The sequence below is a fragment of the Drosophila montana genome, unplaced genomic scaffold (assembly GCF_035044405.1).
Source record: "Drosophila montana isolate Dmon_TW-CO22-7 unplaced genomic scaffold, ASM3504440v1 contig_3733_1, whole genome shotgun sequence".
Lineage (NCBI taxonomy): Eukaryota > Metazoa > Arthropoda > Insecta > Diptera > Drosophilidae > Drosophila > Drosophila montana.
The window spans coordinates 1-121,371 of record NW_026998620.1 but is presented as its reverse complement, the minus strand read 5'-3'; the positions used below and the strand labels follow the sequence as shown (position 1 = coordinate 121,371).

At 40.5% G+C, this 121,371-nt stretch overlaps 14 protein-coding genes, 3 long non-coding RNA genes and 2 other non-coding genes across 32 annotated transcripts; 5 read left to right on the top strand and 14 right to left on the bottom strand.

Moving 5' to 3' along the window:
* Positions 1-6,544: 6,544 nt before the first annotated feature.
* Positions 6,545-38,500, top strand: LOC135436859 (uncharacterized). Its single transcript, XM_064694614.1, is given in 6 exon segments — positions 6,545-6,566; positions 7,232-7,975; positions 36,760-37,019; positions 37,330-37,528; positions 37,586-37,692; positions 37,748-38,500. Coding segments are annotated over 6 exon segments (1,464 nt in total). The 3' UTR covers positions 37,880-38,500.
* On the bottom strand, positions 19,676-35,337 carry hdly (hadley). Of its 4 annotated transcripts, XM_064694491.1 has the most exons (8): positions 22,991-23,115; positions 22,415-22,581; positions 22,258-22,345; positions 21,833-22,202; positions 21,540-21,775; positions 21,426-21,485; positions 20,111-20,185; positions 19,676-20,051 (listed from the first exon to the last, which is right to left on the bottom strand). In XM_064694491.1, exons 2-8 carry the CDS (start codon positions 22,541-22,543, stop codon positions 19,888-19,890), a joined length of 1,122 nt encoding a protein of 373 aa, XP_064550561.1. In that variant the 5' UTR covers positions 22,544-22,581; positions 22,991-23,115; the 3' UTR covers positions 19,676-19,887. The 4 variants fall into 4 exon arrangements, with proteins under 4 accessions (XP_064550561.1, XP_064550560.1, XP_064550559.1 ...); XM_064694490.1 differs by lacking the exons at positions 19,676-20,051; positions 20,111-20,185; positions 22,991-23,115 and adding exons at positions 20,757-21,231; positions 35,300-35,337; XM_064694489.1 differs by lacking the exons at positions 19,676-20,051; positions 20,111-20,185; positions 22,991-23,115 and adding exons at positions 20,757-21,231; positions 34,940-35,265.
* Positions 38,501-40,451: 1,951 nt separating the features above from the next.
* Positions 40,452-45,850, bottom strand: Grik (grik). 4 transcript variants are annotated; one of them, XM_064694311.1, is made up of 15 exons: positions 45,750-45,850; positions 45,532-45,669; positions 45,057-45,220; positions 44,394-45,000; positions 44,070-44,227; positions 43,783-44,004; positions 43,510-43,716; positions 42,794-42,878; positions 42,458-42,734; positions 42,188-42,389; positions 41,911-42,133; positions 41,740-41,855; positions 41,498-41,647; positions 41,146-41,292; positions 40,452-40,751 (listed from the first exon to the last, which is right to left on the bottom strand). In XM_064694311.1, the coding sequence occupies exons 2-15, from the start codon at positions 45,653-45,655 to the stop codon at positions 40,542-40,544; spliced, it is 2,892 nt and encodes a 963-aa protein (XP_064550381.1). In that variant the 5' UTR covers positions 45,656-45,669; positions 45,750-45,850; the 3' UTR covers positions 40,452-40,541. The 4 variants fall into 4 exon arrangements, with proteins under 4 accessions (XP_064550381.1, XP_064550382.1, XP_064550384.1 ...); XM_064694312.1 differs by lacking the exon at positions 41,146-41,292; XM_064694314.1 differs by lacking the exon at positions 41,498-41,647.
* A 3,627-nt stretch (positions 45,851-49,477) lies between these two features.
* Ktl (BTB/POZ domain-containing protein Ktl) lies at positions 49,478-52,420 on the top strand. Its single transcript, XM_064694624.1, has one exon. The coding sequence runs from the start codon at positions 49,737-49,739 to the stop codon at positions 50,427-50,429; it is 693 nt and encodes a 230-aa protein (XP_064550694.1). The 5' UTR covers positions 49,478-49,736; the 3' UTR covers positions 50,430-52,420.
* Positions 52,421-55,662: 3,242 nt separating this feature from the next.
* On the bottom strand, positions 55,663-55,734 carry TRNAT-CGU (transfer RNA threonine (anticodon CGU)). The gene has a single exon. It is a non-coding gene; the product is annotated as a tRNA-Thr (tRNA).
* A 349-nt stretch (positions 55,735-56,083) lies between these two features.
* On the bottom strand, positions 56,084-56,155 carry TRNAT-CGU (transfer RNA threonine (anticodon CGU)). Its single transcript has one exon. It is a non-coding gene; the product is annotated as a tRNA-Thr (tRNA).
* Positions 56,156-66,928: 10,773 nt separating this feature from the next.
* Positions 66,929-68,273, bottom strand: tex (THO complex 3 homolog tex). The gene is made up of 3 exons (XM_064693943.1): positions 68,078-68,273; positions 67,477-68,011; positions 66,929-67,424 (listed from the first exon to the last, which is right to left on the bottom strand). Exons 1-3 carry the CDS (start codon positions 68,165-68,167, stop codon positions 67,081-67,083), a joined length of 969 nt encoding a protein of 322 aa, XP_064550013.1. The 5' UTR covers positions 68,168-68,273; the 3' UTR covers positions 66,929-67,080.
* Positions 68,274-68,756: 483 nt separating this feature from the next.
* Positions 68,757-69,801, bottom strand: Sec20 (vesicle transport protein Sec20). The gene is made up of 2 exons (XM_064693945.1): positions 69,579-69,801; positions 68,757-69,525 (listed from the first exon to the last, which is right to left on the bottom strand). The coding sequence occupies exons 1-2, from the start codon at positions 69,657-69,659 to the stop codon at positions 68,923-68,925; spliced, it is 684 nt and encodes a 227-aa protein (XP_064550015.1). The 5' UTR covers positions 69,660-69,801; the 3' UTR covers positions 68,757-68,922.
* LOC135436363 (E3 ubiquitin-protein ligase RNF4-like) lies at positions 69,769-71,087 on the top strand. The gene is made up of 4 exons (XM_064693944.1): positions 69,769-69,910; positions 69,970-70,213; positions 70,273-70,392; positions 70,452-71,087. The coding sequence occupies exons 1-4, from the start codon at positions 69,863-69,865 to the stop codon at positions 70,913-70,915; spliced, it is 876 nt and encodes a 291-aa protein (XP_064550014.1). The 5' UTR covers positions 69,769-69,862; the 3' UTR covers positions 70,916-71,087.
* A 10-nt stretch (positions 71,088-71,097) lies between these two features.
* On the bottom strand, positions 71,098-72,554 carry rumi. The gene is made up of 2 exons (XM_064693942.1): positions 72,353-72,554; positions 71,098-72,291 (listed from the first exon to the last, which is right to left on the bottom strand). The coding sequence occupies exons 1-2, from the start codon at positions 72,489-72,491 to the stop codon at positions 71,198-71,200; spliced, it is 1,233 nt and encodes a 410-aa protein (XP_064550012.1). The 5' UTR covers positions 72,492-72,554; the 3' UTR covers positions 71,098-71,197.
* A 2,368-nt stretch (positions 72,555-74,922) lies between these two features.
* Positions 74,923-75,683, bottom strand: LOC135436368 (uncharacterized). Its single transcript, XR_010437509.1, has 2 exons — positions 75,247-75,683; positions 74,923-75,166 (listed from the first exon to the last, which is right to left on the bottom strand). It is a non-coding gene; the product is annotated as an uncharacterized LOC135436368 (long non-coding RNA).
* Positions 75,684-77,710: 2,027 nt separating this feature from the next.
* Nepl13 (Neprilysin-like 13) lies at positions 77,711-80,308 on the bottom strand. The gene has a single exon (XM_064693938.1). It carries the CDS (start codon positions 80,168-80,170, stop codon positions 77,882-77,884), a length of 2,289 nt encoding a protein of 762 aa, XP_064550008.1. The 5' UTR covers positions 80,171-80,308; the 3' UTR covers positions 77,711-77,881.
* Positions 80,309-80,398: 90 nt separating this feature from the next.
* Nepl14 (Neprilysin-like 14) lies at positions 80,399-82,936 on the bottom strand. The gene has a single exon (XM_064693939.1). It carries the CDS (start codon positions 82,922-82,924, stop codon positions 80,858-80,860), a length of 2,067 nt encoding a protein of 688 aa, XP_064550009.1. The 5' UTR covers positions 82,925-82,936; the 3' UTR covers positions 80,399-80,857.
* On the bottom strand, positions 80,399-86,674 carry LOC135436365 (uncharacterized). 2 transcript variants are annotated; one of them, XM_064693947.1, is made up of 3 exons: positions 86,492-86,674; positions 86,135-86,433; positions 80,399-80,673 (listed from the first exon to the last, which is right to left on the bottom strand). In XM_064693947.1, exons 1-2 carry the CDS (start codon positions 86,581-86,583, stop codon positions 86,160-86,162), a joined length of 366 nt encoding a protein of 121 aa, XP_064550017.1. In that variant the 5' UTR covers positions 86,584-86,674; the 3' UTR covers positions 80,399-80,673; positions 86,135-86,159. The 2 variants fall into 2 exon arrangements, with proteins under 2 accessions (XP_064550017.1, XP_064550016.1); XM_064693946.1 differs by lacking the exon at positions 80,399-80,673 and having other exon boundaries at positions 85,927-86,433.
* Positions 83,150-85,354, bottom strand: Nepl15 (Neprilysin-like 15). Its single transcript, XM_064693940.1, has one exon. The coding sequence runs from the start codon at positions 85,290-85,292 to the stop codon at positions 83,235-83,237; it is 2,058 nt and encodes a 685-aa protein (XP_064550010.1). The 5' UTR covers positions 85,293-85,354; the 3' UTR covers positions 83,150-83,234.
* Positions 85,777-91,329, top strand: Usp12-46 (Ubiquitin-specific protease 12/46). The gene is made up of 2 exons (XM_064693941.1): positions 85,777-85,919; positions 89,694-91,329. Exon 2 carries the CDS (start codon positions 89,915-89,917, stop codon positions 91,172-91,174), a length of 1,260 nt encoding a protein of 419 aa, XP_064550011.1. The 5' UTR covers positions 85,777-85,919; positions 89,694-89,914; the 3' UTR covers positions 91,175-91,329.
* LOC135436355 (uncharacterized) lies at positions 85,780-106,953 on the top strand. 6 transcript variants are annotated; one of them, XM_064693935.1, is made up of 7 exons: positions 98,463-99,431; positions 100,331-101,130; positions 101,263-101,836; positions 101,902-102,076; positions 103,260-105,890; positions 106,034-106,360; positions 106,427-106,953. In XM_064693935.1, exons 1-7 carry the CDS (start codon positions 98,798-98,800, stop codon positions 106,446-106,448), a joined length of 5,163 nt encoding a protein of 1,720 aa, XP_064550005.1. In that variant the 5' UTR covers positions 98,463-98,797; the 3' UTR covers positions 106,449-106,953. The 6 variants fall into 6 exon arrangements, with proteins under 6 accessions (XP_064550007.1, XP_064550006.1, XP_064550004.1 ...); XM_064693937.1 differs by lacking the exon at positions 98,463-99,431 and adding an exon at positions 85,780-85,919 and having other exon boundaries at positions 100,331-101,836; XM_064693936.1 differs by having other exon boundaries at positions 98,460-99,431; positions 100,331-101,836; positions 103,293-105,890; positions 106,142-106,360.
* LOC135436367 (uncharacterized) lies at positions 88,906-89,507 on the bottom strand. 2 transcript variants are annotated; one of them, XR_010437508.1, is made up of 3 exons: positions 89,286-89,507; positions 89,107-89,221; positions 88,906-89,057 (listed from the first exon to the last, which is right to left on the bottom strand). It is a non-coding gene; the product is annotated as an uncharacterized LOC135436367 (long non-coding RNA). The 2 variants fall into 2 exon arrangements; XR_010437507.1 differs by having other exon boundaries at positions 88,906-89,034; positions 89,286-89,503.
* A 340-nt stretch (positions 106,954-107,293) lies between the features above and the next one.
* Positions 107,294-108,147, bottom strand: LOC135436366 (uncharacterized). Its single transcript, XR_010437506.1, has 2 exons — positions 107,863-108,147; positions 107,294-107,799 (listed from the first exon to the last, which is right to left on the bottom strand). It is a non-coding gene; the product is annotated as an uncharacterized LOC135436366 (long non-coding RNA).
* Between the last annotated feature and the right edge of the window lie 13,224 nt (positions 108,148-121,371).

Sequence of the window (121,371 nt, the reverse complement as noted above, 5' to 3'; positions counted from 1 at the left end):
ACTTACAAGCCCTAATGGCAAAACAAACCAGCACGAAGGACCAAGGACATCAGAACGTGCCAATGTGCCAGGGGGGGGGGGGAGGAGAGGGGGAGAGGAGAGGAGCAGTGTTTAATTAACAATTTAAACCTTAATTTCATCAATATTTTAGCAAGTTTCGCCCTGGCTAAGGGCAGACAAGCCTTGGGCTATAAAAGCGACCAGTTAAGGCCAAATCGAAAGGTGTCGATAGCCAGCTTTGGGCCTGGAGCATGGTCCACCTTAGTTTGTGGATGGGGTCTGCTTTGGAGGAGGACTTCCTCGTCCTCCTTTTTTGTGAGCAGCTGCTATTAAAGTTCTTGCTGCGACAATGTCAACGTTTAAATCGAATTTGTTGTTGCCTCCGGCTGGCCCAGCTTCTACACAACATTGACAACGATATCCTTTTTTTGTATGCATATCCTACTGTGGGATTCCTAAGTTTTTCCTTTTTTTTCTTGTGTATTGTGTATTCCCTTACTTATTGGCAAGACAGTCGCGACGGGGCAATATTTTAGCAGAGAAATGCCACACCCCATTGTTGAGGGCACTTTGTCATGTCATCGCCAACGAAAATTGAAAATAAAAAATTGTTTTCCACACATTTTGTTATCACTCGAATAAAATTGTAAGCCGTGTAAAGAGAGAAGTCTGCAGATGTTGTGTGTGTGTGTGGGAATGCAAAGGAAGACGAAGAATAAAATAAGAATAACTCGAAAACTGCAGCCCTCAACAAGTTTGTATATACTTAGTATATAAACACTTTCCATAACACACACAATATACATACTTTGCATGGAGCTTGCTCAAGCTTAATAGTTCTCAAGAAGGAGGAGCAGCAGGTTCCTTCAGCTTAATAGTTCTCAAGGAGCTGATATGGATGCCAGGCTGCGAAAACATCTCACTGAATCGAATATCACGCAGTTATGTACAGTGAGTGTGCGTGTGTGTGTGTGTGTGTGTGTATTAATGTTTGTGCATCCATTTGGACATTTTAAATTGTAGTAAAAGTTCGAATGCATTTACACGCAGCTCACATATCTCTTTCTTCTGTACGCTGACAATCTGCCTTTTTTTTTTGTTGTTTGTTTTTTGCAGCCACTTTCAGCAATTTTCTGGCCACAATTAGTTGCCTCTAATTATCCGTGTTGCACAAATGGAGTGCATCAAATGGCGGCCGGGTGACCCTTCCGCTTCATCCGGCTCTTCAACGTCCAATTAGCCCCATTTTCATTTACGATTCCATTGTTTCACATGTTTCGGTAATAGAAATTTCAGGAAAAAGCAAAAAAAATATTTCTCTTTTCTTTTCTTTTTTTGAGCATTTATTTGTACTTTTGCAATTTTTCGCCAATTTTTTAGTGTGTTATTTTCGCAGTGAAAATGTGTTTCTGCGGCATTTGTTAGATGTGATTTATGACCAGAAAATGAAAAATTTAATTGGCTTCTCCATCATCTCTCTCTTTGCCCCCCTCCCCCCTCTCATGCTGGTTGGACTGTGGTTGGATTTCTGAATGTGCGGTAGTAGTAGTTGTTCCTTTTTAAGTCCAAAAATTGCAATCAAAAGTGGATTGCTAGCTCGTTCAGATGAGGGTTATGCATAACCAATTATAAATGCAGTCCACCTGTAAGCTATGCCAACCGATTGCCCTCCCCCCCCCTCCCCCCTTTGAATTGGTGTCCATGGCTAGCTTGGTAATTAATAGGAGTTACCGTGTCATGGTTATGTGCGCGCGGCCAACTGTTGAGTAACAGTTGGAGCTATCGGGGTGCCAAAATCAGAGGCAACATCTGAAAGTGCCAAGTGCAGTGAAAAGTCACGTAGAAACTGTTGAAAACACGTACAACTTTCGAGTCACACATACATAAACGTATGTGAGTTGGGGCCAAAAAAAAAGGGGGAAAAGGGGGGAGGGTAGCCAGCCCCTCGCTCTGCAGCTCCTTGTTATTTGCGCAACGCTCGTGAAAACTGTGTGTGCGTATGACGTGCAAATTTTCAAAGCTGTTCATCCACAGGCTAGACAGAGGGGGGGGGGGGGGTGATGATAGGCGCGGTGGGAGGGGGGGTAGGAGACACATCATATTTTATGAGGGAAAAGGGTCCAGCGAAAGTGCTGCGCTGTGGTAATAAAGTTAATGCACACACACACACACACACTCACACACACACACACACGCACACACACACACATAGACACAGTCGAGATGCACAGCAATGGCGATAAAAGTTTGTACATTGCCGCCTCGTTACGTGTACCGAGTGTTGAATCCATTTCGTCGAATAATTAACTTTACATCACACACACACACACACACATGTACAGGGGGTTGGCCGTAGAGTAATTCGCGTAGGTTTACCTGAAATCAGGCATGAAATGGAAAGTGTTTAACAGCCTAACGGCGAGATCCTTTGTATGCAAATAGCTATGGCAGAAGAAAGCGCTAAATGGTGTAAGAAAAAAGAAATGCTTGTGGGTTGAAGGGGTGGTGGGGAGGGGGGGGGAGGGTAAGAGGTGGTAATCGCCTGAACTACAGGCAGTCCGAGCTGCATGTGCCGTTCTAAACTGCCCTCGCTTTCAACACATTCAGTAAATTCAATTAACCTGTTTGCAGGACGAAATGCCAGGGGGGAGACAAAGGAGCGCAACTGTTTGCCAACTAAGCTTTGAATTTGCCCAAGCTGCCAGTTAATCTAAAGCTACAAGTGATGCCACACTGCGCGTGCCCCCTTGCCGCATGCCCCTGTGCCACACTGTCACATAACTGCCTGCTGCAGCAGCAGGCGAAGGTTGATATTTTTCCATGGTATTTTAATAAACGTGAATTACTTACAGTTGAGAGCATTCGTTTCCCGTTGCTGCCCGCTCTTTTCCGGAGTCTTTTTTCTAGAATTTGTATACCCTGTATACTCATTGACAATGGGTAAATAGGGTATATTGTATTTGTGCAAATGTATGTAACAGGCAGCAGAAAGCATCGCCGAACCCATAAAGTATATATATTCTTGATCAGCATCAACAGCCAAGTCGATCTTGCCATGTCCGTCTGTCTGTCTGTCCGTCCGTCCGCCCGTCCGTATGTATGTTCGGAAGGATCTCAGAACCTATAAGAGCTAGAGACTTGAAATTTTGGCTGAAGGTCCTCCTAGTACCCGCGCAGATCGAGTTTGTTTCCGATATTCGATAACCCGTTTCCAAGTAATCGATAAAAATCGATATCGAAATCCTGTTTTTTGAGCAAATCTCGTAAATAATAAATAATAGAGTGGCCAAACTTGACATGTAGCTTCTAGAAGAGAATATATATATCAAGTATCTTTAATTTTATACCTATCGCCTGTTGCAAAAAGAGGGTTCAGGGTATCCCCTAGTCGAGGGAGCTCCCGACTAGAACCTCTTACTGTATTCAACAAAAAAAAAAACTGAGCTCTCAGGCGCCGTGTCATTTACATAAACGTATTTTAACAAAAGTTGCACATTTCATATTTAACAGGTCAACCTGGCCAGGGCCGTAAAAATATTTAGCTTAATTTCATTAAATTTTAATTAAAGCAACAACATTTATTGTGACCACTGTTTGTGGTTGTTGTTGTTGTTGTTGTTGTTTTTCCCCAGTTCGTTTGGGGTCCGGTGTGGTTATTTGCACATGAGCCTGGTGTAAACAAGAAGCTGCTCATATTTGGGGTGTGGCTGGGGCGGAGGAAGCTCACACGCACGACTGCAACCGCTTTTGGGCAAAGGACGCGTGCAACTTCGCTTATTTAAGCCGAGGGCAATGCGAGTTGGCCAACATGTCGCTTACCTGTTCAGGTGTGTGCAGGCGTTTATCAACACAAAAACACACAGAGTCCATACAGTTTTTTAACGAATTCCAGCTGGCGACAATAAAAATGCTTCTGCTAAAAGTGTGCAGCACTCACATAAAAAAAAAAAACATCGCCAAATGCCGTCATTTCCTCTGGGCTTCCATTTGACAGAAGGCCCAGCCTCTCACTAGCCACATGTTGCTCGCTCAATATACCTGCTCCTGCCCCCTGCCCCTGCCCCTTCCCCTGCCCTTTTGGCAACATTCTCTCGTTTTCATGTCCCGTGTGGCAATCGATTTTCGGCAAACGACAGCGGCATTAACTTTAAAGGATCTGCCGCATGCCTCCGGCTGCCTTTGTGTGTGTCCTCGTTGATGCCTCTGCTTGTGACGCCTCCCGGCATTTAATCCTAAAGCGAAGCTCGTTGGGATGATTGCGAACTTTAGATATTCGGGAAATACAAGGTATTTTGATCCTCATATGCTCACATTATGCTTAAAGTCGAATCGATAGGTTTGAGAAATAGTCCGAGAAGTTTTATATTTTTCTTAATTCACAACTTTTCCCGATTGGAGATTAGCAGCTGTCACCTAAATATTTGAAATATTTCACAAGCAAACTATTAATAAATTTTTCCGACCAGGCAAATTGAATTTTCTTATCAACATTTTTTGCAGTGTCGAGTCGCTGTACATATTTTTTTTATGGCAAATTGTGAAGTGTTTGTAAATTTGAAACAGGTACTCGAAATGCCAGCGTCTTGCTGAGTGGAGCTGTGGGATTAAACCACTTCTGCTTGCACTTTGAGTCCATAAATCAAATGTCTCTTAAGCTGGGGAAACCGCAGCGCAGCTTTCTCCCACCTCCCACCCCGCACTCTCAACCCGTTGCCCCATCGATGGATGGGTTTGGCCATGTGTGAGCTGCCATAAAACAGAAACTGGAACCGCAAATATTTTAAGGCGGCTTTGCATCAAAACTTGTTGAATTATTTTGTGCGGAGCGGCAAACGGAATTTTTATTATTATGTGCAAATTAAAAATGTTTACATTGGCTTAACTATGACAACGTCGAGCCACAACTATGTGAAAGCGAAGTTTTGGGCTGGGCACACGATTGACAAGGGACGGGCGGGAGTTGTGGCTGGAATGTGGCAGGTACGCAAATATTATATAACAAAAGTATTTGGAAGAGCATGCCGCAAGCGCAGCAAATACCAATTCCAAAATAGGCAGGGCACACCTGCACGCACCTAAAACAAATTAAATTCCATTTAAGATCTACGAACATGCAGCTGTCAAATTTAAGGCAAAACAAAGCTTAGGCTTAGATTCCTTTAAAATGCGAGTGGCTGCAAGTGAAATCAGGTGATGAAAGAATTCTGTAACCAGGGCATATGGCAAATGCAAACGGAAAAGGAAAATGGCAAATGGAAAAATGGCAAAATGAAATGTGGAAGGCCAAAGGGAAACTCGTATTTTCCACTTGCTCAGCAGTTATCCGGCAACAACAATAACAAAAATAACAAAAGCAAGATGGCAAGACATTATTCATTATTTGCCCCGTCTTCCATTTGGCATTATTGATGGACTTGACTTGAGGAATTGATTAAAACTAGAGCCGAACCCCTCCCCTCCTCCCTCCCCCCTCCCCCTCATCTACATCTATGAATAACTGACGATGTCAGAGTCTTACACATACATACATATAGCCGGGCTTGTGGCATGCTTTGATCTATGTAGGCAAAGGCATTAGCTAACAATCTGATGCCTTAATCCGGCCCAGGCTGCCTGATCCTGGCCTGGTTGGGTTGGCCATGAGCTTCACTGGGTCTGACATCGTGTGCTTTTTTCCTTTGCTCAATCTCGCTTGTGCGTGGTGTCATCCTTGTGCCTCACTCTGCTATCTGGTCTCATATTATGGAAATTCAAATCCGAACCGATTAGAGGCAACATGTGGAAGACTGAGTTTCGCCCTCCCTCTCTCTCCCTCTCTCTCTCTCTCTCTCTCTCTCTCTCTGTCTTTCCCTTGCATGGGAATTAGTCCATTCAAGCTTGATATTCTCCTCCTGCTGAGCTCAGGCCAGCATTACAAGTATTTCTGCCAAATCAGCTTGTTGCTTCGCATCGACAAATGAAAAGCGGAAGCTGTACGTGAATATCTGTGGGACACTGTGTGCAGGACTGACTCTACTCCCTCTCGGGCCATTAGGTAGACAGACAGCCAGCATTTGCTTTATTAGAAGGCATTTCATGACATTTAAATGGAATTGTATTTACCGGCTGCCAGCTCGCCTTGAGCATGTCAAGATTGTGGTTGCCACTTCCCACTCCCCTTCCATCTTCTGCCATTTGTCTCGGCTGCAACTGGAATCTCATTTGCTTTTTAGTGGATACACAACAACATAATTAAATAGCAGGAAAAACTAGTTGACTACTCAATATACGCGCTGCACTTGACAGCAAGGAACTGATTTGATTCTGACAGTTAATCGAGTCCTGTCCAGGACGGACCTGACCTGAATCACATATATTGCAAGTGCAACCTGTTGAGAAGCATCCAGCTCTAATAAAATGCCATTATTATTGATTTCTATTTCCACTTCCGTTGCCGCTGCTGCTGCTTCAGCTGCTTTCCTATTGCGTGGCATGCCTCTGCTTGATTTTTCTTCTGACTAAAAGCATTTCTCTGGAGGGCCAGGCTCTGCCCCACAAAGATAAGATGTCAGCTGACGTCTCCTCAAGTGGGACTCCAAATAAAGGCAAATAACGCTCTTCTCAATTCTAGTTTGGCCACCTTGTCGACTTCAAGGCGCTTACTTTGATTAAATTACCAACTGGCCTCTACCCAGATATCTACCCAGATATTTTAATAACAAACTTTTACTAATGTACTTGAAATTTATTAACTTTGCTGACTGATATTTAACTATCTTATCTTAGCCAATGCATATTAAGCCCTATATGACATAACCATTAAGCGCAAATTGTAAAGGGGATGTCGTCCTTGGTCAGTTTTGCGGTTGGCATTTTACAGCAAATCAATGATCCGCCCAGTGGGGCGTGAAATTTTATTAGCGCAAAATGATTTCATGTGCCAAATATTTGGTAAAATTGGCACTGACTGTCGCTAATGTCCGAGAGACTGTCCCAAATGGCTTTGGCTTGGTTAATGGGCTCGGGCTCGCCTGGTCTGCCTTTTACGATGCTGGCTGGCGCAAAACATTAACGGGGCGTATACGCAATGTGCGTTTGTTATGCTGGCCACGCGCGCGCCGACTCCCGCTTTAAGTGCACTTTGCCTGTAATCTGGAGCTATTGCGTACAGTTGACGTGCTTATCGATAACAATAACGATTACGATTACGATGATGACGATTAACGGTGGTCTGTCTTTTGGTTTCTTGCAGGCATTTGGTACAACAGCGACCGAGATCATCGCGATTGGGTACGCGTTGCCGGGCGATAGTACCCATTGTACCCTGTCAAGGGGTTAAGACCATCATCACTGCGAAAATCGTCCTTCTCCAGCAGCAGCAGCTGCAGCATCAACAACGCTTGTCCCCCGCCGCCGCCAACGCCACATCAGATCCAAACAGCCGGCAGCAGCTGCAGCAGCGCCATCAGCAATCAGCTCCAAAGGCATCATACGCACCAGCACCAGCATCATCATCATCACCAGCACCAGCAGCACCAGCAGCATCAGCAGCAGCAGCAGCACAGGCGCAGCAGCAGCTCCAGCCACGCGGACACAGGCAGCAGCAGCTTGGCCACGAAACCAGTTATCAATTTGCTTGGCAATCGCCAGCAGGTCAACTACTTTGAGTTCCCACCGACCAGGTCGCTGCTGGCGAACCGCTTTCCCGGCACCGCCTCCACCCCGTCGCTCCACCACTGTAATCCCAGCAGCCCAGCAGCAGCAGCTGCGCCAAGTTCCAGCTACAGTTCTGCGGTGGCCAAAGCGGCTGCCTCAACGGCTTGCGCACTTCTTGCCACGTGCCACGTGGCCAGCAACTCGCCCGCACACTCATCCCACCACCACCAGCAGCAACAGGAGCCGCAGCAAACCACAGACAGAGACAGCATGGGTCGACGCGAGATTAAACGTTCCAATACGAGTGGCTCCACCTCCCGATCCTACGACAGCGGCAGCGGTGAGTACAGCCTTTTGCTTGGGCCCCTTTTTCAAAGAGCAAACAAACTTGTTGTACGGCAACACACACAAATCAATTAAGCCAAAACACACACAATGTCAGCAACTGTGGGCGTGGCATCACAATGCCCACAACATAATCGCCTTACAGACTCGCTCGCATCGAGGTCTGTAAATATCAGTGCAAGTGACATTAGGCTGGGCAAATTAAATCAACTGAGATTTGTTGGTTTCGGCTGTCCGCGAATAAAATATGTGCTAGCTTACAGGGATGAGAGAGAGGAATATAAAAAAAACATATATATATACTAGCGGGCATACCCCGGCTTTGCCAGCTAGGACGGTAAGCCAATTCGTCGCAACACGTATTCATTAAGTTCTTATTTAGAGCTTCCAATACAAGTTTGAAGCAAATCGGAAAATACCCAGAAACAAGAGTAATGTTGCCAGATTAAGATGCCAGATCTAGACCCCAAACTATTATCAAAAAGCCAAACCTCGTGAAAATCGGATGAGATTTGACCGAGTTATGGGGGTGGGAAGTTTTGACCTATGTCTGTATAGGATATTTCAGGGTACCATATTCACATGAATTTGGACCAAATATAATGTTGCCAGATTTAGATGCCAAATTAATCTAGACACCAAACCATTATTAAAAAGCCAAACCTCGTGGAAATCGGATGAGATTTGACCGAGCTATGGGGGTGGGAAGTTTTGACCTATGTCTGTATAGGATATTTGAGGGTACCATATTCACATGAATTTGGACCAAATATAATGTTGCCAGATTTAGATGCCAAATTGATCTAGACGCCAAACCATGAAGAAAGAAACAAGCCTCGTGAAAATCAGATGAGATTTGACCGAGTTATAGGGGTGGGAAGTTTTGACCTATGTCTGTCTAGAATATTTGAGGGTACCATATTCACATGAATTTGGACCAAATATAATGTTGCCAGATTTAGATGCCAAATTGATTTAGACACCAAACCATTATCAAAAAGCCAAACCTCGTGAAAATCAGATGAGATTTGACCGAGTTATGGAGGTGGGCAGTTTTGACCTATGTCTGTATAGGATAGTTGAGGGTACCATATTCACATGAATTTGGACCAAATATAATGTTGCCAGATTTAGTTGCCAAATTGATCTAGACACCAAACCATTATCAAAAAGCCAAACCTCGTGAAAATCGGATGAGATTTGACCGAGTTATGGGGGGGGGAAGTTTTGACCTATGTCTGTATAGGATATTTGAGGGTACCATATTCACATGAATTTGGACCAAATATAATGTTGCCAGATTTAGATACCAAATTGATCTAGACACCAAACCATTATCAAAAAGCCAAACCTCGTGAAAATCGGATGAGATTTGACCGAGCTATGGGGGTGGGAAGTTTTGACCTATGTCTGTATAAGATATTTGAGGGTACCATATATACATGAATTTGGACCAAATATAATGTTGCCAGATTTAGATGCCAAATTGATCTAGACGCCAAACCATGAAGAAAGAAACAAGCCTCGTGAAAATCGGATAAGATTTGGCCGAGTTATGGGGGTAGGAAGTTTTGACCTATGTCTGTATAGGATATTTGAGGGTACCATATTCACATAAATTTGGACCAAATATAATGTTGCCAGATTTAGATGCCAAATTGATCTAGACGCCAAACCATGAAGAAAGAAACAAGCCTCGTGAAAATCAGATGAGATTTGACAGAGTTATGGAGGTGGGAAGTTTTGACCTATGTCTGTATAGGATAGTTGAGGGTACCATATTCACATGAATTTGGACCAAATATAATGTTGCCAGATTTAGATGCCAAATTAATCTAGACACCAAACCATTATCAAAAAGCCAAACCTCGTGAAAATCAGATGAGATTTGACCGAGTTATGGGGGTGGGAAGTTTTGACCTATGTCTGTATAGGATATTTGAGGGTACCATATATACATGAATTTGGACCAAATATAATGTTGCCAGATTTAGATGCCAAATTGATCTAGACACCAAACCATTATCAAAAATCCAAACCTCGTGAAAATCGGATGAGATTTGACCGAGTTATGGGGGTGGGAAGTTTTGACCTATGTCTGTATAGGATATTTGAGGGTACCATATTCACATGAATTTGGACCAAATATAATGTTGCCAGATTTAGATACCAAATTGATCTAGACACCAAACCATTATCAAAAAGCCAAACCTCGTGAAAATCGGATGAGATTTGACCGAGCTATGGGGGTGGGAAGTTTTGACCTATGTCTGTATAAGATATTTGAGGGTACCATATATACATGAATTTGGACCAAATATAATGTTGCCAGATTTAGATGCCAAATTGATCTAGACGCCAAACCATGAAGAAAGAAACAAGCCTCGTGAAAATCAGATGAGATTTGACCGAGTTATGGGGGTGGGAAGTTTTGACCTATGTCTGTATAGGATATTTGAGGGTACCATATTCACATGAATTTGGACCAAATATAATGTTGCCAGATTTAGATGCCAAATTGATCTAGACACCAAACCATTATCAAAAAGCCAAACCTCGTGAAAATCGGATGAGATTTGACCGAGTTATGGGGGTGGGAAGTTTTGACCTATGTCTGTATAGGATATTTGAGGGTACCATATTCACATGAATTTGGACCAAATATAATGTTGCCAGATTTAGATACCAAATTGATCTAGACACCAAACCATTATCAAAAAGCCAAACCTCGTGAAAATCGGATGAGATTTGACCGAGCTATGGGGGTGGGAAGTTTTGACCTATGTCTGTATAAGATATTTGAGGGTACCATATATACATGAATTTGGACCAAATATAATGTTGCCAGATTTAGATGCCAAATTGATCTAGACGCCAAACCATGAAGAAAGAAACAAGCCTCGTGAATATCGGATAAGATTTGGCCGAGTTATGGGGGTAGGAAGTTTTGACCTATGTCTGTATAGGATATTTCAGGGTACCATATTCACATAAATTTGGACCAAATATAATGTTGCCAGATTTAGATGCCAAATTGATCTAGACGCCAAACCATGAAGAAAGAAACAAGCCTCGTGAAAATCAGATGAGATTTGACAGAGTTATGGAGGTGGGAAGTTTTGACCTATGTCTGTATAGGATAGTTGAGGGTACCATATTCACATGAATTTGGACCAAATATAATGTTGCCAGATTTAGATGCCAAATTAATCTAGACACCAAACCATTATCAAAAAGCCAAACCTCGTGAAAATCAGATGAGATTTGACCGAGTTATGGGGGTGGGAAGTTTTGACCTATGTCTGTATAGGATATTTGAGGGTACCATATATACATGAATTTGGACCAAATATAATGTTGCCAGATTTAGATGCCAAATTGATCTAGACACCAAACCATTATCAAAAAGCCAAACCTCGTGAAAATCGGATGAGATTTGACCGAGTTATGGGGGTGGGAAGTTTTGACCTATGTCTGTATAGGATATTTGAGGGTACCATATTCACATGAATTTGGACCAAATATAATGTTGCCAGATTTAGATACCAAATTGATCTAGACACCAAACCATTATCAAAAAGCCAAACCTCGTGAAAATCGGATGAGATTTGACCGAGCTATGGGGGTGGGAAGTTTTGACCTATGTCTGTATAAGATATTTGAGGGTACCATATATACATGAATTTGGACCAAATATAATGTTGCCAGATTTAGATGCCAAATTGATCTAGACGCCAAACCATGAAGAAAGAAACAAGCCTCGTGAAAATCAGATGAGATTTGACCGAGTTATGGGGGTGGGAAGTTTTGACCTATGTCTGTATAGGATATTTGAGGGTACCATATTCACATGAATTTGGACCAAATATAATGTTGCCAGATTTAGATACCAAATTGATCTAGACCCCAAACCATTATCAAAAAGGCAAACCTCGTGAAAATCGGATGAGATTTGACCGAGCTATGGGGGTGGGAAGTTTTGACCTATGTCTGTATAAGATATTTGAGGGTACCATATATACATGAATTTGGACCAAATATAATGTTGCCAGATTTAGATGCCAAATTGATCTAGACACCAAACCATTATCAAAAAGCCAAACCTCGTGAAAATCGGATAAGATTTGGCCGAGTTATGGGGGTGGGAAGTTTTGACCTATGTCTGTATAGGATATTTGAGGGTACCATATTCACATAAATTTGGACCAAATATAATGTTGCCAGATTTAGATGCCAAATTGATCTAGACGCCAAACCATGAAGAAAGAAACAAGCCTCGTGAAAATCAGATGAGATTTGACAGAGTTATGGAGGTGGGAAGTTTTGACCTATGTCTGTATAGGATAGTTGAGGGTACCATATTCACATGAATTTGGACCAACTATAATATTGCCAGATTTAGATGCCAAATTGATCTAGACACCAAACCATTATCAAAAAGCCAAACCTCGTGAAAATCGGATGAGATTTGACCGAGTTATGGGGGTGGGAAGTTTTGACCTATGTCTGTATAGGATATTTGAGGGTACCATATATACATGAATTTGGACCAAATATAATGTTGCCAGATTTAGATGCCAAATTGATCTAGACACCAAACCATTATCAAAAAGCCAAACCTCGTGAAAATCAGATGAGATTTGACCGAGTTATGGGGGTGGGAAGTTTTGACCTATGTCTGAATAGGATATTTGAGGGTACCATATTCACATGAATTTGGACCAAATATAATGTTGCCAGATTTAGATGCCAAATTGATCTAGACGCCAAACAATGAAGAAATCGCCAAGCCTCGGGAAAATCGGATGAGATTTGACCGAGTTATGGGGTGGGAAGTTTTGACCTATGTCTGAATAGGATATTTGAGGGTACCATATTCACATGAATTTGGACCAAATATAATGTTGCCAGATTTAGATGCCAAATTGATCTAGACACCAAACCATTATCAAAAAGCCAAACCTCGTGAAAATCGGATGAGATTTGACCGAGTTATGGGGGTGGGAAGTTTTGACCTATGTCTGTATAGGATATTTGAGGGTACCATATTCACATGAGTTTGGACCAAATATAATGTTGCCAGATTTAGATACCAAATTGATCTTGACACCAAACCATTATCAAAAAGCCAAACCTCGTGAAAATCGGATGAGATTTGACCGAGCTATGGGGGTGGGAAGTTTTGACCTATGTCTGTATAAGATATTTGAGGGTACCATATATACATGAATTTGGACCAAATATAATGTTGCCAGATTTAGATGCCAAATTGATCTAGACGCCAAACCATGAAGAAAGAAACAAGCCTCGTGAAAATCAGATGAGATTTGACCGAGTTATGGAGGTGGGAAGTTTTGACCTATGTCTGTATAGGACAGTTGAGGGTACCATATTCACATGAATTTGGACCAAATATAATGTTGCCAGATTTAGATGCCAAATTGATCTAGACACCAAACCATTATCAAAAAGCCAAACCTCGTGAAAATCGGATAAGATTTGGCCGAGTTATGGGGGTAGGAAGTTTTGACCTATGTCTGTATAGGATATTTGAGGGTACCATATTCACATAAATTTGGACCAAATATAATGTTGCCAGATTTAGATGCCAAATTGATCTAGACGCCAAACCATGAAGAAAGAAACAAGCCTCGTAAAAATCAGATGAGATTTGACAGAGTTATGGAGGTGGGAAGTTTTGACCTATGTCTGTATAGGATAGTTGAGGGTACCATATTCACATGAATTTGGACCAAATATAATGTTGCCAGATTTAGATGCCAAATTGATCTAGACACCAAACCATTATCAAAAAGCCAAACCTCGTGAAAATCGGATGAGATTTGACCGAGTTATGGGGGTGGGAAGTTTTGACCTATGTCTGTATAGGATATTTGAGGGTACCATATTCACATGAATTTGGACCAAATATAATGTTGCCAGATTTAGATGCCAAATTGATCTAGACACCAAACCATTATCAAACAGCCAAACCTCGTGAAAATCAGATGAGATTTGACCGAGTTATGGGGGTGGGAAGTTTTGACCTATGTCTGAATAGGATATTTGAGGGTACCATATTCACATGAATTTGGACCAAATATAATGTTGCCAGATTTAGATGCCAAATTGATCTAGACACCAAACCATTATTAAAAAGCCAAACCTCGTGGAAATCGGATGAGATTTGACCGAGCTATGGGGGTGGGAAGTTTTGACCTATGTCTGTATAGGATATTTGAGGGTACCATATATACATGAATTTGGACCAAATATAATGTTGCCAGATTTAGATGCCAAATTGATCTAGACACCAAACCATTATCAAAAAGCCAAACCTCGTGAAAATCAGATGAGATTTGACCGAGTTATGGGGGTGGGAAGTTTTGACCTATGTCTGAATAGGATATTTGAGGGTACCATATTCACATGAATTTGGACCAAATATAATGTTGCCAGATTTAGATGCCAAATTGATCTAGACGCCAAACAATGAAGAAATCGCCAAGCCTCGGGAAAATCGGATGAGATTTGACCGAGTTATGGGGTGGGAAGTTTTGACCTATGTCTGAATAGGATATTTGAGGGTACCATATTCACATGAATTTGGACCAAATATAATGTTGCCAGATTTAGATGCCAAATTGATCTAGACACCAAACCATTATCAAAAAGCCAAACCTCGTGAAAATCGGATGAGATTTGACCGAGTTATGGGGGTGGGAAGTTTTGACCTATGTCTGTATAGGATATTTGAGGGTACCATATTCACATGAGTTTGGACCAAATATAATGTTGCCAGATTTAGATACCAAATTGATCTAGACACCAAACCATTATCAAAAAGCCAAACCTCGTGAAAATCGGATGAGATTTGACCGAGCTATGGGGGTGGGAAGTTTTGACCTATGTCTGTATAAGATATTTGAGGGTACCATATATACATGAATTTGGACCAAATATAATGTTGCCAGATTTAGATGCCAAATTGATCTAGACGCCAAACCATGAAGAAAGAAACAAGCCTCGTGAAAATCAGATGAGATTTGACCGAGTTATGGAGGTGGGAAGTTTTGACCTATGTCTGTATAGGACAGTTGAGGGTACCATATTCACATGAATTTGGACCAAATATAATGTTGCCAGATTTAGATGCCAAATTGATCTAGACACCAAACCATTATCAAAAAGCCAAACCTCGTGAAAATCGGATAAGATTTGGCCGAGTTATGGGGGTAGGAAGTTTTGACCTATGTCTGTATAGGATATTTGAGGGTACCATATTCACATAAATTTGGACCAAATATAATGTTGCCAGATTTAGATGCCAAATTGATCTAGACGCCAAACCATGAAGAAAGAAACAAGCCTCGTAAAAATCAGATGAGATTTGACAGAGTTATGGAGGTGGGAAGTTTTGACCTATGTCTGTATAGGATAGTTGAGGGTACCATATTCACATGAATTTGGACCAAATATAATGTTGCCAGATTTAGATGCCAAATTGATCTAGACACCAAACCATTATCAAAAAGCCAAACCTCGTGAAAATCGGATGAGATTTGACCGAGTTATGGGGGTGGGAAGTTTTGACCTATGTCTGTATAGGATATTTGAGGGTACCATATTCACATGAATTTGGACCAAATATAATGTTGCCAGATTTAGATGCCAAATTGATCTAGACACCAAACCATTATCAAACAGCCAAACCTCGTGAAAATCAGATGAGATTTGACCGAGTTATGGGGGTGGGAAGTTTTGACCTATGTCTGAATAGGATATTTGAGGGTACCATATTCACATGAATTTGGACCAAATATAATGTTGCCAGATTTAGATGCCAAATTAATCTAGACACCAAACCATTATTAAAAAGCCAAACCTCGTGGAAATCGGATGAGATTTGACCGAGCTATGGGGGTGGGAAGTTTTGACCTATGTCTGTATAGGATATTTGAGGGTACCATATATACATGAATTTGGACCAAATATAATGTTGCCAGATTTAGATGCCAAATTGATCTAGACACCAAACCATTATCAACAAGCCAAACCTCGTGAAAATCAGATGAGATTTGACCGAGTTATGGGGGTGGGAAGTTTTGACCTATGTCTGAATAGGATATTTGAGGGTACCATATTCACATGAATTTGGACCAAATATAATGTTGCCAGATTTAGATGCCAAATTGATCTAGACACCAAACCATTATCAAACAGCCAAACCTCGTGAAAATCAGATGAGATTTGACCGAGTTATGGGGGTGGGAAGTTTTGACCTATGTCTGAATAGGATATTTGAGGGTACCATATTCACATGAATTTGGACCAAATATAATGTTGCCAGATTTAGATGCCAAATTGATCTAGACACCAAACCATTATTAAAAAGCCAAACCTCGTGGAAATCGGATGAGATTTGACCGAGTTATGGGGGTGGGAAGTTTTGACCTATGTCTGTATAGGATATTTGAGGGTACCATATTCACATGAATTTGGACCAAATATAATGTTGCCAGATTTAGATGCCAAATTGATCTAGACGCCAAACCATGAAGAAAGAAACAAGCCTCGTGAAAATCGGATGAGATTTGACCGAGTTATGGGGGTGGGAAGTTTTGACCTATGTCTGTATAGGATATTTGAGGGTACCATATATACATGAATTTGGACCAATTATAATGTTGCCAGATTTAGATGCCAAATTGATTTAGACACCAAACCATTATCAAAAAGCCAAACCTCGTGAAAATCGGATGAGATTTGACCGAGTTATGGGGGTGGGAAGTTTTGACCTATGTCTGTATAGGATATTTGAGGGTACCATATATACATGAATTTGGACCAAATATAATGTTGCCAGATTTAGATGCCAAATTGATCTAGACACCAAACCATTATCAAAAAGCCAAACCTCGTGAAAATCAGATGAGATTTGACCGAGTTATGGGGGTGGGAAGTTTTGACCTATGTCTGAATAGGATATTTGAGGGTACCATATTCACATGAATTTGGACCAAATATAATGTTGCCAGATTTAGATGCCAAATTGATCTAGACACCAAACCATTATTAAAAAGCCAAACCTCGTGGAAATCGGATGAGATTTGACCGAGCTATGGGGGTGGGAAGTTTTGACCTATGTCTGTATAGGATATTTGAGGGTACCATATATACATGAATTTGGACCAAATATAATGTTGCCAGATTTAGATGCCAAATTGATCTAGACACCAAACCATTATCAAAAAGCCAAACCTCGTGAAAATCAGATGAGATTTGACCGAGTTATGGGGGTGGGAAGTTTTGACCTATGTCTGAATAGGATATTTGAGGGTACCATATTCACATGAATTTAGACCAAATATAATGTTGCCAGATTTAGATGCCAAATTGATCTAGACACCAAACCATTATTAAAAAGCCAAACCTCGTGGAAATCGGATGAGATTTGACCGAGTTATGGGGGTGGGAAGTTTTGACCTATGTCTGTATAGGATATTTGAGGGTACCATATTCACATGAATTTGGACCAAATATAATGTTGCCAGATTTAGATGCCAAATTGATCTAGACGCCAAACCATGAAGAAAGAAACAAGCCTCGTGAAAATCGGATGAGATTTGACCGAGTTATGGGGGTGGGAAGTTTTGACCTATGTCTGTATAGGATATTTGAGGGTACCATATATACATGAATTTGGACCAAATATAATGTTGCCAGATTTAGATGCCAAATTGATTTAGACACCAAACCATTATCAAAAAGCCAAACCTCGTGAAAATCGGATGAGATTTGACCGAGTTATGGGGGTGGGAAGTTTTGACCTATGTCTGAATAGGATATTTGAGGGTACCATATATACATGAATTTGGAGCAAATATAATGTTGCCAGATTTAGATGCCAAATTGATCTAGACACCAAACCATTATCAAAAAGCCAAACCTCGTGAAAATCGGATGAGATTTGACCGAGTTATGGGGGTGGGAAATTTTGACCTATGTATAAATAGGGTTTATGAGGTGTGTGTGAATATGCGTGTGTGTATGTATGTGCGTATATATGTATGTATGTATGCATGTAAGTTGCCTTCCATGGCCATAGCAGATCAAATTGTCTTGTTGCGCGGCAAGTGTAAATAAGAAAACGTATATATTAAAGATGCTCTCCTCCTCGATTCTCAAAAATGTAAGTAAGGCCTGCAGGCTTCACCTACGAATTAGGCGCAGGCGGCTTCAACGCTGGAAGCTGAGGAGCATGGTGGTGGCCCAGGAGGAGGAGCACCAAGGGGGCGGAGCTGGAGGCGTAAGTTTGTAGGTATGTACGTATGTACGTATGTAGGTATGTAGGTATGTAGGTATGTATGCATGTATGCATGTATGTATGTATGTATGTATGTATGTGTGTATGTATGTATGTATGTATGTATGTATGTATGTATGTATGTATGTATGTATGTATGTATGTATGTATGTAGGTAGGTAGGTATGTATGCATGTATGTATGTATGTATGTATGTATTAATGTATGTATGTATGTATGTATGTATGTATGTATGTATGTATGTATGTATGTAGGTATGTATGTATGTATGTATGTATGTGTATGTGTATGTGTATGTATGTATGTATGTATGTATGTATATGTATATGTATATGTATATGTATATGTATATGTATATCCATATCTATATCTATATCTATATCTATATCTATATCTATATCTATATCTATATCTATATCTATATCTATATCTATATCTATATCTATATCTATATCTATATCTATATCTATATCTATATCTATATCTATATCTATATCTATATCTATATCTATATCTATATCTATATCTATATCTATATCTATATCTATATCTATATCTATATCTATATCTATATCTATATCTATATCTATATCTATATCTATATCTATATCTATATCTATATCTATATCTATATCTATATCTATATCTATATCTATATCTATATCTATATCTATATCTATATCTATATCTATATCTATATCTATATCTATATCTATATCTATATCTATATCAATATCAATATCAATATCTATATCTATATCTATATCTATATCTATATCTATATCTATAGCTATATCTATGTATATGTATATGTATATGTATATGTATATGTATATGTATATGTATATGTATATGTATATGTATATGTATATGTATATGTATATGTATATGTATATGTATATGTATATGTATATGTATATGTATATGTATATGTATATGTATATGTATATGTATATGTATATGTATATGTATATGTATATGTATATGTATATGTATATGTATATGTATATGTATATGTATATGTATATGTATATGTATATGTATATGTATATGTATATGTATATGTATATGTATATGTATATGTATATGTATATAATATATAATGTTACATAAGGCTCGCGTGCTTCATCAATTTAGAATGATTACCTACATATGTATAGGATAATTGAGGATACCATTTTTACATGAATTTAGACCAAGAATTATGTTGACAGATTTAGTTGCGAAATTGATCTAGTGGTCAAAACATGAACAAAACGCCACGACTTATGAACATCAGTCAGTTAGTCAGGACAAACAGTTTTTTATATAGAGTTATATTTGATTTATATTTGTTAACGGCGAAGTGAATTTAATAATTTTAGCTTAAAGTTTCCAAAATATATAAATACAAATGTACAAATAAGCTGAGCTAGAGTACATTTTAAGCGTGTATATTCTTGAAGGAAAATGCAAAACAAGTCCCTATGCACCATCTTAGTAGCAAGTAGTTGGTGGGCAGTGTCGACTAGATTCCTGTTGTTCCATACAGATGCGGTCAAAGCAAGTGGCGTAATCGGGATACAGACACAGATTTAGCACTAGGAGCACGATGAAACTATTTCCGCGAGGCTTTGCTCGCATTTCTGGCGATGAAAACAATCATAGAGTGAGCCCAGATTCGCGAGTCGGCAGCACAACTGCGCGGCACGATGACAGGCGGTGCCTGTCTGATAGCTGGGCTCCGATGGGTACAGCACGGAATCTGTAGAGTATCAAATGGTTCGGTTTACTTGGCATTCGAGTCGGTTATATTATGCTCACCTTGACGTAGGACAGGCCGTGGCCGTGGCCTTGGCCTGGGCGGACTTGCCTGGACTGAAGGCGTAACAACATTCCCTGCAATTAAAAGGCGCCGACATGTTAACTTTCGTGGCGTGAACGTGAGTGAGTGCATGCATGCATGTGAGCGATTAGCTAGCCAATAAAAATTTAATTAATTTACACTCTACTGACCACTGGGTGCAGCCCTCTGCTATTGTTCATCATGCACTTAATAACAATGACAACAAAAACTCTTAACTCTATGTTGCTCTCATGCTCTAATTAGGGACCACACCACAGACGGTGGGGTAGGTTTTTATTTTATGGTATATATATTTGCAGTCCCTGAGCGTTAGTCAGGAGGGGAGGGGCCTAGAATGAGGATTGAAGGATGCTATAGTAGATGGTTAATTAAGAGATAAGTGCTTAAATTGCTTCAAGGATTGTCGTTTGTGCAATTGTAATTGGGCCAAACATGCATTGGGCATTTTCAAATAAACTTAAACTTAAACCAATTATTGAGTTAATTTAGTTAATTAGCAAACAGGAAGATAGAAATAGTTTGGAAATACCACACCGATAAATACTCAAGGATATCAGAGTATTAAACACACATTATGTCTGCAATGAATCCATTTAGGTCCTGTTTTATGGTGATCAAGAGGATGCTTTATTTTCGATTTTAGACCTAGCTTAAAATAAATTAAAATGATTTCCTGTATAGCTATTAAAATTACATTGAAATTGGGCACACAGCCATACAAAACAATCCGAATACTTTTTGTTAGATTAATGGCCCAGCGCAGACTGCGCCTATTTAGACGATCGCGTTAAGGAGGCTATCGCACGGTCGCGAATGTTGTCGGCACAGGGATTAACACCCCAGAAGGCACCGTGGCAGCCGAACTCCTCAAAGCAGTTGTATCGAATCGTATTGCTTCCCTGCGAACAGCAATTGACAATTGCCCACACGCAGTTGGACACCCGCGGTGTGGTCTGTGCTCCGGGTGAGCTTGTGACCTGCGGCCGTGGCGCCGGTCGACGGGTGGTTGGTGGTGACCATACTTCTGGTCGGCTGGTTGTTGGAGGCCACGATGGAAACTGTATGTCAGGTGTCCGTGCTGTGACGTAACAAGAATGTGAACTGGTCAGCAAAGAGTATGAGATAGAAAGAAGAAGGAAATGCAGATGCAGCGATGGGAAATGATTGACGACCTATCGTTTTGTTAGGAAGCAAAGATACTCTGTTATGTACACTGATGGATGATGGATCGTAAATTAACTAGATAAGTATGATAAGAGAACTCTAGCTTACCTGGGCCACTACTTGGACGTCGCCCTTGACTTGATCCCCAAACTGGCCCAGACTCTGATTCTGTGAATATAGCTTGATTGACATTTCAGCAAATGGATCAAATGGATGACTTACCTTGCACTGGGGGTGACTGAAAATTGTTGCCGTTGTTGCCGCCGGTAGCTGGTCTGGGCTGATCGAAAACCGAGAAGTCCGCATCGTCCGGATTCGAATTGTGAAACAGGCTGTTTTCATTATCATCGCCAAAATCGTCACGGTTGTCAATGCGCATCGGCTTGAGGGAAGGTTTTTGGGTCTGCCAAAACGGAAGTTTTCCCTGATACTTTGGTTTCTTGCCAACAACCGGAATCCTGAAATGAATAATGTGCAGACTAGTAAGACGCCCCAAGTGTGAGTTATAGTATTACCTTTGATAGTGATATTGCGGTTGAATGGGCAGATAGTAGGGTGCTGGTGCTGCCTTTCCATAGTATTCATTCTTATAGGCTTTACGCACATACGGATTGTCAGCCTGGCGACGCTGGCGACTGTGATACTTTTTGGGATACTTCTGTAGTGATTCCTGCTTCAAGGGCTGCACAAGCTGGGCGACCTCATACTTGTCGGCAACAGAGTCATCATCACCCAATATGAGTGGCGTTTCGGGCAGCACATCAAATACGATCTTTTCCTCGACCGCAACCGATTTTGTCGGAGGTCTTAGGTGATGATGCCGAATCCGCTGCTGACCCTTGAACAGCTTTCGATGGTGCACTTTGGTTTCGTTTTTGTTGGGATCTGTGTGGAAATTATTTTTAACTAAATTTCGATAAAAAATGACAGCGCTTCTTACCGTAGTCCTCGCTGACAAAGTCCTCTTTGTACATTACCTCCGGATGATCCTCGTGCATGACACCGTCCACGACCTTCACATGATGAATCTGCAGCAAGGATGCAAATTCAAGTTAAGGATAAAAGGATTCGCATTCTCTATATCCCCCCGCGCTTACCTCCACGTTGTCTGCATCCGGCGGCAAAGCTGCAATGTCACCTTCATTTTCCGCGGCCTGGGCAACAAAAAGCAGAAGAGTCACTAAAAGCACCGGAAGTCCGGCTTTTGACGGTCTCGTTTTGTTCATATCCCCAAAGTTTGTGCTTCCTGTTTGTGGTGTTAGCTCTACAGTGGAGAAGAGAGAGCAAGGATTCATCATTAGTTGGCAAGTTTTATTGGGCAACTCAATCTCAATTAGTTGGCCCACAAGCCTTGCGTAGCAAAAGTTTTGAAACTGTAAATTTTATTTGGCTTTTGGCCAGGCTCAGAGTTTGTTTCGGCCTCAAGGTTTGTTTCAAATTAGACATCAAGTTTAGTGCAATTTTTCTTCGCCTTCGTGCCTTGCGGTTAACTTTTCGATTACTTTTCTCCGACATCTGTTTTGTTTTTCTAATGCTCGGAATTATTGCGGCCCAGACTCGTTGTAGCCCACAAAACTTTGTTTTGGAAAAGACGAAGCACACACTCGCGCTCTAAACTTATTTTCTAACATTCAATAACATTTCTATTACATATATTTATAATGTTCACCCACTTTGAATGTGGACTTCAATTGCGCTTCAAAATGTGCTTCCTATATGGTTCGAATATTATAGGTCGTTTCGCTTCGGTGAACAAATCGATACTGCGCTATTTTAGCCGAAAGCAATTGAATTTAATGAGATCCCAACACAGCTGAAAACAACAGCTGACATAAGTCAATATTTGCTCAAAGATTGCCCCCCCCCCTCCCCCCTCCCGACGCTTTTCAATTGACTTTTCTCGAGAATTTCATGTTTCTCACGATCAGCCTTATGCGAGCTCGCATAGCCCAGTTATTCATGAAAGTAAACAATACTCCTATATGAGTAATTCTCATGAACTTAGAGTTATGCAGAGATAGGTCTGCAAAATAACCCTGATAACCCTGCTAGACGTACATTTGTAGACTCACAACATCTTTGCAATAACGATTAATTTGAACAGACTATATTTTATACTTTTTATGAAGAAAATGTTTATTTTAAGCGACTATTATCAATGTGAAGACCAAGATGGTGACTAAGAGAATTGTGGTGCATATATTCCCTTTGGGAGATTCTAGAACTTTGACTAAGAGTTAAAGTTGAGTCATATGTTGCTTATTATTCTTATCAGCCTAACAAATATTGCTGACGTGCATAGTTAAATGCAAACATTGCTTCGTATTGCAAATGGCACACACTGTGGGAAATGCGTACACATTTTTTGGTTTATTGCCAAAAAGTTAATTAAAATTTGAACATTTATTTTTGGCATGGGAAAAATGACTTTTTTCTTAGAATCAACCGAAAAGCCAATAACAAAACAAATATGAGCGAATTTCGTGTACCCATTGAAAATGGGTAAAAAAGGGTATTATGTTTTTGTGCAAATGTATGTAACAGGCAGAAGGAAGCATCTCCGACCCCATAAAGTATATAAATTCTTGATCAGCATCAACAGCCGAGTCGATCTAGCCATGTCCGTCTGCCCGTCCGTCCGTATGTATAAACGCAAGGATCTCAGAACCTATAAGAGCTAGAGATTTGAAATTTTGGTTTTAGATCCTCCTAGTGCCCGCGCAGATCGAGTTTGTTTCCGATAACTTGCCCCGTTTCCAAGAAATCGATAAAAATCGATATCGAAATCCTGTTTTTTGAGCAAATCTCGTAAATAATATGAGCTAGAGTCACCAAACTTGACATGTAGCTTCTAGAATAGTATATACATATCAAGTATTTTTCATTTTATAGCTATCGCCTGTTGGAAGAAGAGGGTTCAGGGTATCCCCTAGTCGGGAGCTTCCGACTAGAACCTCTTACTTGTTCTGACTGTTTGGTTACTAGGCATAAAATAAAGCTGTCTCAGCTGGAAGCTGACTACAGGACTACAGCAAGGACGACAGCCAATTACCTTAATAAAGCATTTAATTTCAAAGCGTGAATCTATTGCAGTTATGTGAGCCTTAGGAAATATTAATTGAGCGCAAATGGAGCTGTGCAGATAGAAAGGCAAGCCTTACAAATTGCTATATACATATATTGGAGAGACTGGGCAATAAAATGATATATGCTGTCATAAATGTGCAGCCAATAAAACGGAGTAAAATATTTGCAAAAATCTATTTTTCGGCTGCCATTGGAATATTTGTCTATTGCAATTAGAACATTAACGAAGTGTAGTAAAATATTTAATTTTGAATTGTTTACACGTTATTAAAACCATCACATTTTGCCGTAAGCGGCACTCATTTCGGGCCAAACCAAACAATACATTTTCATTTCAGATATGTTGGCCACAAAATTCGCGAAATATTTTTAGGCAAATGTGGTTATTTGCATAGGTGCGCGTGTGCGTGCAGGTGTGCATATATTAGAGGTATATATAAAGTGTATATTCGTATGTGTGCTAGATAAAGCCAAAAATGATGGAGCGTTGGGCAAAGGCTGAAAAATTTTTGATTGAAGTAGAGCATTAGCACGAAAATAAATAAAAACAAGTTAGAGGTTCTAGTCGGGTGCTCCCGACTAGGGGATACCCTGAACCCTCTTCTTCCAACAGGCGATATCTATAAATAGAAGGATACTTGATATATATAAACTATTCTAGAAGCTACATGTCAAGTTTGGCGACTCTAGCTCATATTATTTACGAGATTTGCTCAAAAAAAGGATTTCTATATCGATATTTTTATCGATTACTTGGAAACGGGGCAAGTTATCGAATATCGGAAACAAACTCGATCTGCGCGGGCAGACCTACAGCTAAAATTTCAAGTCTCTAGCGCTGATCAAGAATATATATACACTTTATGGGGTCGGATATGCTTCCTTTTGCACAAATACATTATACCCTTTTTACCCATTTTTAATGGGTTCAGTGTATACAAAATATCAAGTATTAAATTAATCTAAAATCTAACATGCTTTGCTATAAATTCAAGCAAGCTTAATAATTTATAACACAATTTCATCATTATTGCAAATTTGCTATTTCGATTTGACATGTTATCAACAACAAATGGAATTGACATTAATTTTGAATTTCCACACAGAATTAAGCTTAATTGCGCTGCAAATTTATCCCTTTTTTGTGATTTTATTTTATTTACATGTGAAATAAAATATACAACAAGACATAAATAAAATAATGACCTAATTTTTAGAATTTAATCGAATTTGGGGGATATTTTATATTAATAAATGCGTTGAATAATATCAAATTCAAGGAATATTTTTAAATAAACTACTCAAATTTCGCAGACCAAACTATTAATTACTATTTATTTAATTATTCAATATTTATTTGTATTATTTGCATAGCAATATTTACTGGTTTAAGTTGATGCAAGGACTTTTAATGTGGCGAGCCACAAATCGAATTAATAATCGAGCATGATTTATATACAGAACACATGAGGGGCTAATAAATGACGTACATTGGCCACTTAAGTAATTGTTTATCTAGTAAAGTGAGGAGCACTCAATTGGATGGCCAAATGGGTAGCCAACCGAACAGCCATGTGTGGATGTGGCTTGGCGATCCGCTGGGCAATGGACCGACCGACCTGGCCACATGACCTTCTCGGCAAATTGTATTTTTCTAAGCAGGCGATAAAGTTTTCACAAAAGCAACAAACGAACACATTCTGCTGGCCGACTAATCCCGTCAGCCGTTTCTCATAATGTAGCCATTTAGCTGGCAAACTCGTCATATGCCTCGAAAAAACGGCTAAGGGCCGAGTCAGTGAAGCGTGTCCAAGCCAGGTGGCCTGGCCAGGACGAGGGCGCAAATTGGACTGCTTACGTGAGCCGGGCTCTCAAAGAGCCAGAGCTGCTCTGAATGACCAGTCGACTGGCGACTGTGAGCTGGACTCCTCCTGTTGGCCGGGACAGTACTTGCGAATCGGGCGGACTTTACGTGACACTTTACTCGGTACTCAACGCGGCGGGAAGTCAATATAGTCAGCGGAAATGTCGATCTCGGCAGAGACAGCAGCAGCTGATAAATGGAATATGCAGCATTTCTAGGAAACGCAAAAAGACCAACAGAAAGTGACTAAAAGCAAACAGAAGAGTCGAAATAAAGATGCAGCGAGGTAAGAGTAAAAAAGAAAACAATATGTATGAAATACATGACGAGCTCATGATATTGTTTCGGGCAGAGTATTCTAGCTTCGGTCTGCAGGCGAACACAAAAGTGTTTAAATTATGCACGCTTTTTTTTCAGTGCTGTTTGTTCTCTCCATATATTTATTCGCCAAATAGAAGCGTCTAAATAAAGATGCAGCGAGGTAAGGGTATACATATATTCGTCTAAATAAAGATGCCGAGAGGTAAGAGTATATACAGGCTTTATTTAAAAAATGCGCAATAACTCGGGATGACGCAGCTAATGAAAACCAAAGGCAGTGGCATGCAACAAAATGTAATTTTAAATACTGTGATTCCTTGGACTAAGCTCATTTGTTTACAGGTACAGGTATACACAGGTACACACAGGTGCTGTCAGTGTCAGTGCGTTGGCCAAAACGGGCGTGACAAGGATTTGAATACCGTTTCCATATTAAGTGGCTTACAATGCCAGGCTATAGTAGAGGCAGTGGCAACTTCTGAAAGTCCTTCCGTGTTTGTTCCGTTCCATTCATGTGTCAACGTGTCGACATGTCGACATGTCGACATACTCTCACGTGCAGAAGTTACACCTGGTTGCAACAGCATGCAAATTGTATTTAAATGGATTTTTGATAGCCAAGCTCTAATTAAGAGTTTTTTCTAATTCAGAGTTTTTCGGTTTCTGTTGTAATTAATGTGCTTTTGGCCCGAATGCGGCCGCATTATTGCGATTTGTTTGTTCCATGGTGCGTATACGCAATATGAACGATGACATCCATTGCCTTGGAATGCCATCCATTGCCTTGGAATGCGGCCAGCTGCTGTCAGTTTTTTTCGCATGAGTTTCTTTGTATTGCAGTTTTTTCCATTTCTTTTTCATAAATGTATACACAGTATCTGCATATGCTTCCAAACGTTGGGATATATACAATTTGCTATGACGTTTGCCCACAAAAGTTTTGGTACAACAAGAGGGTTAAGAAATAAAACACATCATGAGCTCATGATATTGTTTCGGCCAGAGTATTCTAGCTTCGGTCTGCAGGCTTTTTGTGTTTAAATTATGCACGCTGCCTTTTTTTGTTTTCAGTGCTGTTTGTTCTCTCTTGTTGCTTGGGCTGCGCGGATCTGGCTGGGAGCTTCGGCCGCGGGCCAAACACTGCCAACTTTTCTTATTATTGTTGAGAATGAAACACACACACACACACACACACACACAGACAGAAAAACTTTACTTTGTGCTCGTAAAATGGGCCAAACGTAAAACAATACAAAAGCAAATGCTCAACTGTTTTACTGTGGTCTGTCTGAATAGTGAATAATAATAATCTGTATCTGTATCAATCTGCTGGCATACAAAATGAATGCATCTCTAGAGTCAAGAAACTTTCAATCTCATGCTTATTTCGGCTGACTTTCAGTTTTGGGGATCTCCTGCTAACGTACAGGAGATTAAAATAGGTGCAAGAGGAAGAGTTTTGCACGTAGTTCAAATTTTCATTTGGGTACAGACAAATAAAATGAATGGGGACAACAGTAAAACAAGCAGCAACAAATGCAATAACAAGTGGCAAGTGCAAGTGGCAAGTTGCAAGTTGCAAGTTGCAAGTGGCAAGTGGCAAGTGGCAGCTGCAGCTGTTGCTGTTGCTGTTACAAGTGGCTGGCAAAGTTTCTGCGTACTTTGTGACAGGACAGAGGCTGCCACAAATACCACTTGGCCAGATCTGCAGTTCTAATTGCCAAAGTTGCCCCAAAAGGCCAAAAAGCCAGGAGACGAGCTACCAAATTATATGCACTCAGCGTCGTCGCACAAGATGCAAATTTTGAAATATGTAGCAAAAGAAAAACAAGTAAGAGGTTTTAGTCGGGAGCTTCCGACTAGGGAATACCCTGAAGCCTCTTCTTTCAACAGACGATAGGTATAAAATGAAAAATACTTGATATATATATACTATTCTAGAAGCTACATGTCAAGTTTGGCGACTCTAGCTCTTATAATTTACGAGATTTGCTCAAAAAAGAGAATTTCGATATCGATTTTGATCGATTACATGGAAACGGGGCAAGTTATCGAATATCGGAAATAAACTCGATCTGCGCGGGCACTAGGAGGACCTACAGCTAAAATTTCAAGTCTCTAGCTCTTTTAGGTTTCGAGATCCTTGCGTTTATCCAGACGGACAGAAGGACAGACGGACGGACGGACGGACATGGCTTTATGGGGTCGGAGATGATTCCTTCTGCCTGTTACATACATTTGCACAAATACAATATACTCTTTTTACACATTTTCAATGGGTTCAGGGTATTATAAATAAGTTCACAGAGACTTGGGCTAGTCAGAGCGGCCAGTTTATAGGGGCCACATAATATTTATTAGTTTGTGGATTAGCCAAGCAATCTGTCCGCTTAACACAGGCCCTGCGAAGCCAAAGAAGATTTTATGTATATCTAAGACAGACAATTGGCCTAATAGTCATGTTGACGCCAAGGGCGAACAGCTGTCCATTTGTTGCCCGGCTGAGATCCTTACCCTCCTTTTCCCCCCCTTTTGGAAGATGGCCGAAAAGCGGCTTTTTGTTCGCTTTTTGTGCTTTTGGCTTGTTGCTGAGCAGCTTAACGGCCATCAAATGGCCATTTTCATTTTGTGCTGCTTTGCATTTGTTGCTCGACGAGTCAAATTAATACCATGCCGTATCCTGTGGCTGGAATTGGGGCTGCGGCTGGGATTGGGATTGGGGCTGCGGCTGGGGCTGAGCGACGCACAATTGACAGCTAAATTGTCTGTCAATTTGTCTCGTTCTCTTCTCGCTCTACGTGTCTCTGTTTGATTCTGTGTGTGTTTTCTGGTTGTTTAGTTTGCACTAGTTGACAGCTGGTTGTCGGAGCTCCTGTTGTTGTTGTTGTTGTTGTTGTTGTCCTTGGTGCGCCAATATGTTATTAGCAAAGAACTCTTGTTGCTTTTGTAATTATTGTCTGTCTATCGATGTGGTTATTGCCACATCAGGCCGCCTCTCTGTCAATGTGCGTATCCACTTGGTTATTGTTACTTTATCAAGAGTTCAAATTGGGCCACAGCAACGCAGAGAAAGCCCATTTCTCTCATTTGGGAGCTCCACTGTAGCTGGCCTGGCCTCATCTGTAGCTCTAACAAGTGCCTGTGGGTTCTGTTCCCTTTTGTTTGCCTCTCATTTATTTGTGCTAGCAAGAATCCACGACTGTCAACATCTGTCGGTGTTTTTGTTTCTTGCTTAAATAATGCAAAATGCTGGCATGAAATGACGGCGACGAAAGTGACTTAAAGTTTTTAATGAAAATGCGGAACTTACCACATTCTGGCAAGCACCGCATGCCCCGCAGTTCCCTAGAGTCTCATTCAAGGACACTTTCATCAAATATTAAGAGGCGCTAAAGCCTTGGTCCAGAGAGCGCATTAATTTTTCAGAAACCGCGCACTCCATTGAATTTAATGTAACTTCTGTACTACAAAGTTTCTCAAGAGTTGCAAAAATTTATCTCATTTAGCGCAGCGATTGAATTAAGAATGTGCATGTTGCGCATACGTCCCATAGGCCAAATCTGGAGGCTTGACGGGTTTAAGTTGATATGTTGACGGATTTCATATAAATATGAAGCTAGATATCCAAGACAAATAACTTAAATATTATGTAATACATTTAACATATAACTAGTTATCCCACTTATTTAAACTATATTAGTTTAAGTCAAACGAAAGCCCTTTTTTGAAAAACCCTTGAGCTGTTCTCGTTTCACACTCAATGTACTTCCATAAATATTTACACAACTTGGGCGTTTTTTTCTAGAATCCCACGCTCTATTTAATCAGTTGGTTGTCGGTTGGGGCTTTTAATATGACTAATCCGCGATATTGTCACCTTCATGCTACAACATTTTCGCACATTTATTACAGAGTTCGTATCGTTACCTCCCACGAGAACCTGATCTGCAAATAAATCATCAAGCCATAAATCCATAAATGCTGCGGGTCACGACTGCAGTTTGCATTTTGTCACCGTCGATTTAACCCAATCTCAATGCATGGGCACGGCGCACGAATTCAATAAATCAAACACGTGCCGAAACTGTGACACGCCAATGATTGACACGCCCCTCCAGGGGCCTCCTCGCCCCCATTTAGAGGCGTGTCCGACTGTCAACCTGCTGTTACCAAAATGCGGTCAATTAGTGTAACAAAGGGCTTTAGCCCGAACTAATTAAAACGCGCTGAGCAAACATTTTGCCAGACGAACAAATATCAAAGGGGGAAAAGCACGTGCGACTAGGATTTGTGAGGCGTCGTCACATTCGTGCGCTTATTTAGTTTCCTGATTAATGGGCAAGAAGACTTAATGTTCCTCCTCGCATACCAAGCCGTTCTCGGGGGGGATAAAATTCTCAGCAACATATTGTGAAGAAGACTGAACAAGTAAGAGGTTCTAGTCGGGAGCTCCCGACTAGGGGATACCCTGAACCCGACAGGCGATAGGCATAAAATGAAAAATACTTAATATATATATACTATTCTAGAAGCTACATGTCAAGTTTGGTGACTCTAGCTCATATTATTTACGAGATTTGCTCAAAAAACAGGATTTCGATATCGATTTTTATCGATTACTTGGAAACGGGGCAAGTTATCGAATATCGGATCTGCGCGGGCACTAGGAGAACCTTCAGCTAAAATTTCAAGACTCCAGCTCTTATAGGTTCTGAAATCCTTGCGTTCATACATATGGACGGACGGACCTTCTGCCTGTTACATACATTTGCACAAATACATAATACCCTTTTTACCCATTTTCAATAGGTTCAGGGTAAAATAACGAACACGTTTCCAGGCAACATGATAACTTATGCCAAATTGGCTTTTAATAAATCGAAAAGTGAGAACTTTTGTCATTCCACAACAATTTAATTCCCGCTTCTTTCTCGCTTAAGTTAAGCCCCTTGACTATTTGCCTGGCATTACCTCATGTCTTATGATCTCATGTTGGCGATGGTAATTTCCGTTTCTTTGTGCATTGGCCGTGACCAAAGCTGCGATCCCAATTAAGTCGAAAGATACCCTGAAACCATGCAAACTAAAGCTTCAACTTTGGCAAATGGATATCGGATGTAGTATATTTTGATCATTCCTTTTAATGCCTCTTTATAGCTCATTTGGGGTGTCAGAAGAATAATTATTCATGTACTTATCGTAGACGCCCAGATACACAGCTTAATTACACACATTTCGTTAAATAAATACGTGTGCACATAGAAGACGGCAATTAGTTTTGCAATTTAATTTGGTGGGATAGAAAACAATTTTCACATCGATTGGAATTTCAGCGATTCAATCGCCTGACATGCGGAGCAATCGATTTGGGATTTTAATTAAAGGAATTTGTTTAGATGCACTTATTTAAAGTGCAATCGACTGTTCATGACATCAGCTGCATATATGCATATATATGTACACAAATGAGCAATGAAAGAAGTAGCTCATCGATAATAATATTATAATACTAGATCGGACTGGTTTTACCAGCTGCTCAACAGGAGAAGCAGAAGCATATAATATAAGTTCTACTTAATATTTATTTTATTACACCTTAATGGGATCAAAATAGTTATGATTTTTTGTAGTATCAGTTGGTTAATCATTATTATCATTATTCATTGACCCATTCAATATTATTCAAGACAACTTTGACAACGTCATTGAATTTTCCAATGATGAATTATCATCGGTGGCTTTTAAAGTAATTTCCCACAATTAAAATGAAATCTATCTATTTAAAGATTTAATGCCGCTCAAGTGCGGTTTATTAGGGGGCGTGTTTCTGTTCTTGCTAATTAGCTTTGAATGTTAACTCCTGCCCTAATCATATGACACGTTTCTGTGGTTTGCTGACAAATTAATGTGAAAGTTAATGTTTCATGTTTGTTTTCGAACAATTTAATATATGCAATTAAATAGTAATGTATCGGTAGCATAAAGCTCATTCATTCATTAGAGTATGCATTCATTGGCAGGCACGCCCCTTTATGTTAATCAGTCTGTTTGTAATGAATGTCTCATAGTTAAATGATGAATAATTCGTAAAAACCCAATTCCATCACATTCCACAAAAAACAAAAAAAAAATTGCGTCAGTGTGGGAAATAATTTCCTTTGAAATACTTTACCCACAAACAAAAAAACAACAACTGCTAATAAAAATTAACAAAAAATGAAAAACGCGTAAATTAAAAGTAAACAAAGAAGAAAAATGTAAACTCACAGAAATATGTACATGCAAAATCGCAGCAAAACAGATACAATTTCAGCATAATATAGAAAAGATTGAACTTGAAATAACAACAAAACACACAAAATTCAGCATAACATAATTAATATTGAATTTTGGGCCAATTAAAACTCAAATGTATACCGAATAATTTAAATGTACACGATTCCTACTGCCGAATTCACGGATTTTAAATAATTTTGATTTATATACACATGCAGAACGTTTAAAAAATTCCCTCCCGACTAAATGTATTTTTGAAATACTCACAATACTGCATGCAGTCGAACACAAAATGTGACTGAACACTGAGCGGAGACCAAGTGCTTGAAGAACTGGAGACACGTTTCGTTTGAGGTTATTGTTGTACGAGTTACTCAAGTATGAGCATATTTCAATATGTTTGTGGCTACACGCACACACACTCACACACGTGCGTATGCGTGTATGTATGAGTGTGCCCTTCAAGCTATAGCTGCGGCTGGTGGCAAGACAACAAAAACTGTTCATACAATGCTCTTTTTTTTCTCCTTTTTTGTTTGTGTGTTTGTGTTTTGCCAAATTAGCAACAACCGGTTTACACTGGTTGTCGTCCGGGGTAGCAAGGGCATCGGGGAGTGGTACCAACACACAAGCTAAAGGTAAACAAAAGCCGCTTTTGCTCATTAGTCGCAGTCGCTCGAACTCGCGACCAACTCGCGAATAGAGTGCCGCTGTCAAACATTTGCCGTACCTCATATCAGCTTAACTTATGGGAGTGGGGAGCCAAGCTACTTGGGTGCAGGCAGGTTGGCAATTATTTGAGCGTCAACAAGGTCGTGAGAGCAACATGTCACAGAGAGAGGGAGAGCGAAAAAGAATGAGAAGAGACAGAGAGAGGCAAAAAAGCGACTGATACTTCGCGTTATTTGTACCGCAAGACAAACCAACAAGTGGAGAGTTATAATATTCGAGCCCATGTACACTGCACGTTCATACACATGTATGTGCGTAGGTACATACATATATTCAAATTCAGATGATGCATATTTGCACGTGCGATCGGATTGAATTAGACTGACGAGTGAAGCTGTAGTTTCGCTGTTATCTGCTGCTGCTGCTGCTGTTGAGTGCTGAATCTGTCTGTCTGGCTCTGGGACTGGTCTACATTCGCACGAAACAAGTTTAGCAGGCGACACCTGTTTCCATGGGTTTTATCGATAATAACATTCATAGTATGTGCATTTTTGATTTGTTGAATCGAAAAATGCGCCTTACGCTCCAGTTGCCTGGCCACCTTAGAATAGACCAATATTTGGCACCCTCAAAATTCACAGTTCAACAAGTAACCTATTGAAAACGGTTAAGATTATTATTATAGGATAAGTCAGCGTCTGCGGGAGATGCTTGAGAATTTCTGGTTACGTCAGCTCTTGCGAAAAGTGACGATTCATATTTTGTTTGACGTCAGTACTAAGAGTCGAGGATTTCAATATAATTATATAAATAATATAATATAAATAAATATCCCTTTAGCAAAAACCAGTATTAAGCAACAATGGAATGTTGATTTTTTGAGAAATCAAGCACATTTTGCATTTTATTTGATCAAATTTGACTATTAAAATAAACACATTAAAGTCAACTGGTTCTTTATATATTTTTTAAAAACTGGTGTGTTAAACGTTGGCAAAAAGTGATCTAACTTTATTTATTTATTTTTTTTTTTAAATATAGACTATCTTTTATTTCTGATGTACATATATTATTACGCATCGCTAGCGAAAAGCTTAATAAATAACATATGAAAAAAAAAAGTTGTAAAAATAATGTTGAATATGCAAATCAGCAAAAATCGTGCGCTTGCAATACAATCACGTATTAATTGCAGTTTTTAGCTTTAATGTGGAAACTTTGTGGCATACTTTAAGAGCGAAAAACAAATATGAAGTCAATATAATCAGCGGAGCATAAGGCCAACCTGTCGAGGACGGCAAAAAATAATGTAATTAATGTAAATGATTGATAATTTACATTTAAATCACAGCTATTCGCTTGAGAACTTACAAATAACATTCTGTAAACTAATCAATCTTACCTTGATTGGCTACGTTGAAATCTGCGGCGAATGTGGAACGTTCTTCGTACTTTTACACCTTTCTTTTAGGTTCTCTCTGCTGTATCAGATAAGTTGTTCAATATTTACTTAAGCCGTCTCATAACATTTTTCAATTATAAATTATTTTTGTCGCAATTAAACTCAATCAAGCGCCCGATCGTTGACTCTCAGATATGTCTCGTATTCGTTATATGCTTGAGTTTTACTCTATGCAAAAATATATTTGTATATACATATATGTATATGTATGTGAGTGTATTTATATATGTAGGTTTTCTCTGCTGTTTGCTTATGCTGTATTTGTGCCCCGTTGTCTTATTCGATTCGTTTTGCGCTCACTTGTTTCGTTCTGACGGTCGTGTGCTGGCGGTCGGATATATTGCCAAAGACTGAAAATATCTCCCTCGCGTAAGAACTTATAATTACGCTCGTAGCCCAGTTGCCATTCGATCGTGAGAGCATCGAGAGAGAGAGAGAGAGAGCGCAAATTGTTCCCAAGAGACTGGCACAATATGCTGTGGCATTTTTAATGGTTATAATCCTCCTTAATCATACTTAGAAATGTTTTTTTTTCCCTCGAGCTTTTGTTTCGTTTACTTAATCAAACCTTACGTTTGGGTCCAATGGTCAGGTTATTATTTACGTCACATCGATCGTCATTATCAAAACAATCATACTTTTGTTTGCAATGAGTTGCACTTGTGGGAGCCCAGCAATGCAGACTGTATGACTAATGCTTGTTGTCTTGCAACGTGATGCACGCGACGAAGTAAAATATTAAAAACATGCATATAAATCATTAGCTATTCCTGTTAGAAGCTTTAGAAATCAGTTTAACATAAAAAGGCTATGTTATTAGGTTCATATAACATTTATCTAGAACCTATTCGTCTAATGTACCCTGAAACAAACGTGCAACGTTTTTCGGCGCCATGGCTAATTAATGCCATAAAATATGTCACGTTTTGCGTGCATATGAATAAATTCGCATTTACGATGTGGCTATTAATGCTAATTGCCCCTTACAAATTTTTATGATTTACAATCGCATCTAAACTGATCTATTCAAGAAAATATACTTCAGATAAGGAATTTACGTATCACAAAAAACGCCTCTTGCATAATACATTACTCTATTCTTTTTGAATAATTTTATGTATTTATCATGTACTCCTAGTCAATGTCAATGTTCTCAAAAGGCTAGCAGCAAGACTAATTTTATCACTTATCACTAACTTAATCAATATTAAAGACTTTTTCAGAAAAATATCATAATATAAATGTATATTGCATTCAAAAATAACTTAAACAAAACTTTTCAGTAATTTACTCTTGTTAATCAGAATGCAATCATATACAAAATACAACATTTAGCCCAACAAAAATAAACGGCATGTTTAATGCGTATACCATATTAAAACAAAAAACTTTGTAAACCTAACAAAGCGCACGCTAGGAAGAAATTGATCATTGACGGCTTTGGTGAAGCGCGTAGAGAGTCGAGTCTCCCGCGTTGTTGAAGTCGCGGGTTCGAAACCGCGTGGGTGAATTTGGGTATATGCTTGAAAAAAATGAAATTTGTTTATTTTTAATGCAATGCGACTTATCATGGCATAATAGTTCGACTCTTTCATAGACGAATAATTTCCGAATGAATCGCAGAATAAAATATTAGGGGTTAATGTGCGTGTCTACTGACATTTCCCGTGGTGAATGACAGTGTTTCGTGCAATTTCCGTACAATTATATATTTTAACTTATGCTTTTGATAATAATCAAATACTTTGCTCCTATTATAGCAACCACAAATTTTGTTGGAAAATTCACGCAGAGCGTGCGTCGAATCGTCCAAGATGTCAAAGATGAGGGCGCACCCAGCGGCATGACCCGTGATGAGGTTATCGAAACCAACGAACGCCTACGCTCATTACGCCTGCGCCTCGAGGAGTCGTACGACACGGTAAAGAAAGCTTTGATCAACCTCATGAACAAGTACGGCGATTCGAAGAGTCATCGCAACATATTTCAGCGCTACCCTATGCTCAAGCTAATGATAAAGGTTGGTCAGTTATTTCGGTTTCCTTTTAAAGTATATTGTAGTAATAATTAGCATGTAAAATTCTACTGTGATATAGCATTAAGTGTCCCACTGTAAATATAACTGTAATCACATCGAAGACTTCGCTCAGAGAGCGAAACATTCGATGCTCTTGCTCTCGCTCTGTGAAATACTCTCCATACTCTCGATGGTGAAATAAAATGATCTGCGAGGACATTCTAAAAGTGACGCGCACAAGAACGGTTGCATTTTATTTGCGCCAGGCTATTCCTACAATATATATATATATATATATGTGTTTTTTTAATAGGAAGTTATACGCTTGGAGACGCAGTACTGGACGCTGGTGGACATACCGCGACAGGAGAAGCAGGAAACGGTACCCTCATACGTGATGCGCGCCTGTTCAATTATGGAAAAGACCCAGAAGTCCGGCGAGGGCGTCAAGACCTCGGCCAGGCTGGCCGAGGAGGCCGCCGAGCGTCGGGAGCGCATGGAGCGTCTAGAACGTAAGTCGATTACAGATACTAGCTGGATTAACTGCTGATTAACTGCATCTTCAACAGACATGACAACGGCGCAAATTGAGCTGGAGAACACACAACTGATTAATGACTTGTATCGTCTGCTGAAAAAGTATCTGGGCTTGCGGCATTTGATACGCGTGCTTAAGGTAACAAAGAGCCCATTGTGAACTTTTTCCTGTGTCTCTCAACGTATGCTTGCAGGAAGAGTACGGCAGCTCAAAGATGTATCCGATATTTCCACGATACACAATGCTCAAGGACATGATAAAGGGCATAATGCACGACCCCGACTACATGGAGGTATGTCACGAAACGCTGGCCAACTCCAACTGAGCCGAGGCATCCGGAAATGGCAGGCGTCGCATGAGTGTCATCTAAAAGGGCCACCCATAGGCAGGGACACACACACAAACAGGATGTAAGTTGTGTATGTGTGTATCTGTGTGCCAATTCCACATGCGTCTTGCTGTCATTCCGTAAATGTTTAACAATTTTAAAAGCCTTTCTTGCTAGTTCCGGACGAGCGATGTTTTGACCTTTGAATAGTTAGATACAAATCTTTAGATAATTTTAGCCAACAAGTAGGCAAAACCAACTACAAACTACACTACAAACCCCACCATAAATGTAACCTACTAACTAATAACTACAACTAACTACGACTACAACTAAAATTACATGCTATTTACAGACAGTTGAGTACGGATATAGTTTGGAATTCTTGGTAGAAGGAAACCAACAAACAAAAGAAACGCATTTATTTTAATGACTTTTTGAGATATGAATATAAACACACAAAATCAACTAAACACGCGGATAATGTTTAATTCAAATATCGAATTATATGATTTGCATAAACTAATCAAAGTTAACTTAAAAAAAAAACTATCAACTCATTTGTAATGAGTGCATTAAATAAATCAAAGAGAATTCGCAGCTCATAAATATTCCTTTGGCTCTAAACTTTTTTCTATTTTATAGCTAATCTGGATAGACAAGTAAACCCAACTAAAACAACAATTTTATGCATAATATATTACTTGTATAGTTAGACAATATAAGGGAAATGTTCCCAAACAAAATTTCTTTACACTTTTTGAAGGAAACACCAAAATTTATGCGAAGAAAAAGAAGCTATTATATATATATTCAAGTAAAATAACTCAGGATCATATGTTATGGTTCCTCGGCAATTTCCAAACAATTTGCAGCAGCCTATTTTACAAAAATATACAAGCGCTTTAAATGTGTAACTAAATATATATATTTAGCTAAAAAGCTTTAAGTCCCTTGCAATATGTTATTAATAATAACCACAAACAAAAAGAGTTATGTCAAAAATACAAAAATATTTATAAATTGTTGCCGTTTGTATATGTTTAAGCTTTAGCCAAACCTTAAAAAAAAAGAGTACACAATTCAAAAACTTTTATACGAGACCAATGACAAACTCTACGAGCTTAAAAAGAATTTGTAATCATTTTGCTTTCACTCGAAAATACTTTTACAAGCCAACATTCAATAACTTATTGTCAACAGTTTGCTTAAATGAGACTTGTTAAATTAAATCGATTGTTTCTTTCATTTATAGTTTGCAATTATCTTACATATACACTTATTAACTAAAACGTTGACACACCCACCGAAGACACGCCTACTGTGTGTGCGCCCCCAAAAAAAAACTCTGACCAACATGAAATTCCATTCGATACCTAATTGTACACAAACAATCACACAAAGAAAATGAAATCAAAGTCAACTTAAACTCCGCATTAAGAATATATAAACAACAAATGCAAACAACTATAATTAAAAACAAGTACTTTATGATGGATCAAAGAGTTATGTTTAACTGAAGATATTTGATCTATGTATATTGAAACACATGTTGGTATGCTGAAATAATTGAATTCCTTAAAAGCCTTTCAGCAATTCAAATTATTATTTTTGTCAATCCACGTACAGGCAGCATAAATAAATATAAATCGAATTCAATTGTTGATTTGAAAGCAGATCTAGAAACTTAAATAATTCCCTGATGAGGCAGTCCACGTAGGACATAATAAAATGGTGTGGCATTAATTCGACAAATGCTTCAAATATGTACGACACATAAATATTGTACATTTACAACAACTATTTCTATTGCTTTTATATTTTGTTGATGTAGTTAATTTTTTGGCAACCCAAATTAAAGATTTTCAAATATATCATTATATAGAAATATATATCAAATATATAAAGTAACGTTCAAAATACCTAAATTAATCAAAATGTATGACAAAATACTAGCAACATCTTGACGCCTCATTAGTCCTTTGTGTGTGCGTGTGTGTGTGTGTGTGTGTGTGTGTGCCTGTTTAGCCGAAATATGTAGTAGCTAGTTAAAACTTACTTCAATGGATATTTAAACCCTGTATTATACAATCTATACATATTTACATACACATCAAAAGCTTGAATACCCCACTAAATACATACAAAACAAGGGGTATATATACCTATACATAATTTATACGAAAACTTCGTACAATTTTACCTTTCAATATCTAAGTGTCTATCAGAAACGGAACGTGGTTATACAAATGAAAAAAAAAACAACAAAAAATAAACAATTAATGATATTATGTGTGTATGTTATTACATATATGGCATTATACTCAAATATGCAAGATTATTAAAAACCTATTAAATATATTGGTATTTAAAAGATTATTAAATGTTTTGACTTTCTGACTTGTTTCCGTATTTCAGTTAATACTAATTCAAGTTATATTTGGCTTTTCGATGCATGATTCTTCCCACAAAATTAATTACGCCATCTATGTGTGAAGATATGTCTAATGAAAGCACATAAATAAAGCTCTGCTTTTGACTCGGCTTCGAAGAAAAAGCACAATTAAGCTCTCGGTGAAAGCTTAATACAAAGCTTTTCAACGATTTTATTAGCTATGAATACAAACTTTCAAGGGGAGTTACTAAAATTGAATGTTGTCTAATTTTTTGCAGTTTTTTCGCGCTTATCCTTGACTGCCTCCACATCATCCTCTGGCAAAGTGTCCACAGATAGCGAAGATCCCTTTGACTTGGCGCTTCCACTCGAGTGTGAGCTGCCCGAGTTTTTGGGATATTTAACCGCCTTGGTGTTACCCGAACATTGTATAATAAAGCGAAATTCATCCAGAAGCTCGTCCTTGAAGTTGACCTACGAATATATACGAAACTCAATTAACGATTGATGAGGATTGAGCTATCCTTGGAAACGGTAGGCATGCATTCATTATGGTAAGCTGCCATGCAAAGCATATCGAACAACTAGTCAAATATGAGAACAGATTGTTATTGAAAGTTTGAGTTGCTGTTAATATGAATATATATGAAAATTAGCTTGAGTTAGGTCGCCGAGCTGATGATATCGATTGGCTTCCCCATAAGTCGGTGAAAAATATTCGTTATTAAAGTCACAATTGACCTTTATGCCCAAGCCCATTTTTTAGTCACGACACAGAAGCTTCCCTTCCAACGCGTCGGCGGAGCTGGATAGCTGTTAATATATATATGTATATATTTTTAGAGCGTCCACCTCGCCTGCTCGTTACCTTGTTCTCTCGCGCGGTCCAGTAGATGCTGAGCAAGCAGTTAATCAGGCCATAAATACTGGCAAAGCAGCTGCCCACGAACATGACCAGATACACGCCACCCAAATTCGCAAAGCCCAGCGAGGAGGCATCTGAATCCGCAACCTCCTGTGCTCAATGTCAGCAGCGATGGCGGAAATTGTGATGGAACATAACGAGGTGTTGGTGCATGTGTATATGTGTGCGTGTGTGTGTGTGTGTCTGTGTGTGTGTGTGTGTGTGGGTGTGTTTGGGATACAGGCCAACTACGTAATAAAGCGAAATGGTCGCCAAAGCGAACGCGTACCAGATAACCGAAAAGCATTGGCAGTACCTTGTTCTCATTGCTGCGCTCCTTGACACCCAGCAACATCTCCAGGAGGGACACAAATACGCCGAAGGCGGCGCCCACGCCCAGCACCAAGTAAACGCCGCCCAGATTGCTTATCTCGAGGGCCACTGCGCCAGCCTCTCCGCCTGCATCCTGCGCGCACACACACACACACACAGACAGACACAGACACATTCTATACCCGAGGGAAAAGACAAAGTCCTTTCGGATATGCGAACACTTACCGAGCAGGCGCCACCGCCACGCTTCTCCTTCCACCACTTGGTCTTCATTTTGGTCAGGACACCCTGCTCCTGCAGCTCGAGTATCGCCTGGCTCAAGACGTCGCGGTAAGGCCAGTCTATAAAAGAAGGGGCTCATTAGCTAGGAAAACAAAATAGGTTGGAGCTACCTACTCTTTCGCATGGCAATGCCGTAGCCCTTCTCATCGAGGAGTGCCCCCACCTGGGTCAGTGTGCAACGCCGTTCTGTGATGTATTCAATTGTCGTGGACTCCATGAGGAATGCATAGTTGCTATTCTCGACGCGATCGACGCCTTCCTGATTCGAATTCGTCATATATTGTGGGTTGTCCTTCATGAACTCGTACATTTTCTGGTACGTGGGAAATTTCGCGTCCTTTAAAAAACAATTAATGTAGCTTGCATCGTGAATGTATAGACATGTGCTTACTTTAAAGAAGGTAAAGGTGCTGCCGCCATTTTTGGCGCCATAATTGACACCGCCCTTATTCTCCGACAAGTCTTCGGCATCCTCTATTGGCGTTACGAGCGATTCGACTGTGAGAAAGGCGGCAAGGTTTGCCGTATAGGAGGAAACCAAAATAAGCGTAAAGAACCACCAAGAGGAGGCCACGGCACGCGTAGAGAACGCTCTGCAAGCACATTTCAAAAGGAAATTAGTTTGGAAAAGATCATTGAATTAAATTTTCATAATTTTCACTTGGGAGCCAGCTCGGATCCTTGCTGCAGGAGCGCACCAATTGAGAACCATAGGCAATTGGCAAAGCTAAATTGATTCTCCAGTTCGGTGGGCTCCTCTATACATGGATATGGATTGTCCCATTCGGCTGGCGACATGCGGCCCAGAACAAACATGCTGATGGATACGCCCATGTAAGCGAGTCCCAGCCAAAGCCAAACCTCGCCGGAGAACGGCGACATAAAGGAGAACAGCTTGGGGGGCTCCTTCATCGGCTTGCGAAATAATATAGCTATGCCTGAAATAATATAGCAAAGACTTTAGAATATGACAAATCACAAGTCGATGCGGACTTACCCAGATTCATAAAGGGAATCGTGAAGTCCACGCCGCTCTCCCGCTCGGATGTCATGGTCAAATCGGTTATGCCCATGTCAGCGCGCTAATTAATTATGTTATCAAAAATGTATTATCAATTACAAATTCTCACATTTTTTCGCTTAATATATTGAAATGCAAATTGAAATGAATACGTAAATATTACACATTCGCCGTGCGCAACTATATTAATTATTAATTGTATTATTTACCTGTGCATGGAATACAAAAATCATGCAAATTAGGGTCTGATATACATATTCAAAAATAACGATGCTTATCAATTCCTTGATTTAATTAGAAAAATGTTGAATTTATGTTTTTATCGACAACAATTTGAATGCTTTTTCCAATAACAGGCAACTTTTTGGTGTTGATTAACAATTATTGACAAGTTCTTGAACTTGCGTACACTCACACACACACACACACACACACACACACACACACACAAACACACACACATTGATTTAATTCACACAGAGCCCTTTTACTAATTGAACCATCATAATTTATGGGAATAGAAATTGGATTAATAATGAACAATCTATTGATAAGATAAATTGTTATTTGGCGGAAGGGGACAATTATGTTAATAACGTTATTCGTGATTCCCGATATCTAGGCCCGAGGGAGAGGTAAACACATTGATATAGATGATTGGATTTATGGGCAATCCCCAGACAGGAACTTACGTTGTCTATTATTTCGCGTAGCATGCCATTCCATTCGCCAGTTTTGGGATCTATGCCACCGTATTTATTGTCCGGCTGCAAATAGAAGGTGTAGCTGAAGCCCAACTTCTTGGAGAGCTCATCAATCAATTCGATGCCGAAACCTTCGAACTGAGCGTTGCCCTCCAGCTTCTCGGCGGTTTCCTTCAGCATGCCATACGGTTCACTCTGCAGAGCAAAAAATGATCGGTTATTAAAAAACATCATCAACTGTTGCCAACAATTGCTACCCACAATGGCCGTGACGACCACAAAGCTCTTATTCATCAGCGAGCGCATATCTGGCTCGAGGGTATGCGCTGGTGCGGGACGATTCATTTCAAAGCCGGCCTCAGTGCTCCACTGCCCAATTTGCTGCATGCCCGAGACGCCCAGCTCGATGACCTCCAACTGGAAATCCGTGCGCAGACCCTCGTAGTCAAAGTGAATGGGGCCCGTGAGGCCGTTGAGCGTCAACTGTGTACATATGTTTATGTTTTATGAAGCGTTAGTTGCCATGTTTCCCGCTATGTTTCACTCACCGACTTCATATAGTTGACGAGCGTGTAGCCATTGTCCCAGGCACTGTCGTCCCCACAGCTCAGGGGTATAGGTCGGTAGTTAACATGTTTGTATGTCTCGGCCAGCAGCTGAATGCCGTCGTAGATGAGGGCCATGCTGTTGGTCAGAGGACACGACACTGCAAGGATAACGTACATAAATGGTTCAATGGTCATTTGCATTTATCATTTTTACTGTAGATTCAATTATTTATATGCGGCTCATATGAATGGATTCTGGGCTTCCATGGATTGTCAGCAAGGGATAGCTACACTTTAGATTACACAGAGATTACGCAGATTTACCATTTTGGAAGGGCTCTTCACTCTCGTACAATGCCTTAGCCACCTCCAGCACCTGTCCATTCGCTGGTGAAACGAAGCGCAACCCGGTTATGTTGGAGTCGGCATGCTGATAGGGCTCCAAGTCCATGGTGTGCCAATCGAGATTCCCAATGATATAGCGATAGTCGCTGGTCAGCAAGCCTGTTTGCTGCGCCTGCTTGAAGAACTCGGGCAGCGTTTCCATCGATCCAACCACCACGAATGAATCGTCCTCTGAGTTACGTATGCGCCGCAGCACATTGCGATAGTTGCCATTGAGATCCAGATCATAGCGACGAAGTGTTATGGTCGGACCAACTGTGCCATACATCTGCAGCAGCTCATTGACTGTGACCAGATACTCGCCCGACTCGTAGATGATGGTGAAGCTCTCCCAGCCAAGTGCAGTGACCAGATCTTTGAGCGCAACTCCCAATTGTGCTGGATGCGGATGCAGGTTGATGGTGGGCAACTGGGCACCAAAGTCCCAGCGTGTGTCCAGAAAAGGTAGCTCCTTGGCATCGCAAATGCTCAATGCGTGACGAGCCGCTCGATTTGTCGTGGGTCCAAAGACTGCCACTAAATTTTGCTGCAAAAATGTAAATCATAACTTTGTTTTGCAATATGTCATAGATTCTGGCCTACCCTTAGCATTTTGCATAACTTCTTGGAGGTCTCGAAGGCATTGCTTGGCTCAATGGCCACGGCCACGCCGTGCAGCTTAAGTTCTTCGTTCTCCTCGTTCGCCTTGCCAATGGCTAGGTGGAAAATTTTCTCAAGATCGGGGTTGGTGTTTTCATAAATAAGACCTATTGTAAACAAAAAAGAAAGAAGTGCGCAGCTATTCATAGTTTGTCGATTTTGTTTTTATTTTGCTTTGCAAATTCTGTTTACGAATTCTACAGGGCCAGAAACAAATGCGCCCAATTCGCCGCATGTGCCATATGTTTCTTCCGTTGCTGCATAAAATACACGCACACACACACACACATGGACCAATACACTCACACACACGGAAAGTGCTAGCAATATTTGCAGGGCGCTGTATACATTTTCGATTACATAACCATTTTTTGCCGAAAAACAATAAATTCTCCTAGTTTTTTAGCGCCCAACTCACCCACATTGGTTCGCTCGGCTCGACAGATGTCCAACAGACTTGTGAAGGCGCACAGAGAAATCAACCAAATGGCCCAGTGGACCGCCGAGGGGCGGGGCTGGCCCCCCGTGAATAGATGCGGCATCCGATCGTTGATTGCTTTTGCAGTAAATGCAATTAATAATCAATTCATTAATTGCTTTTTAATAGACTCGTTAAATTTTTGGTATTGTACGTACAGTTTTTCTTGCGAGTAATTTTTATTGCATAGCTAAATTTAGTTTTTATAGTTTTGCATTTGCTTTTCGACTGTCTGCAGCGAATGTGAATTCGCGCGGCGAATGTCGCAGCGTGTTGTAGGTACATACATTCACACACATAGAGGAAGAATTGAGGCAAATTACATTTGCAGCAGCATACGAATTCGCCGCAGCGTCTTTTCAAAGATAGTTGACATTCTTTCTGCTTTGCAAAGGATTAAAATGAGAACAGTCTTGATTAAGTTCTCTCAATTTAGCAAATAGAACTCGCTGCAACTCTGATATTTAATTTAAAATAACTTTTAAATGAGCAAATTCTTTAGTGATTTTAAACAAACATTGAGTCCACAAGCTGAATACAGCAAAAGTTAATAACCAGCTTAAACTCAAACTAATGGGCAACATTTACATTATAAAGTTTTCCAAACAATTTATACGCAAACAGTGCTGCCAAATATTTTTGCAACTACGTACATATATATTTTTGTATAGCCTGGGGCACACTGGCAGGCATTAACTTTGTCGGCTTTGAATAATCCACTTAAATTGCATAAAGCAAGAGAGTCTCTTATTTTTTATAACGAATGCATCTATTTATAGCAGCTTGGAGCACCAGGCATGCTATATAACGTATATACGTATATACACGTACTTTTGGGAATGTCCTTCGTGCACAATGCCTCTGCAACATGCAACATCATTTACGAGGAGGGGGCAGGGAGGAGAGGCGGCACTCTCAGTCAAACTGTTGCTGCAGGCAGTAAATAAAATCAGCTTCTACGATAACGCACGCAGACAAACTGTCTGTCCCGTTCCATTTTTTGCACTCTCTTTCTCTCTCTCTCTCTCGTCTTTTTCATATATGTAAATACTGAAATCCCTGGCCGCGTCTCCGTGGCCGTCTCGGTCTCTCACCATGTTTTTGTTTGTTGCTGTTCGCTGCATACTTATGCATTTTTTATTTACATGCCAGGCACTGCCATTAAATCTATTGCCATGTACGTCCTTCCCCGCGGCGCCTTAACGCCGAGGATTGCATGGTGTTAAATTGCCCAGCAGCCCGGCGCACATTTGCATTCCTCGCGTGCGCAGCGGCGCGTGCAGGCTTTCAGAAGACGAGTACCTTGAGGATGCACAGACAAGAAGCCCGGCAGCGCACACACAAACATGCCTCATCTCTTTGTCACACATTAGAAAAGTTCTTGGCGTATATTCTTAAGTCGCCTGTGCTCTAACTTCTGGCAATTATCCATGCCACACAATGGACAGTAATCACTGGCTACATCGACCACGGCGTAAATCAATAGCCGACTCGGCTAATCGGTGGCTCCTGCTCTTCCATCTTCTATCTTCCGACAACAATTGCAATTCGCCTCACATTAGTTGTGTCAATATTTAAGGGCTGTCAGTTGCGTGTATATAAGAATGAAAGCCTGTATGTATGTATGTGTGTATGTATGTATGCATGTTTTTATTTGCCTGCCTTGAAATTCCGTTGTTTGGCATTGGGCAATCTCGTTGCACAAAAACAAATTCGCCATTTGCAGCAAAGTTTTGATTGACAGTGGAAACCTTGAGAGATAGGAAATGCTATTTTGGACATCGATCAGGCAATCAGGCATGAAATATGCATTGAATATTTGTGCAACGCTGCGAATGAGTAACAAATGTTCACACTGACTGCATTCAGAATGAAACAGCAATAATGTGAATACTGACATGTATTTGCCATATGATCTATTATCCTTGTAATTGACAGGATGCCAGTTCGTAACTTGTGCGTAATAATCTGTTTGAAAAGTGATAAAATGTTTTTGCTTTGCTTTGTAATTTATTTAATTATCATTGTAATTGACAGGATGCCAGTTCGTAACTTGTTCGTAATAATCTGTTTGAAAAGTGATAAAATGTTTTTGCTTTGCTTTTGAAAAATATTAAAATCTACAAGCGCTTGTTTTTAAGAGTTTCTCCAGGTAATTGTGATTAGCCTGCTTTACACGTTATACTCTGGAGATTGCTCAAAGGTAAACAAACAAATCAGAAGCAGCACGTGAGCTCCTTTTTGCTACTCTGAAGCGACAATTTGGCGTGTTGTCAAAACAAGATGCGACATGCTCACAGACAAATACACGCACACGCACCAGCACACACACACGCACGCACACGCACACGCACACACACTCATACTTGTGTAAACAAAATCAATTTCCAGGCAGCCAAAAAGCATCGCGGCGGGAAGATTGCGCAACGCTCGAGTTTCGGGAGGGTGAGCCACAGACCGCAGCCATAAGAGCATGAGAGCAGTGCACTCACACTGGCCACAAAAGTACTTATGTTCTCTTCTGCCTCTACCTCTGGTCCTCATGCTCTCTCTCTCTCTCTCTTTCTTGCTCTCTTGTGTTCTCTCTCCCTTCCGTACATACACAGAGCACGTGCCGCGTAATGGCGCGTAAATTGTTGCTGCCATCTTAATGTGTGTGTTCCTAAAAACCGCAAATTCTACGGCACAATGACTAAAGGACCCCGTCAGGGGCCAGCCAAGGTGACCGAGCCTAACAGGCGACTGATAAGCGACTGCGAGCCAGGGAAAACATGTTGAAGGGCATCAACCAGCACTCAAAAGAGGCAGGTGCTAGGAAACGGAAATGAACTGAATCAGCACAAACGAAACCTGCAAAAAGGAGTTTGGGTTTGCTTGAACATACTCAAATAGTCGCCGCAGCTGGGACACTATTCAGTGGCCAAAATGTTGTCTCAAGCGAAAGTTTTCACTTCAATTAAACCTACGGGTATGCGTGTGTGTGTGTGTGTTCATGTGAGTCAAGTTTAAAGCACAAACGAAGTTTTTTGGGCCTGCTTTTGCTCTGGCTGGTTTTTAGGATGGCCATCTGGGGCTAATACTGACCCCGCCCCCCTTGAACGGCTGCCCAATGAGCTGGTCGAGTCGCCAAGGCAATGTTCAGTGTCTGTCAACAGGCATATGAATTGTTAACTTGCCGCAGGTAAGCGTGAGAACAGCCAGGCAGACAAATCTGCCAACATGCTGTCCGTTTGGCAAGCAGCCAACGGGGGGCCAGTTCCAGCCTCAAGCACAAAGTGGGCCAAGTGGGGAGGAGAAGGGAGGGAGCCCAACCAGTTGCGTTTAGTCGTGCAAGGCACGTTTGCTGTGGCCTGATGGGCAAATGGGTAAATGGGCAAATGTCAGTGCCAAGGTGCCAAATCGTCAACGCCTGTTGCCCCAAAAATGGACAGCCGAGGTTTAAAGGCGTGTGTGCATGTCAATTAGGAAATGGCCTGGTTGGCTGACCGAACGAGTATTCTCCAGTTCGATGCGCCCCACTGCGTATGAGTGCTGGTTGCATGCAACACTTGATGCCACTAACCAAACAAAACAACACCTGGTCGCTGCGTCAAGCACTCATCAATCGCACATATGCATAACGTTCTCTCAAGGCCCTTGCCCAAAATATATAGCTGAACATTGGAGAATTTAACCACTTGTTAAACAAAATGTTATTCAATAACAAAACAAATGCAACGTGTGCGCGACTCACGCGCCTCTCTCTCTCTTTCTCGCAATCTCTCCGCCTCCGAAGCTGCGCTGACTCTCCCGACAGTTTCTACAATGCATACACACATATTTTTACACCACACCAGCGAGAGAACGTTTGCCAGGCAGGCAGGCAGGAGGCCAGTTCGACACGAGAGCTCAGCGAGTGCGGACACGCGAAACGGACGAAACGGTCGATCGGAATCGAAGCTAGATAACAGCGCGTGCCAAAGCCATAAACCATACAACAAAAACAGCAACAAGCCAATCTGTGCGAACAGAAAATCCTGTGAGTGTAGACATCGCCACCGAGCGAAGGCATTTAACTGCGAATCACGCATTTCCCATATGTGCTAGAAGTGAGAACTGAACTGAACGGTAAATACAGGCAAACGGTTAATATTGAAGTTTAAGCTATGCCCGAAATTGTGGAATTGAATGTTGGCGGGGTCCACTACACGACGACGCTGACGACCCTGCTGCAGGAGAAGGGGACGCTGCTGTACGAGCTGTTTGCTGGCCCGGAGGGTCGCGAGTCGCTGGCCAAGGACAGCAAGGGCCGTTATTTCCTGGACCGTGACGGTGTCCTTTTCCGCTATATATTGGACTATCTGCGCGACAAGGCGCTGAATTTGCCGGAGGGTTTCCGTGAACGCCAGCGCCTGCAGCGCGAAGCTGAGCACTTCAAGTTGGCCGCCATGCTGGAGTGCATACGCGGCGACCGCGATGCCCGGCCGCCGGGCTGCATCACGATTGGCTACCGCGGCAGTTTCCAGTTCGGCAAGGATGGCCTGGCCGATGTCAAGTTCCGCAAGCTGTCGCGCATCTTGGTCTGCGGCCGTGTCGCCCAGTGTCGCGAGGTATTCGGCGACACGCTGAATGAATCCCGAGATCCCGATCACGGTGGTCCGGATCGCTATACGTCGCGCTTCTTCCTAAAGCACTGCTTCATCGAGCAGGCTTTCGATAATCTGCACGATCACGGGTATCGCATGGCCGGCAGCTGTGGCTCCGGCACCGCTGGCTCTGCGGCAGAGCCCAAGCCAGGCGTGGATGCGGAGGAGAATCGATGGAATCACTACAATGAATTTGTTTTCATTCGGGACTAAGCAGCTGTAGAAGTTCTTTTCTGTTTGTGATACGATTAACTATAATTTAGATACGACTCTTCCGGCAAATATTTGCGAAAGGGAGAGAGGAAAACAAAGCATTTGTCACCAAATTTACCTATTGGCCTAATCTGAATAGAATTTTCATCAAATCGAAATTCGTTTTTTAGCATTGAGGAACTAAGAAGAATCTTTTAATCTTAAATGATTTGAGCCCACCTTTATATTCCGATGGGAACATTTTAAGCGTACAAAATTATGTAACAATCCCCATAGGCAAATACCCAAGCGGTTTACCTGAGAGTAAGCAGTTTATTTACCCATGCCTAGTTCCGATTAATCAAAGCAGTTTTGAATCCTAGTGAATTATGCGAATGAATTATTATACGCAAAGCAGCGGCTGATGAATATAACAAGTATTCGATGTTATCCTGAGTGCGTAAAGCGAATAAGTTATGATTTTTGAATTGTTAAATCAATTACAGGAAATTAGTAATTATAAATTTGGGGAAATGCGAATGTTAATGAAATAAACCAGAGCAAACGTAAACAAACGTAATTTGAAGAAATCTAGAAATAAATTTACAAACATGTTTTTACCTATATAAGTAGGATCAGCTCTAGACAAACTGTAAGAATTTATCGGCTATTTAAACAAAAACCAACTAAAAGCAACTATTTAAATACGGGTCACTTCTTCAGTAAATAACATATAAAGGAAAGTCAGTTAATATGCAATCTTTCCCGCAAGTAAAGCGAATGATTTCTTAGAAGAAACCTATGGTAATTTATGGTAAATTGTTCAAGGATAAATAATTAGAAAAAAAGTCAAATAGCAACTGAATTTCAATAAGTATTAATCAAAGTACAGAAAAATATACAAGGAAACAAACACTTACAACGCTTTTTAAACTGACAATTAATAACAAAATAATGTCAAATATACAATATTGAGTATATACATAATACTTGACTCCAATATGAATTCCATATTTCTTGCCAAAAAAAACTGAAAGAAAGTTAGGAGCATCAAAAAATTGTCAGCCAAATGCCATTAAGCATAAATATCTTGAAAAGTCTAAGTGATTAAAAGTTAGAATGGAAAAAGGACTAGTTGAATATATAAAGGATTCATTCAAAAAATATCATCATTTAAATATTGTTATTAATTGGACTTTATCAAATGTGAATAGGCGGAATTTAACTTAACAACTTTAAGAAATCGAATCATTATTTTTTACAGCTATTTACAGAGTTCCCCAAGCATGTCTTCGAAATTATTTATATATATATATATATTTTGCCAAAAATTGACCGAAAGAACTTCCACGAAAATGCTAAAAATTTGCTGAACTTTGTAAAGTGTTTAAGTTGATGTTTCGACTGTCATTGAATAACCCCCAGAACAATCAATATATCAATATATATTGCTGTCAATAGTTTACCCTGCTGAAATTGTGATGCGTTTAAATTTCTGTTCAAATTTCAAATAAATATTTACATATGTGTGCATAAACATTTGCAGGCAACTCGACAAGGCTTGAAGGGAACTACCACATATAATTGGTCTTAAATGATAATTGTATAAAATGAAATAGTTCACATCGTTTAAATGTCAGATATGTATGTATAATGTACATTATAGCAAAATGTTTGGGATTATACTTAAATCAACTTTTAAGCCCCACTATAGTTATGTTATGAGGAAACCTAGCGCGTATTCGTATACATGCATATATTTAAATCAATTGTCGATATTGAATTATCTATATATGTTTAGCATTAAGTTCAGTGAGCATATTACACAAAACAAAAAAAAGCAAGTAAATAAATTATATATGTATTAATGAGCTGTAAAACGAAATTAACTTTTATCTAAAAAAAGTAAACGTATTATGATCATAAATAGGCGCCAACAGTCTATCAAAGTGCGACAAGCTAAATCTATGTAAAAAAAAATATACTACAAATAAAATAACTATAAAATTAAACTTTCTGTTATAAGATGTGGAAATGCAATTTTCGTTTCGCAGTGTTCAATTGTACAAACATATAGAAAATTGTATGGGATTATATATAAATTGTGCCCTTTAAGTAAACAGAACGATACAGAAGGGCTATCTGCGGCACGCCGAACACTTAATACCCTTGCAGACCCAACCTTTTTCATAATGCTCATAGTGGTTTGCCCGTATCTAAGAAGCACAGTGAAAATAGATTGAAAACAAAAAAGTTTCCATGCAAGAACCTACTTTTCGACCGATCGTTCCTATGGCAGCTATATGATATAGTGGTCCGATATAAATAAGATTTTTTGTAAATATGGGGAACATGGTGAAATCTCTAAATGCTGAGTTTGGTCAAGATATCTTGAAAAATAAAAAAGTTTTCCATACAAAAACTTAATTTTCGACCGATCGTTCCTATGGCAGCTATATGATATAGTGGTCCGATATAAATAAGATTTTTTATAAATATGGGGAACATGGTGAAATCTCTAAATGCTGAGTTTGGTCAAGATATCTTGAAAAACAAAAAAGTTTTCCATACAAAAACTTAATTTTCGACCGATCGTTCCCATGGCAGCTATACGATATAGTAGTCCGTTGTTGATAGGATTTTGCAAAAATATGAGGAGCATAGTAAAACTAATAAATGCCGGTTTTGGTCAAGATATCTTGATAAACAAAAAAGTTTTTATACAAGAACCGACTTTTCGACCGATCGTTCCTATGGCAGCTATATGATATATTGGGCCGATCCAGCTGGTTCCGACATATATACTGCGTGCAACAGATAGAGGCACTTCTGCAAAATCTCATAAAAATAGCTTTAAAACTGAGAGACTAGTATATCGACTCGGCTGTTGATACTGATCAAGAATATATATACTTTATGGTGTCGGCGATGTCTTCTTCAATGCGTTACACATTTCACGATAAAGTTATAATACCCTGAGGGAGATAGAAAGAGGACGACTCGCTGTGCCCATCGATTCAAATGTCAGTTTAATTGGGACTCTCTTCATGCTGCATGATAAGCCATAATAAGATATTTATGACATTTCATTTATTCATTGAATTGTTGCAGCAATATTCATGCAAAATTTATGAACTGTTAATGGAATATCCCAGTTAAAAAGAGAGGCAAATACAAAGATAATTATCTACAATACAACTTAATACAAAAGGTGCATAGAGCAGGTGCCTGCCACACGTCGTCGAAGGCAGCTAAATGCTTGGAAAAATTTAAATAACTGAAAAGGCAACGAGATCATAAAACTGAACACAACCTGGCATTTGTTTAAATTCAAGGCAGACAACAATCATTTATTTACGCAAGCGAGGAGCCGCAGTAAGTGGGCAAAGGAACAAAGGACTCGCTGCGAGTCCTGCGCGTGCACGTGCATTTTCTGGCCCACAACAACAACAACAAAATGTTGAAATTAAACGAGAAAAGGCAAATGCTTTTCTCTGAATGTGCGTGTTGAAGTATGTTGAATGGGAAAGTGCAATGCCGCCCCTTTTTACATCGGGCATCATAAGGCAGCAGAATGTAGACAGGCAGACAGCGAGGTGAGCGTGTGCCACCTGCATACTAAGCATCCTACCTGAGGCGTCTCACGTATTTTTTTTTCGGGCTCTGTTTATTGAGTATATGCTCAGGACTAAAACAATATGCAAATTGTGCAGATGGCGGCATAACAATATACGGGAAAAAAAGAACGTAAGGAAAACGCCTGAGATACGCATATAAATTACTGTCAGCAATGCCACGCCCATAAATTCAAGGGGGCTGACTGGCAGGGTCTATATGAAATGATGGCCTTTTGTCTTTAACGCTAAATTAACTTAATTTGATTTGGCCAGGTCGCAGTCGACGATACAGTCTGTCTCTGCCTCTGCCTGTGACTTTGTCTGTCATCATTATTATCATCATCATCATCAACGGAACGGAAAGGAGCTTCACATTGCGTCAGTCGCACCTTCAGTCACCTTCAATTAGTTTCAGCCACAAGGCGCGCCCAACTCAGCTAATGTCTAGCACAAGGCTCCATCAGCTGCCTTATTAATTCATAAATGCGACATTTTTCCGCCTAGGTCGTGGCAAGACGCTTTAAATTTATGTCATTTCATTTAACGCCCGCAGGCCGCCATTTTGTTAGCCCTTTTCAAGAATATTGAAGCATACTTTACAGCGCCGCAAATCCGCATTAATTAACCCAGAAAGCAGCTGGCGCTCGTGTCAAAACAGGTAACTTTTATATCTTATATGAGCAAATGTGCTGGAAGGTTCACTTTGCTGATATGATGAGCTTAATTTGGCTTAAAACTTAATTGACATTAAAAACTTTTTAATTGAAAAGTCAAGCTTGACTTGTGCTTTTTAAAAGGGCTAAAAGGCGTTAAAACAAGAGTTCAAGAATTACTCAAAACTGAGTTAAAAGCAACCTGAATTGACGTTAGCTCACTCCAATTGTGGTTGCCTTATATCGTATTTTATTTGTGCTAGGAAAAAACAATTGACTTTGGCTGCAAATCATAAGAAATTAATATTGTTAAAATCTTACCGTATATAATTATCTCCTTATAAGCATCTCAACTACCTTTTCTGGTTAGTCAAAGGTGACATAAATTTTAAAGCTAAAGCAGTTTTACAGATGTTTTTGCATGGTTGAATATATTTTTATTCCCTTTTTTAATGGCGTCGCAAACATTTTCCTTAATTTCGCCCCTTACATTCGCAAATGAATGTCAATGCCTGTGCTAAGCACGCACTCACACACACACACACACACACACACACACACATGCGCTAGATTGGGTCAGACATGGAATGTATTCGTTTTACGAGGCGCGCGCCCGCATCATTTGCCATACATACACACAGTCCAAAATAACTGCGTACAACTCTTATTTGCCGTTAGTTTTAAAGGCCCAAACGTGCTTTATGTATATGTATGAGTCGGAATATGTATGCGTATGTGCTGGTCATAAAATAACAGTAGAGGAAAATAATTGCGCGTTAGAGCTATTTATGCCTTCGACACACTTATGTTTCTCCAGCGCAAACCAAGCGGATTTTACTGAGTCCGACATAAAGTATATGTTTTATATACGTTTTTCCCCTCTGAATCTATTAGCACAATCAGGTACCTTTTTTCTATAGTTTTTTTATTATTATGAAATTTGTAGTTATAATAAAACATTAAAAAAAAAACCTTATCAATCGATGCCTCCTGTGAGGGTTGAACTCACGGCCTTTGGTTTACGAGACCAACGCTCTACCACTGAGCTAAAGAGGCGCCGATGAAAGCGCGGCCAAATCAGCAATACAAAATGCCACTTAAAGAACCTAGGTAATATGTGAATAATACTGTCTTTTAAGTAGCTTTGTCTGAAGATCACGTCTCTTTTGCGTGTTGAGCACTGACATGCGCAGAAAACTCTAGAGAAATGTGTTGTTTTGGTGAATTAAAATTGAAAAGAATGTTAAGTTGAACATTATATTTGTGTAATCGAAATGGAATCAGAGAAAGAAATAAACTAATAAGAAGTAACAAATTAAAAATAAAATATCTTTAAAAATATTCTCAATACTCATTAATAAAATGTAATAGAAAATATTTTAAAAAATAAAGTCAAGTATTCAACTGCCTCCTGTGAGGGTTGAACTCACGGCCTTTGGTTTACGAGACCAACGCTCTACCACTGAGCTAAAGAGGCGACGATAGAGTCGTTGCCCAATGTTGCATATAAAACAACTCACTGAGCGGCAACCGTTGCGAGCACAGAGAGCGAGCGAGCACAATTTATTTTAAGAGATGGGCGTGCGCATTGCTGGAAATTTAACTGACCGCTAAAACTATGCAAGTGAAGAGATATGAGAACATTTATACATAAATACAAAGGTGTAGTATAATATATACACAGTATATACATATTAAAAATAATTGTTTATGCAAACAAAACCAAATGTTTAAGTTATGTTCTTTTCTTATCATCTACTGTTAAAGTGAAAGCGAACAGTATTTTACTACCTATGATAAGGTTATCTTAAAACACTTCCAATGAAAAACATTTCGTAATTAGATAATTAGCACAATGATTCTATTTTTTAAAAAACCATTTTACTCCATGACAATCTCAAGATATTATCACACTCAAATTGTCTGTTTTTCCAATTGAACGACTAACTGTCAGCCAAAAGCAAGTGACACGCAAATAAGCTATTAACAAATATTATATTATTAACAAATAAGCTATTAACAATCAACAGGGCAATGGCTGCGAGTATCTAAATTGTCATGAATTTAAGTGATTTGAATTATTCATGCATTTACAATATTTCTTAAAGGTATTTATTACTTGTAGCTCCTCAGCTCAAAATATTCTGTGAATTAAAGAAGTTCATCAAGTTCATCCTTCAACTTCTCAGCTGATTAATGAAGCCAAACTAAGGTATTTATACATATGTATATAACATGTGCCGCACAAAAGCCATAAAGTGGAACGCGCCAAATCTTTAGGTCAATAAATTAATTAATCAACAATGCTGCGAACTGTGAGAGTTTCCCATTTTCTGCTGCCGCCTGCTTTTAGCAGGTAATTATACGCCAGGTGTTGGCTATTTTAATTGTTAGAGTTGAGTTAGTTGCTAGATATTTCAGATTAAGAACACGTCAATAGTTTCGTATGTAAATAGCTAACAAATCTCTCACCAAAAATTGACTAATGCTTAATTTGTCCCCTTGGACCCTTACACCCCTTACTCCCCCACTGGAAAAGTCATTAAATATACTAACAGTCCATAAAAATTCAAGAGTGGAATGCGATATTTATATTTTAACGACCTAGTCGATAATTGAAGTGCAAATATAATCAAAAGCCGTGCAAATCAATGAGGCGACCGACCGCATGGCCAATGAATTGACCTCTCATTAGCCATAAAGAAATATAAATACAGATGCATTAGTGTCAAAAAGAGATGGAAATAACTTCAATTATAAATGACATAGATAAACTATTTGATTTAAGCAATGGTATTATAGATTAGGAATTAATTATAAAGGGAACAACAGATGTTTATTAATATGCGAATTTAAAAAGTCCTTTAAAGGACGCACCTAAAAGGGAGAGACTTTAGAGTCACCTGCTCGTCGAGCATCAACAAAAAAGGATTAAGAGCTGTGAGACAAAGGACACAATGTAAACTCAACCGAGTGGCCCTTCCCTTTGTTGCAGCACTAAGCGGCTTTCCGTTTGTTGCAACAAAAAATAATGCAAATGCAAATGCAACAAATAAAGGACACGGCGCATTTCAAAGGCGGGCAGGTCGGAGTAAATTCAAAGGTAAGTGCAGCAGTAGCTAAAAGTAAAACAAATCATAAACAGACTCGCAGCAAGTCATTCATTCATTCACTTATTCACTCATTCATTCGGTGAGTCAGTCACACTCATATATATTCATTTATGTTGGCTGCATTTGAATAATGAAATTACCATCTTTGTTTGGACTTCTTCTTTTTTTTTGTGCGGCCAACAAGTGAGCAGCATAAAAAACACAAAGGCACACAAAGCACAATACAGCCACGCCCACAGCGACGACAGAGACGGGGGGCGGGCCAGACAACCATATGTGTGGCAGGACATGGACTCTGGCCTCGTAAACAAAATGGCATATATCCATTGTGTACTTTGTATGCGGTTCCATTTCTGTCTGCTTGTGGCCTAATGAATTTCTAATTGCCTGATCAACAAGAGTATATATATTATCAGGAATAGTCTAGTTTAGTTTAGTTTAGTCCGAAAGAACTTGCGAAAATGCGTAAAGGTCATTGTTACACCTGGCTCGTCAGGGAAATGACAACTGAATTATTGCGAAAGGAAAGTTTTTTATATATTAATATTCATGCTAACGACTATAATAAAGACGACTAACTAGTATAGACACGTGCCGCAAGGACATGGTCATAAATATTAGCGTCGATGGCTGGCTACTGCTTACATGTGTGTGTGTATGCCATATAGCACACATATACACACAAAAACAGCGACACAGCCATTGGCAGTATTATGAACCTATTGTTGGCATCCGGTCGAGGGGGGGGGGGGCTGATGTTGCTTGAGGGCCTGTACACTTTGTTAGGTTGATAACAAATGGCAGGTCTAATAAATTCGATTAACTGCAAGCGACACGCTCACACACACACTCTCGCATGGAGAATAATTGATAGTCGTTCATTGCGCGCAACTTCATTATAAATTTCTTAACACATATTGAATAGCAGTGCAAACAATGCATTACGTAAAGTGAGTGAGAGTAAAAAGTAATTCATTAAAGTCGCTGCCTTTTCAGATTCGCTTAAATTCAGCAAAACCAAAGTAAATGTAAAAAAATGGCCGGCGATGGAAACGGAAATAAGGCGCGTTTAAGCTCATCGAAGGCGAAAGGCAACAAAAGTGCGTTACAGCTAACCAAATTATTGACAAGGTGCGGCATGTTCGGGCTCACAAGGGTGGCGAGTAAATTGTCAAGAAGCAACGTAAGATTAAAGGCGACCCGAAACAAAGGCACAAAGTCAGCAGGGCAGAACAATCCAAGAGCGAATCGGGCGGTCGAAGAGCAGGCTGCACACACAATTACACACACACACAAGCAAAACAATCCAAGAGCGAATCGGGAGCTCGAAGAGCAGGTTGCACACAATTACACACGCACACACACACACACACACGCAGAACAATCCAAGAGCGAATCTGGGGATCGGAGAGCAGGCTGCTCACACAATTACACACACACACATACACGTAAGTAAAAAGTTTCACAATTTATAAGGAAAGCACATAAATTTTAAATTCGCCCCAATGAAATGCTTTGTAGCCGGTTTAACGGTATTTTAGGCAGAAACAAATACAAACAAATTTCCAACTCCTAAAATACACACACACACACATATGAATATTCACTTGGCTTGGTTTTTTTTTTGTTATTTATGAAAAAGTCACGTTGCCCGGAATTGTTGAATATTTTAATAATCGCACCTGTTAAAACAAGATTTACGAGTAAACTTGACTGCGTTTAATGTCGTATACACACACACACATTTGCAAGGCGTTTGAACGCATTTAAAGGAAGGCTCCATTGAGTCAGCTAACTTTACATTCCACTTAGACTGCATTTTGATGACTTTTTTCATGACAAACATGTCCGAAACATTGCCCAGAATGCAATTGAAATGCGATTTTCCAGGCAAACACGTGTAACCAAATTATCGGCGAACACAAATGGAAAATTGAATTTCGCTACGTTCCGTTTTAAATTCAATTATATTATACATATAAATGAAAATTGAATTTCACTACGTTTCGTTGAAATTTAATTATATGTGAAAAATAGCAAACCAAATAGTAGCGAGAATTAATTAAAATTATTATTTGTAATAATGCTGCACATTTTGTTGACGTTAAAGTAAACATAAAAGCGAATCTATTCAATTTAATTGAAATAATCCAAGGGATTAAATCCGAGCTCAATGTTTGCCTTTATATTAAATTCGGAATACAGTTAGATTGATTCTATTTCCTATGCACAAAGCTTGCTACGATAACAAAATTTAAAATTATTTGCAGCAAATTTTCCCAATACCTTTCGAGCACGTTCTGAGCAAAGGGAAAAAAAAATCAGCATCGGGCAACTTTTCCATGAAACACAGACTTTATCGTGAAATTGATGAAATTTAAGAACGCACGCATTCAAGATATGGTCAATAAATCATTAAGTGTGTGCGAGAGAGAAAGAGAAAGTGAGTCGGAGATAGAGCGAGATGGTCTGTTGCTGTAGCACCTGCTGCCGCGATGTACAACTTTAATGTTTTCCGCCGGTCGAAAACCTGCCCTATTCCCTGATGCCAGCAAAATGAAGACTCAGCTAGAATTTATCTCATTAAGATGTTGGCTTTTCGATTGAATGTTCTACAAATTATTCAATTACGAGCAAAGAAATTCACGATGGTAAATCAATAAATAGAGTGCCACAAATTCAAGGTATCATTCGCTCCTTTGACCTTTAAATATCCTTACACATTTGCCCGCAGACTCGCTCACAGCTCACGAATTTTCCCAAATGACTCGCATTAGGTATAAAAAATGTATTAGGTTTCCAACTGGGCCGAATTGATGTCGTCTGCCGCATTTTGGGGCACAAGCAGCCAACTCGAAAGGGTAACAAATTGTTGGGAAGTTCGCATACTTTTTAACATTTTGCGTTTTATGACAGTCGATAAACTGATTGAGTCTCTGAGATTTCCATTCCATACTTATTGTGCAGACAATGTTTTTATGTTAGCCCAGATTCTGCCCAGGTGAAGGCATTCACAATTGTCGTGCCCTTATCCCAGGTACATCTATTTTGTGTGCATAAATAATAATTAAATATGAAAAAGTCATTCGGGAATTTGTATAATATTTTCATGACTTTTAAGTGGTTTTCCACGCACATTTTCCGTAGCTGAATATTGCTACTTTCTGAATTTTAATTGTTTTGCCGAATCCCAAATGGGAATAATAATAAGCAGAATAATTTATTCTACTCTGTATATTTTGCATCGACTAGCAAAAGAAACAAAATGTTTTGAAAAAGATAAGATTTTAAGTCCTGGACAATTTTGGATTATCCTCAAGCACTTTAAGCCTGACTGGGCGGCATTTTGTGTTTACAATTTTCGGGTCTGGCAAGAAAGCTTAACTGCTTTATTGATTTTTATACCCTGAACCCATGAAAAATTTGGTAAAAAGGGTATATTCTATTTGTGCAAATGTATGTAACATAAAGTATATATATTCTTGATCAGCATAAACAACCGAGTCGATCTAGCCATGCTCGTCTGTCCGTCCGTCTGTCCGTATGTCCGTCCGTCCGTCCGTCCGTCGGTCCGTATGTATGAACGCAAGGATCTCAGAACCTATAAGAGCTAGAGACTTGATATTTTAGCTGTAGGTCCTCCTAGTGCTCGCGCAGATCGAGTTTGTTTCCGATATTCGATAACTTGCCCCGTTTCCAAGTAATCGATAAAAATCGATAACGAAATCCTGTTTGTTGAGCAAATCTCGTAAATAATAAGAGCTAGAGTCACCAAACTTGACATGTAGCTTCTAGAACAGTGTATATATATCAAGTATCTTTGATTTTATACCTGTCGCCTGTTGGACGAAGTGGGTTCAGGGTATCCGCTAGTCGGGAGCTCCCGACTAGAACCGCTTACTTGTTTTGGCCTACACTTTGGTCTCGGCGTCATAATTAAGGCCAACATTTCCGACTCGCAACGCTAATTAATTTTTATTGAGAATAAAAAAAAGCCCTGTTACACATATTTCTATTTGACAGTCGACGCGTTGGCAATTAATTAATTCAACTTCTTACGACCCGTTTTAGGATCCGAATTATTAAACAGCTTTTTATGCCCGAAAGAAGTTAAGCCCAAAATTCAGTTTAAACGTAGCAAAGAGATTTATCGAAGATTTTCTTATGCATTATTGGCCTTTTTTTGAGCTAAGCTTATTTGTCTCAGTTGGCTTTCAACGCATAAGAATATTATTTCACAAAGTCGTAAACACAACAAAATGAAATTTGATTCCATTTAATATCAAGGATACGAGACACCTTTCGAGGACAACTTCAATTTGTGGAAACATTTCACGAAATTTAACCTCAAGTCGGCAAGTTCTAAGCAACTTTGTTGTTAGATTAAAATCGCTTCAGACAGAATGGGGCAAAGTTTCGTGTTAGAAAGTCAATCCGTGTGTTTGCCTGGGTTGAGGCTCCCGCCACTGGCAATAAAACCGTATTACGGTTGCGGGTCACAACTTTGATTTTACGAACTGACCAACTGACAACAGAAACGACCGCAAATGTGTTCAAAGCAGACTACTTTCATACTTACACTGAAAGCTATTAAAGCTAAATTCAAAATGTTCCCTTACTACCTTTAATTCCCATTTCCACTCAGCTGAGTGGAATTTCCGAAAGCGATGAATCAATTGGTATTACAAAAGTACGATAAGATCGCCAAGAGCTTTAAAAATTGTTAGAAGACTATAGAGTTAATTTTGTTTTAAATTGTATTTTTTGATTTTTTAGCCTTTAGCCGGGGTAGGTTTCACGAACGTTAGAAATTCGAATTTTCCCTTACCACCTTTAATTCCCATTTCCACTCAGAAGAGTGGATTTTTCGAAATCGATGAATCAAGTTCTAAATGATATTTTGCATTGTTAAATCACTTGACAACTTTCGATGAGCTTTAAAGAAAACTTTAAAGACTCTAGAATTTGATATTTTTTTAAATTTCTTTTGTCTTTTTTTTATTGCTTTTTAGAATATAAAGCTTTTTGCAGTTAATCTACCTAAATATGCGTCAGTACTCTGGCAAATGGTTTATAAATTAGTTTGATTTTCGGCAAGAGGATAATTTGCGAAAGTTACTCGCAACGCGAGTTAAGGAAGAAACTTTGCCTAAAGCTGCTGCCAGGGCAATTTTCAATGTCATCGAATAGATGCCAGCTGAGATAAATAAATGTGGAATAAGCCAAAGGGGGGTGGAATTAATTAAACTCCCAATAATGAAATATATTTTTATAGGCATTTAAATCGAAATTAATTTGAATGCTTGACATCAACCCTGTCTCCAAGTTAAATTGGATTGTAAATATTTGAAGGTTGAAGAAGCGAAAGTTTCGTTGAATCGTTTTTATTTTGAGTTATATCTTAAGTATTATTTAATAACTTTTCAGACAACTTTTGCCTATGTTTTTAATCTTACAGATTACTTAAATCATTCATTGATGGAGCTTAAATTATTATTACAGCCAACTGACAACAAAAAAACAAAGGTAACAATTATAAGGAATTTGTCTAAATATTGGCAAAGAATAATAAAGAAAGCTAATCAACTTAGATGGCAAGAAAATTGGCCTGCTAACTGCAAAATAAATTGCAACTGAAAAAGCAAGAAACAGATGTGAAAATAACTTGCAGCAAAATCGCTGAAGGCAGCCGGGGCCAAATGAAGTGCAAACTGTCAAATGTCCCTTGAGGACACTTGGAATCCCAACCGATTAAATTTCTACGCATGTTTTTAGCTGGTCGCCAAGAATGTGCGCCACATTCGGACACAATCCCCAAACAACCGGACAGAAGCCGCCCAAACCATAGTTTGTTTTTAGATTTTTAGGGCCTAGACGAGGCGAGTTGGCTAACTGTTTAAAGCCGTCTCTGAAAATTTAAGTGTGAGCTGAAAAATAGTTGCGAAGCTCGTTTACTTAGACTGGCAAAATGATTCGCAAACAAAGACGGCCTTATTCGGCATGGCAACAGGAAACAAAAGTACAAAGGATTAAGAACCACGTGTGCTCAGGTAAGTTTTTGTCGATGCAATCAAAGGTAAAGCGTTAAGCCGACTTGCAAAAAGGATATACATTGTAAAAGGCGAGAGTATAAAATGTGCCAACCAACAAATGTGAAGTAAATAGACAAAAGACTCCGTCCTCCCAGTACACATAGTACAAAAAAAATATTAAACTGAGGTGGGAAGAATAAAAAAATCAACGAAAATAAAGCCAACTTGAGGGGCTGTAAATAGAAAACTTTTTTGCACAGGTGACAGCAGTTCACGATGGCAAGGGCAGAGAGCAGGGGCGGGGAGCGGGAGCAGGGGCAGGGAGCAGGGAGAAGAGGCCGGGACCAGCGAGCAGGGAGCAGAGGGCAGGTGCAGGGAGCAAAGGCAGGGAGCAGCGAGCAGGGGCAGGGAGAAGGGGCAGGGGGATCAGGGAGCACGTGTGGAGCAGAGCGTGCTAAAGTATCTCGTATCTGTGTCTATCGCAGCTCCCCACGTTATGCCCTATCTTTATGTTCGAATTAACCCGGCACATAAATCAGTTAAATTGGATTTCTGCAATTTTTGTGCTTTGTGTTTATACAAGCATTTATTGCGAAAATTAATTTTAGTTAACCTAGCTGGACTTATCGCCACATCTAGTCCAACACAGGTAATATGCTCACCTTACATCTACAAATATTTAATAAGACTTTGTATTCAGTTCGCTGCTGGCCAAGTTTCCTCAAGATTTCAGTAGTCATTGTCTAAATGGAACTCAGACTCAGACAAGTTCAATTTAATAAAGAATCCTTTAAACGGGGTCAGGGTTGACTTTTTCTCTTCGCAACGTGCCAGGTGCGTATTTAACAGTTGTAAGCATATTTTGTATTTAGAAATGAGAAAATACTGATATTATTTTGTGCAACCATTGTCACATGATAATCAGACTATGTGTGCGATAAAATAACCCGAAAAAAACACACAAAAACAAACAACAAGGCATACATTTTCATAAAGTTCGCAGAGAGAGCCTCAAGAAAAAGCCTCATGGCAAAATGTTGTCAAGTATTTACCCAAAAGTACATCTAGATAGAATCCTAAATGAATTTAGCTACCAATCAAGAATATATTTTGACTATATTTTTCTCACGTTCACGAAAATCATTCCTCCTTGGAGGGGCTCAAAAATTTGGTGGGTGACGTTTTGCCGTCAAATTAATTTCCAAATATCTATATAAAAAATCATTTGAGACGTGTTACACATCTTTCACAGAATCCAAACTTCTTCGGTAGAAATGCAATTCAATGATTTCTTTGGGTGAAGTTTTCATTTTTTTTCCGATTTGCTTCAAACTTATTTCCAAAGCTCTGCATAAGAATTTAATGAAAACGTGTTTCAGCGATTTGAGAAATTCCACCCGCAACAGTGGTAAATTGGCGGAAACCGTTTGTATGAAAGTTGTTTGCTGAACATCCGATCAGTTTCAAAATCGTTTTCAAAGCTTTTTGAGAATATTTACTTTACAGGTGCCACGGGCAAGGCCGGGTGGTATTTTATATATGAATTTGAAAGCCCTGATATAGCATAATTTATCCTGTATAGACGCAACAATCTGGATGTTTTTTAAGTAATTTAAAAAAAACAACTCGAAATTAGACAATCAAAGTATTCAGGACATCAAAAACTCCTGCAAATGGGTAACGTGGCTTTTACACATTTAATATCTTGGCCAGGTTGGCTGTTAATTGGTCAAATCAATTCCGCATGTTTACAGCCAGACAAACTGCCAATTTGTTGATTGTCAGCGTCTGTCTGCCCACCGACAACATTTGCATAATTTGGCTCAGCTTGTGGCAGGATAAACGGTAGCCTACGTGACTGTCAAAGGATCGAAGCAGTGCAGTTTGTTGCATTTTTAATCACAGCCTCTCCTCCAACGGGGCCGGAATAAATTAAATCTCTGTCGTGTCGCATTTTAACTCCAGGCAGCAACACCTTTGGCTCCTGCTGCTGATAATGCGTATTCTGTGCGCCTTCAATTTTTGTTGCCGTCAAAGATTGTGGCATATTAAATTTTGGTTAAGTGCCAAGTCCTGGAGGGAGGAAGGGAAGGGGCGTCCCGATACTGCCACGCAAACAAATTCAAATCGGATGCGAAACTCGTGCCGTCGGCAGCTTGTTCTTTTCGCTTTTACGGCCGCGACTCCATTTATTCAAATTCAATTTTATATTAGAGGCCACTCACTTCAGACTTTATTGCCGTAGAATGGCTTACAAAGTGGATTGAAGGCGCCCATAAAAACTGCCGATTTTTGGCAACCCCGACTTGACTTCAAGCTAATTAAGTTCCACAGCTATATCCGGTGAGGCCTTTCTTTCGATTTTTTGTACAAGAAATGTATAAGAAATAGAATAAAATTTGAAACATTTGATTTATTCTATGTAATTCCTCTTAAACAGCTTAAACAGTAGCAAAAAACATGGCAAAGCTAAAGGACCTTATGAATATTTACCAGCTCGTAGCATACAAAATGTGTATTGATAATAATATATGCCTTGCCTCATATTTGCCATCCGTCTTAAGGGCAAGTCCAAAGTAATATAAGTGAAAGAGCAGTTGGTCGAACTTTTGCAAATTGCAATGCTTTTTAATTATATGCCCGACCGAAGCAAACTTTTGCTCTGTTGCGGTTTGGCTTTGTGGCGGATGTTGCCAAGTTTGGCGGTTGCCTTTTGGTCGAGTCGGTGACTGATTGCAAATGCTTGGCATTCCGTTTGTGAGAGACAGAGCCGGAAGGTATTTTGGCTTTAATCTGCGCCAAGTAGACAACCATTAACATAAATTTTCTAACTAAGATCTATTGCCAGGCCTAGTCCAGCTCAACTTAAGTTAGTTAACTAAAACTTTCATTCCTTCAATTATTATTATTATTGGCGTAATGCTCATTCGCATTTCCATTTTCCTTATTATCGACCACATCGTCAGGGAACTTTAATCTTATCCCAATTATCAGACTTGTTAGTTTATATTAATTATGGGTTTTATCCTATTTTGTTTGTAGACCTTATTTAGATGGACAGCGCATATCAAAATATATTTATCTATAATTAATATTAAATTTAAATTCAGAAAGAAATATTACATTTTTATTTTACCTACATTATTTGCTTAACATAAATAATTAAGAACATGAATGTTTTAGGCAGTCATTAATATCTAAATGAATCCGTTGAATATGCGCAAATTGTATGAATTGTGGCTATTTGAACTCTGTAGCTACTCGGGAAAACCGTAGATCTTCACGTTGCCAACATCGCGACGCCGATCGCCAATAGTTTCCTTTTCATCACAGGCATAGGCCAGTAGATACTGCTTGGGATGCCATGCTACCGTGAAGGTGGAAGCGTCCACATGAATGTCGGTGACTCGCTCGCCCGTCTCTGTGTACGCAATGTCTATGACCAGATCCTCGCTGGCAGAGGCTATCAGTCGCTCATCGTGGCTAAAAGATATAGTACGCACGGGCCACTCCAGGCGGCTAATCATGCGCAGGCAGGCCAACTCGTTGGCATCCCAGAGTGAAACCTGTGCATCCGCTGATCCCGTCGCAAAGTATTTGCCTGCAATCAATAGCATTTTACAAAGTTCCGTTTTAAAACATCGTCCACAAACCTGTCGGTCCGAATTCAATGCATATACAATTGGCGGGGTGTGCCTTTAGCGTCATCTGGTGCTCCAGGCTGGGGTAGTTGAGTACGTGCATGCAGCCCATGCCATTGGTCAGAAAGAATAAATCATTTGTGTTGTTCCACGATATCTCATTGACCTCAAAGCTAAACGGCTCCTCCACACGGATTTTATTCGTGCGCGTGTCTATGAATGTAATCAAATCCTCCTTGTTACCCACGGCAATTGTCTTGCCGTCTGGCGACCAGGCGATATTTATGTTTTCGCCCTTTGTGTTGGTAACTGAAACACATTTGCCAACCCGTATGTCCCAAATGCGCACGGTCTTGTCGCCGCTGGCCGTGCTGAACTGGTCCGGATTCGTTTTGTGCCAACACAATTGGTCCACGGACGCAGTGTGGCCGCGAAATACGTTGCTCTTGACGAATCGATCGCGCTCCAAGGCGTAAACAGCGACAGTTTTGTCAAATGACCCGGAAGCCAAGTGGCAGCCATTTGCGTTCCAGCACACCGAATGTACCTACAGAAAGAGAACCAAGACAAGTTAAATAAATGCCGCCGACAGACAAAATGGCTTTATACCCACCTTTGACATGTGCGGCCGCTGCTCGCGTATTTTACTATGCGATCGAAAGTACGACTTGAGATCCTCAAATGTCTGCTCGGTGCGATTCATGTTATGCGTAGTTTTTATAGATTCCGCCAATTTTATAAACTAAAACAAACCAAACTTAAACTCGGGGCAGTGCTGTCAGCTGTTGCGCACACCGGCACGCAGTGTTGGATAACGTCAAGTTTTCACAATTTCACTTTTAAATCAGTTGTTATCAGTATATATTTTTAAATAGTGCAAGGTTACAAAAATCTCATAAGTAGCACAACATATTTTGAAATCGTCTCATTCAAAGTCAGATCATCTTATTTCCCGTATCGTGCAAAAACCGAAAATGCAGATTATATTTTCATATATTATTATCATCCTATGTACAATGGCTTCTATCAGCGGAAAAACAGTGTTTGATCAACTATTTCAAAGTGAACCAAGAGGCGGGTATTATTATCCAGCGGCATATCAAGGCGGGTCATATCAAGGCTACGGACAGCCTCAAAGATCCAGACCCAGATCGCAGGAGCATCAGCGTTCCTATAAGGACATTTGCCGCATGGTTAACACGAATGGTTTCACAAATCCCGCCGGTGTTCCTCGATGTCCATATTAGAACATTCTATCAATGCTTGCAATTATTGAAAAATACATGTGCGGCTTTAAATAAATATGTTTTCCTATTGCGTTTAAATAGGTGCCTGTACAATTAATTCTTAAATTAGCGAAGCGTTTTACACATAACGAAGACTTCCTATACCGAGTAAATTAATAAATTACTTGCAAAATTTCTTCCACGTGGCTGCAAAGCAGATCTTGTTAATAATCTAAAACAGTCGCTTTTGCACAATGTAAAACACACAGGCAAGGAACAGGCAAAAGGCGAAGAAGAGCAACATCTTATCGGTGCACTCGCGCCGTCCATATTTCTTTAGCAGCTTGCCCGACTGTGTGATACTGCCAGCCGTGTGGTGCAGCTCATCGTTGGTGGCCTCCACGTTCTGGGAGGAAGCAACAAGGGTTTCCAGAGTAACCGCACTCTTCTGTGTTGTTTCCGATAGATGGCGCGATATGGCCAGCATTTTCTCGGTGACGTCGTTCTCCTGCGATACAAGACTGCCACGATTGTGCCGCGCACCTGCCGTTGTGCGCTGTCTCAGATCACTTTCGCCCGTGATGGCCATGAGCTCTTCACGGTTGGCTTTCTCGATTTCCAGCATTGTGGAGACATTGGCCTTGCGGAATGCTTGTAAAGTTTTGGAAAATTGCTCGCGATGCGTGTCCACCTCTATGGCCAATGAGGGATCGGCCATGTCCCGTGCCCAATCATCCAGACGTTCAATGTTTTTGCGAATCGCCGACAATTTCGCACGTCCCGCTTCGTTGAGCTCCTCCAGTTCGCCGATAGAAGATCTGCTGTTAAGTATGTCCTAAAAATTTGGGATTCATATATGTAAACGTAGAGCTTGAATTGATCTCTTACCTGTATAATGGCCTTGGCTTGCAGATTGTTATCAATCAGATCTTGCCGTATAGACTGAAGCGTGAATTTATCCTTGTCCATGATTGCAATTGTCTTTCTCTTGTTTTGACGTGACGTGTGGCATATCGATAACTGCTAATTCTGTTTGCGTTTTACAACACTTTCTACTTGCCCGTTGAGATGCGATAGATTTCTAACAGCTGCTTTTCGATAACATTTTTTTTTGCTATGGCCGCCTAAATGCTACAGTTTTAATATAAATTTGCAAGTCTTGCTAACAGAAAATGTCAGGTATTTGGAATATTTCGCTTTCGGAATCACTGCCGTCACCGGTAGGCTTACACAATTTTCTTGAAATAAAGCCCTTAATAATATTGTGCACCATTTACAGACAACTGCAAACGATTCTATCGTTAGCTCTCATTCTCCCATCTACGGGCAAATGGAAAATTCAAGCTCTGACAATAATAGCGAACCTAACTTGACACCGGACATGTCGACCTCTAGTTTCAATGCTGACCGACCAACAAGCAGAGATACTTCGCCTCCAACATTGGATTTAACAGATGACGGCTGGCAGCTCGCCCTGGAAGAATCGCTGCGCAATGAACTCATAGAAGCCGAAATAGCCAGCAGTAAATACTTATATTCATAATTTCACATTTACATGAAATTAATTTCCAAAAATTTTTAGTACGACTTTTCTGTGAGGACGTTGAACATAATTTGGCTGAAGTTGGCTTGGGACCGGAGGGCAACGATTCGGTACTAAGAAACATTCTTAGTCAAAGGAATAGTATACCCGAAACCACGAGTAAGTCTGATTGATTGAAGACTAGGAACTGACCACGAACTAATTTCATCTAATTACAGACCAACCAGTTGACTTAATTGATCTGTCAAACATTGAATTTAATCCGATTCCCCGATCGGCCAGAAGTCTTGCTCCGGATGCTATCATAGATCTATGCTCACCAGAGCCAAGACGCCAACTTCCAACATACATTAATCTAGCGGATTCTAATGAACCACAGACGTGTGTCAGGCGGCGTCGCTTATTAGATACCTCCAGCGACCAGCCCGTAGTTGTCGAAGAGGTTAAAGCAGCTGGTGTCTCGCCGCCAAAGCAAAATCGTGTCGAGAAAACTGAGCCATGCGATGAATCGTATAAATGCCCGGTTTGCTTGGACAGCGTGCGTAAGCGTGAACCTTCTTCGACCCGCTGCGGTCACATATTTTGTAAAAGCTGCATCCTAACTGCCGTACAGTCAACTCACAAATGTCCTCTATGTAACAAGAAAGTCACCCAGCGTTCCATATTCCGCATTTACCTTTAAGACGTTCCTCCATCAATTATTATTGATTTGATTTGACTTGTCAAATCATCGTATTATTACTTTATTCTGAGATATTTTAGCTGTAAGAAAATGGATGCATTTGTTCTTTTGTTCATTATCCAATGGAATTAATGAACAATGAAAATATGCTATAATAAAACAAAATAACAAACGACTGCAGCTTATATAAAAGATGTTTAATGCACACAGAACGTGAAACATTCTTTTATTGTTCAGAAATTCTTACAAAAATTAGCATTAAAATAAAACTTAATATTCTAACTATAGCTCATCCTTGAAACCGCCTATACGCTGCATTTTAGCATCGGGTTCTACGTCGTATTTAATCAGTTTTTTGTAGCGTTTTAGCAGCTTGCGCCAGTAGCACTTGACATCTTGCATACGCAGGTGCTGCGAAATGAAGTCATAGCCACGCTGAGCTATTTCCTGGGCCAGGCTATCGTGGTTTTTAAAGTAGGTTAGCAATTCTTCGTATTCCTCCTGGCTGGGATAACTATGCAAAGGTACGTAATGGACCCAGGGCTTCAGCTGGTGGTAAAAAAACTCTTGCCACTCGTCGCCTACATGGAACACAAGCGACTTACACATGAAAAGATGTTTCAGACGAAAACTAGCAGCCACACCGCGAAAATTAAATAGGTATTTGTATTTGCAGTGATCCTCGAAGGACACTTCACTTGCCGGTGGTGCATCGAGAGTATCTTTAGGTGATTTCCATGCCTGATTCTTCGTGTATTGTGCCTCAACAAGGTGTGGCTTTCGCCTCGAAAGCAAAATCAACGAGTCGCGCTCATCCGAGGTACGTGAGCCGCGAAAGAAGCCAAGTTCTTTTTTGTCATGCCAAGATATACTTGATGAGCACTTCTCCAGCTTTTGGCGCATTAAGTCCCAGCGTCCGATGCCCGTTGGATGCAATTTGGTGGCAGGTCCACCTGCCCAGAACGTCCAGGCGGGATACATAATGTCCCGATACTCGTTCGTCTTTGAGAAGGAAAAAACTGGCCCATCGTGTTTCCAAGCTGAATGCAGTTGCGGATAGTCCCGTGTATTGATAACCAAGTCCATGTTGGGTAGCTCGTCCAGCAACTGTATAAGAAAGTGCTCAATTCCCTGGCAGCGTGCGGGGAACATGCAATCATCATCACGGTACAACTGCTTATTGTAGATTTTGTACCGCGTGCCATACTTCGCGGCGTCTTCAATCATTTTTCGAGTGAAACCTGTTGATTTATACGGCGCCAGGTCGCGTTTGATACTCGCGGCGTAGCAGGTACAATTAACGTCATTTACATCCGTAGTGCATGGCTCATAGCTGGCTAAAGCATTTTGTATGCTCTGAGAAATTTTAGACAGTTCTAAAAGATATTGAAATGATTTTAATTTATTTTTTATTTCAAGCAGCGTTGGCTTACATACTTGCGACCTGATTTGGGTCTATTCCATCGGTTTCACGACAAGTTGTGTGTTCTGCGCCGTCACATTGTGTCTTAAGTGTCCCATTGCCTGAGTTGCTTAAACTTATTAGTAATATAATTAATAAAACATTATTGTTCATTCTTCGAATAAACAAATGGCCTGCCGCTTCGCGAAAAGTTATCGATTTCGGTACAATTCATTGTCATCGTAAGGAAAACGAAAGTTAGCGTTCTGTTCCATACAACTGCTACGCAATTAGGCGGACCATTGGCTGTATTGCAGGTAATCGTGCATCAAAAACATCGACAATCTGTGGACACGTCGTACTCTGGTCACACTAATTTGGTAACAGCTACCAAATAGAGTTGCTCTTTAGCACTCGCGGAGTGTGTGCACACTGGCTGATACAAAATGAAAAGCAGCCAACACTACGTCGAAAGTTTCCGTATTAATATTAATTTTACACGCCAAATTACTGACGACAAAATTCAATAAAACGACTTTTCTTTCTGCGATCGCTTAATTATGCGTGTGGCATGTATTGTCAAATCGAAAACACGTAAAACGAATCAAGCGCGGGTGTACATTCATTCCATTGTCCATAATTTATAAACGAATTTTGCAACAAAAAAAACGAAGCGAATCCAAGATTAAATAGCAGTCAAAGTTGACATAACTGCAAGTACATACTCAAGTATTTATTCAAAAGTAAATTATTGAACAGCGGGAGAAGCACGCAAAGAGAAAAAAAATACACAAATTCAACAAAAAACGTAATTTTGGCAACGAAAGTTGTGTACCCACAACTAAACACGAACCGTTCCACATTGGAAAACTGCAAGAGGAGTGGAGTGGAATTTGCAACAAGGTGGGAGGCAAAGGCGTTGGCGAACGCAGCAGCAGCAGCGCACCAGATGATTGTTGAGATAATTGCCTAATACAATTCAATGCAAAAGAGGTAATTTTATCCAATCAACCTGTAGGTGCACCTTTGTATATATGTATGTGTGCGCATACATACAGATGGCACATCTGTATTTCTGTATTGTTCATGTAGATGTTTGCTTGTGTGTGTGCTTTACTAAATTTTCAGCGTTAATTGATTTAAGACAGGCTTTTTATAATATTATTTTTATTTCTTCAGTTACAAAATACAATTCGAACTTTCATATTGGGCGCTGCAAATATTGCTTATTTTCAATCGTGACATAAAACCATATGAGAGAAATACCAGTTGGTTGTTGATTTGTTTGTGTTAACGGCTTATAGCAAGGTGATGTGCGTCGCGGGGTGTCGGGGGGTGCTGCTGCTGCTGTGATTTAATTTAACTCGCTCCCGCATTCGGTTTGCTTTGAGCTCAGCTTCCGTTCCGCTTTGTTTCGTTTGTTCGTTCAGTCAACGTCTTTGCTTTTGGTGTCTCATGCGCTTTGGTGTCCCATTTGTTTTTATCACGTTTCTGTTTATCTCTTTCCATTTTAAAAGTACTCAACATTTTTCAAATTGTTTTTCCCTGCTTTAAATATCACACATACAGTTATGTATATTAATAGAGAAGTGCATTTTGTTATCATTTATTTTTAAATTACTAACTAAATAAACTCCGCAACATGTGCTATTAATTAAATAAAGGAATTTTTATTTTATGCAATCCTAGCCCTCTTATCTTTGTTCTATAATTGTTATCTTATATTTCGAGCGTCAACTATTATCGGCAGCCATGCAGTCTGATTATGTGTCATAAAGTAGAAACTCCACCTTAGATTTGCAATTGCAACCATCAATCAATGTGGAGATTACTTACCTGCTGTGGCTGTAACATGCACATCGATACATACATACACGCAAGTGTATATTTATATTCTTGCATTTTAGTGCAACCCACCCCCAAACTCTAAGCCCAACACCAAAGTCATCATGTTATGCTCTTTTGTTCCTGGGCCTGCGCATTGGAAATGCTTGGCATTTTGTGTCAATTGATAGTATTTCATTAGGCTAATATTGCCCTCGATCAGAGCCAATTAAGAGTATAAACTTCCATAATAAATTAACTTTCAAATTGAAATGCAGTTATTTTTCGTAATCGAGATTTGTAATTAGTTGTATTTACATGTGTATATCACCACATATAATCGCAATTATATAAACATATTTATGGCTTTCTCTCTTGTGATATTGTGTTTCCAGTACGCTCTACACTGTAGAGCGTGCCGCGCTTATCAGGTATTCTGGTGGTGTGTCATACGAAGTGCTCAAATTTCATTGTTTTAAATGCACGCACTCCCTCCCAGTTGGGTGACTAAGAAGTCGTTCTCTCGCACTCTCTTTTACTTAGCTGTTACTCTGCTTATGCTTTTATGTTGGTCAAATTATGCGACTGGAGAGGCGTCGACGTCGCTGCCTATGTTGTGGCAGCGCAATAGAGAGACGTGGAGCGAGAGTAAACGAGAGTGCGAGAGCCTTCATGAGTTACAAAGCAGCGCCCCACATCGACGGTTGCTCGTCGCCCGTTTGTTGGGTTTGTTCGTTCGTTCGCTCGCTGCGTTTGTTCCATTAATTTAATTTGGAAATAGTAAAATGTAAAAATAGTTTAATATTGTGTCAAATAAGTGGACTTAACTATAGTCAAAATGTAATATTAATTGCCTTTGCTACCTATTGATAAATCGATAAGTGTATACAAGGTAAAACGCGCATTCTGCGTAATTCACCACACCCGCAAACCCAATGAGCAAACCCCCACTCCTTGTAATATCGTTTGCTCTCTTGGCGTGTTGAGAATTTCATTTCCAGTGCGTAGTGCATTTTAACAGTAATCTATCTAAGGCAAGTGCCAAAGAAATTTGTGTGTGGCAAATCGATTAAGTTTTTTTTAAAGTTACAAAATATTAACGTACCTAAGTATAATATCGCGCAGCTCCATTGAAATGCCTTCGAGCTCCTTATCAGTTGAAAGTCGTATACAAATACAAATACATACACAGAAAAGCCAAGTGCGTTGCAAAGTGTTATTCATATCGGAAATATTTTGCTAACATTATTTTCCTTAATTGTGCTTGCAGCTGTTCCCAGAAACATAATAAAATATAATTTTTGAATACAACTCTGGGCAGACAGAAGGTTGGGTTTGTTTTGAAAAATCGATGTTGCTCGTTATTGAATATGCATGTGCGCGCCTCTGTTCTCTATCTCTCTCTATCTCGCTCTCTCTCACACACCCTCTTCAACCAGCTGTTTTGGGGTTCAGTAATGTCGCAATTGACGTGTCGGTTAACGGGAGCTATTTCCTATATTCTTAATTCAAGCACATTTTCATGTGTACATTTTCTGTAGTCTCCAGACTAATTTACATTTTTGGCAATGATTTCCATTTATTATGTTTCTTTATCTTCGTGGCCCCAATGCAAATACCTGAATAAAATAATAAATAAATATTTATATATGTAATGGCAAATACAATTTTATATATGTGACAATCTGTTTTGTCCGAAGTCGATGGATAAATATGGTCGCATTCGTAACTGGTACATAATAAGCAAAATCAATAATTGAATGGCGAAATAAATTTCTTTATTAACTGCTAGCCAAAATCGAATGTAAAGTGTTATTACTCGAATCTCTGGGCCATATATGAGCCTGCAGAGGCGTCATCATCGCCCACATCACTTCTGATTGCTTGTGTGTTAGTGCATGTGTGTGTGTGTGTGTGTGTGTGTGTGTTTTGGCGCAACAGATAATTATTCTTAACTCTAAACAAAGCGAATTGACAGTCAAACTCTATAACAGCTAGTTATTTCCGTTATTTTATTTTCAATCTAATTATAATCTAATATATGTAGTTAAAGCAACTCACCTGTAGGTACATGTAAAACATAATGGATTAATGGACTCCCAATTGCTTACCACTTGTAAACAGGAATAGAAGCGTCTGTTTGTTGCTTTTCATTAAAGATAAAAGTTCATTTCAGAATTGAGATCTAAAATCGTAAATCAAATAGCGTATTATGTATAATGCCAAGCCAGCAGTAGGGAATCGTTGGGATCATTAGAATATGTGCAGGGGATCTTATTCTTCGAGTTGTGTCAAGAAATTGGGTCATTCGCTTTGAAAACTTAAATGTTTTTTATATGGTTGATTTATTTGGGGATTTGTAAAGTTGATTTATCAAGTTGTTTAAGTTTGCCAGCTCTGGCGACTATTTTATTTCTGCTCGACATGGAGGGACCCTTTGTTTTATTACAATTGTGAGTCAGGTGCTGACATATTAACTTGAATGCATTTCAGCTGCTTTTAAATAACATTTTCTCAATAATTGAAGCCGCGTCAGAATAGATCATGACAAGTATTACATAAATATGTGGCTAAAGATGAATGAATAATGATAAATATTATTAAATAACTTTGATAGTACGTTTCTAATGAGGGTCGATGAGAAATGTCATTGAACATTGAACGAATTTAAAAATATTTGCTTGTAAAGTGATCTCTAGTCGTTTTATTCTAATTTGAGAATATGCTTGTTTATTGCTTAGCTTGCTTCTCTACTTCAATATGATTCACTCTTTTTGTAGTATAAATAATTGGACCCCGTACTGTGTTTATTTGTCGTAATTTTATACTGCGGCAACAAGGTTTTTTTTAGTGAAGAGAATTCAGATATGCTCACACACACAGCTTTATTTATAATATAAACATACATTTATTTGATACGACGTGTTTATAATTTTATAATGAAGCTGAAATCGATCGCTTGAGGCGTTCTAAATGCATAACTTTTCCGATAATAATGCAAATTTGACTTGACGCTTAACCAAGTAAACGTCCATAAAAATTAATCTTACGTATCAAAAAACAAAATGTGCAAGTTCTGTGAAAGGAAATCCATTGAAACTTCCCGAAGAACCCGCTCGCGTTTGTAACATAATCCATATCCTATCCCTAAGACGGAAATACGTGAGTCACAAACCCCTATATTCAATAATTGTTGTTGAAGTAACCGATTGACAGTTAAAGGCCAACAACGACCCACATTCGCTTTTTTTTTTGTATCTACACCCGAGTACAAGTATATATATTGAAATTTATATTCATGTACATGTGTGCACATATGGCAATTGTATTTTTCTGTTTTTGCATCTTGCCGCTGCGTGCCTAAGTGCTTAATTCTGCCTTCAACCCGAATCTCATCTCACGCTTCACCACATCGATTGTCGCCGTCATGCACATATGTATATATATAAATATACCTATATATGAGTGTAAGCCCACCTTTTTATAGTGATTTCTTTTCCTTGCTGTTCCAAACGCTTTATTCAGTCTCGCCCTTGCTGGAAACCCATAACACACAAGCAGAAGGAGGCTTCTCTATTTGCTAAATATTTATTAAAGTGTGACTTGATTGTAAGCAGATGAATTGGGCTTAGGAATATGAATAAATGGAGTACATCTCAGTGGTTCACTCTTAAGTGTATAGTCTTAATTTTACCTGCGCGAGCTTATCTTGTTTAAGTTTTCTGCTGTTGTTAGTTGTCTTAGAAAATTAGGCACTTGTTGCCGCTGTTCATGTGGGTGCCCAGTGCGCAGCCGAATTCCCGTGCGAACTCCTCCGAGTTACTCAGCGGCCCGTTGACATCCCAGCGCTGCGGAGTGTGCTGCATGAGGGGCATTGCCTCGGATGCGGGCTGCTCGTCCGGCTTGGCCCAGCAGCGGAGCTGAGCAAAATATATGAAGAAAAGCTGCGTGTTGGTGTAGTTGAGCTCGGGCAGCGTCTCTCGGAAAAGCAGAGGTTTCAGCTTATAATCGACCAGCTCCAGCCAGCCCAGGTACGCATTGAAGGCGACATTCAGAGCTCCGCCGTCGGCAATGATTTCTCTCAGGCGTGTCGCATTGCGGAACTCGCCGGGCTGGTTCGACAGGTAATTGCTGTATTGAGCACGCTGACACTCGGTGGCGTTCCGGTAGCCGGCCATGGTCAGCTCATTCCAGGGCGTCGTCGCTTGGGGGTGTCTGTTCCAGCCCTCGTCGTCAAAGGCCTGCAGCAATGCACTGGCCAGTCGTTGTCCCAGCAACGCGTATTTCAGCGCCTTGGGATAGTAGTAGTTGTAGTAGGGTGCCTGCATAAGACCCCAGCCGACGAGAACCGCTTGCTGGCGAGGCACGAGCGCTGCGCGCACCTCGAAGGCATTTACGGTGCCCTCGCGGATCTGTCCAAATTCATTGCCCCGCAGCGTGTTTAGATATTCGCGGGCATTAAAGCGCAGCGTTGTCTCCAGCCTTCGCCAGTAGTCTTCGTTTTTCTGGAATTGCAGACCCGAGAGATCGACGCCCTGGTAGTCTGGCAACTGGGTGTGGTATTGGGACAATCTGGTCCTGGCCGTCCGTCGATCACTTTCGTCCAGCCAGTCGACCTTGAGCTGTTGCTCAAAGGCTTTCACCAGGTCGCTGAACACCTGCTCCATGTCATGCTGTGCGTCATCGCGTTGCACGTGCCGTTGGTACATGTCGCCCAGGACCTGCGGGAAGAGCCGCTGCATCACATGGACACACTGACGTGGCCGCCGCATGGCCTGCTCCTCTGGCGGTTGGTTCAGCTCCAGCAGTGCCCTGTATATAATGTAACCGGAAATTGTTATCGGATTGTTGGCTTTGGCTGTGCGCACCAGGTGTGTCAGATAGCTCTGGGAACGCAGGTATACAGAGTCCGTATAGGCGTCCTCTAAAATGCTCTCGACAAAGAGCTTAAAGTCCAGCCAGTTGCCCAGCTTGGTGGTCAGCTCGGTCAGTGTCATTCGTGGATAGAGCGAGCTACCGCCGGGTTGCTGGCGCAATCTCTCCTGCCCCGTGCGTGAACGTCCGCCGTAAACAGGAACCTGGACTGATTCCTGGTTTCCGGGCTCGGTGCCCGGTAGGGTCTCCTCCTCTCGCATGCGTTTGCAAAGGTCAAATTCAAAGCGAATAATGTCGCCGCTGAAACGCGCCGCTTCACCACTCTCCATGGAGAACCAATCCCGCATATTATCCGCCACTTGCTGCTGGATCTGCTCGTAGATCTCGTCGCGCACATTCGCCTGCCGCGTGGCTATTGCGCTGCAGTGCTCGGCTGGTATGATAGTCAGGCGGGGCTCGCCCAGGTAAATACTATTGCCGCGCAGCTGCTGCAGATTGAGGTCCACCTCCAGCCCGATTAGTATATCCAGGCCATAGTTGCGGCGCAGCGCCGCCAGCATTTGCAGCCAGTGATAGTCGTGCTTCCAGTTCGAATTGGGCACATTGCGCAGTCCGCCGTGCTCTCGCAGTATCTTCATTAGGAATTGCCGCCGCTCGGCCCGGTTGGCCTCCACGGCGACACAGGCATCGTAGAAGCTGCGCACCTTGCGCACATTTGCCGCGCTGGCTGCGCTGTACTCGTTGGGATGGTGCTGCGGCGGCAGCGGGAGTGTCAGCAGGTCCTGCAGCTGATCCGCTATTTGTGCCTCGACCAAGTGCTGTGCCGTGACCAGCTCACCAGCGCGCAGTTGGCGATTGTGGAACCGTCCCCAGTTTCCGCAGGCGTACTCGTAGAAATCCACGCAGGGGTCGGCGCTCAGATTCATGTACTTGTGCATGTCTCTGGCCATGGTCTGGCGCACTTTCTGCTCCTGGCGATTGTCAACGTTGATGTTGCTGTGGTTGGGCATGGCGGCGGCTTGCGGCACAACACCTGGCTGCATGCCCGCCCGATTTATGTTGTTGTACCTGTATTGTGTGCCGGCCCCGTAGACCTTCCGAGCAAGGTGAAACAGGAATAGCGACAGAAATAGAGCAACTCGTGTAGTTCCCATTTTAGCGTTCAAAAATCGACTGAGCCCGGCGCTGAATTATGAGCGCCGCTATCATCTTTTCGCTCATGAACTTGACGAATTGGGTCAAGTTGGCCGACTGAGGCCCAGTTCCTAGGGTTATCGCCGTAGAGACACGCTCTGAGGCCGGCAAGGGAAGTAAACAAAATCGACCTTGCACGTCGATCATTTGCAACTTTTCAGCAATTGAATAAATAAACAATATATGTATATAATTCCAAAGCTTTATTCAAATGAAAATATATTCATTCTCATGGTTTTAAGTCCACATATTGGTCTTAGTAGTAAGTCTAACTTATCTCCACCCACTCGCTTCCATTTGAATGTATGGTATCTGTAAATTCTTTGTCAATATAATGGAAAGACATTTTAGTAACATAATTCTTATCTTTGTCCACAAGTCAAGTCCACATATTGATCTTAGAAGTAAGTCTAACTTATCTCCACCCACTCGCTTCCATTTGAATGTATGGTATCTGTAAATTCTTTGTCAATATAAAGAAAAGACATTTTAGTAACATAATTCTTATCTTAAACTAAAAATGGGTTAGGAAATATTATTGTAAATAGTCAGTAAAAAATACTTAAACGATTGAAATAACTAGTCTCTCCAGGTGCTGTCTAGTATAGAAAATAGCTTAATATTTTTGCAAAGAATTGACTGCTCCATCAGTAAATGGTACACTTTTCTGAAGGATTCATTGGTGATCCGGCTGGGCAATGGAATTCACGTGCGAAATCTGCCAAGTTTCTTAACGGCCCATTTACTGCCAGTCGAGTCCAGCTGTGCGATTGCCGGACACTATACGTGATCGTAGGCCATAAATTGGGTTCGCCATGTGGCTGCTCCTTCGGACGACAGTGCTGCTGGGCAAAGGCTAGGAAGAAGAGTGCTGTGTTGGAGTAGTTCAGCCCGGGAAGGGTCTCCTTAGTGAGTCGCACGAAGTCATTGTTGGGTGCCTGCAAGCCCAGCCAAGTGAGGTAGGCGTTAAAGGCAATGTTCAGCCCGGCACTGGCATTTATTAGTAGCTTTGTGGCGGTTGAATTGCGCTGCAGATACTCCTCCACGTGGCGTCCAAAGCATTCACTTCGATTCCGATACCTATAAGCTGTCAGTGGGTCCCAGTTGTCGTGCTCGAGCAGGCCAACCGACCAATGCAGCTCGTCGAAAGCCGTGGCCATCTGCCGGGCCAGCACGGTTCCTAATGTAGCGTAGCGCAGGGCATGGCCGTAGCGCTCATCGTAGTCGGGCGGCTGCAGCAGCGCCCAGCCCATCTCCAGCCGCCGTTGGACAGGCCGATAGTGCACCCGAGTTTCATAGGCCTCCACTGGATCGGCCGGCATTGGCGGGCTCTCCTCAAGTCGCTGCTTCAGCTGCTGTGCCTGCACCTCACCCAGAAGCTGACGTAGATTGTGCCAATAGTTGCTCCGCTCGAGAGTTAGCCGCAGTGCCAGAGGTTGCTCGTAACTTGGCAGTGTTATTTGTAGATCGCTTAGCTTACGCTGAGCAACGCGTCTGCTGCCCTCTTCCAGCCAGTCGGCGCTCACGCTCCGCTTCAGTGCATCCTTCAACTGGTCGTAAAGCTGAAGCAGCTGCACTCTCAGTTCCTCCGTGACATACTGACTTGCATACAGCTCGCCCAAAGCTGCCGGCAAAAGGCGCTTAACCGTGGCCAAACAGTAGGCTGGCCTGTGCTGCGGCTTATCCTCCAGCGGAAATATGAGGCCAGCGACTGCCCGATACATTACATAGTTGGCTATCTGGCTGCCATTGCGGGTACTCAAAGTGCGCTTCAGTTGGCGATAATAGTCAGGGGCTGCCATGTAGACTGGCCTGAAGATAGTCTGATCGTAGATGCTGCTCACATATGTCCTGAAATCCAGATCGTAGAGCTGGGCAAGCTCAGATAGTGTCTTTCGGGTAAAATTGGCCGTATAGAGGTGTTGCTCGGCATTCCAAGGTTCCAGGCCATGCATTCCACCGCACAGCTCATGTTCGAAGCTGACAATCTCGCCTGCGAGCCGGGCGGACTCCTCATTGCCCATTGCTAGCCAGGTCTTAAGCTGGGCGGCCACCAGCCGTTCGATCGCCTTATATGCCGAATCGCGTCCATCGAGGTGGCTTTTGGTGCACAGATCCGTGGGAATTAACGTGGTCGGCTCACTTAAGTAGATGCTATTCTCCTGCACGCTGGCATAGTTGTAGCTGACGCGCAGCCCGATGAGGATATCCATGCCATAGTGTCGTCGCAGTCGGCCGGTTACCTGGGGCCAGTTGTATTCCAGGTTATATGCGGCCCATTTCGAGCCTGGCACAGCTGGAAAGCCACCGTTTTGCTGAATGAAGTCACTGAGAAAGTCCTGCTGCTGCTGGCTCTGATGGGCCTGGGCCACAAGGCAGGATTGATAGAATTCTTTGGCCTGACGTGCCAGCGCACTGTCCTTGCGATGTGCACTCTCCTCCAGCAGCCGCACTAAATCCGCATCTATGCGGTGCTCCAGCTTGGACAGCGGCGTGGCCTCCGTTTCCCAATTGCCGCAGGCATACTCGTAGAAATCGCTGCAGGGACTGGCACGAAGGTTCATCTGACGACGCATCTCATGCGCCTTGTTCTGACGCACTGTCTCCTCCGTCTGGAAAACGCGCTGAAATGCACTGCCCTCTCCAGGCACCTGGCCGAGGTATCCAAGCAACAGGGTCAGCAGCAAGACACATTTTCTGACATGCTGCTGCATCTTTGGGTCGCTGTAAACTGTCAACAGTCGCAGCGCGACATTCGTTTCTCTGTCCGGCCTTAAAGTGTCGCTGATAAGTCCGCAGTTCAACGCGGGTTATCACAAGAGAGAGCATAAGAGCGGGAGAATCGAAATACAAGGCTACAATTCTGGACTGAAAGTGTGTTTGCTATGTAGGAGGAGGAATTTTTTCGAAGTCTGGACAATTATATCATATGGTCTAAATAGAGATTCGAATGTGCAAAGCTTTATTGGACTTGTATAATATGTTAGATATGTGTCGCAGATACAAAATGATGTGATTAGCTATTCAATAGAGTGCGCACTTGAAGCGGGCATTTAACTTGTCGTCTCTGGAGCACCTGAAGGCATTCGCGAACTGCTCGGAATTGGAGAGCGCTGTGTTGACACGCAACTGTTCGGGTAGCTCATCGAAGATCTCCAGGGAATCCGGGTAGTCGGAGCAGTAGAGCTGGGCATAGGCCAAGTAAAAGAGTTCGTTCTCCGAGTGATCGAGCAATGGCAATCGCTCCCGCTGGTAGATGATGGGCGTCTCGGCCGAGTTCTTGAGCCATTTTGTGTAGGCGCGATATGCGATATTTAGTGCGCCGTTGTCGGCGACAATTCGGCTCAGCAGACCTTTGTCCTTGACGGGCTTATCCCTGAACTGTACATATATGGCGTACTGCTCCTGGAAACACTGGGCGCGTCGGGCGAACGAGCTCTCCGAGGTGGTATCCCACCAGTTATTGCGATAGCCATGTCGGTCGAAGCGTCTTCCCACATCGTCGAAGCCATGCAGCATCTGGCGGGCCAGCAAAACGCCCAGCGTGCCGTATTTCAGGGCGTTCGGATAGGCGGGATCCCAAAAGAAGCGCGCTTGCAGAAAAGTGATGGGTATTTGCATCTTGTTGGTGGTCAGCTCGTAGTGCGGCACCTTATACACTTGGTCCGTCAACTGCGGCTCCTCCACCAGCTTCGATAGCTGTCGCTGCGTGTGCCACTGCAAGACTCTCACCAAATTCTGATAGAATTGATCCGGGTGCAGCTGCAGGCCGTGCATCTGTCGGATGAGTTGTGTGTCGTCGTGATTGCGGAACTGCAGCTCGAGCGCCTCCAGCTTGGCGATGGCTTTCTGGCGTGTGTCCAGCGTGAGCCAGTGTAGATCTGTGGATGCCTGCAAATCCTCACGGAAGACTCGCTTGATGTCCGCCCAGGTGGACTGCAATTCGTTGATCATGTCCATGTTGTTGTAGTTGCGATGGAACAGGCTCTCCAGATGCTGTGGAAAGTACTTGCGCACCAGTTGCACGCACCAGATCCCTGGCTGGACTGTCGCCGGAACACGTGCCTCGTCCAGAGTATCCAATGCACGCCAAATTGTGTAATTGGCCAAATGCAGCTTCGGCGTGTTCCGGATCACGTCCACCAGATTGGACATGTAGTCCTCAGGCGTCTCGTACAGATCCACGTACATCGAATCGTTGAAGATCATTTGCAAATAACGGCTAACATCCACGTAGTTGCCATAGGCGGCCTTCATCTCGGCGGCCGTACGTTGTCGGGTCGTCTGCTCCAACGTAAGCGCCGCATTGTGCGGCAATCCCTTCGCCAGCTGCTGCTCAATCTGCAGAACCTGTGCGGCCACCTCCTCATGCCAGCGATCCGGCTGCTCTGGAAAGTAACCCTCCAGCTTCTCTCGGATTGAGCGCTCGTAACGCTCGCGAGCATCATGGTAGCCTGCATCCAGATATTGACGACGATGTCCCAGCGGCAGCTGCGGTGCTCCCAGCTTGAGTCGATGCATATGCTCCTCCTTATAGTCGAGCACAACGTCGAGGCCGATGAGTATGTCCACGCCCAAGCGACGCTTCAGCATGGCCACCACCTGCAGCCAGTCGTACTCGTAATGGTACCAGGACGGCACTCGGATCTCTGGCCAGCCGCCACGGAAATCGGTTACCTGCAGCAGCGCAGCCAGCGCAGAGGCCGTGTTATTAGCCTGGACAAAGCACGAGCCATAAAAGCTTTTCAGCAGACGATCCGCGCTGCTGTCAGCGCCAGGTTTCGTGCTCTTCAGCATATCTGCGCTCTTGCGCACGAACAGCTCCTGCAGCTCCTCGAGATAGTTGGTCTTCTTGTTGTGGAGACGCGCCGGGTGCAGACGCGGCCAGTTGCCGCAGGCATAGTTGTAAAAGTTGTCGCACGGCCTCGGTTCCTCCGTGCTCAGGTAGGCCTTGATGTGGGCTGCCTTGGCGAGGCGCAGTATATCGTTGGTATAGTTGCTGGCCAAAGGATTCGTGCCAGCACAGCTGCAAATGATCGACAACAGGGCAAAGCCTGCCAGCGAGAGCTTCCAGTTTTCCATATTATTATTGGACTATATTTTTGCGACGTGATATGTTCCGTTTAGTTGTCGAAAGTAAACTAAGCTCAAATTGAGCGATGCGTCGATTTTTGACTGGGCCGGAGGCTTATCATCATCAGCGGCAGCTTGATTCTTGATTAATTAATTAGCTTTATTAACCGTTGCAACAAATTTGCTCTCCGTCTCCGTCTCAAATGGCCTGCCTGACCCAATTCTATTGCCGTTCCGCTCACACTCACTAGGCCAGGCATCATTAATTGTTGTCGCTTCTCGCGCACTTGACCCACAAGGTAGCATCATATTTTTGTTTAGTTTTGCAGGGGCTTTTACTTTTAGTTAGCCTACGACTTTGCCAGTCGTTCTACGTATATGTGTACATAATTAAAATTTGTGTTTTCCGCACTTAAGCTGTTTGTGTATTTGTATAATTAATAATTCCCTTATTCGTTTCCTCTCTCTCTCTCTTTACAGGAAAAGCATTCTGGCAAAGTTCTGCTACACTTTGAGCAACTGGCGTCTTTAATTAAAGCAGCCTCGAAAAAGTGTTGTCCAGAAATTGCCTTTCGCATTGACCTGGGACCAGGAATTAACCGAAAAACGCGGCAACAAAAGGAAACTTCTCAGACGGTAGGAATTGATTTTTCTTTTGTAATATTTATGACTATTCTAATCTTGCATAGACTCTTGTGTTTTTACAAAGTTATCTCGATGATAAATTGAAGAATATCTATTTCCATTGCTTAGAACAGATACAGATCCAGTCTGTATATTACTTATTTAAATAAATTAATTAATATACTAATCTGAGGATTGGTTAAATATTGTTGGCTACTCTCACTTACAATCGAAATAATACTGGTTCCGCAGTTAGCCCACGATCACCTTAAGGGTTTTCCCGCCGAGTCGTGTGTCCAGATCGAGTGGCCTTATGCTTATATTGTACTTGACATGGTAGCCGCTGTCATCGGCCGTATAGACAACCAGCTCATTGTAGACGGTGCTGCTGGAATTCAAGTCCTTGCCCGGCAATATCAATTGTGAGCTGCGTTTGCCCGTAATAATCAGTTCGGGCTCCCCCGTCTTGTTGTTCGAGGTGTTGAGCGAGCCCGTCTCATTGCGTTCACTGTGAACCTCACGAATGCTGAGATAGTCAATCGATAATTATTGCTGTAGATTCGTAGATCGGGTAGAAAACTTACTGGAATTCGTAGAGCACCTTGGTGGCGGCATTATTGTGCTCGATATAGGCAAATACCACTATTAAGAAGCATATTATGTGCCAGCCGTTCATTTCTTAGCTTCTCTATTTCACAACGTTGCAAATGCGGCTAAACTGCGATTCCTCTGACCATTTTAGCTCAAGCTCTTACATTGCACTGAGCGTGTACAATTTCTAACACTATTTGATATATGCAAGGCGATATTTACTAATAAACGGGTTTGACCGGTCTCTGACGATGCAATCGAGAGGTTCAGAATCACGCAAATATTGAATGAGCGATTCCGCATCGCTTGTGTTCTACGATTAGGGCAACCAGTTTTGACTCAATCGGAAAGATTTCTGTCTTTGTATTTGTATTTGCATTGGTATTAAGCCCGATTCATAATTACATTGACCGACAGTAATGATTGACAGTAATTGCTATTTTGATTACGAGCCGTATCGAGGGGAAAATCACTGCGATCACTTTTGGAAAACTTTTCACTAAATTATTTCTTAACTTGCAATTCAAATATTATTATTCTATTCGGCAATTATATATTGCTAAAGCTCTTGAGAATTCCCATCTATTTGTTTATCTGAACACAAAATACAACTTTAAATTAATGTTATTTATTATTTTAACAGACATTTGTGATATTGAGCCAAGTAGAACCTTAGCCCAGGATTGTGAGTACTTTTAAAAGCTTAACGCTTAATCTTGGCTCGAAATGCATAGGTCGAGGCTCGATAATTTGCACTTCAGTCGTAATACTCGGTCGATTGTCAAATGTTTTGCCTTCAGTAGTCGTTGTGGGAATCGTGCTGGACGAAGTTAACTGAAGGTTTTCCGTTGTTCCCTCACTGCTCGCTGTGGAAATCGAACTGGATTTTGGAGGTTTCATTGTTGTCTCTTTTTTATGTGCCATATTTACAGCATTCTCTTCATAGATCCGAGCTTTAGAAATAGATCCTATTGTAGTTGTTGAGATTGGCTCGGATTTGGAATGGTCAATCAAGAGTTCATCTGATGGATGTGCCATTTTAGAACTAGATATTAATGTTGTAGTTGAGATTGGCTCGGATTTGGTTTGGTCGATCAAGAGTTGATCTGATGGATGTGCCGTTGAGCTTGGCACTGGGAACATATTATTCATTTTATTGTCATTTAATGCTTCACCCATGGTTTTCAGTAAATTCATATTTAAGGGCTGAGCACTTAGAGACGATAGTCCCAACAGAATAGTGAAGAAAATCTGCAATTGTAGTAAATATATGTTAAATGCCTGCCAAACAGTTTTATTAACATTCCGATACTTACAACTAGTTGCATTTTGTCTGGCGTACTGTTTACTTACCCCACAGCACAGCGAGTTTTATAGTCGTCGTCGATGCATAGTTAGCGATTCATAGAAATACCCATAGAAATGAAAACAAGCTCTCTACTGGGCGAGCTAAGATTCAATCCAGTTAAATAGTAGCTAACGTTTTGGGAAAGGTCCATCCCTAATTGGATAGTTAGACACACTTTTAGAGCGAAGATTAACTGATTCAGTATTTCGTAATGTTGGAAAAATACTTTATTGAAAATTATCTATGGAATATATATAGGATTGATCTTGATGTAAAACTAGTTATTTGTGTGCGTATAGTTAAATTTGATTAAGCTTCAAATCATTGTGAAATGAACTTTCTTTGGCAGTTGAGGTTTTTCCCATAACTATCAATAAAAAGGCGGGAGGCTTTGTTGTCTTTTTAGTGCTTTATTGTGAGCATATTCCTATCAAGTTAATTTACTCAATAATTATACATGGGCTTTAAATATTAAAGCTTATGGCACATAATAATTATGGCTTTACAGGTACTTGGTAATATTAGGACTTAAGAGTATTAGGAACAAATATACATATTTTTATTCGCGTAATTTGAGAAGATTAGGCAAGAATTTTGAGCAGCTTTCCCGATAAAGAATTCACTGGCTGGGTTGGATACCGCACAGATCTGCGAAATATACTTTCCTGCTGCACAGCATATAGTTTGGAAGGAATTAAAATCTGCTCCAACTTGGTGTAGTTTGGGATACGAGTACCAAAGATCGGGTGCCCCTTGTTAGTTGAATTTGGTTCCTGAACTTCTTCTTGAAGTGCGGAGGATTGGCTGAAGTTGAGTATGTCCCAGAAGTGCGGAGTGGCCTTTAGTTTACGCCGAGTCTCGCGCTATGTGTACTTTTTCTTTGGTTCCAAGTGGAATTAAGAGTTGATCGAACTCCCGGCTTTGGCTTTTATAGCAGCGTCTGGTGCCGAGTGCATTGCCCACGGCACACGACAAGTTGCCATAGATGAGATCGGCGCACGTCAGAGAGGCGTTGCAATTGCCCGGAATTTTCCCAGCGCACTTCTAGCGGATAAAAAAAAAAAAAATCACCGTACCGACCGATTAACTGCCATAAAATTGACACTATTTTTAGTGCAGCCAGTCATCAAAAGATCTACTCTTATCGATCCATTAAAAGATGCAAAATGTATCGATTACATTAAGTTGCTGGCGATAGATGATTCACATGTCTATAGTTTAAAGAAATGTATTGTATAGTATGAAAATGACCTATGTTACCTGCTCTTTGCCTCGCTGGAAAATTGGCCGACGGCGTTTTCCAGTTGACGTCAAAATTTTGCATGACTTGATTTAACATATTGCAAGCGAATTCCGCCCAAGTTCTGACTAATAACTAATGTATGTACTCAATGTTGGTGTGATTAATTCAAGTTATTTGTATTCAAAATGTTAATTACCATTCCAATAATTTCAACAAATATTTTACATATTTTTATTTAAGAATTTAAACTTTTTAAAACTGCTGCAAAAATTTAAATTTCATTTACCACAAACCGAAAAATAAGAAGAATTAGCTATAATTGAAAAGCGGGGCAAAGCGAAACACTGTTTGAAAATATTTTGGAGAGAGGATATTCGCGACTTCATTTAAATTTTATTAATTTTTTCAAGTTTGCCATTTTAGTTGTAAAGTTCTTTATCAGTTAAATTCTTAGTTTTTAGTGTCACAAAAAACAACAAAGCATTCAAATGAAAAAGAAAATGAAGCACAGTAAACATTTTAAAAAATATTTATAATTTCTGTTGTTTGTGTTATGCGAAAGAAACTCACGTGTATCCCCTCTTCCAAAATTATTTATTTTCAGACAAATAGAAAAGTGTTTTGCGCAACTGCCAACCCCAAATTAAGCAATCTCTGTAGACAAATACCAAATCGAGCCAAGGCTCTATCACATATCTTTCGCTAACGAACACCTATTTATGAACCTGTAAATAGTGTTGCCTGCCTAAAAATCGACACTAAGCAAACACGGTGTGGGGTTTTCTGTACCGCTGTGCTGCGGCAGCACCTGTAGCTACTACTACCATGGGCGCCAACGTGTCGCAGCTGGAGCGCGAGATCGGCTCTGATCTGTTCCCGCCGAACGAGCACTACTTCGGGCTGGTTAATTTTGGGAACACCTGCTATAGCAACTCGGTGCTGCAGGCTCTGTATTTCTGCAAGCCCTTTCGCGAGAAGGTCCTCGAATATAAGGCCAAGAATAAGCGGCCCAAGGAGACGCTGCTCTCCTGCCTGGCCGATCTCTTCTACAGCATTGCCACGCAGAAGAAGAAGGTCGGCTCGATAGCGCCCAAGAAGTTCATAACACGATTGCGCAAGGAGAAGGAGGAGTTCGACAACTATATGCAGCAGGACGCCCATGAGTTTCTCAACTTTTTGATTAATCACATCAACGAGATTATTCTGGCCGAACGGAACACGGGCGGCACCGGAAAGACAGCCACTGGCGGCGCCATTCCTCCTGGCCCAAATGGGAACAGCAGCACCACAACAAAGCTGAGCTCCAACTCGAATTCGTCGAATTCCACATCGACCTCGACCTCCAACTCGACGGCAACCAACGGCAATTGCAGCAACTCGACCGGCTCGCTGAGTGTGCTGGACGGAAATGGGAGTCTAACGGCCACGACCACGCCCATAGCACAAACAAACGGGGCCAACACGGAGCCGACATGGGTGCACGAGATCTTCCAGGGAATACTTACGTCAGAGACACGTTGCCTCAACTGTGAGACGGTGAGCAGCAAGGACGAGAACTTCTTCGATCTGCAAGTGGACGTTGATCAGAACACATCCATAACGCATTGCTTGCGCTGCTTCAGCAACACGGAGACGCTCTGCTCCGATAACAAGTTCAAGTGCGACAACTGCTGCAGCTACCAGGAGGCGCAGAAACGGATGCGCGTCAAGAAGCTGCCGATGATATTGGCGCTGCACTTGAAGCGCTTCAAGTACATGGAGCAATTCAATCGCCATATCAAGGTGTCGCATCGCGTCGTCTTTCCGCTTGAGCTGCGCCTGTTCAACACCTCGGACGATGCGGTCAATCCGGACAGGCTGTACGATCTGACCGCGGTGGTAATTCACTGCGGATCGGGACCGAATCGCGGCCATTATATAAGCATTGTGAAGAGTCACGGACTGTGGCTGCTCTTCGACGATGACATGGTCGACAAGATTGAGGCATCGACCATCGAAGATTTCTACGGCCTCACCTCCGATATACACAAGTCCTCGGAAACCGGCTACATCCTCTTCTATCAATCGCGCGACTGCGCTGCGTAAACCCAATTTAGTTGCCTTTGATTAATTTGTTGCAAATTAAATATTTGGCTCAGTGCGTAAAATTTAAGTAAAAAGTTTCTCGTATTGCCTCGTATTATAGGCGAATTTTATGTTCATTCACTGATTTTATAACCCTAACCATATTAATAAACAATGATAAACGATAGATAAGTGTAGTGTAAAGATTATTGTGCTAGGTCAGTATTTGTGCATTATTTGTGCCGGGGGCCTGCCGCCGGTCGCCGAGTGGGCTCAAACATTACGTTCAAATACTACTTCCATATTCAGGCTTGTGATTTCCCATGCATCTGAGCTTGACTGTAATCTATGCCACTAATTACCAACTAAATGACAAGCTTTGCATTTCAATAGAATTCTCCCGGCCAGCCAGTTAACAATGGCATCTCAGCTGAATTGTCTGTCCGGCTTGTTAGGTGGTCCGCCGTACAGTCGTGCGTCCGATTTCTAATTGGCAACTCAAGAAGTCAACGTAGAGTCATAAGTCTTTTCCAGCTTTAGTCACAAATGTGTCATGGAGCACGAGTAAGTCGCGCGAAAGAAACTTGAAACTGGTTGGTTGAAAGAAACATGTGCCTCTTCTCATAAATAAAATTACGTATGCAAGCAAATATATATTGAATAATTATGAAGACACTCGTTTTTGTCGACCATTTTATAAATAAATAAAAAAAATAGAAACAGCCACAACATCATTCAACTAAGGTTCAGTACAATAAATATGTATTTTTTGATCAGCTGTAAAAATAATGCCACAATACACGGTTAAATAAAATATATATATTTTTGTATGTATATCGTAATAACTAAGAGTCTGTCGTAACCTTATTAGGCCAGTTCTTAACGATGATATATTATATTTTATTATATTTAATTTCAATTTTAATTAGCTATGGAGTCTTTGGGGGTTTCTCATCAGTTCATCTTTAGTACATCCAATCTTTATTACGCCAGTTCTCAACGATTATATATTATATTAAAAAAAATTTATAAATATATTATTATATTGTTTTGTTAAAAAAACTACATTAGCCACACAGAAAATTTAAATTAAATTAAGCATTTTATAAAACAATTAGTCGGAGTCTGCGGGGGTTTGTCATCAGTTTATCTTTAGTACATCCAATCCAATACATATATTTATATATAAATGATTATAGTTATTTGTTAAAAAAAACTACATTAACCACACAGACAATTTAAATTAGCTATGGAAGCGTTTTTAAAAGCATTTTATAAAACAATTAGTCGGAGTCTTTGGGGGTTTGTCATCAGTTTGTCTTTAGTACATCGAATCTTCATTTCGATGACATCGCTGTCTGAGGTGAAAACTACGGATGATTGCCAAAACCGGTTGAGTGTCAAATACTGAAGTTGTTTTTGTGTCGATTGAAATTGCTTCCCAATTTATGTACTAATAAATATATACGCACAATATACATGCATACACAATGAATGACAGACAGACAAGGCTGCAGTTGTGCACATTTGTTGCTTGTCATGTTCGAGTTCGAGTCCGAGTCGCTTTAGACCCGACCCGTTGCTTGAGTCCCGCAGCGCACTGAATTGATTAGACCGACTAGACTATTCCGCATTTATGTGCCCGGTTATTACGCATTATGGCTGGAAAAGACTTTCACTCAACTTGAAAAAGAAAACTACGCAATTTTCCTATGTGGAATTTAATTGGTATTTGACGCATTTTGCTCGCTTGGTTTTTCAGCGTTCCAGCAATGTGTGATATGCAACATGTTGTTTTTGTTGCAATCAAACTGCCGACAGCAGAGACATGTCAAGCCAAGTTGCAACACATGCTGCCGTATTTGTCCCTCTAGAGTTTCTACAAAACAGAACAAATCATTCTTATCAATATTCGAGGCGTGACAAATATAGTTTTGATGTCGCATTTGTGGAAGATTCGTATTACTCCGACGAGCTTCTTGCTGCACCCACATGCTCGACTATCCACACCAAAGAACGGCCTTCATGTCTTTAATTAGCCTGATGCCATATGTGGCGTTAACTGTTGGGGCAGATCACCCTTTTTTCGAAAAATGTCAGCGCTGGGGGGGGCTCATTTCTCTCTTTTGGGCTGACATAATTACAATCTGCTACAAAATAAAATATGTCATTAAATTTTTAAACCAAAACACTTTACCATGTGTGAACCCATGTGTTGATTCAACAAATAAATATTTCAAAACTAACCCGATTTATTTTTGGTTGATTTAGCATCTAAAATTAATGCATTTTCGCTATTAAATTTTTAAAAATTAATTTTTTACAAAAGACATCATCGCTTCCCTCTTAAAATTAAAGAATTTAGTTTAAATTTGCTGGTGTTAAAATAAGTTTATTTTCATTATCCTCACTTTAACTTGAATAACTTTCCTAATAGCCATTTTTTCATAAAATATCCTCTAGATTAATCATTAATTGCTTGTTTATCTGAAACTCTTATATTTTTGCCGTTATTTAAATATTTTGACCTTAAGCAAAGATCATTCTGTGAATACTGAACCAAAGATTCAGCTGCCAGTCTTTGAGAGACGTATTCAATATACGGACGTAGAGATGGAAATGTTTTCGAGACCCACCGCAAACTATGCGAGTTTCTGTTTTCAAATAAACATTGTTCAGCAATTTATTTTTGTTCGAGACAATTAAAACTCTGGCAAGTAGGAGGCCATAAGCTGAGGGTGGTCGAATAGTTCAGAGTTCGCCAATTTGCGCCTTCGTTTGTCGCCAATTCGGCCGGGGGGCGAAAATGAATTTTATAGATGACTTTGAAATGCACGCGATGAGTCACGCCACAGCTCCGCTATTGGGGAAAACTAAATTTGATTACTAGGGCAATTTTAACTTGAGTACAGAAGGCGCTCGCTAAGAAGAACCTCTACGTTTAACATTTAAAGCTGCAAAAATTTTAAAATAGATTCGAGATGGTATTATATGGACTTGTAGTTATTAAAAAACTTACGGTGTATGGTTTTTGTTTTTTTTTTTTTTAATTTCTTAAGCTTTATTTTAATCTTCCTGTTATTGTGAGAACAACAATTAACAACAATTAAATTGATTTGAAAATTTGCTATACTACTTAGTCTACTATTAACTCTAATTTACGCTGTATGGAAACTCAAATATTCACATTTATTCTATACGAGATTCGCTGGGTTTTTGTAAAGCACCTAAAAGAATGCTATGCATATTTTAAGTTGTTTTCCTTCTCGCTGTGATTACTCGCTAGACTTTTTTTTTTTGTGCCGACTCGTTGAAATTATTATAGCAACATCTCGCCATTCGTTCCGTCTGTCGTGTGTCGTACAAGTTTCAAATTACGGATGATGAAAATGACCCTGGCAAGGCAGACACACACACTTATCCCTCAGCTGTTTTTTGAAAAAATTAAAAAAACCAAAGAGTAAGTTGAGAAGCAAAACAAATCTGCAAGATAAAAAGAAATGAGCGGAAGATTTTTGAGAGCTGAGTGTTATCAACTGAACAAGAACAAGAATATATGCTAGATGGATTTATATTTATTTTACAATATTCTTTTATGCATTTATTTGTATTCGTTTGAGAAATTATCACGCATTTTACTTGTTGTTAAGAGACCAGTTTTGTGGGGTGTGCTGCTGATGTTAATTTATGTGTTTCCCAATGAATCCAACGTCCATGTACGCCATAATATTGTGCCCTTATTGGAAATTCTTTTAAATTTATGCGCATTTGTAATTGTTTTATTGGAAATAGTCTGTAGTACGCTTGGTTGTCATCATTAATGAGCTAAAGTACCCGCTTTCCGTTTCTGTAGTGCTTCCCTCTCAAGTGCCTACAATCCAGATGTTCATTCAGTCACGGCACGCGCACATACGGACAAAAACCGATCTCATTGTGGTATTTAGGATGTAGGATGTAGGATGTGTCATCCTGTGACCCTCTTCGGTTATCAGAGCACTTCATTTGTTTTCATTCGATACGGCATGTTCACTGCCCAAACTCTATGAGGGAATAGTTTATCGTTTGCCCTATTAATCTGAACATAAATCTGTTGCCGAAATCAAGTCGGTTTTTATACATTAAGTATGTAAAATTTGGTTCGAAATTGAAAAGGTCACAGAATTCGGATAGTTTTAAAATCATTTGGGGTTAATTCTTAATGTATCCGAAATCAAGTTAGATTTTATACATTTTGTATGTAATTAGTTTATATTCCGATTTCTTGTTGCAAAATAGGATGGGATAGATTCTGCAAGCGACAACTGAAAAGGTCACAGAATTTGGATATTTTCAAATCATTTGGGGTTAATTTTTAATGTAGTCCAAATCAAGTTAGTTTTTATACATTTAGTATGTAATTAGTTTAAATTCTTCTTTCGTGTTGCAAATTGGGATGGGATAGATTCTGCAACCGACAACTGAAAAGTTCACAGAATTTGGATATTTTCATGATAACTTCAAATCATTTGGGGTTTATTCTTAATGTATCCGAAATCAAGTTAGATTTTATACATTGTTTATATTCTGTTGTCTTGTTGCAAATTGTGATGGGATAGATTCTGCAACCGACAACTGAAAAGGTCACAGAATTCGGATATTTTCAAATCATTTGGGGTTAATTCGGTTGCACATTGTATAATCATCGCAACGCTCTCTGATGCTTCGGGTGCTTTTAGTCGTTTTTTTGTTTTTTTCATTCCTTGCCACTTGCACATGCACATACTCACGCACACACACACACGCACACAAACACACTGGGAGGCAGCCATACAAACAGACCCCATCCATATACACACACACACACCCCAAAGCCGGGAGAGACTCTCCTCGTCGGTCGTCGCTTTGTAGTCGTCGCCCGCGTCGCTTGTTGTTGTTGTTGTTGTTGTTGTTTGTGGTCGACGCATTTGCCGTTCGCTCGTGAATTTTCAGTCAGTCTCCTTGGGCTTGTGCAACTGTGAAAATGTGCGGCGCGTCGAGTCTGTCGTGAAAATGTTTTTACTCTGCTCTTTTTTTCTCTAACGTACATATACATTTGAATATATATATATATATGGCTTTAGATAACACTCGAAAGATACATTCGATTAACTGACGCGCTCTTTGTTGTTGAGTCCGTGCAAACTATAAACCCGCTTGGAATGTGAAGCAGCTGTTAATTGATGAAAAATGAAATCAACGTAACATTAAATGAGTGTGGTACTTGTTAAATTCTTAAGTGACGCACTGTCGCAGCACAACACACACATTCGCATACATACAAGACTCACTGTGCGTTAGTGAGTGTGGTGTAATCAGCTACTGATTTACAAAGGGGCTAACCACGTTATCTGCCTTCTGTGCCGGTTGACAAACTTGTGACTATAAAATGATTTCTCGTACGGTTAAAATGCGGCTAGGCATATAGAAGAAAATATTATGAGTTTTCTGCAGCTGGAAATGAGATCATCGCAGAAATGGCTGACAGTTCATGGCCATAGAATTTAAAGTTTATCCTCGTTTCAAGAAGTTGCATTTGCTTTCAGAACTCGCAACTGTGCAGCAAAAAAAGAAAATAAATCGACTCGCTGCTCGAGATGATTTCCGCATTGCAATCGCTAAAAAATAGAACCTAGAACAAACATTGTAAATGCATTTGTAGATATGTAGATATTTAATTGTGTCTGTCGTTTGCCAGCACAAACTCTAAATAGGTAAAATAGGCAGCTGCCAGCAATGAAAGAGAGAGAGGGAGAGAGAGAGAGAGAGAAAGAGTTGTATTATGCTCATTTTGCTGCAACTGCAACTGCAGCTGCAATGTAGGCCAACAAGTGCGTTGAACTAAAACGCAACACACCAGAAATTTATATTATTCTATAGAGCATCCAATTCGACCAGCCCTGACGATGGCATCGCCCAAGGAAAGTTTCGGCCAGATGTATAAAGTAAAAAGAAAAAAACCCCTCCCACTTTTGTCCGGAGTTCTAAATGTGGTTGGAACGTTAACGTGCACATGTGTATCTCAAGTCTTTTAATTGCCAGCCAAATATCTCGAGCTAGTCTATTTCCAGAGTTCATCTCCACCTCAAGGTGCTAATCAGGCTATGCGAAATTGAATGCATGGCCAAATCTGTTTATGATTGCGCAAAACTCCACAGAACTTATCGATTGCGTGCGAGATGCTTTAAGTTGTTTTCCTTTGACCATGCGTCTACCTCTCAGTCAGCCCTACCCTCCCCTCGGTGCTTGCTCTTGGCTGGTTGCCAGTTCGCCTTCAACCTGCCTCATGCCACACATTTCCACTGTCTGCGGCAGCCTGGCAGCCATTTTGCTTGAATCTAATGCGATGGGTCCTTGTTGCAAGTTCTTTTGCGTTTGCGCTGGCTCTAAGAGCTTCTCCTCGTTTCGCTTTCTCTTTTCGGATTCCAAATTGGAAATGAACGTCTTTGAGTAGTCTTAAAAGTTGTGTGGGGGCTCGGTTCGAGTGGCGAGCATTTTCCTTTGTTTGGCAATTGCCGCCAATCAAGCAAACTGGGCGTGTCTAAGGCAGACGCTTTATTGCTTGGCTACTTTAGCTTAATGCACTGATTCTATATATTCTAGCTTTTGCTTATGTCAGTCGACAAAAATGTCGAAACACCTGGCCGAAACTGATGTGCATGTTTGTTGGCACGATTTTGCGGCATTGAGTATTTATTTTCACGTATATTCATAGAAATTGTTTGAATAGCAAGCGGCCGTAATTGCGGAATATAAGCAAAATATACCACTGTGAAACTTATGTGTGGCTGTCAGATTTGAAATAGATTTGGGCACTGCAAGCGTTACTGCAGGGTAAAAACAAGTAAAGCACCTTTCCATTTCCGTTTTACAAGTGGCCAAAGGACCCAGTTGGCAGTTGCTTAAACTGTTTGTAAATTTTCAGTTCTCAGCCGCATTTTGCGGCCCAGTTTGTAGGGAAAAACTAAATAAAGTTTTTGTTTATTACTTTTTCGGGTGCAAAAGTTTATTTTAGACCCTTAATTGCTGCGCGGGAAAATAATAGTTTCCAAATGTTGAATTACTTGTCTACTTTTACGAACTTTTCAAATCTATGGCAAGTTCTAATGCAGAAAACTCATATATTACATTTATACGCTCTCTTTTGAAACGAAAACAAAATACAACTGAAAAAAAAAACAAAAAAAATATATAAATATGTGTGTGTATTTATAAAATTTTGTGACTGTACACAGAAAAACAGACACACATAAATAGTGCTTCGTATCTTACAGAGAAACTTACGCATAAAGCAAAACAATAATTAAAAATAGAAAATGTTACGTAGAAATCAAAATCATGAAAAGTGCAGTACGAAATGTATATAGCAAAGCGATTGATCGCAAACTGAACTGGGAAAAACTTACAAAAGCCAATGTGGAACCGATCAATGGAGTGTGAACCCTTAAAAAAAAGGCGACCGTAGACTAAAAATAACAAACGCCAAGAACTTGGCAACAAGTGAAATACAAACACAAAGCGATCAAACAGTTCGATCCCTGCGTTGGTCGAAACAGTCAAGAACCAAAAATAAAATCGAGGCAGGCAACATTTGTTGCAGCAACATTGGATGAGCACTTTTGCCGTTCGATGTTGTTGCTTTTGCTTGCATTCATCATGCGATTCGTAGACATTTCCAAAGAGCAGAGGCGCCAACGCTGCACGGCCTGTGCCAACGCTGGTGTTGAGTGCCCCCTCAACAACAACAACAACAACAACAACAACTCTAACGCTGATGCCAACGGCAACACGAGCTGCTGGCAACATGTTGCTGCCACAAGCAACAGCAGCAGCACGAGCAGCGGCTGCGACAGCAACAGCTCCTCCAAGGAGAACTACTATGCCCCACAGCAGCAGCAGCAGCAGCAACAACACAACAGCAACAACGGGCTGACCCCCCGGCAATTGCAGCAGATTCGTTACTACCAATGCATGCAGCAGCAACAATTGCGCTTGCTGCAACATCAGTTGATGCAGCAGCGCCGCCTTCAGCAGCAGCTGCGTGAACACGGCTTAATGCCGCCAACAACAAAAACAACAACAACGGATTCTGGACTCACCTGTAATCAAGAGTATTTGATGCAACAGCGAATGCAGCGGCAACATCATCAAAACAACAACAACAACAACAACTTGAGGAACTATTTGAACAACAACAATGACAACAAAAGCCATAACATAAATAATCAATATAACAATAACAATGGCATCAATGTGCCGCAAGGTGGGCAGCATTAAGTCTTAGTATTTAAGTAAACTTTAATTTGTTTGTTTGCCTTAAAACTGCCTTGCCTCTTCAAATAATTGCTGTCACAAAAAGCACAGCCAATATTATTTCTTGCATGAAATTACTTTAAGCGGTGCTTTAAAATTGAGACTTTCTTAAATTGGCACTTAATTGATTGTAATGGCATCCAAGAGGGGTTAACAATCCCTACAGAGGCTCTTGCACATGAAAATATATTACAAATCTTGCAATTTATTCAATACAGAATTACAAAATATTATTTGTCTTAAATCTTACGCTGGAATAGTTTGTCACTATATGACATAAATATGTTGCCTTAGCTTGTTTATAAAGAAAGTAATTAGAAGCCGGCAAGATAAAAAAAATTAAAAATTCACTGCAATTTCATATAGAAACTGAATTACCCTATATCTTTGCCATTTTCTATAGCTCCATTCCAGGAGTAATCGCCACGTAGTCCTTTGACTGCTCACACTTTAAACTTTAATTAGCATGGGATGAAAATGTTCTGATTTCTTTGTCCTTGCATGCCCCAAAACAAGACTACATTTTAAAGAAATATAGATTTTTTGTACTAAACTCGGCAAATGCCGATGCCCATCTTAACGTTCATAGGAAGCTGAATCGTAAAATATATATTAACATATAGGTCGTATCCCACTTAGTTCCAGAGTTGATGAGCCCAAAAAAGCTAATTAAAAAACATAATTGAGGGGCTTGGAAGAAAGGGGTTAGTCGGTTGTGAAACATGCTAAGCTTCCCAATTCAGTCAGAATTTGGACTACATAAACATTAGATTAACTGCCTATAAAGGTGCATTTACATAATGTAGCATTATATTAATTTTACGTATTTTATTTTCCTTTCTATTGCAGGACTACAATTTCGACGTGGCATGACCGACATCTCAACAATAAACGACAACAACAATATCAGCAACATTAACCGCCATATCGAACATCAATTCTCATCACAAAACAAATCGCCACAAAGCGAACCATATACCAAAACTAACCTCAAAGCGCATCCACATCCAAACTCACAATTCGCAAAACAGCAGCAGCAGCATCAGAAATCGTTGACTGAGTGTGGTAAGCAATATATAGGCAAGACGGCCGGATACAGCACAGCTTTGGCCAGCGTCAGCGGCCTAGGGTCGGCCCCACAATCCCCGCAGCACTACAGAATCCCCTTGAACAGCCCCAATAGCTCGCTGTTCGCCCTTGGGCATGTGACGTCAAACGGCAAGCGATATAAGCAGCAACAACTTAACGACCGGCTGCTGCAGCAACAACATTTGCACTTTTGCCAGCAGCAACAACTACAACAGCTACAACATCTACATGATGTGGGCTGCCCCACGGATGCTGCCGAAGAACTGAGCGAAGAGAGCCTCAAGCAGAATGTGGCCATTGTCCTGAGCAATTTGGATCGCTATAATAGCGCGCTGCGCAGCATCATATTGAATGAACAGGTGAGCAACAACATCAGCGCCAGCGACAGCCTCTTCCTCTGCGACGATCCCAGCGCTGAGGCTGATAACAACAACTTTTTGATAAGCAACGGACGAGAGGGAAACGCAATGGCATCAACTAATATAGCTACGCCCGAGTCGGATTACAACAGCAATGCGACAACACCTGGCGCCCAGCAGCAGCAGCAGCAACAACATGGGGTAGGTGGTTTGCTATGTGGTGGTGGTGTTGGTATTGGTGGTGTTGGTGGTATTGGTGTTGGTGGTGGCAACAATCTCAACTGCTCGCTGGCCTCGTCGCAAGACTTTACTCACGACAATTCCGATTATCAGTGGTTCCTTGACTATGGCTATCGGGATGGCTGCGGCGGAATGCAGCGCAGCGTGCTGAGCTCGCTATCGGCATCTTATAATGCGATGGGCGATTTGATTTACTACGAGGATCTGAAGAATTTGGACGCCAATCTGGCTGAGGTAGACATGGAGAGTTTCAGGGCCGAGGACATACACTCCTTGCTGTCGCAGTTGCCAGCCTACTGCAAAAGCCTTGGCGGCGCCAATAGTCGCTTGCAACAGTCGCTACTCTACCAGCAACAACAGCAGCAACAACAGCAGCAGCAGCAACAGATGCAGCTGCAGCTGCAGCAGAGTAATATGATGACCAATATGCAACATATGGCACACAACATGTCGCAGACGTCGACAACATCGACCAACGAGCTCATCGACAACTCATTTTGCAAATCCGAGCTGCTTTTCTCGCCGGTCAAGGAGTCGCACATTTCTGTCGACTCGCTGGACATGGATGCCTATCCGGATGACGGTGATATCATACTAACCTGCAACAAGGACAACTACACGATTGCCTTTGAGGGCAGCGTCCTCTATTCGGACGAGAGTTTCTATGGTAAGCCCCAGCTGATCTATGTAGCCAATGCAAATGATTAAATTTATGTGTGATTTGTGATATAGCGGAGCCCTGTGACATTGCCGTGAGGAATAAACAAAACTGCATCAACTTGCACAGCAACTTGGAGGATATTGTGAAGCGCAACAAGGCCCTGGAGGTATCCATGTCGCGCTCCGCCCAATCTTTTCAGTTCCAATGCAAGTCACCAAAGACACAGACAAAGGCTCAACTACAGCGGTAAGGAGAAGACAAATATAAATATCGAAATCGATTTTTATCGATTACTTTGAAACGGTGCAAGTTATCGAATATCGGAAACAAATTCGATCTGCGCGAGCACTAGGAGGACCTACAGCTAAAATTTCAAGTCTCTAGCTCTTATAGGCTCTGAGATCCTTGCGTTCATACAGAACGCACGGACGGACAGAGAGACAGACGGACATGGCTAGATCGACTCGGCTGTTGATGCTGATCAAGAATATATATACTTTATGGGGTCGGAGATGCTTCCTTCTGCCTGTTACATACATTTGCACAAATACATTATACCCTTTTCACCCATTTTCAATAGGTTGAGGTGAGACAAATATAAATATCGAAATCGATTTTTATCGATTACATTGAAACGGTGCAAGTTATCGAATATCGGAAACAAATTCGATCTGCGCGAGCACTAGGAGGACCTACAGCTAAAATTTCAAGTCTCTAGCTCTTATAGATTCTGAGATCCTTGCGTTCATACAGAACGCACGGACGGACGGACGGACAGATAGCTAGATCGACTGTTGATGCTGATCAAGAATATATATACTTTATGGGGTCGGAGATGCTTCCTTCTGCCTGTTACATTTGCACAAATACATTATACCCTTTTCAACAATTTTCAATGGGTTGAGCGTATAAAAATACACACAAACACAAACGCACACTCCCGCAGATTGGTTTTTGAGCACTTGTCGAGCATCGCATTGCGGATGTCTGAGTAACCCTCTTTTCCCCCATTTCGTTGGTTCGAGTGCAGCTGTGAGGTCATTTCAATTGAGTTCAATTAAGATTCATTTTCGTGCCACACAAATTGGCTCTTATGTGTGAGAACATGCAAAATGGGCAGATCTCAACTGCAGCCGATCTCTTGATTCTCTCAGTTGGCTCGTGTTGCCTAGACTACCCTTCTCCCTTCAGTAAAAACACATTCGCCAAACTAGCTAGGATCATTTATTACGGTATTATAAGGAAAACCCTGAAATTAACTCAACTCGTTCGGCATGCAGGCGCCCTCAGGTAGCTCGGCAATTGCGACGGGGTTACCGCGGAACTTATGGGTTTTTAAATGCTTAGCTGTGCTGGCAAAAACCAATCCGTATATTTTCCGCAAAACAAATTGTAATAAGAAATACACGATGTGTCTGCGCTTGTAAAGACGCTCGCTTCTCCCTCTTTCGCCCGCTCGCAGGTATCCGTCGGGAAACAATAACAACGGCGGCGGCGGGGAAACCATCGTCCTTACACGCCATTTGCCGCACTGCAGCGTACGCAAGAGCAACAGCCTACCAAACCTACAGAGCGAACTGTCGCTGCAGCAGCAGCACCAGGATGATGAACGGGAGAAGGATCATGCGGCACCATTGAATGTTTCACAGGCGATCAGTACTTCAACTATGGAATCGTGCACGTCGCGTTCGCGCAACCTGCTTCCCATGTGCCAGATGCCGATCTCAATCAGTGTTTCAATATCGGATCGCTTGCAGCAGCAGCAGCAGCCGGAAGATCAGCACAAAGATGCCATGCCAACGCCGCAGCAGCAGCATCACCATCATCATTCGCATCGCCACAAGCAGCGCTGCGGCTGCGCGCTGTCCTCCACCCAAGGGAGCCAGCACTTTTGCTCGAATGCCTCCCAAGCACACATCTCTGGCTCAGCCTCGTCGGGTAACTCAAATCCAGCCGCATTCAATCTAGTCAAGCTCTTCATCAAGCAAAAGAGTAGCAGCAGCAGCAGCAGCTGCGCGCCGGCGGAGGAGGGCCAGGCCTGCGCGCTTACCTGTATGGACGTCTCCTCCGGCTGCTGGCCCTCAAGCGATGCCGCCGTCTCCAGTTGTAGCAGTGGCTCGTTGGAGAAACGTTTGCGCAAGAAGAGCATGAATGACTCTGGCAAGGGCTCGGCCGTAAGTCGTCATGACGACGACGACGAGAACTACGAGGAGGCGGAAGCGGCTTCGACGCCCAAGAGACAGACGCGCACTCGCTGCGATACCGTATTCTATGACGACGGCGCTAGCTCCAGCTCAACGGGATCACTAACGGCCACAAACTCGCCGGCGCACCGCCGCCGCAGCATGCCGCTGCGAAATCCCCAGCTGTACCAGCTGGCCGCAAACACGCAGACGCCAACACAATGCAGTCAGCAGTCGTCGGAGGCAAGCAATTCGGAGCAGCTGACTCAGGTGCCAATGGGGGCCAAAGCGCGACGTGCAAATAGTACTCGCCCACTGTCGAGCGCCTCCAGTTCGGAGATGATAACACGCTCGATACAAACATCTTGTGGCTCCTTGAGCACAACGCACAGCAGCCTGAGTGAACGCTACAGATGTGTGCCGCCATCATTTCTGGCCAAGCTGCACAATCTGGGCGAGCAGCGGCAGGCGCCAATTTACGTGATCTATCCGAATTATGCGCTGCCCGATCTGGGTTTCGTCAAGACCAGCACCAGCCCTGATGTCATCTTCTCGCCCTTCAACTACAAGATGACGCTGGATAGCGCCGGGTCCGGCACCGGCACCGGCACCGCCTCCACGGCCTCCCTGAAAAAGCAGCGCAGCAATCGAAGTGTTAACGAAAACGAGCTGTTCAAGACATTGGATTACAAACACATCTCTGACTGGCATTCGCTGGCCATACTGCTGCCCGTGGAGTACCGTCGGCGGCTGCAACACATTCCTGAGGTACGCCAGATTTCGAGTCAATTGGATACGGAACTATTGCAGCGGCCGCTTTTCTGCATGTCGCCGCCCATTCGACGCAATCGGCCAAATGTCTGCGACTGCGCAAAGAACTTGCAGCAGCAGCAGAATCAAGCCCAGACTCAGTTGGATGAGGCGTCCAGTTCGGGCTCTAGTCAGCCGCCTAGCTCTGGCTACCGCGGCTCCTCCACGCTGCTCACCGACTCTGAGGTCGACGCTGATCCTCTCAAACAGATGTACGTCTATCAGTATGAGCAGCAGCGCATGGACTCCGGCATGGAGACGAGCCCAGCCAGTCGAAATTTATTGGCGACTGGCCAAACACCGCCGCAGCCCATGCCTCGCAGCATCTTGCGCAAGGCCAATTCAGTGCAAGCGCGCACAAAACGCAACTCCATGATTGAAGCCAAGCAGCCGCCGCAGCAGCTGTCGAAGCTGGAGAAGCGACGTAGCTTGCAGGAGCCGCCGCATAACTACGCCCTGGGTTCAACAGACGAGCTGGCCAAAGTCTTCGAGGAGGAAGAGCAGACGGTGCCAACGCAGACCAGCAAGCAGCGGCTTTCCCGAAAGGATCTGGATGCTCGCGCCCGTGCTGAAAATTTTCTTACCTCGCTTCCACGCTCCGAGCTCAAGTACTATGCAGAGATTGCGTCTATTTTAGAGTCTTCCTGTGAGCAAGTGCAGTACGATGCAGCGGCACTCAAGAAGGAGGTCAGCCGTGTGCTCAGCCAACAAAAGAAGGTCAAGTTTAACGATGTTGCCGCCGCAGCGGCCGAAGCTGATTTGCAAAAAAAGCTGCAAGCGAAACGCTTCTCAACGCCACCCAACTCACCCAACATTTCCATTGGCGCGCTGCAGCGACGTGAAACTCTCGATGTCCAGGAGCAGCGCAAAATTGAGAGTAATCGCTTTAAGCGACTCCAGATCCAATGGGAACTCATGAGCAAAGAGTCAAGCATGCTCAAGGAACTGGCCAACGAGCAGGCCACCAAGAGCGGCGGATCAACGCCCACCTCGACGAATTCGGCCAACTCCAGCAACTCGGCGCCGAAGTCGCGTATACCGCGACCAGTCAGCTACCCTGCGGGCAGGTGAGTCGAAAATCCAGTTGTCCGAAAGCGTTTTTGGAAATTTTCTTTTGGAACTTGTTGCTAAATTTTGGTTTCTTTTTCGTTTCGGCATTTGTGCACAACTTTATCATTTTGCATGATTTCTTTTCACCTGGGCACGGCAGAAGTCCGAAGCCAAGTGCCAGCGATCCTTGTCCCGCTCGTGCCACGCCCAAGGCTGTCACTAAAAGCAAAAATACCCCTCCTAATGTTTCCTCTCCACAAATCTGCAGAGTCAGCAGCGCACACGACGCAGCTAGCAGCGGCAAGTGCAGTACTCGATCCCCCAGCCGCATCGTCCAACCCAAACGATATAGCCTGGCCACCACGCCCACGTCGACGACGACCGACAAAACCACGGCCGGCCGCGCACGCACTCCGACAAACCGAGCGGGATCAGCTGTGACCACTCCAAATACTCCCAAACGGCAGAGTAGCGCCCAATCGTCCAGGTTTGTAGATATATAAATCTTAATGTCTTGACGCATATCTAATTATATTTTTTCACTTCCTTTTAGACCGACATCACGAGTGCGTTAGGAATCGGCGCGATATAAACCCAACTGACGTTGGTCAGCAAGCGTATAATGCGATTAAAAATATCCAAACTCAAACATATTAACAAAGAAGAACAATGAAACATTGTAAAAATATAGATTAAGGCTTTGCGTGGCTCTTTTGCTTAGATGCTGGCCCTGACCACACAAAAGTGATACGAAAAGCATTCAAAGTGAGATCAATTGGGAAACCATTGAAAAACGTGAAAGATTAGAGAAAGAATTAAACAGGCCAGTGGTCGGTCGCAGTGCTAGTATTTTTGATTGATATAATTTTACGCGGAGGGTAGCTAAATTTCTTTTTTACAATTATACAAACATAAATGCCAATACGCGTTTGCAAATGAAACAAATATTTTGATGTATATATACACTCACAGAAAACGACACATACTTAAAAGTTATTTCCATTAGCTAATCAAAGATATCGCCACATGTGCATATGGCAAAATATTTACGACCCACAAATTTATACTATGTACGTACATCCAGACACGCAAAGATTAAAAAGCGAATTATGTATTTGTGAGAACGTGTGCAATTGCTCAAAGAGATTGGGTAATGGTTTAGGCCATTGTTATTCACAAACACTTTGTTTATTTGCGTTATATGCGCAGAAATGGAAAAACAAAAAAATGCATATGATTTAGCCTTCTACAATGAGAAAATCAACTACATATATGGCCTTCAATGTTTTTAGCGAGAGACAGTTAAAAGCTTAGTAATTTTTTATTTTGGCGATAACAATGACAATGGACTTCAATTTTAATTTGTGTTTGAGTTTTCTGACAAAAACTTTTCGATAATACCTGATTTGGGTTTCTTACCTGCTTTTGCTGCATAGTCTAAGTTCAAGTGATTTTTTAATTGTACGATTAATGTACGATGTACGCTAATACTATCATTACTCCTACTATGATTTGTACTTTATCTTTATCTATCTATCTAAAACAAAAAACTCTTGCTATTATTAATTACTGGAAGACATAATTTGTACTCTAAGCCTTAATTTAACCACTTTTGTATCCTTAATTGTATAGACATTTTTATTGTATATCATATTTACAAGCAAAAAAATACTGTATTTGTGGGAGAATTGTATCATGAAAAGGATATGCGGGAGAATAAATATATATTATACCTAAAACAAAAATCAAGCAACAAAAAAATATAAAATAAAATGTATAAAACACAAATTCAATAAAAATATTAATAAAGAAAAAGTATTATCAAAGTCAGATCAATATTTTATCCAATAACATATATTGAAGTCAGATCTGCGAAGCACATTTAAACTCAACGCAAAGGCACATTCCAAATATTGCAAAGGTTATCTAAAACGAGAAAGAAGAAATATATTCAGTACGGCGAAGATTCAATACCCTTACAGATCGAACCTTTTCCATTTGCCAAGAGCCTACTTTTCTACCAATCGTCTCTATGGCTATATGATATAGTTGTCTGATCCAGCCGGTTCCGACAAATGTTCTGGTGTTGCACCAGAAGGAAGGACGTCTGGAAAGTTTCATGACGATAGTTTTAAAACTGAGAGACTAGTTCGCATAGAAACGGACAAACGGACATCGCTATATCGACTCGGCTGGTGATACTGATCCAGAATATATATACATATACTATATATATAATATATATACTTTATGGGGTCGAGACACAATTATAATACCCTCTGCAAGCGTATAAAAAAATGACAGATAAATAGGATCACACATTTTAAATAGTGGGAATAGTTAAGTATTTATATTTATAATTATTAAATTAATTAAATATTTATAATTTAATGGAATGAATCCTCTAAAAATTGAAGCTCATTGAGTTGAACAAACGCCTTAGAATTTGGTATACTAAAGCACACTTGCGCCTTAGTTAAGAAGTTAATTTTTCAAAATGAATGCCTTTAAAGTTTTACAGCCAGCAATTAAAACACATTGCTTCTTTTGCACACACACACACACACACACATGCTGGATGAGGAATATTAACAATTATACGCACCGTAGGCAGGCAGCTTTATTAAACTTCGTTGTAATTACAACATGTGTTGTGCCACTTTTAGCTATGTACATATATGTGTGTGTGGATAGGTATGTTGGAATGTGTGAGGGTTTGCATACATTTACCTAATTAAATAAAATAATGTTAACGCAAGAGTTGCGGAGGGCGCGAGAATTCGCCATGAAGTTGCTCCCCCCCTGATTGCGCCTGTTTTTTAGCTTTTGGTCGCACATTTGCCTTACAATCGGAAAAATCAACAAGCTTGACTGCTCGGCTGGGAAATACCCTGTGTCCAAGTTTAAAACACATAGCATACATATACAGCGTATAAGTATTTTAAATGTATATACTTAGAGTATGTACTTTGGCCTGCCTGATAATTATCGTTTGCTTAAGCGAATTCTCAGCCCCTTGCAGTGCTCATTTGGTGGGTAAGGAGTGGAGTGGGTCGGGGGAAAAGAATTTGGCTAATTGCGTTAAGGCTTTTGCCTCTTGAAAAGTAAATATTTAGTTGAGAAAATTCACTTTGTGTTCGCATTCGAATTTGTTGCCCATTAAGTTGCTCTCATATTGACTCTGAGCGCCGGCATTCATTTGCATATGAAATTGTTGTTTAATTATTGTGGCAATTGGCAAATATCATTTAAAATGTTGATTAATTTGTGGCAGAATAACTTTTACTCCAGAAAGCAACTCCGCGTCTTCCATGTCATATTCATTATCCAAAAACTCGGTCATATACATTTTGCTGTCAACCGAAAAGCAAAAGTGCATAAAGTATGCACATGGAGCAGAATGGGGCATACAATATTTGCATTGAAATATTTTTGCAAAAATAATTACATGCACATGCCCTACAAAACAGCAAGAACGAAACGCTGTTTATGACTGGAGACACGAGAAAGGAGACAGGAGACAGGAGACATGGCACAGGCGACCGCCGCACGAGGTTTTCTGTGGTTTTTGGCAATGTCAGGACACGACACGGCTCGACAAAGCCAAATGGCAAGAAAACTTCTGCAGTTGTTGTCGTTGTTCTCGTTGTTGTGTGAGTTTTGGGGGTTGGATCTGCTGTTGCTGTTATTGCTGGTGTGGCAAGTAGCATCTGCTGTTCGGCCTGAGGACACGCGATGGGGCCGGTCACAGAAAACAAAACGAGGCAATAAAAGGTCATAAAATAAAATGCAATTGATATTCAAAAGGGAAATTGCAGAAAACAATCAAACACGGCACAGAAACAGTACCAACCACACAGGAGAGCGAATTACTGGCGGCGAATTGCCGAAGGGGCTCCTACCAGGAGCGCATGCTCTACAGCTGCGGCCCACTCCAGCTCCCCATTATGGACGAGCAGCGGAGAAGCGCCTTAAGGGAGAGGTGTTGCAATGGGACTGCTGGTGCGGCGAATTTCACACGGATTCTGTTGAAAGCCTGACCTAGTTCAACATGTTTGCAGGTTGGTTGGCGCTTCGGCTCCTATTTGCTCTACGATTTTTCCAACATTTTATGCAGCTCCTGCAGCTTTTATGGTTGCCTGAATGTGCCGCTGTTGTTGCATGGCATTTGTTGTCGTGGCGTGGTTTGATTTAATATTTCAATATATGCACTACCTAGAGCCACACTGATGTCGCAAGTACACATGCAAGTATATTGCTGAATTAAATCAAGTCAATTTTTTTTTTATCATTCATTTTGCGCCAAATGAGCTGCAGAAGCTTCAGCTGCTACCCAAAAAATTAGATAACGTTACTAAAGTCCTGAGGCTTATTCAGCTCCATGCAGTTTTCAATTTCGCCCAAGTCTATTCACGCCGGAGTATATTCTGTTGAAAATCGAAATGCATGCACACTGCGCAACAGGGGTTCTGCCACAAAATATGCAAACAATTTTCAATTAAAAATCAATTTTATGCTTCAACTGCAGCTAAGTGCAAAAATAGTTGTTGTTGCACCCCGAAAAGAGCGTCTAAAATACAGGTAGCCCACCAGATGCACAAATATTAAGCGAAGTTCATAGCCACATTGGCAACATTCAGGGCCTTCCTCTTCTCACAAAATTTTGTTTAAAGTGCATCTTTAATCAGCGGTTGGATTGTTTTAAAAATATAAAATAGGCGAAGTTTGGGCAAGAAGTTTTCAACTGTCAAAGGGCTTAATGCTGGAATTTGCATTTAATTTTTGTGAGTTTTTAGTTTCTTAGAAATACAGAAGTTGAGGGAGCGCTGTTGAAAGTTAGAAGCAACAGTAGCTGCAGCTGTTGCCTCGCCAAGAAGAGGAAGCTATCTGACCATTTGCACATGTAAGCCAAGTTAAAGCGGAAAGCAGAGCAAACTGATGCTCTCAATTAGATGCAATCATATACAGTAATCAAGGGGGCAAAGGGCAATACTAAAGACAAGCTGACATTTGATTCCATTTTTTGTACACACACACTTGGCAAATAACAAAAAAAAAAACAATTTAAAGGAACTCTACTTTTCTCTATAATTCTCGGTGCGATGAGAGCCACATTACATGCACCCAGCTTCAAGTCGAGTAATTGGCAATTGATGGCCAAGTAACCCCGAAGGATAGGGGATTCTGAGGTCGCGGCGCGTTTAGAAATTTTCATAAAACTTTTTATGGTTGCCATTTGTGGCGTGCTACAATTGTTGCCAATTTCCGCTCAAGGAGATGTGTGCCTTAGTCTTGCTCATGCCGAGGGAGACCTCAATATTCATGGGAGATTCTTGCGAAGTATTAGAGTAGCCCACAGTTCTGCCAACCAAAATCAGCTACATATCCAATTACATTTATAGATATTGCGCACATTGTACCAAAAATACGCACGTTATAGCTGACAAAATGTACGAAAAACACCTAAATAAAGCTTAAGCACTGTACGAAGCAGAAAATGCGGGGCTGTTTCACAATATGGAAACGAGAAATGCAACATTTGAGCTGCTACTGAGCGCACATTATCAGAGGTGTTAAAAGTTATGCAACTGCAACTTCTTCAAGCATCGAGACGAGTTTTCCGATCATTGTCACTTGTACGCCCCGAATACAACAGACCGTGGTTACAACACGTCAGTTCGTTTCGAAAATGTCAATCGATGGTACGGATCCTTACGAGCCCAAAATGGTATATCATTCGAAAATTTCGAACCGACCCCGATTTTCAGAAAAAACGTGATGTCACCCCTTGCCATTTTGTTGATTTTGGTCAAAATTTAGATTCTTATTTGTTTGATGCCAATCGATAGTACTGATCCTTACGAGTCGAAAATGGTATAAAATTCCCAAATCGAATACTATTTGGCCGAGCTATTCAAAAAAATCATCAAAAAACGTTGACTTTACAAACGAATCGGTTTTTGGTCAACCTCTTTTTTCAACCCGTCGATTTTTAAAATGTTTGAATGCAGATTAATAGTAAAAATAAAAATCTAAATTTTGACCAAAATCATCAAAATGGCAAGGGGTTACATCACGTTTTTTCTCAAATTCGGGGTCGGTTCGAAAATCGAAACTTTTTTGATGATTTTTATTGAATATCTCGGGTAAATGCTGTCCGATTTTGAAATGTTATACCTTTTTGAATTCGTAGGGAGCCCTACTATCAATCTGCATTCAAACATTTTAAAAATCGACGGGTTGAAAAAAGTGGTTGACCAAAACCGATTCGTTTGAAAAGTCAACCTTTTTTGATGATTTTTTTGAATAGCTCGGCCAAATAGTGTTCGATATTGGAATTTTATACCATTTTCGACTCGTAAGGATCAGTACTATCTATTGGCATTAAAAATCGACGGGATAAAAAAAGGGGTTGACCAAAAACCGATTCGATTGTAAAGTCAACATTTTTTGATGATTTTTTTGTATATTTCGGCCAAATAGTGTCCGATATGGGAATTTTATGCCATTTTGGACTGGTAAGGATCAGTACTATCGATTGGCTTTAAAAAAAATGAAAATCTAATTTTTGACCAAAATCATCAAAATGGCAAGGGGTTACATCACGTTTTTTCTCAAATTCGGGGTCGGTTCGAAAATCGAAACTTTTTTGATGGGTTTTATTGAATATCTCGGGTAAATGCTGTCCGATTTTGAAATGTTATACCTTTTTGAATTCGTAGGGATCCCTTCTATCAATCTGAATTCAAACATTTTAAAAATCGACGGGATAAAAAAGTGGTTGACCAAAAACCGATTCGTTTGTAAAGTCAACCTTTTTTGATGATTTTTTGGAATATCTCGGCCAAACAGTGACCGATTTGGGAATTTTATACCATTTTGGACTGGTAAGGATCAGTACTATCGATTGGCATCAAAAAAATAAAAATCTAATTTTTGACCAAAATCATCAAAATGGCAAGGGGTTACATCACGTTTTTTCTCAAATTCGGGGTCGGTTCGAAAATCGAAACTTTTTTGATGATTTTTATTGAATATCTCGGGTAAATGCTGTCCGATTTTGAAATGTTATACCTTTTTGAATTCGTAGGGAACCCTACTATCAATCTGCATTCAAACATTTTAAAAATCGACGGGATAAAAAAAGTGGTTGACGAAAAGCCGATTCGTTTGTAAAGTCAACCTTTTTTGATGATTTTTTTGAATATCTCGGCCAAATAGTGTTCGATTTGGGAATTTTATACCATTTTGGACTGGTAAGGATCAGTACTATCGATTGGCATCAAAAAAATAAAAATCTAAATTTTGACCAAAATCATCAAAATGGCAAGGGGTTACATCACGTTTTTTCTCAAATTCGGGGTCGGTTCGAAAATCGAAACTTTTTTGATGATTTTTATTGAATATCTCGGGTAAATGCTGTCCGATTTTGAAATGTTATACCTTTTTGAATTCGTAGGTATCCCTACTATAAATCTGCATTCAAACATTTTAAAAATCGACGGGATAAAAAAAGGGGTTGACCAAAAACCGATTCGTTTGTAAAGTCAACATTTTTTGATGATTTTTTTGAATATCTCGGCCAAATAGTGTCCGATATGGGAATTTTATACCATTTTGGACTGGTAAGGATCAGTACTATCGATTGGCATCAAAAAAATGAAAATCTAATTTTTGACCAAAATCATCAAAATGGCAAGGGGTTACATCACGTTTTTTCTCAAATTCGGGGTCGGTTCGAAAATCGAAACTTTTTTGATGATTTTTATTGAATATCTCGGGTAAATGCTGTCCGATTTTGAAATGTTATACCTTTTTGAATTCGTAGGTATCCCTACTATAAATCTGCATTCAAACATTTTAAAAATCGACGGGATAAAAAAAGGGGTTGACCAAAAACCGATTCGTTTGTAAAGTCAACCTTTTTTGATGATTTTTTGGAATATCTCGGCCAAACAGTGACCGATTTGGGAATTTTATACCATTTTGGACTGGTAAGGATCAGTACTATCGATTGGCATCAAAAAAATAAAAATCTAATTTTTGACCAAAATCATCAAAATGGCAAGGGGTTACATCACGATTTTTCTCAAATTCGGGGTCGGTTCGAAAATCGAAACTTTCTTGATGATTTTTATTGAATATCTCGGGTAAATGCTGTCCGATTTTGAAATGTTATACCTTTTTGAATTCGTAGGGAACCCTACTATCAATCTGCATTCAAACATTTTAAAAATCGACGGGATAAAAAAAGTGGTTGACGAAAAGCCGATTCGTTTGTAAAGTCAACCTTTTTTGATGATTTTTTGGAATATCTCGGCCAAACAGTGACCGATTTGGGAATTTTATACCATTTTGGACTGGTAAGGATCAGTACTATCGATTGGCATCAAAAAAATAAAAATCTAATTTTTGACCAAAATCATCAAAATGGCAAGGGGTTACATCACGATTTTTCTCAAATTCGGGGTCGGTTCGAAAATGGAACTTTTTTGATGATTTTTATTGAATATCTCGGGTAAATGCTGTCCGATTTTGAAATGTTATACCTTTTTGAATTCGTAGGTATCCCTACTATAAATCTGCATTCAAACATTTTAAAAATCGACGGGATAAAAAAAGGGGTTGACCAAAAACCTCAAAAAAATAAAAATCTAAATTTTGACCAAAATCATCAAAATGGCAAGGGGTTACATCACGTTTTTTCTCAAATTCGGGGTCGGTTCGAAAATCGAAACTTTTTTGATGATTTTTATTGAATATCTCGGGTAAATGCTGTCCGATTTTGAAATGTTATACCTTTTTGAATTCGTAGGTATCCCTACTATAAATCTGCATTCAAACATTTTAAAAATCGACGGGATAAAAAAAGGGGTTGACCAAAAACCGATTCGTTTGTAAAGTCAACATTTTTTGATGATTTTTTTGAATATCTCGGCCAAATAGTGTCCGATATGGGAATTTTATACCATTTTGGACTGGTAAGGATCAGTACTATCGATTGGCATCAAAAAAATGAAAATCTAATTTTTGACCAAAATCATCAAAATGGCAAGGGGTTACATCACGTTTTTTCTCAAATTCGGGGTCGGTTCGAAAATCGAAACTTTTTTGATGATTTTTATTGAATATCTCGGGTAAATGCTGTCCGATTTTGAAATGTTATACCTTTTTGAATTCGTAGGTATCCCTACTATAAATCTGCATTCAAACATTTTAAAAATCGACGGGATAAAAAAAGGGGTTGACCAAAAACCGATTCGTTTGTAAAGTCAACCTTTTTTGATGATTTTTTGGAATATCTCGGCCAAACAGTGACCGATTTGGGAATTTTATACCATTTTGGACTGGTAAGGATCAGTACTATCGATTGGCATCAAAAAAATAAAAATCTAAATTTTGACCAAAATCATCAAAATGGCAAGGGGTTACATCACGTTTTTTCTCAAATTCGGGGTCGGTTCGAAAATCGAAACTTTTTTGATGATTTTTATTGAATATCTCGGGTAAATGCTGTCCGATTTTGAAATGTTATACCTTTTTGAATTCGTAGGTATCCCTACTATAAATCTGCATTCAAACATTTTAAAAATCGACGGGATAAAAAAAGGGGTTGACCAAAAACCGATTCGTTTGTAAAGTCAACATTTTTTGATGATTTTTTTGAATATCTCGGCCAAATAGTGTCCGATATGGGAATTTTATACCATTTTGGACTGGTAAGGATCAGTACTATCGATTGGCATCAAAAAAATGAAAATCTAATTTTTGACCAAAATCATCAAAATGGCAAGGGGTTACATCACGTTTTTTCTCAAATTCGGGGTCGGTTCGAAAATCGAAACTTTTTTGATGATTTTTATTGATATCTCGGGTAAATGCTGTCCGATTTTGAAATGTTATACCTTTTTGAATTCGTAGGTATCCCTACTATAAATCTGCATTCAAACATTTTAAAAATCGACGGGATAAAAAAAGGGGTTGACCAAAAACCGATTCGTTTGTAAAGTCAACCTTTTTTGATGATTTTTTGGAATATCTCGGCCAAACAGTGACCGATTTGGGAATTTTATACCATTTTGGACTGGTAAGGATCAGTACTATCGATTGGCATCAAAAAAATAAAAATCTAATTTTTGACCAAAATCATCAAAATGGCAAGGGGTTACATCACGTTTTTTCTCAAATTCGGGGTCGGTTCGAAAATCGATTGATTTTTGATGATTTTTATTGAATATCTCTGGTAAATGCTGTCCGATTTTGAAATGTTATACCTTTTTGAATTCGTAGGGATCCCTACTATCAATCTGCATTCAAACATTTTAAAAATCGATGGGTTAAAAAAAGTGGTTGACCAAAAACCGATTCGTTTGTAAAGTCAACCTTTTTTGATGATTTTTTTGAATATCTCGGCCAAACAGTGACCGATTTGGGAATTTTATACCATTTTGGACTGGTAAGGATCAGTACTATCGATTGGCATCAAAAAAATAAAAATCTAATTTTTGACCAAAATCATCAAAATGGCAAGGGGTTACATCACGATTTTTCTCAAATTCGGGGTCGGTTCGAAAATCGGAACTTTTTTGATGATTTTTATTGAATATCTCGGGTAAATGCTGTCCGATTTTGAAATGTTATACCTTTTTGAATTCGTAGGTATCCCTACTATAAATCTGCATTCAAACATTTCAAAAATCGACGGGATAAAAAAAGGGGTTGACCAAAAACCGATTCGTTTGTAAAGTCAACATTTTTTGATGATTTTTTTGAATATCTCGGCCAAATAGTGTCCGATATGGGAATTTTATACCATTTTGGACTGGTAAGGATCAGTACTATCGATTGGCATCAAAAAAATGAAAATCTAATTTTTGACCAAAATCATCAAAATGGCAAGGGGTTACATCACGTTTTTTCTCAAATTCGGGGTCGGTTCGAAAATCGAAACTTTTTTGATGATTTTTATTGAATACTCGGGAAATGCTGTCCGATTTTGAAATGTTATACCTTTTTGAATTCGTAGGTATCCCTACTATCTGCATTCAAACATTTTAAAAATCGACGGGATAAAAAAAGGGGTTGACCAAAAACCTCAAAAAAATAAAAATCTAAATTTTGACCAAAATCATCAAAATGGCAAGGGGTTACATCACGTTTTTTCTCAAATTCGGGGTCGGTTCGAAAATCGAAACTTTTTTGATGATTTTTATTGAATATCTCGGGTAAATGCTGTCCGATTTTGAAATGTTATACCTTTTTGAATTCGTAGGTATCCCTACTATAAATCTGCATTCAAACATTTTAAAAATCGACGGGATAAAAAAAGGGGTTGACCAAAAACCGATTCGTTTGTAAAGTCAACATTTTTTGATGATTTTTTTGAATATCTCGGCCAAATAGTGTCCGATATGGGAATTTTATACCATTTTGGACTGGTAAGGATCAGTACTATCGATTGGCATCAAAAAAATGAAAATCTAATTTTTGACCAAAATCATCAAAATGGCAAGGGGTTACATCACGTTTTTTCTCAAATTCGGGGTCGGTTCGAAATCGAAACTTTTTTGATGATTTTTATCTCGGGTAAATGCTGTCCGATTTGAAAGTTATACCTTTTTGAATTCGTAGGTATCCCTACTATAAATCTGCATTCAAACATTTTAAAAATCGACGGGATAAAAAAGGGGTTGACCAAAAACCGATTCGTTTGTAAAGTCAACCTTTTTTGATGATTTTTTGGAATATCTCGGCCAAACAGTGACCGATTTGGGAATTTTATACCATTTTGGACTGGTAAGGATCAGTACTATCGATTGGCATCAAAAAAATAAAAATCTAATTTTTGACCAAAATCATCAAAATGGCAAGGGGTTACATCACGTTTTTTCTCAAATTCGGGGTCGGTTCGAAAATCGATTGATTTTTGATGATTTTTATTGAATATCTCTGGTAAATGCTGTCCGATTTTGAAATGTTATACCTTTTTGAATTCGTAGGGATCCCTACTATCAATCTGCATTCAAACATTTTAAAAATCGATGGGTTAAAAAAAGTGGTTGACCAAAAACCGATTCGTTTGTAAAGTCAACCTTTTTTGATGATTTTTTCTCGAATATCTCGGTCCAAACAGTGACCGATTTGGGAATTTTATACCATTTTGGACGGAAGGATCAGACATCGATTGGCATCAAAAAAATAAAAATCTAATTTTGACCAAAATCATCAAAATGGCAAGGGGTTACATCACGATTTTTCTCAAATTCGGGGTCGGTTCGAAAATGGAACTTTTTTGATGATTTTTATTGAATATCTCGGGTAAATGCTGTCCGATTTTGAAATGTTATACCTTTTTGAATTCGTAGGTATCCCTACTATAAATCTGCATTCAAACATTTCAAAAATCGACGGGATAAAAAAAGGGGTTGACCAAAAACCGATTCGTTTGTAAAGTCAACATTTTTTGATGATTTTTTTGAATATCTCGGCCAAATAGTGTCCGATATGGGAATTTTATACCATTTTGGACTGGTAAGGATCAGTACTATCGATTGGCATCAAAAAAATGAAAATCTAATTTTTGACCAAAATCATCAAAATGGCAAGGGGTTACATCACGTTTTTTCTCAAATTCGGGGTCGGTTCGAAAATCGAAACTTTTTTGATGATTTTTATTGAATATCTCGGGTAAATGCTGTCCGATTTTGAAATGTTATACCTTTTTGAATTCGTAGGTATCCCTACTATAAATCTGCATTCAAACATTTTAAAAATCGACGGGATAAAAAAAGGGGTTGACCAAAAACCGATTCGTTTGTAAAGTCAACCTTTTTTGATGATTTTTTGGAATATCTCGGCCAAACAGTGACCGATTTGGGAATTTTATACCATTTTGGACTGGTAAGGATCAGTACTATCGATTGGCATCAAAAAAATAAAAATCTAATTTTTGACCAAAATCATCAAAATGGCAAGGGGTTACATCACGATTTTTCTCAAATTCGGGGTCGGTTCGAAAATCGAAACTTTCTTGATGATTTTTATTGAATATCTCGGGTAAATGCTGTCCGATTTTGAAATGTTATACCTTTTTGAATTCGTAGGGAACCCTACTATCAATCTGCATTCAAACATTTTAAAAATCGACGGGATAAAAAAAATGGTTGACGAAAAGCCGATTCGTTTGTAAAGTCAACCTTTTTTGATGATTTTTTTGAATATCTCGGCCAAATAGTGTTCGATTTGGGAATTTTATACCATTTTGGACTGGTAAGGATCAGTACTATCGATTGGCATCAAAAAAATAAAAATCTAAATTTTGACCAAAATCATCAAAATGGCAAGGGGTTACATCACGTTTTTTCTCAAATTCGGGGTCGGTTCGAAAATCGAAACTTTTTTGATGATTTTTATTGAATATCTCGGGTAAATGCTGTCCGATTTTGAAATGTTATACCTTTTTGAATTCGTAGGTATCCCTACTATAAATCTGCATTCAAACATTTTAAAAATCGACGGGATAAAAAAAGGGGTTGACCAAAAACCGATTCGTTTGTAAAGTCAACATTTTTTGATGATTTTTTTGAATATCTCGGCCAAATAGTGTCCGATATGGGAATTTTATACCATTTTGGACTGGTAAGGATCAGTACTATCGATTGGCATCAAAAAAATGAAAATCTAATTTTTGACCAAAATCATCAAAATGGCAAGGGGTTACATCACGTTTTTTCTCAAATTCGGGGTCGGTTCGAAAATCGAAACTTTTTTGATGATTTTTATTGAATATCTCGGGTAAATGCTGTCCGATTTTGAAATGTTATACCTTTTTGAATTCGTAGGTATCCCTACTATAAATCTGCATTCAAACATTTTAAAAATCGACGGGATAAAAAAAGTGGTTGACCAAAAACCGATTCGTTTGTAAAGTCAACCTTTTTTGATGATTTTTTGGAATATCTCGGCCAAACAGTGACCGATTTGGGAATTTTATACCATTTTGGACTGGTAAGGATCAGTACTATCGATTGGCATCAAAAAAATAAAAATCTAATTTTTGACCAAAATCATCAAAATGGCAAGGGGTTACATCACGTTTTTTCTCAAATTCGGGGTCGGTTCGAAAATCGAAACTTTTTTGATGATTTTTATTGAATATCTCGGGTAAATGCTGTCCGATTTTGAAATGTTATACCTTTTTGAATTCGTAGGGATCCCTACTATCAATCTGCATTCAAACATTTTAAAAATCGACGGGATAAAAAAAGTGGTTGACCAAAAACCGATTCGTTTGTAAAGTCAACCTTTTTTGATGATTTTTTTGAATATCTCGGCCAAATAGTGTCCGATTTGGGAATTTTATACCATTTTGGACTGGTAAGGATCAGTACTATCGATTGGCATCAAAAAAATAAAAATCTAAATTTTGACCAAAATCATCAAAATGGCAAGGGGTTACATCACGTTTTTTCTCAAATTCGGGGTCGGTTCGAAAATCGAAACTTTTTTGATGATTTTTATTGAATATCTCGGGTAAATGCTGTCCGATTTTGAAATGTTATACCTTTTTGAATTCGTAGGGATCCCTACTATAAATCTGCATTCAAACATTTTAAAAATCGACGGGATAAAAAAAGTGGTTGACCAAAAACCGATTCGTTTGTAAAGTCAACCTTTTTTGATGATTTTTTTGAATATCTCGGCCAAATAGTGTTCGATTTGGGAATTTTATACCATTTTGGACTGGTAAGGATCAGTACTATCGATTGGCATCAAAAAAATGAAAATCTAAATTTTGACCAAAATCATCAAAATGGCAAGGGGTTACATCACGTTTTTTCTCAAATTCGGGATCGGTTCGAAAATCGAAACTTTTTTGATGATTTTTATTGAATATCTCGGGTAAATGCTGTCCGATTTTGAAATGTTATACCTTTTTGAATTGGTAGGTATCCCTACTATCAATCTGCATTCAAACATTTTAAAAATCGACGGGTTAAAAAAAGTGGTTGACCAAAAACCGATTCGTTTGTAAAGTCAACCTTTTTTGATGATTTTTTTGAATATCTCGGCCAAATAGTGTTCGATTTGGGAATTTTATACCATTTTGGACTCGTAAGGATCAGTACTATCGATTGGCATCAAAAAAATAAAAATCTAATTTTTGACCAAAATCATCAAAATGGCAAGGGGTTACATCACGTTTTTTCTCAAATTCGGGGTCGGTTCGAAAATCGAAACTTTTTTGATGATTTTTATTGAATATCTCGGGTAAATGCTGTCCGATTTTGAAATGTTATACCTTTTTGAATTCGTAGGGATCCCTACTATCAATCTGCATTCAAACATTTTAAAAATCGACGGGATAAAAAAAGTGGTTGACCAAAAACCGATTCGTTTGTAAAGTCAACCTTTTTTGATGATTTTTTTGAATATCTCGGCCAAATAGTGTCCGATTTGGGAATTTTATACCATTTTGGACTGGTAAGGATCAGTACT

Bases quoted from the DNA above. Each gene is read 5' to 3' on its own strand.
- hdly (XM_064694490.1), bottom strand. From the start codon at position 22,543: ATGAACAAAACGAGACCGTCAAAAGCCGGACTTCCGGTGCTTTTAGTG. The intron at 22,203-22,257 runs GTAAGAAGCGCT...ATTTCCACACAG, and splicing joins CTTTGTCAGCGAGGACTACG to ATCCCAACAAAAACGAAACC. The intron at 21,232-21,425 runs GTAAGCTAGAGT...GTTACGTCACAG, and splicing joins ACGTCCAAGTAGTGGCCCAG to CACGGACACCTGACATACAG.
- Grik (XM_064694311.1), bottom strand. From the start codon at position 45,655: ATGCCGCATCTATTCACGGGGGGCCAGCCCCGCCCCTCGGCGGTCCAC. The intron at 41,856-41,910 runs GTAGGTAGCTCC...CTTCTTTTATAG, and splicing joins CGGCATTGCCATGCGAAAGA to ACTGGCCTTACCGCGACGTC. The intron at 41,293-41,497 runs GTACTGCCAATG...CATTGAGCACAG, and splicing joins AGCGCAGCAATGAGAACAAG to GAGGTTGCGGATTCAGATGC.
- Ktl (XM_064694624.1), top strand. From the start codon at position 49,737: ATGCCCGAAATTGTGGAATTGAATGTTGGCGGGGTCCACTACACGACG.
- tex (XM_064693943.1), bottom strand. From the start codon at position 68,167: ATGAATCGCACCGAGCAGACATTTGAGGATCTCAAGTCGTACTTTCGA. The intron at 68,012-68,077 runs GTGGGTATAAAG...CTCTTTCTGTAG, and splicing joins AGCGGCCGCACATGTCAAAG to GTACATTCGGTGTGCTGGAA. The intron at 67,425-67,476 runs GTTTGTGGACGA...TATTGATTGCAG, and splicing joins CATTGAATTCGGACCGACAG to GCAAATACTTTGCGACGGGA.
- Sec20 (XM_064693945.1), bottom strand. From the start codon at position 69,659: ATGGACAAGGATAAATTCACGCTTCAGTCTATACGGCAAGATCTGATT. The intron at 69,526-69,578 runs GTAAGAGATCAA...CCAAATTTTTAG, and splicing joins AAGCCAAGGCCATTATACAG to GACATACTTAACAGCAGATC.
- LOC135436363 (XM_064693944.1), top strand. From the start codon at position 69,863: ATGTCAGGTATTTGGAATATTTCGCTTTCGGAATCACTGCCGTCACCG. The intron at 69,911-69,969 runs GTAGGCTTACAC...CACCATTTACAG, and splicing joins CGGAATCACTGCCGTCACCG to ACAACTGCAAACGATTCTAT. The intron at 70,393-70,451 runs GTAAGTCTGATT...ATCTAATTACAG, and splicing joins TAGTATACCCGAAACCACGA to ACCAACCAGTTGACTTAATT.
- rumi (XM_064693942.1), bottom strand. From the start codon at position 72,491: ATGAACAATAATGTTTTATTAATTATATTACTAATAAGTTTAAGCAAC. The intron at 72,292-72,352 runs GTATGTAAGCCA...AATATCTTTTAG, and splicing joins AGACCCAAATCAGGTCGCAA to AACTGTCTAAAATTTCTCAG.
- Nepl13 (XM_064693938.1), bottom strand. From the start codon at position 80,170: ATGGGAACTACACGAGTTGCTCTATTTCTGTCGCTATTCCTGTTTCAC.
- Nepl14 (XM_064693939.1), bottom strand. From the start codon at position 82,924: ATGCAGCAGCATGTCAGAAAATGTGTCTTGCTGCTGACCCTGTTGCTT.
- Nepl15 (XM_064693940.1), bottom strand. From the start codon at position 85,292: ATGGAAAACTGGAAGCTCTCGCTGGCAGGCTTTGCCCTGTTGTCGATC.
- LOC135436365 (XM_064693947.1), bottom strand. From the start codon at position 86,583: ATGAACGGCTGGCACATAATATGCTTCTTAATAGTGGTATTTGCCTAT. The intron at 86,434-86,491 runs GTAAGTTTTCTA...TGACTATCTCAG, and splicing joins AAGGTGCTCTACGAATTCCA to CATTCGTGAGGTTCACAGTG.
- Usp12-46 (XM_064693941.1), top strand. From the start codon at position 89,915: ATGGGCGCCAACGTGTCGCAGCTGGAGCGCGAGATCGGCTCTGATCTG.
- LOC135436355 (XM_064693931.1), top strand. From the start codon at position 98,798: ATGTTGTTGCTTTTGCTTGCATTCATCATGCGATTCGTAGACATTTCC. The intron at 99,432-100,330 runs GTGGGCAGCATT...TTTCTATTGCAG, and splicing joins TGGCATCAATGTGCCGCAAG to GACTACAATTTCGACGTGGC. The intron at 106,361-106,426 runs GTTTGTAGATAT...ACTTCCTTTTAG, and splicing joins AGTAGCGCCCAATCGTCCAG to ACCGACATCACGAGTGCGTT.